This window comes from Plecotus auritus, assembly GCF_963455305.1.
Source record: "Plecotus auritus genome assembly, chromosome: 10".
Lineage (NCBI taxonomy): Eukaryota > Metazoa > Chordata > Mammalia > Chiroptera > Vespertilionidae > Plecotus > Plecotus auritus.
The window spans coordinates 10464869-10603160 of NC_137785.1; the positions used below are offsets into that span (position 1 = coordinate 10464869).

General features: G+C 57.0%; 5 protein-coding genes across 11 annotated transcripts; 2 read left to right on the forward strand and 3 right to left on the reverse strand.

Annotated features, from left to right (window-relative positions):
• Positions 1 to 5206: 5206 nt before the first annotated feature.
• Positions 5207 to 6199, reverse strand: GPR32 (G protein-coupled receptor 32; the record flags this gene model as incomplete). The annotated part of the gene is made up of 1 exon (XM_080644106.1): positions 5207 to 6199. The coding sequence occupies one exon, from the start codon at positions 6197 to 6199 to the stop codon at positions 5207 to 5209; it is 993 nt and encodes a 330-aa protein (XP_080500232.1).
• Positions 6200 to 28911: 22712 nt separating this feature from the next.
• On the reverse strand, positions 28912 to 34327 carry CLEC11A (C-type lectin domain containing 11A). 2 transcript variants are annotated; one of them, XM_080645073.1, is made up of 4 exons: positions 33762 to 34327; positions 30513 to 30702; positions 30002 to 30193; positions 28912 to 29577 (listed from the first exon to the last, which is right to left on the reverse strand). In XM_080645073.1, the coding sequence occupies exons 1-4, from the start codon at positions 33954 to 33956 to the stop codon at positions 29132 to 29134; spliced, it is 1023 nt and encodes a 340-aa protein (XP_080501199.1). In that variant the 5' UTR covers positions 33957 to 34327; the 3' UTR covers positions 28912 to 29131. The 2 variants fall into 2 exon arrangements, with proteins under 2 accessions (XP_080501199.1, XP_080501200.1); XM_080645074.1 differs by lacking the exon at positions 33762 to 34327 and adding an exon at positions 30948 to 31263.
• A 263-nt stretch (positions 34328 to 34590) lies between these two features.
• Positions 34591 to 86373, forward strand: SHANK1 (SH3 and multiple ankyrin repeat domains 1). Of its 5 annotated transcripts, XM_080645072.1 has the most exons (26): positions 34591 to 35070; positions 37526 to 37823; positions 38012 to 38215; positions 38859 to 38930; positions 40877 to 40985; positions 41078 to 41229; positions 43395 to 43562; positions 43918 to 44034; positions 49386 to 49463; positions 49681 to 49747; positions 50021 to 50351; positions 51076 to 51266; positions 55090 to 55203; positions 55386 to 55461; positions 55917 to 55943; positions 64044 to 64126; positions 64319 to 64443; positions 64969 to 65104; positions 65343 to 65423; positions 65953 to 65976; positions 66181 to 66249; positions 66638 to 66756; positions 75331 to 75427; positions 77662 to 80725; positions 82588 to 82668; positions 83074 to 83209. In XM_080645072.1, the coding sequence occupies exons 2-25, from the start codon at positions 37569 to 37571 to the stop codon at positions 82631 to 82633; spliced, it is 5805 nt and encodes a 1934-aa protein (XP_080501198.1). In that variant the 5' UTR covers positions 34591 to 35070; positions 37526 to 37568; the 3' UTR covers positions 82634 to 82668; positions 83074 to 83209. The 5 variants fall into 5 exon arrangements, with proteins under 5 accessions (XP_080501198.1, XP_080501194.1, XP_080501197.1 ...); XM_080645068.1 differs by lacking the exon at positions 82588 to 82668 and having other exon boundaries at positions 34596 to 35070; positions 83074 to 86373; XM_080645069.1 differs by lacking the exons at positions 65953 to 65976; positions 82588 to 82668 and having other exon boundaries at positions 34598 to 35070; positions 83074 to 86373.
• A 126-nt stretch (positions 86374 to 86499) lies between these two features.
• LOC308235359 (uncharacterized protein C19orf81) lies at positions 86500 to 94943 on the reverse strand (the record flags this gene model as incomplete). Its single annotated transcript, XM_080644107.1, has 5 exons — positions 86500 to 86695; positions 87566 to 87705; positions 89437 to 89557; positions 89663 to 89735; positions 94877 to 94943. 5 exons carry the CDS (start codon positions 94941 to 94943, stop codon positions 86500 to 86502), a joined length of 597 nt encoding a protein of 198 aa, XP_080500233.1.
• Positions 94944 to 102137: 7194 nt separating this feature from the next.
• Positions 102138 to 119091, forward strand: SYT3 (synaptotagmin 3). Of its 2 annotated transcripts, none has more exons than XM_080643825.1 (11): positions 102138 to 102620; positions 103373 to 103501; positions 105119 to 105284; positions 107109 to 107634; positions 108675 to 109062; positions 109807 to 110025; positions 112226 to 112346; positions 113542 to 113713; positions 113846 to 113978; positions 117424 to 117492; positions 118596 to 119091. In XM_080643825.1, exons 3-10 carry the CDS (start codon positions 105134 to 105136, stop codon positions 117487 to 117489), a joined length of 1776 nt encoding a protein of 591 aa, XP_080499951.1. In that variant the 5' UTR covers positions 102138 to 102620; positions 103373 to 103501; positions 105119 to 105133; the 3' UTR covers positions 117490 to 117492; positions 118596 to 119091. The 2 variants fall into 2 exon arrangements, with proteins under 2 accessions (XP_080499951.1, XP_080499950.1); XM_080643824.1 differs by lacking the exon at positions 102138 to 102620 and adding an exon at positions 102637 to 102746.
• The last annotated feature ends 19201 nt before the right edge of the window (positions 119092 to 138292 follow it).

Below are 138292 nucleotides of genomic sequence, written 5' to 3' on the forward strand. Positions count from 1 at the left end.
TGAGCGCGGGCAGGAGGCGGCGGGCGGCTCTGTCAGCGGGTCCCCGTGCCCGCGTCCTGGATTCCCCGCTCCCACGTCCCTGCATGTCTGTCTCTCCTCCTCTCTTAGGCTCAGCGATGAGAAAGAGAAGACACAGGACAGCTTCGTCCAAGAGCCCTGCCTCTGCCCCACCATGACTCTGGCCTCTGAGACCTAATAAATGTGACTGAGTCAGCACAGCCAGCTCCGTCCCAGCACTTTGGGCGGCTCTGTCCGAGGCCAGGCCTCTGGGTCTGAGGGAGGAGGGAACCAGGGAGGAGGGACTGGGGCCTGGACTCCTGGGTCTGAGGGAGGAGGGAACCAGGGAGGAGGGACTGGGGCCTGGACTCCTGGGTCTGAGGGAGGAGGGGCTGGGGGCCTGGACTCCTGGGTCTGAGGGAGGAGGGGCTGGGGCCTGGGCTCCTGGGTCTGAGGGAGGAGGGGCTGGGGCCTGGGCTCCTGGGTCTGAGGGAGGAGGGACTGGGGCCTGGACTCCTGGGTCTGAGGGAGGAGGGAACCAGGGAGGAGGGACTGGGGCCTGGACTCCTGGGTCTGAGGGAGGAGGGGCTGGGGGCCTGGACTCCTGGGTCTGAGGGAGGAGGGGCTGGGGGCCTGGACTCCTGGGTCTGAGGGAGGAGGGGCTGGGGGCCTGGACCCCTGGGTCTGAGGGAGGAGGGGCTGGGGTCTGGACTCCTGGGTCTGAGGGAGGAGGGGCTGGGGTCTGGACTCCTGGGTCTGAGGGAGGAGGGGCTGGGGACCTGGACTCCTGGGTCTGAAGGAAGAGGGGCTGGGGTCTGGACTCCTGGGTCTGAGGGAGGAGGGGCTGGGGTCTGAACTCATGGGTCTGAGGGAGGAGGGGCTGGGGTCTGAACTCATGGGTCTGAGGGAGGAGGGGCTGGGGGCCTGGATTCCTGGGTCTGAGGGAGGAGGGGCTGGGGGCCTGGACTCCTGGGTCTGAGGGAGGAGGGACTGGGGGCCTGGACTCCTGGGTCTGAGGGAGGAGGGACTGGGGGCCTGGATTCCTGGGTCTGAGGGAGGAGGGGCTGGGGGCCTGGATTCCTGGGTCTGAGGGAGGAGGAGCTGGGGGCCTGGATTCCTGGGTCTGAGGGAGGAGGGGCTGGGGGCCTGGACTCCTGGGTCTGAGGGAGGAGCGGCTGGGGGCCTGGACTCCTGGGTCTGAGGGAGGAGGGGCTGGGGGCCTGGACTCCTGGGTCTGAGGGAGGAGGGGCTGGGGGCCTGGACTCCTGGGTCTGAGGGAGGAGGAGCTGGGGTCTGAACTCATGGGTCTGAGGGAGGAGGGGCTGGGGGCCTGGATTCCTGGGTCTGAGGGAGGAGGGGTTCGGGGGCCTGGACCCCTGGTCTGAGGGAAGAGGTACTGGGGCCTGGACTCCGGGGTCTGAGGGAGGAGGGGCTGGGGGCCCACATTCTCAGATTTGAGGGTAGGGGCCCAGAATTTGAGCTGGGTTTTGAGGGATGCTTAGGAGTCTGTCAGGAGTGTTTAGAGAGGGAGAAGTTATTCCACCTCTGGGTGCAAGAGCACAGAGGAGAGAAAGAGCAGGGCTGATTCGCCACTGGATGCCAACACAGACCGCTCTGTACAGCAGATTTCATTTCTTCTCTCCGAGTCCGGGTTTTCTTATCAGATTAAGACTAAAACGCCTTTGTCCTCTGGGCCCGGAAGGCCACGGCAAGGACAGCCTGAGATGGAACACGAGCATGGGCATCGTAAGCCTCAAAGCGCCTGTAGTCATCACCTCCTTTGTTATATTATAGCAATACGTCTCTCTTCTCTTAGCAAACTTGTATTCAACCTTCAAAACCCACCGGCAATGCCCCTTCCTACCCAAGTGTCCGGATGCCCAGGACAGAGTCAGTCCCGGGCTCCTCCAGCCCCTGCCTCCATCCCCAGCACGTGGCTTGCCTGGGTGACACCTCAGTCTCTGGTTGAGCTTTCGCCACTTTCTCATCCGAAAAGAAACAATTGCGTTTCAGCTGGAGATCTGAGAAGGCGGCCTCTTCCTAGGATGACCAAACAGGCTGGGCTTCCGGGGAAAGGACCAGCAAATTCCGATTCGCGGTAGAATCATGGTTCCTGTACTATGTTGGCTGGGGATCGCCAACACTTTGGGCCAGCGGTTCCGCACACTTGCGCTTGGTTCTTGCGCCCCCTTGAACGCTCAGGCGTCCGGGTTGACAGTCTTACTTACGGGAGCCTTGGCTGCAATACTCGGAGTCACCACATAGGGGTAGTGTTGGGCCATCTTCCCAGTCAGAAGTGAGTCCCTTTCCAGGAGGGAAACGGGGATCCGCAAAACCAATACTTGGGAGACTGGGGAAGTGTGTGTGTCTGTGTGTGTGTGTGGGGGGGGGGGGGGGCGGGCGGGAGGGTCCACGCTGCTTCCACCCCCACACTTCCCTGACTGGCCTACCTTGGACCCTCGCCCCAACCCCCTTTTTCTTTCTTTTTTTTTTTTAAATTTTTAATTTTTTTTGAAAAATATATTGTATTGATTTTTTACAGAGAGGAAGGGAGAGGGATAGAGAGTTAGAGACATCAATGAGAGAGAAACATCAATCAGCTGCCTCCTGCACACCCCCCACTGGGGATGTGCCCGCAACCAAGGTACATGCCCTTGACCGGAATCGAACCTGGGACCCTTGAGTCTGCAGGCCGATGCTCTATCCACTGAGCCAAACCGGTTAGGGCTCTTTCTTTCTTTTTTAAAATATATTTTTATTGATTTGGGAGAGGGAGAAAGAGAAACACCAATGATGAGAGAGCATCACTGATCAGCTGCCTCCTGCACACCCCTCACTGGGGATGGAGCCCGCATCCCGGGCATGTGCCCTGACCAGGAATCGAACTGAGACCTCCCGGTTCATAGGTCAGTGCTCAACCACAGAGCCACACCCGGCCCAGCTCCAGCCTCCAATTTCTATTCTCCACCCCTCACAGGGGTCTCTCTACACCCAGAGTGGGCCCTCTCCCTCCCTGCTCACAGCCCTCCTATGGCTCCCCTATGCCCTGAGAGAACAGTCACAGCCCCTCGGCCTGCATCGAAGGCTGTGTGCACTGGCTTCCTCCAGTCTTTCTCTTTATTTTTTTTAAAAATATATTTTATTGATATTTTACAGAGAGGAAGGGAGAGGGATAGAGAGCTAGAAACATCGATGAGAGAGAAACATCGATCAGCTGCCTCCTGCACACCTCCCACTGGGGATGTGCCCCCAACCAAGGTACATGCCCTTGACCGGAATCGAACCTGGGACCCTTCAGTCCACAGGCCGATGCTCTATCCACTGAGCCAAACCGGTTTCAGCTAGTCTTTCTCTTTAAAAGAATTCGTCCAGCCCGGCCAGTGTGGCTCCGTGGTTGAGCGGCGACCTATGAACCAGGTCATGATTCAATTCAGGTCAGGGCACCTGCCCAGGTTGCAGGCTCGATCCCCAGTGGGGGGCGTGCAGGAGGCAGCCGATTAATAATTCTCTCTCATCATTGATGTTCCTCTCTCCCTCCCCCTTCCTCCCTGAAATCAATTAAAAGTATATATATATATATATTTTAAATTCATCCACCTCCTAAGCCCCCTCCATGGCGTATCCTTAACCACAGATAACTGGGAGATGGTGTTGTTTTTGTCAATGCCATGCCCCAGGGCCTTTGCCCATGCTGTGCCCTCTGCCGGGAGCGCCCTCTCCCACCTCTGCTCTGTGCCAGCCCTTCCAGAAGGCTTCCTGGGAAATCCCTCCCTATCAGATATACCTCCCCCCCACCCCACCCCCACTACTCTCCCCTCCATCTTCAGTGGCTCTAACTGAGGGGGGGGCACCCGGAATCAAATCACACTCCTGCTGGCCCCGCAGCGTGGATCTCGGCTGTCGTGTTTATAAAACGATTCATTGGCCAAGAGCTTGGTCTTGGCGTCCCCTGGGCCTTCCAGGCACTTAGCGCTGGGCCCCCCGGGAGCCGGCGGCTGCATTTCCACAGCCACAGGCCCCACGGGCCGTGGAGACGGATGGGGCTCAGCTGGCCGCGGGCTCCCTGGGGGGTCTTTGGAATCTCCCAGCGCCCAGCCCCGCCCTGGCCACCAAAGCCACAGCGCCCGGGTGGGGCCTGGATGTGGACAACTGTAAAAGCTCCCCGGAGACCCCAAGGAGCCACAGGTCAAGGGCGTTGCTGCCACGCCTTTCCGAGGACAGAAAGCGGTAGGTTTCCCGGGCGCTCGGAGCGTTTCTGAGCTCGCTCCGGGGACACATCTGAAAAGTCAGAACGTGGAGCAAAAATTAACCTTTAATTTGGGAACATGTGGGAGAGTGAACTGGAAAGACAGCGGGGCTCCCGGAGCAGGCTGGTCAGGAGGCACAGAGAAGCCGGCATGAACCAAGCTGGAGGCCCTGGAGCCCGGGAAGCTGGAGGCCCAGCGCTGCCCTGCGTTCCCGGAGGCGGCCGGGGTGCGGGGGACCCTCCGGCTTTAGGCCTGAGAGCCCCACGTCCAGGCGTCGCGAGAGTCCCGGGTGGGCTGTGAGCCTGGTCCCAATTCCTACCCCGTGTCTGCATTCCCGTCTTAGATCCGGCCCACGGCTCTCCGGCTCTCTCTGGGCTGTGTCACTGTCCGTCTGTCTGTCCGTCCGTCTGTCTGTCTCTCCCCACTCCTCCTCCTCCTCCTCCTCCTCCTCCTCCTCGGCTTCGGCCCAATGCCAGCTCCATCCATCTGTCCCGGGTCCCTCCCTGTTTCCGTCTCTCACTGGGCCTGTGTCATCTCCCAGGTGGTCCCTCCGGCAGCCGGACCGTCTCACCCGCCTCCCTGGGCGGCCTCGGCCTCGTGGCTGCAGGATCCCTTCACATCTGCATCACCCACTGCTCCCCCAGTACCTCTCCTTCCACTTCGCCTGCTCTCTTCTGGGTCCCTGTCCCCCTCCATCTGGGTCCCTGTCCCCCTCTCTCTGGTCTCTGTCTCATTCCATCCGGGTCCCCTCCCACCCCTGCATCACCTCACCATCTCTCACTACATCCACATCTAGTCTCACATTCTCCCCCCCTCCCCTCACTGCCCCCTCCCCTTACTGCCCCCTCCCCTCATTGCCCCCTCCCCTTACTGCCCCCTCCCCTCACTGCCCCCTCCCCTCACTGTCCCTCCCCTCACTGTCCCTCCCCTCACTGCCCCCTCCCCTCACTACCCCCCTCCCCTCACTGCCCCCCCTCAGGTCCTGGCAGGAAGGTTGGACCTGCATTCCCATCGCCCGACCCCCCCTGTCTCTGCCCCAGACCCTCCCATGGGCAAGACCAGAGGGTCCCCCACAGTCGCTGCCTGAAGGCCTGGTCCCCACACACATAGAGCAGGGGGTTGAGGCAGCCGCTGGCCCCCGCCAGGGCGAGCCCCAGGGGTCTGAGCAGCACCCAGACCTCGGCCAGGTCCAGCCGGGCCTCCCGCACCCCCAGCAGCCTCAGCAGCAGCAGCAGGTGGAAGGGGAACCAGCAGAGGAAGAGCAGGGCCCCGGAGGCCCAGGGCAGCCCCACCAGCGGGGGCCTCCCCGTGAGCCTGGCCAGGCGCAGCTTGGCCTGCAGGAGGCTGTGGAGGGCGCCCAGGACCCCCAGGGGCACCCCAAAGCCAAACGCCAACTGGTTCAGTGCCAGGCTGGACAAGTGGGGCAGCTCCCTGGCCCACGTCCTGTTATGCGGCTGGGCCAGGCGCCCCCAGCCCCGGCCCCGCAGGTCCCACGCCCCCAGGGTCTGCAGGAGCAGCCAGAACCCGCCGGCCCAGAAGGCCGCCCCGCGGGCCTCGCGGTGGTGCAGCGCCCAGGCCGGCCAGAGCGCAGAGGCGCAGCGGTCGGCGGCCGCGCGGGCCAGCAGGCGGCCACTGGCACAGAAGGTCAGGAAGGCCAGGCCGGGGTCCAGGCGGCAGAAGGCGGCACCCAGGGGCCAGCAGGAAGGCGTCCAGGTGAGGGCCAGCGGCAGGAGGACCGTGAAGGCGATGTCAGTGGCGGCCTGGTGGCCGAACCAGGCGGCCGACAGCGGGGGAGGGAGGTGGGGCCCCGCCGCTCGGATCACCAGGCCGCGGCTGGCCACCTCCAGCAGGTAGGCGGCCAGGACGGCCAGGGAGTAGGAGAGAAAGAGGGCAGCCCCCGGGGGGCACGGGACTCCGAGGGGTGCCGGCTGCCGAGTCTCCGAAGGGTCCTCCATGGGCTGCTGGGTGCTGTGGGGACCCACAGGCCTCTGCGTTAGCCTGTTCCACACCCGTTCCCCTCCCCCTGACCCGAGGCGCTGTCCTCTCCCCATCTCCCCGTCACCTCTCGGTCTCACTCCGATTCTCTCTGCCCTGTCCCTGCGCTCTATCCCCCACGCCCTGGCCCAGCTCAGGCGTCCACCCCACCTGCGGGCTCAGCTCAGCCTCCACCCGGCCTCCACCCGGCCTCCCTGCCTCCAGGCTCCACCTCCAGAGCTGCCCCTGCCCCTGCCCACAGGCCTCCCATGGCTCCCAGAACCCGGGACAAAGTCCCAGCCCTTCCACAGGGAGGGGGGGAGGGAGGGTGAAACCCCGGGGGGGGGGGCTGGCTCCGCCCCCCTGCAGCCCCTCCTGCTCTTGAACTTGCCCTTCTCCATTCCCGCAGCCCCTCCTGCTCTTGAACTTGCCCTTCTCCATTCCCTCAGGGGACCTGTGTCCTGGGAGGGTTGCTGGAGCTTCCCTGTGCCAAGTCCCACGAGGTGGCCACTCCTAACAGCTCTCCTTTCAGGTGGGGAAACTGAGGCTCAGGAGGGAGAGCCACTTGCTCAAAAATCAAAGCAGGCAGAGCAGAGGCCCAGCCGGGATTTGAACTCACGTCTGTGTGGCCTCAGAGGCCTGGATGTTAACTGGGGGGGCCCGGCCCCCAGGTCCTACAGTTTGTGGGCCTCCGTTTACCCACACGGCGCCTTTGTTGGTTGTCCTGGGCTCACCAGCAGGTGGGGGGCAGGCGTCTTCCAGCGCCTCTGAGCAGGAGCTGGCAGCCGGGTCTCCCCTGGAGGACCCGGGTGGGGAGGAGCGAGGAGCGGGCAGCTCACAGTGGGCAGAAGGGGAAGTGGGAGGCGGGGCCGTCACGCAGGGTCTGAGCGTGAGCCGTGGTTTCCCCCCCTGGGGACTGCAGGATTGAGCTCTCTCCCCATTGCACCAGGATCAGGTCTGAGCCCTCAGCCTGGGGTTTGCAACCCGACCTGCGGTGGCCCCGCCCACAACACCAGCCCCATAGCTTACCACTTCCCTTCCTTCCGCTCTGGAGTTCCCAAAGCAAGCTCCGTGGTTTCACGCTCGCGTGCACACACCCAGCCTCTCTGTCCTCGCTGTTTCCTCATGGACCACTTGGCTTTACCCCACTGTTTCAGCCGGCAAACTCCTACTCATCCTCCAAAACCCTATTGGCTGCCACCTTCCTCAGAAAGCCTTCTCTGCCCTAACCGGTTTGGCTCAGTGGATAGACCGTCGGCCTGTGGACTTAAGGGTCCCAGGTTCGATTCCGGTCAAGGGCATGTACCTTGGTTGCAGGCACATCCCCGGTAGGGGGTGTGCAGGAGGCAGCTGATTGATGTTTCTCTCTCATCGATGTTTCTAACTCTCTATCCCTCTCCCTTCCTCTCTGTAAAAAATCAATAAAAAAAATATTATAAAAAAAAGAAGAAAAATAAAGCCTTCTCTGGCTACTGCTCAGCCATCCAGACAGGATCAGGTACCACCTCTCTCTCTCTCTTAAATTATTTTTTATTGATTTTTTTTTAGACAGATAGATAGAGAGAGAGAGAGAGAGAGAGAGAGAGAGACATTGATTTGTTGTTCCACTTATTTATGCACTCAAGGGTTGTTTCTGGTATGTGAACTGACCAGGGATTGAACCCACAACCTTGGCATAGTGGATGATGCTCTAACCAACTGAGCTACTTGGCCAGGGCCCACCTGTCCTGTACGTAGCGTCTCTGAGAGTGAGTTCAAGCTACACCTCTTCCCAGTTTATCCCTGTCATCACTCGCTCTCGGCTTAACCTTCCTGCCTTCCCCGCCATGGCCCTGACAATCGTGCGTTATTTACATTTCCTGTCTTGTTTAATTGTCTGTCCGCATCCTCCTTGCCCCCCAACACTGTACCACAGATTTTCATCCCAGAGCAGTGCCTGGCGCATAGAAGGTGCTCGGTAAATACTGTTGAATAAAGGGACGAATGGGTGTGAGTAAGGATCCCCAAACCCATTGTGGTAGGCAGAGTAACAGTCCCAAAGAGGTCCCTGGCCTGCCCTGGCCGGTGTGGCTCAGCGGGTTGGGCATCGTCCTGTGCCAGTTCGATTCCTGGTCAGGGCACGTGCCCGGGGTTTGGGGCCAGATCCTCGGTCGGGGGCGTGCGGAAGGAAGCCCTTGATGTGTCACTCTCACATCAGTGTTTCTCTCTCACCCTCTCCCTTCCTCTCTCTCTAAAAAAATCAATTTAAAAGCTATTTATTTATGTATTTTATTTTTTTATTTTTTATTTTTTATTTTTTTATATTTTATTGATTTTTTACAGAGAGGAAGGGAGAGGGATAGAGAGTTAGAAACATCGATGAGAGAAGAACATCGACAGCTGCCTCCTGCACACCCCCCACTGGGGATGTGCCCGCAACCCAGGTACATGCCCTTGACCGGAATCGAACCCGGGACCCTTGAGTCCGCAGGCCGACGCTCTATCCACTGAGCCAAACTGGCTAGGGCTATTTATGTATTTTAAAAGGAACAAGTTTTATTTTTATTTTTAAATATATTTTATTGATTTTTTACAGAGACGAAGGGAGAGGGATAGGGAGGTAGACACATCAATGAGAGAGAAACATCGACCAGCTGCCTCCTGCACACCCCCTACTGTTACAGAAGACCAAAGAAATACCGAGCACGCTTCCTAGGGAAAGGGAGGGACCCCGTTTATTAACACTAGTGGACTCCGGGAATAATTTCCAAATCAGAGTGAAGAAACATGCAGAGCGCCTGTCTGTATATATCCCCCTGGGGTCTGTGTCTGGCAGATATGCCCCTGCCCGCTTCGTGGTCCTGCAGGAAGGCCCCCAGGTGTCAGGCCACATCGGATGGTCCATGGTCCGTCCTGGCACCAGCATAACAACCCTCCCCCCCAGGGCAGTGCACGGTTCACAGCTCCATGGCCTCTGCATTTAGATAACAAGTTCTGCAAGACCAGTTTCCTCCTCATTCCTCACCACCACCACCACCCCCCCCCCCCCCCCCCCCCCCGCCCACAAGCTTCTTTTAGCCTTTGGAGCAACGAATCCGCAGGCGGTGTTTCTGGTATCCAGGTGTTCAGTCCTGCAACCTTGAGAGCAGTGGGGGTCCCGGTCAGGATGACGGTATGTGATCCCCTCCAGGTAGGAGTCAGTCCTTGGGTGGTCTTTACCCAAACAGAGTGACCAGGTTTGGAAGGGATGGACCGGATCAGAAGTTGGTACGGGCAGAACGTCTCGGACGTGCTTCTGGATTGCTTTCTGGGTAAACTGTAAAGCCTGTAAGAACCTGAGTAAAAATTAGGCCCTAATCGGTTTGGCTCAGTGGATAGAGCATCGGCCTGCGGACTGAAGGGTCTCAGGTTCGATTCCGTTCAAGGGCATGTACCTGGGTTGCAGGCACATCCCCAGTGGGGCGTGTGCAGGAGGCAGCTGATTGATGTTTCTCTCTCATCAATGTTTCTAACTCTCTCTCCCCCTCCCTTCCTCTCTGTAAAAAATCAATAAAATATATTAAAAAAAAAAATTAGTCGTGGATTTCAGCCTTTCCCCACCAGAGTCTGCAGAGGCCCCACTGGTTTCCAGGGCAGCCTTCCGGGCCGCTTCGTCTGCGGCCCCGTTCCCTCTGGCCTCTGTGGCATCCCCATACCCTGCAACAGCACTCCGCACCTGAGCTGCTGCAATCGCAGACCCGCCATCAGCACAACTTGTCACGGATCCTTCTCTTGCCCAGCAGAGAGCCTGGATACGGGCAATCAACTCGGCCTTCTGTGCCGAAGTCCTGCGGGCGAGTGCCTGAGGTCAGACGGTTCGGTCCAAAGCAACCCCCACCGCCCCCGCATACCTGATTTCCTCCCTGGACAGAACTGCTCCCGTCCATGAATAATAGTACCTCACCCGGCGATGCCAGCGGGTGTCAGTGAGGCCCAGGTGGGCTGTCTTTACAAAGTCGTCCACCTCTGAACCGTTACGCAGAGGTTCCTCAGGGTCATCATCCAGAAGGAGGCCGGTAGCAGAAGAGTCTGAAATGGATGACTGGAGCATTTGACATCCAGCGCTCCTGTGTGCTCCCGAGCACAGCCTCAACCGCATAGCTGTGGCCGCTACCGTCCGGAGGCAAGCAGGCTAACCCAGCCGTGGGCAAACTACGGCCCGCGGGCCAGATCCTGCCCGTTCGGCTGTTCTATCCGGCAGCGGAGCCGAAAGAGCGGAGGGTTCTCTTGCTCTCCCCTCCGCTCCTTCACCAGCAGCAGTGTTAACATGGCAACGCCGGGAAACACGGCCGCAGCTCCTTCTTCTGAGTGGGCGGATTTATATCCCCCATTCAGTAGAAGGAACAACCTCTCCATCTTCCAGAGGCTCCTTGTAATGCCCGCGGACGCGTCCCCCCACATCACCCTGGGAATGCGTAGACACGTTATCATGGTGATGTAGGGAGACACGCCCCTGGAGAGCACAGTATCAGAGCATTAGCTAAAAAGGAGACCAACAACACTGTTCCCACTGAAGTGGATGTTTTAAAGACCAAAAACCTTTCAACCCAGTCTACATTGCCATCTACATCTACGTCCCGGGCATAATTTGGAAGTTGCACTAAAGAAAATGTTTAATTTACTGTTTACACATTTTGTTCTTTTCTATTTGTTTTAGTTTTAAATTATTTTATTATATTTAAGTTTAATTTGAAAGGCTTTTGTACCTTTCCTTTGTTAGGCAATTTTATTTTGCCTTTGCATCTTCAATATAAGGTATGTTATTGTGCTATGATTCCTCCATTTTTTGAAGTTTCCAATCATAATAATTAGTGTTTACATTCTTCTTGTTAAAATGTTTGAAATGAATAAAACTATTGAAATTAAAAAAAAAAAGACCGTACCCTTTTATGTAATGATGTTTACTTTGAATTTATATTAGTTCACACAAACACTCCATCCATGCTTTTGTTCCGGCCCTCCGGTCCAGTTTAAGAACCCATTGTGGCCCTCGAGTCAAAAAGTTTGCCCACCCCTGGGCTAACCAGATGCAACAGGATCGAGGCTCTTGGACAAGTAGGCTACTGGTCTTTTCCAAGGCCCAAGACGTTGGGCGAGGACCCCTTTGGCCATGCCCCTGGTCTCACATCCACATCTGGTAGTGCCAGTTGGCCCATCATCCTTGCTCTGCTCATGTCTGTCTAACTAATATTTTACCTCAAGGATCCTGGCTCTGAATTCTTCCAGGGACAATGGGCGTTGAAATTCTCTTCTGTAATTACTTCCATGCTGAGAGGGGTCAGAAGTTTCTCTCAGAGCCAAGAGATCCTTGCTGTCTGTCAGAGGGACGATGAGGCCTGGGCACAGAGGGAGGTGGGCCTGTGACCCGGCAGAGACAAACTTGTAGCAATTAGAATAGTAAGAGTCACAACATCCTTGTCTCTCTGGAGCCGTGTCCATGAAGACGCAGGCATCTTCTAAGTCTATTATACAGTTTTCTGCAGGCCACTGTCAGGGCTGTGCGTGGCGGCTGGTTCCTCTTTCTTTTTATTTTATTTTTTAAAAAAATATATATTTTATTGATTTTTTACGGAGAGAAAGGGAGAGGGAGAGAGAGTTAGAAACATCGATCAGCTGCCTCCTTCACACTCCCCACCGGGTATGTGTCCACAACCAAGGTACATGCCCTTGACCGGAATCGAACCTGGGACCCTTGAGTCCGCAGGCCGACGCTCTATCCACTGAGCCAAACCGGTTAGGGCTGGTTCCTCTTTCCGGCCACACACACAGTCCGTCCAATTCCCCAAAATGTATTCCGGCACGGGAGAAAGTTGCTTCGCTGTCCACAGGTAGCTTAACCCCTATACACCTGGGCTTGGACCTCTGCCTCGCAAACTGCAGTCTACAAGTTCAGTAGGCAGCCTCTGGTCCTCCCAACCCAACGGGGTCTCGGCCAGTCCCTCAGTCAGACTTCTCCTCTCTTGGAGCATCTCAGAGTCCTGAAGGCTCCCTCCCGGGTCCAGGCAGAGTGCCTCTCCTTTGCCCTTTTGTCAACCCTGTTTACTAGCTACAGGCTCCTGCCATAAGCTGCCAGTCCAGACCAGCCAGAGCTGCAGTTAGAAACAGGCCTGCATATTACAAAGCGCTCCCGTGGCAGTGGGGTGGGTACCAGGCCCCTGCCTTCCTGCCCGTCCCCTGTGGCAGAGCAGCGATCAGGCCTCTCCCGAGGGAGTGCACTGGAAGGGGATACAGCCCCTCCTCTGCTGGCAGCAACAGGTACCGAACCCTCTCGGTACATGTGACCAGCTTCATTCCCGGCCACTTCTACAGATTGTCTTCTTTTCACCAGCAAGCCAAATGACCCTGGCCTGTATTACTTCCTATTGTGAGTCAGAGGAAGACAGTTCCTACAGAGGGGAGAAATAGAAACAGCGGGAGTTGCAGAGAAAACTACAGGCCGTCACTGTAGTAGCCCTCCCTCCCGGAGGCTGGGGTCCGACCTGTGGAGGAAAATGACTCTTGCCCTGACCGGTTTGGCTCAGTGGATAGAGCGCCGGCCTGCGGACTGAAAGGTCCCAGGTTCGATTCCGGTCAAGGGCATGTACCTTGGTTGCGGGCACATCCCCAGTAGGAGGTGTGCAGGAGGCAGCTGATTGATGTTTCTCTCTATCCCTCTCTCTTCCTCTCTGTAAAAAAATCAATAAAATATATTTTTTAAAAAATGACTCTTAGTCGGCCTGGAAAAGAAGGCAGAGGATGACAAGGGTGCAGGGAAATTTTACTAAAAGCCTGGAGGGTCTCCTGAAAGAAAAGATCCTTAATTCAGCACAGGCAGGGGGCAGGGCCCGTAAAATCTCTCCGCCCTGCGGAGCTGTGAGCCCCACCCCTGAAAATCCCAGTCAGACAAGAAAAGCCACAAATACCTTTAAATCTACCCCAGAATTCCGAAATTTCAACCTCACACAGCAAAATCACAGCGCAAACCAAAGTCCCTAGTATACAAACACAGACAGACATTTTTACTACGTGGGCTGATTCCTCCCGTGATAGAGAGCAAACGTCTCCGAGAAAACTAACTCAACAGCGCTGCTTGAGACTTTTGCCGACCATCACGGGTTCAGCCTTCAGCAAATCAAACGTTTTAACCAGATGAGCGGACAGAAGATCAAAGTAGCTTTCGCTTTCACACAGACCAGTTAATCAGCAGATAATTATGCCAAGACAGACAAACATCCGTACTCACGCCCTCTCAGACTAGCCTGGATTGGAGCTGAGCAGATAACGCCCAACTCCCCAGACGGGCATGGGGGCACTCCCAGCACCCACGCCTCAGAACAGAATTCTGGACCGATGTCTCGGTGAGAACCTACCGGAGGAGTTAAGGCTGCGTCCAGCCCCTCTTCTCGGTAGCAAATTGCACTGCCTCAGCGTGTCCAACAGGGAGGGGGGCAAGGTGAGGGAGGAGGAGAGGGGGTCCCGGTTTAGAGACGCTCACTCCCTGCCTCTCCCTCCGGCCCCTTCTGGCCTGGCCTGCGCCCCCTCCCCCACCGTTCTTTTCTACGAGTACACTTGGCATTGAGCCTGCCCCTCCCCTGCTCACACACCTGCCATGGCTCCCCACTGCCCCTGGACAAAGTCCCAGCCCCTCCTCCGCCTGGCCTTTCACTGAGGCCCATCAAAGCCCTCAGCTGGACCTCCCATCGCGTCCCCTGGAGCTCGGCCCGCCCACCTGCTCCGTCACAGCTGGGACCCCCTCGGTGTCTCCCCGTCCCTGTCCATTGCTGGGGCCTCTTGCAGATTAGAGTCTGGGTCTGGGTCCCCTGGGGTCCCCAGTGTCATTCACCACAGGAACCTCACAGGAGGATGTCACTAACACCTTAAACCCAGTCCTCGGTCAGGTCAGCCTGAGACTGGGGGGCGGGGAGGGGGGTGGACAGCACCCACTCGCCACAGGACGTGTCCCAGGAGAGGGGGGGCAGAGCAAATGAAACAGATGAGGCTTTAGGCTGCCGCTTCGCCCCTCTTCATTTTATTCCACCGAACAAGCCTGGGGACCCAGATAGCCGAGCTCCGGAGATGGAGTCCGACCCTGACATCGACCCTGCCGGGACCGTGGGACCGTGACCTGGGCAGGTGGGTCCTACCCCGCGGGCAGCTGAGGGTGGGAGCGGTGGGTGCTCAGACCCCAGGAACAGAGTCTGCAGCCAGCAGGCAGGGGTGGGAGCCGAGAGGGGTGTCAGGTGTCAGGTGTCGGGGGATGCGCTGTCTCCTGACAGCTGCTGTTTCCCCACTTTGGTGACAGTCTGTCTGTCTCCCGCCGCTGGGAACACATCCACCCTCCGCGGCTGGGGCTCCGCCTCCCTCTCTCCTTGTTGACAGAAACAGGTCGTGATTAAGAGCGTGAGGCCGCCCTCCTGCCTGGGAGGGAAGGTCTCCGTGGGATCCGCAGGTCGGGGCTGTCTCCCCCCGCCCCCCGGCCCGGGGCTAGGGCTGCGAGCTCCAGGGCATGGCTGCATGCGTGGCAGGCCCCGTGGGTCCCAGGGACCGTGCAGTCTGTGTGCTCCGTGGTCAATGCTGGGCACAGGGTACAGCGTGGAGGTGGGGCTGTAGGATCTGAATAATGAGGACTGTCTGCCCCTCCCCCCTAGCAACCCAGCCCCTCCCCCTGGCAACCCAGCCCCGCCCCCTGGCAACCCAGCCCCTCCCCCTGGCAACCCAGCCCCGCCCCCTGGAAAGTCACCCCTACTTTTGAAATGTCGGGCACCTTTTCCCCTCAAATGTAGGCTCCCCTCCCCGCCGTCTTTCTGATGCCAGTGCCTCGAACCATGCGGTTCACCTGACAGGCCTTCACTAACCAGGACTGAATGGGTTAGCGGGGTGAGACCATTTAAGTCCCCACTACCACTTACTCGCTGTGTGACCTCTGGGAGGTGGCTTTACCTCTCTGAGCCTCAGTGGCCTCATCTGGGCAATGGGCGTCATTGTGCGAAGCCACTTTCGGGAGCCCACGCGTTGATAAGACTCCGCACGGGACCGGGTGCACGGGACCGGTGCACCGGACGTGATCCATGCCCGTGAGGGTCCTTGTCTGATGATGGAAGGAGTGAGTTGCCTGCTTGGGTTCTTAGGGAAATCTTATCAGAGAGGGTTTTCAGTCCCTCTTTGGCCCAGTAAGAATCCGAGGTACGCAGGGCCGGCATGGCTCAGTGGTTGAGCATCGGCCTATGAACCAGGAGGTCACGGTTCCATTCCTGGTCAGGGCACATGCCCTGGTTGTGGGCTCGATCCCCAGTGGGGGGCATGCAGGAGGCAGCCCATCCATGATTCTCTCTCATCATTGATGTTTCTATCTCTCTCTCCCTCTCCCTTCCTCTCTGAAGTCAATAAAATTATATTTAAAATAATCTATACTAATAAAAAGGAAATATGCTAATTAGACTGGGAGACCTTCCAGAAGTCCTTCTGGACAAAGCCATGATGGCAGGGCGGAGGCAGAGACGGTTAGGGGCAATCAGGCCAGGAGGGGAGGGCAGTTGGGGGTGATCAGTCTGGGGGGGGGACAGTAGGGAGTGAGCAGCCAACATGGGGGGGGGCAGTTGGGGGCAAGCAGGCTGGCAGGAGGAGCAGTTGGGGGTGAACAGGCCGGCAGGCAGAGTGGTTAGGGGCACTCAGGCAGGCAGGCAGGTGAGGGGTTAGGAGCCAGCGGTCCTGGATTGTGAGAGGGATGTCCCTTGAGGGGTCCCAGATTGGAGAGGGTGCAGGCGGGGCTGAGGGACACCCCGCCACCCCCTGTGTACGAATTTCGTGCACCGGGCCTCTAGTAATAATAATAATAAAACAGAAGTCTTCCTGGAAAGGAAGGATGGAAGGAATACGGGGAAATAACCAGGTGTCTCGGGCAGAGCGATTGAGACCAGGCGGTGCCAGGAAGACGTCCAGAAGGAAGAGGCGGGGTTGGGCGGGCCGTGCAGCCGCCCAGGGAAGAGGCTGCAAACTTTAAGGTTCCCATCATCCCCTGGGCACTTGGGCTCAGAAACGGGGTGACTGAGGAGCCCCGCCTCACCTCGGACCCCCGGGCAGGGCTGAAGGCAGAGGCTGGAAGAACTGCTCTTGGAAATCCCGGCCAATAAAGGCCGAGAGGGAAGGGCTGAGCAGCTGTTGAGGGGAAGGGAGCCCAGAGGGTGGGCAGCGTGTCGGAGGGTCCTGCGACTCCGCCAGCCCCCGTGGCCCCCAGCGCGCCGCGGGAACCGGGAACCGGGAGGTGAAGGAGGCGCGCACCCGGACCAGCGGCAGCCTCTCTGTCCGCGGGCGCGGGCCGGCCCTCCCGCAGCAGCCGGTGCGCAGGAGGCGGGCGCGGGCGCTGGTGACCCCGGGGGCCATGGGATGGTGTGGTGCGCACCCAGCTCTGCCTCGTGACGCGGAGAGCAGGGGAGTGGGCGTGGCTGTTGCCAATAACACTTTATGGAGGGACACTGAATTTCGTCTTTCCTATCATTTTTTTTAAAAATATATTTCTTTATTGATTTCAGAGAGGGAGCGATAGAAACATCAATGATGGGAGAGAATCATTGATCGGCTGCCTCCTGCACGCCCCCCACTGGGGATGGAGCGCACAACCCGGGCCTGTGCCCTTGTTGGGAATGGAACCCAGCACCCTTCAGTCGCAGGCTGATGCCCTTATCCACTGAGCTAAACCAGCTAGGGCTTGTTTCATATATATATATATTGAGAGAGAGAGAGAGAGAGAGAGAGAGAGAGAGAGAGAGAGAGAGAGAGAGAGAGAGAGAGATTTTATTGATTTTTTACAGAGAGGAAGAGAGAGGGATAGAGAGTTAGAAACATCCATCAGCTGCCTCCTGCACACCTCCTATTGGGGATAGGCCCGCAACCAAGGTACATGCCCTTGACCGGAATCGAACCTGGGACCTTTCAGTCTGCAGGCTGACGCTCTATCCACTGAGCCAAACCGGCCAGGGCTCATATGATTTTTATGCATCATGAACATTATGCTTTGGATTTTGTTCAAGCATGTTAGATTGGAAAAACCATTGTTAACACGTCAGGCTATACAGAAACAGGCCTTGGGCTGGGGTTTTCCAACCTTGACCTAGACCCGGTGAGGCAGTCTTTCTTTATTTTTTTAAAATATATTTTATTGATTTTTTTACAGAGAGGAAGGAAGAGGGAGTGAGAGTTAGAAACATGGAAGAGAGAGAAACATCAATCAGCTGCCTCCTGCACACCCCCTACTGGGGATGTGCCCACAACTAAGGTACATGCCATTGACCGGAATCGAACCTGGGACCCTTGAGTCCACAGGCTGACGCTCTATCCACTGAGCCAAACAGGTCAGGGCCTTTCTTTATTTTTTAAAATATATTTTTATTGATTTTTAGAGAGAGGAAGGGAGAAGAAGAGAGAGAAACATCGATGAGAGAGAAATATCCATCGGCTGCTTCCTGCACGCCCCCTCCACCACCTCCACCACCTCCACCACCTCCACCACCTCCACCACCTCCACCACCTCCACCACCTCCACCACCACTGGGGATCAAGACCCCAGCATGTGCCCTGACCGGGAATCGAACCGGGATCTCCTGGCTCATCGGCTGACGCTCAACCACTGAGCCACGCCGGCCGCGCGGCTCCGGCTCTTCTTGGGAAAAGTGTCCCCTGGTGATGGACTTATTGGCATGGTTGTGATGTCCCGTGTGACGATCTGTCTTCCTAAAACCGGCAGCTACTCATTCCCTCCCCCGCCTCACGAGCCATCTCCTCACTTCTCTTTCCCCCACCCGCCTCCTGGAATCCGAGACTTTTGTTCCCTTTTCTGTCACTTTACATGATGAGGTTGCTTGTCACAGGAGGTACCGTTTTTCTCCCGAGTCTAGATCTCCCCTTTTCATTTTAGCTTGAGTTGTTGCTTTACACACAGAGCTGTTAAATGTAAGGCTGTCAAATCTGTATCCTGAATGCGAGAAGGAAGGGAAAAGAATGGCTTTAAGTATTTTTTAAAAGGAAGGCATTTCCTGGAGACAGAAGAATTCACACGTTTCGCTTGCTGTGCTAGGGTTTTGACAAATGCATGCATTGTGTCACCGCCATCTCCTCCCCCCCCAAATTAAATTCCCTTGTGCCCTTTTTCCTTTAAGTATTCTGAAACACAGGCAAGCCAAAAGAAGTGGCATGGCCCTAACCGGTTTGGCTCAGTGGATAGAGCGTCGGCTTGCGGACTGAAGGGTCCCAGGTTTGATTCCGGTCAAGGGCACGGACCTCAGTTGCAGGCTCCTCCCTGGCCCAGGCCCTGTTCAGGGCTTGAGAGGAGGCAACCAATTGATGCGTTTCTCTCACATTGAGTTTCTCTCTGTCTTTCCCTCTCTCTTCCACTCACTCTCTCTAAAATCAATGAAAAAATATCCTCGCCTGAGGATTTTTTTTTAAAAGTGCCAACCAAGAATCCTATACCCAGCAAAGCTGTCTTTCAAAAGTGAAGGTAAGCCCAGCCAGTGTGGCTCAGTGGTTGAGCATTGACCTACGAACCAGAGGTCACAGTTCAATTCCCGGTCAGGGCACATGTCTGGGTTGCGGGCTTGATACCCAGTAGGGGGCGTGCAGGAGGCAGCCTATCGATGATTCTCTCTCATCATTGATGTTTCTATTTCTCTCACTCTCCCTCTTCCTTCCTCTCTGAAATCAATAAAAATATTTTTAAAAAGAAATTACATCAAAAATCTTTAAGGAATTAAAAAGACTTAACAATTTATTATTTAAAAATAAATGAATAAAATAATTGGTCATCCTTATGGGAAAAAATTAAGTTGGGTCTCTACATCACACCTCATAAAAATAAAACCACACACACACAACTTCAAATGATGAAAGACTTCAATGTGGAAGTCAAAGCTTTTAGAAGATAATGAAGGACAATGTCCTTATCACCTTGGGGTAGGGAAGGGTTTCTTAAAAGAGTCCCCAAAAGTACCCAGCATAAATATTTGGAAATTTGACTACGTTAACATTAAGAAACTTCTGCCCTGGCCCAGTAGTCAGGTGGTTAGAGCATCATCCCTTTCACTCTCTAAAAATCAATGGAAAAAATATCAATTGCCCGGCCGGCGTGGCCGAGCATCAACCTATGACCCAAGAGGTCACAGTTCGATTCCCAGTCAGGGCACATGCCTGGGTTGCGGGCTTGGTCCCCAGTGTGGGGCGTGCAGGAGGCAACTGATCCATGATTCTCTCTCCTCATTGATGTTTCTCCCTCTCTCTCCCTCCCTCTCTCTCTCTTTCTCTGAAATCAATAAAAATATATATGAAAAAAAATAGCAGACCATGGAAACACAGATGCTCATTTGGGAAATGCACAAATGTCAGCCAGAACAAAGCGAATTCGCTGTAGTGTCTGCCCCCGAGAACACCACACCATGGCAACAACACAGGAACAGAGCGACACGAGCGAATATTTGTAATACGTTTGCCTTTATTATTTTTTAAAAATATTTTTATTGATTTCAGAGAGGAAGAGAGAGGAAGAGAGATAGAAACATCAATGATGAGAATCATTGATCGGCTGCCTCCTGCACGCCCCCTACTGGGCATTGAGCCCACAACCCGGGCATGTGCCCCTGACTGGAATCGAACCTGGGACCCTTCATCCCGCAGGCTGATGCTCTATCCACTGAGCCAAACAGGTTAGAGCTAATACGTTTGCCTTTAAAAAGCTAGTTGCAACCTGCACACAGGTGTTTACAGCAGCTTTACTCATTATCACCAAAACTTAGGAGCAACCAGGACGACCTTCAGGAGGTGAATTAATAAATTAACTAGGGTCCCTCCAGACAATGGAATAGTATTCAATGCTAAAAAGAAGTGAGCGCCCTACCTGGTTTGGCTCAGTGGGTAGAGCATCAGCCTGCGGGCTGAAGGGTCCTGGGTTCGATTCTGACCAAGGGCACATGCCCAGGTCTCAGCTCGATCCCCAGTAGGGGGCGTGCAGGAGAGACAGCCAGTCAATGACTCTCTCTCATCATTGGTGTTTCTCTCTCTCTCTCTCCCTCGGAAATCAATAAAAAAATATTTTTAAAGAAATAAGATAGCCGAAACCGGTTTGGCTCAGTGGATAGAGCGTCGGCCTGCAGACTGAAGGGTCCCGGGTTCGATTCCGGTCAAGGGCATGTACCTTGGTTGCGGGCACATCCCCAGTGGGAGGTGTGCAGGAGGCAGCTGATCGATGTTTCTCTCTCATCAATGTTTCTAGCTTTCTATCCCTCTCCCTTCCTCTCTGTAAAAAATACCAATAAAATATATTTAAAAAAAGAAAGAAAGGAAGAAAGAAAGAAAGAAAGAAAGAAAGAAAGAAAGAAGATAAAATAACTAAAAAGAAATGTGCGATCCCCCTTTTCACTCTGCCCGTTGGACTTAGATCTTTCTTGGTCATTCAAGTGGGGCAAAGGAAATATCCTTTTAAAACTCTGAGAAACTGGAGTAGCCTGTCAGAGGAAACAAACAAACAAAACAAACAAAATTGGGCTGTCAAGCCGTGAGGAGACACGAAGGAGCCTTAAATGCATATTACCAAGTGAAAGAAGCCAACCTATGAAGGCTGCACACGGTGTGGTCCCAACCACAGGACACTCTGGGAGAGGCAAAACCATGGAGACAGTGAAAAGGTCAGTAACTGCCAGGTTTGGGTGGGACAGTGCCGGGGTTCTTGTTCCGGCATTAAGAGGGGGTTCAGCAATCAGGAGAAAGGCTGTGTGTAACTTAAGTAAGAGTCCAGAGACGAAAGATAATTTTGAAAGGCATTGGGGGTCAGAGGAGCGTGGCTGAAGAAACCAAGTTCTCTCTGTCTCAGGACCCCTTGCTTTTTATTAACACAAATTGTCCTAAGGCAAGGTGCAGATAATACACTTCAAAGGCCAGGGTTTCCGTACAGAAGCATGGTCAGATTGGGGAATTGCCTTCGGCTGTTTAGGTATTTGGCCAACAGGAGGCAATAACATGTAGATTAAGATGCCCTGAGCTGTCTGGCAGTAAACAATCGTCCTTTTCAGGTTTGGGGAAATGCCTTTAGCCATTTCCAACAGGTGATAACATATGTTGAATCCCCAAGTTCCATCAACCTTTTGATGAAACTCTTGCAATTATGACATGCTGGAATTGGCTTCCGGCATGACAGGGAGGGATGAATAGGATTTTGAGGGCAGTGAAGACACTCAGTACAATACCATAGTTATGTATACATGCCATCATAGCTCTAGCTGGCTTAGCTCAGTGGATATAGCATCTGCTTGCAGACTGAAGGGTCCTGGGTTCCATTCTGATCAAGGGCATGTATCTCAGTGGCAGGTTCAATCCTGGGCCCTAGTCAGGACATGTGCGGGAGGCAACCAATTGATGTCTCTCTCTCACATCAGTGTTTCTCTCTCTCTGTCTCTCCCTCTCCCTTCCACTCTCTCTAAGAATCAATGGAAAAATATCCTCAGGTCACCCTCACCAGTTTTGCTCAGTGGATAGAGCGTCAGCCTGTGGACTGAAGGGTCCCAGGTTCGATTCCTGTCAAGGGCATGTACCTTGGTTGCTGGGTTGATCCCCAGAAGGGGGTGTGCAGGAGACTAGCCAATCAATGATTCTCTCTCATCATTGAGGTTTCTGTCTCTCTCTCTGTCCCTCTCCCTTCTTCTCTGAAATCAATAAAAAATATATTTTAAAAAATAATAAATAAATAAAACATATTTTTAATCAGACTTTAATGATGATAATAAGGCCAGCTGCCTAGGAGATACAGTAAGACATGGTTGTGTCTACTCTAACCTCCCCATCAGCCGATGTTGAAGCCCTAATCTCCTGTACCCTGGGAGGTGACGGTATTTGGAAAAGTTAAGTTAAAATGAGGTCATTAGGGTGGGCCCTATCCCAAGCTGATTGGTGTCCTTGTAAGAAGAGGGTCTTTGGAGACACTGGGAATGCCCAGGCATCGAGGAAGAGGACACTGAGAAGGTGGCCGTCTGCAAGCCAGGGAGAGAGGCCCCAGAACCAACCATTCGTCATCTCGGACCTCCAGCCTCCAGAACTGTGAGAAATAATTTCTGTTGTTGAAACCACCTGGTCTGTGGTACTTTGTTATGGCAGCCCGGGATGGGGGGGGGGGGGGGAGGCGGGGGGGAGAGGGATGGGATAAGGAAAGGATGACTTAACAGTAACACCCTATTCTTTTTTAAAAAAATACATTTTCATTGCTTTCAGAGAGGAAGGGAGAGGTGGTGAGAGAGAGAAAATCAATGATGAGAGAGAATCATTGATCGGCGGCTGCCTCCTGCACGCCCCACACTAAGGATCGACCCCGCAACCTGGGCAAGTGCCCAGACCGGGAATCGAACCGTGACCGCTTGGTTCATAGATCGATGCTCGACCACTGAGCCACACCAGTTGGCAACACCCTATTCTTAAGTAGAGTTGTGGGCTAATGGGGGTCTTTTTGTGCCTCTGTTTTTACACATATATTATTTTACATGAGTCAGATATTACAAAACTGCCAGAAAGATTGTTCTTAAGGCAAAACTGGAATTCCATTTCCTGCCACCTCTGCCCCCAGCTCCACCAGCTGTGACTCCCTGCCCACCAGGCTGCCCAGAGCGGTCAGAACCCAGCTGTGTTTGGAAGAGGTGGGAAGAGGGATTGAGAGGGGGCAGTCACTTGCTTCCCCACAGGAATTCCATGAACCCTTGCTCATCCCGCCCTCAGGCTTGACTCACACAAACCACCTGTGGTCTGAAAAGAAGCATCTTACAGTGATGAGGCTGGTATTTGGGAAGGAGGTGATGGCTTGGGGCTGCAACAGAGGAGCGATCATTCAAATGAATGAATGAATGAATGAATGAATGAATGAATGAAGGACATGGGCAAGGGAAAAACCTCTTGAAGCCAGGAAGGAGTCACGTTCACGGACGTCGGAAAAATGACTTTACAACAAAATAGGCCGTTCTGTGCTTTACACACTTCATACCACTGACCTCACCTCATTTATTCTGGGGGAGAATGTATAACCTGGACCGAATCATTATGAAGGAACATCAGGTACACTCTAGTGAGGAACTTCTTTAAAAAAAAAAAAAAAAAAAGTGGGAGGGGGGAGTTAAGGAGAGAGCTGTTCTTTCAAAATGTCAAGATCATAACAATGGAAATGTTCCCATTCAAAGAGACATGACAACTACATGCAATAGGGGGACTCCAGGCTGGAACCTGAACCGGAGGGGCAAGTGCTATGAAGGACAGCATTTGGGTCAACTGACAAATCTGGAACATCACCAGTAGATTAGAAAAAATAATGATGTAAATGGTTCCTTCACTGAGGCTGATTACTGTGGTTATGTAAGAGACTAGAGGCCCGGTGCATGAAATTCGTGCATGGATAGGGTCCCTAGGCCTGGCCGGCAATCCGGGCCAATCGGGGGGCCTTCTGGCTGCCTGCCGGTGCCTTCCTTCATTCCGTGCCGCCCCCTGGTGGTCATCACACGTCAGAGCGAGCAATCGAACTCCCGGTCTCCCAGTTAAACTCCCCAGGGGACACTTTGCATATTAGCCTTTTTATATATAGAGAGAGATCTCCACTCTTAGGAAATACACACTGAAGTATTTAGGGGTCGAGGGCCATGATGTGTGTAAGAAACCCTTAAATACTTCCAAAAATTATGTATTTATTGAGAAAGGAATACCACCTACAACTGGAAAAAAATCTGTCTGCCATCCATCTGCAGGGTCAACAGGACACATCTCCCAGGGATAGGCTGTAAGGTGTCCTAACCACGCCCTTTTGTGAGTGACTGCTGCTATCCTGCTCACTGAGAAACCTTGTTCTCTCAAATCAGAGGCTTTTAGAAACTTTGCTATTTGAAGCTGTAGCCATAAGAATGAAACATCCTACTCTTGCCTGGAATGTGTACGGCACTTTGACACAGACAAGAAGCCTCCATTTCCGGCCCCGAACTTAACTTGGTAGTTTCCAGAGAAACAGGACCCCGAGTCCACTTTGCAGTCCAGGCCTGATGTTGGCTTATTTACACATGTCCGTGTTTCACTCTAAGCTATCAAAAAGGTTTCACTTAATTTCACCAAAATTCCTCTCTTTCCCCAAATCCTGTAACTCGACCACAGTTCCTCCACTGGAATGTGGTCTCCTTCAATGCAATGCGTCTGTAAACTGACTTTGGTTTGTTCCTGGTGAATGGGTTAGGATGGATAGATCGATAAAGATAAAGATAAAGATAAAGATAAAGATAAAGATAAAGATAAAGATAAATGCAGGAGGCAGCTGATCAATGTTTCTCATCAATGTTTCTAACTCTCTATCCCTCTCCCTTCCTCTCTGTAAAAAATCAATAAAATATACTTTTAAAAAAAAGATAAAGCAATGGGGCCCTGGCAGGTGTTGCTCGATGGTTAGAGACTGGCCAGTGTACGGAAGGGTCGAGGGTTTGATTCCCGGCCAAGGGCACATAAATGGGTTACAGGTTCAATCCCTGGTGGGGGCGTGTGGGAGGCAACCAATCAACCAATATGTTTCTCTCTTACATTGAGGTTTCTCTCTCACTCTCTCTTTCTTTTTTCTTTTTTAAAATATATTTTATTAATTTTTTACAGAGAGGAAGGGAGAGAGATAGAGAGTTAAAAACATCAGTGAGAGAGAAACATCAATCAGCTGCCTCTTGCACACTCCCTACTGGGGATGTGCCCGCAACCAAGGTACATGCCCTTGACCAGAATCGAACCGGGGAACCTTCAGTCTGCAGGCCGACACTCTATCCACTGAGCCAAATCGGTTAGGGCTCATTCCCTCTTTCTTTCTCCCCCATCCTCCCTTCCACTCTCTCTAAAAATCAATGGGAAAAATATCCTCAAGTGAGGGTTAACAAAAAATAAATTAAAAAGATAAAGCAATGGGGTAAACTTGACAATAGAAGAATCTGGGTAAAGGGTATATAAAATACAAAATACTATTTGTGCTTGTGCAAGTTATCTGTAAGTTTAAAATTATTTCCAAATAAAAAATTTTGGTATGCTTTTTAAAATATATATATTTTATTGTTTTTTTACAGAGAGGAAGGGAGAGGGAGAGAGAGTTAGAAACATGGAAGAGAGAGAAACATCAATCAACTGCCTCCTGCACACCCCCCACTGGGGATGTGCCTGCAACCAAGGTACATGCCCTTGACCGGAATCGAACCTGGGACCCTTGAGTCCACAGGCCGACGCTCTATCCATTGAGCCAAACCAGTAAGGGCTGGTATACTTTTTTAAAAAATACATGTTTTCTTATTGATTTTAGAGAGAGAGGAAGGGAGAGGGGAAAAGAGAAGCCGATAGGAATTGTACCATTGACCTTTTGGTGCAAAGGATGACATTCAACCAACTGAGCCACACCAGGCTGGGTGTGGTTTGCTTTTTTTTTTTTTTTAACTAAAAGCTAGGTTGTTGCCCACCAGTGTTTAGCAAACTTTTTGCAGGCAAAGGAAATTTTTTTGTTGTATTTTATACTGTCATCTAGTATTTAGACACTCAAATTTAGATAACTATTTCTTTTTAAAAAAATATTTTTTATTGATTTCAGAGAGGAAGGGAGAAGGAGAGAGAGAGAGGAACTAAGACTCTATCTAATAAAAGAGTAATATGCAAATTGACCGTCACTCTAACCCACAAGATGGCTGCCCCCATGTGGTCAAAGATGGCTGTGACAAGATGGCCAGCAGGGGAGGGCAGTTGGAAGGGACCAGGTCTGTAAGGGAGGACAGTTGTGGGCGATCAGGCTAGCAGGGGAGGGCAGCTGGGAGGGACCAGGCCTGCAAGGGAGGGCAGTTGGGGGGGGACCAGGCCTGCAGGGGAGGGCAGTTAGGGGTGACCAGGCCTGTAGGGGAGGGCAGTTAGGGGCAATCAGGCTGGCAGGGGAGCAGTTAGGCATCAATCAGGCTGTCAGGGGAGTGGTTAGGGGGTGATCAGGCTGGCAGGCAGAATCAGTTAGGGGCAATCAGGAAGGCAAGCAGGCAAGCAGTTGGGAGCCAGCAGTCCTGGATTGTGAGAGGGTTGTCCTACTGCCTGTTTAGGCTGGATCCCTAAACGGGCAGTCGGACAGCCCTTGAGGGGTCCCAGATTGGAGAGGGTGCAGGTTGAGCTGAGGGACACATCCCCCACCCATGCACGAATTTTGTGCACCGGGCCTCTAGTCAATGATAAGAGAGAATCATTGATGACTGCCTTCTGCACGCTCCCTACTGGGGATGGAGCCCACATCCCAGGCATGTGCCCTGACAAAATCGAACCATGACCTCCTGGTTCATAGGTGATGCTCAACCACTATTTTTAACCATTTTCCATGAACCTATTTCACTTATTTTAAAAATGGTTATTACCTACCCACGGAAATTCATCGTATTTTGAAAAAAAAAAAAACTTGTTGGAAAGATCTGAGCGCTAGTTACAGTATAAAAGTAAGACTCCACGCTTTGCGTTTTTCTACTGGTTAAAGCATGGCGCGTGACCGGACTACATTTCCCTTCTACCTCGGGCCTAGCCCCAATGGGTTGGGGAGAAGGAGTCTGAACTCTGATTGGAGACTGCTGAGCTCTCTCTTCATTGCAAAGGGCGTGATCCTAAGCTTGCTGGGAAATGTAGGCGATCCCCACGTGAGAGGAGTGGGCGGGGCTTGCGGAAGGACCTGCGTGAGGCACCCAATGGCTGCCGGAAAACGTGGCGGTAGGCCTGTCGCTCAGCCGCCTGGGATTTGTAGTCCTGACAAGTCCCTATGGCTACCAGTGCTAGTTCTGCTCCAGGCTGGATCATCTCAGGCCTTGCGCCCTTCCTCCACCACTTCCCTGGATCCATTAATGTTTCTACCCTAGCTGCTGAGGCTTGCACTGGTCCGCGGCTCCCGGTTCTCAGAGCAGATGCTCCTCGCAGAGAGCCAGGGAGGGGGCACTGGCAAAAGCTGGCCCTTGGCAGGCCTGGGAGGGAAAGGGTTCCCATAGGCAGACCTGAGTCAGGAATAAACCCAGAATGCTGTATGTAGGCGAGCTGATCTGATGTAAAAACTCCTTGCAAATGCCTTCCACTCACCACCTCAGACCTGTGTGCCCCAACTCTTTGTTCCTAGGCCTGTATGACAGACATTGCCAGACAGTGGCATCTAGAGTGTTGGAGGGTGTGATGGGGAAAGCCTCGGACCTGTGGAAGCCCGGGGGATTTGCCAGGAAGGAAGAGAAGCAGTTGGAGATCCGACTCAGGGTCCCCAACATGGCCCCACCCAGCCATCCTGGAGGCTTCATTCAAGGGGCTTCCATGTGCCACGGTATGCGGGGTGCACGGAGTTGCTTTATACCCAGCCCTGCCCCACAGTGGTCCCCCAGTCTGGCTGACCAGTGCAGGGTCAGGAGAGAAGTCTCACTCACATTTGCCCAGTAAGAAGTGTCCTAGGCAGGACTAGAACTTGGGCCTTCTGGCTCCAGAGTCCAGGCAAGTATAGCCACTAACTGCCCGATCCACTTACTGCCCAGAATGTCAAGTCCATGGGGGTGAACCCCTCCTGGGCAAAGGCAGAAACCCAACATCTGCCTCATCTACCCTCTGGTTGCCTATGACATTCTGCTGCCCCACCTCCAGCCTGGAAAACAAGCTTAGGGGCAAGAATTTTGAGCAAGGTCTTCAGTCCCATGATTGACATCTTCCTGACCAGAGGCCACCCCCTCATACTCCCACCTCTCATTCTTCATCTGGAGGGGGCGTGGTGCTTCCCCCTTTTTGGAAATGACAGGGGTGACTGTCACTGGTTGACCCAACGGTGACACTTTCGGCTGGTTGGTGCCACAGCTGAGGGAAGAAGAAATGTAATGATCTCTTGGTTTCTATGATAATGTCAGAGTCAGGGCCATGATGCCAGTATTGGGGGGAGACACTGGGGTGATTTCTGGGTGTCCCCACTGCCCCAGGGAATAAAGGTATGAAAAATGGTGGGGAAGGAGAGAGATCGAGTGGCTCATGTTCCACCATTTCCCAAGTGCTCACTCACTTCCTGGGCTCACCTGAACATCCCAAGAACCATACAAGGTAGATGTGATTGTGCCCATGTTCAGATGAGGAAACTGAGGCTCGGAGCAGGGAAGAGACTGGCTCATGGCCTCACAGGCAGGGAGTAGAGGAAGGAACATTGGGAGGGAGCCTACACTTCCAGGCTGGGTAGGTCTTCAAGTTTGTGTCTCAACACAGGCCCCTGGGGGTGGGAGAAGGGGGTGGGGCGGTGCCCCATGAGCCATCTGCTAAAGCAAGCTTGAGACTCTACACAAAATTAAACGAGGTCTTTCTCGCAAGACTTGTCAGAGCCTTTAGCTCCTTTGCGATTCCCAGATTTTCTCTGATCAGGACCAAGACCTGGGGCAATGATTGACAGGCCCTGGGTCCCAAAGGCCCTGTGCGGGGCCACATATGGGGGTGAAGGTGTTAAGTGTGTGTACTTATGTATTCTTGACATCTGTGTGCAGGAATGGAGGGCCGTGTGTACATATGCATCAGTGGTCTCATCTGATGACTCTGGGGTTCAAATAACACCCGTAAAAGAGGAACGGGACAGGCACCCCAAGGCCAGGTTCTTGCCTTTCCCGGCCTGCCACGCGGCGAGGGAAAGGCCAAAAGTGCTCCCACTGCCCGCTCAAGTCAGATTCCACAAGGCTTTATTGTCGCCGGACCTTGCCTGGTGCTCGCCGCTCCCAGGAAAAACACAGGCAAGGAAGGGGTCCCGGCCCCGCAGGAGCCCCCGCCTCCGGGATCGCCCAGTCAGGCAGGGTGGGAGGGAAGGGCGTTCTCGCTGGGTGCGCGGCCCTGGCAAAGGGCGGGTTGCGGGATGGAATGGAGGGGGGAAGGGGGGACCGGCCCCGCTAGAAGGGGAACTCGCAGACGTAGTAGAGGCGCCGCTCGCAGTCGTGGTCCCACCAGGAGCCGTCGTCCGAGGCCTGCGCCACGCAGTTCTCGAGCGCGCCGCCGTTGGGCTGGTTGGGGCTGAGCGGGTGCGGCGCGGTGCTGGGCTCGCTGCCGGGCTCGGGGCCGGGCGCGCGGTGCCAGGCGAAGAAGGTCACGCGCTGGCCGTTCTCGAAGAGGTAAAGGCCCTCAGCGCGCCGGTCGTGCACGCCCAGCCACACGGGCCAGTTGTAGGGAGCCAGCGCCCCGCGCAGGTAGCGAGTGAGCGCCTCCATCTGCTGGCGGTCGGCCGGCTGCGCGAGGCTCCCACCCCGCGCCACGCACCGCGCCTGCGCCGCCGCCTGCGCCTCGAAGTCGCGCGAGAGCAGGAAGCACTTGTGGCCCAGGCGCAGCCCCTTCAGGCAGCCTGCGGGAGGGGCGGGGTCAGGCCCTCTGTGGGCGTGGAGGGGCGGGGCCAGATCCTCCAGGGGCGTGGACAAGGCGGGGTCAGAGACTCCGCGGTCGGTCAGGGAGGAGGCGGGGTCAAGAGCCAGCAAGGGGGCGGAGTCAAGGCCGCCGGGGGCGGAGCGACACTGTAGGGACCGGACAGTAGGGGGCGTGGCGCGTGCCGAGTGGGGTAGGCTCTACCGCGTGGTGTGGAGTGTTTCTCCCCCACCTCCCGCCTGCTCCCGGCATTCCCCCTCCCCGCTACTCTAACCTCCCCATCAGCCAACACCCCCAAGTTTCAAGGAACCCCCTCGCCCCAGACTTCTCCGGGCCCCCTCCTTCCACCAGTTCCCCGCCAGGCCCGGATCGCCCCGCTTGCCCCGCCCCGCACTGTGCGGACTCACCCTCCAAGCGGCCGTGCTCGCGCTCCGCGCGGCTCTGCGCCTCCTGCAGGACTTGCACGGCGTCGCGGGTGTCGCCCACCGCCTCCCGCAGCTGCCGCAGCCCCTTGGTCAGCTCGACCACGCGGGTGTCCAACACGTGCAGACGGACGTGCAGCTGGTGCAGGCCTGTGTCTAGGCCGGCCAGGCGGCCCACTGCATACGGACAGGGCGCACATTGGATGGGGACCCTGGGGACGGAATCAGGGGAGCGGAGGACCTGGGGGGACAGGGACCTATGGCCTCTGGGGGCCGAGTTTGTGGGAGGGGAGTTGGGGGATACGGGAATCCTGGAAGGTCGGTGGCCCCGGGCTTTTTGGGAGGCAAAGCCGGGACCCAGAGCTCACAGGGTTGTGGGTGCGACGGGCTGGGCCGTGAGCAATTGAAAGGGTCCCCCGGTGGCGAGCGGACAGTTCATTTTGGTGAAAATGATGGCGGACGCCTGGCTGGCAGGGCAGACCTAATGATAACTCACGGATGTAAGTGATGGCGTCCTCCGGGGTGGGAGAGGGGCTGGGGCTGGAGGAGGGGATTGGCGTTGCTTCCTCTTCTTCCTCCTCCCCCTGCTGGCCCTCCTCAGTCTCCCAGGCCCCTTTGTCTTCAGGGGTTCCCTCAAGATTGTCGTCCCCCCTCGCAGTGGGCAGCCCCAGGGCTTCCTGTAAATGCTGAGGCAGGGGAGGGATGGTCAGGGACAGCCCGTCGCCCCATTCTGACTCCCCAGATGCTCCAACCACCCCCTCTGCAGCTGTAATCTGGCTCACTGCCCTCGAGTCCCTTCTGTGAGCCCATCGCCCCCACCCTCTGGACCTCTCCCATCCCTCCCGCTGGCCCAGTTCCCTGATCTGCAACAGCCCCTCCCAAGGCCATGGTGGTCGTGGTCACCATCCCCCCCAGCCACTCCCCAACTCACCTTCAGCATCAGGGCCTCCCTCTCCCGCTCCTCCTCCTGGGCGCCTCCCCAGCCCCCCTCCCACTCCCTCTCGGCTCCCCGAGCCCCGTGGCTGAAACCCAGGAGCTGGGGGACCACCAGGGCCCCAAGGAGCCAGGCTGCCTGCATCAGGGTGGGCTCGCAGCACCCAAGGCTGTGGACAAATGTCTCTCAGGAGGGGGGGGGGTCTCTGGGGACTGGAGTGTGTGCAGATCACTAGCCCCCGGTCCCCACCTCTCCCAGCTCCTCCCTGGTCCCTCTCCTCCCCACTCCTGTCTGTTCCTGGTCTCAGTTCCTCGATGTGTGTCTCTCCCCGCCTCTCTTGGCTCCCCCGAGGCCCTGCCTCTGTGGCCGGAAACCTCCAACGTTCCAAAGCCTGGATCCCGCCCTGGGTCTCCCCTCACACCGCCCTCTTCCCACTTTCCAGAGCTCACTCCGCCCTGTTCTTTCCTTCTGCCCTGCCCAAACGCTCTGATGGGCAGGAAGAGCACGGGGCTAGCTCTCCAAGGGATCCCGCAGACACAGCCTCTACCCAGGAATCCCCTCAGGGGTTGTTGGGCCGGGACCCTGCCTCCCTCTGTCCCTGGCCACTCCTCACGGGGGGAGGGGGGCAGGGGGGAGACTGCAGGATCTCTCCAAGGTTGTCATTACGCTGCTAGAAGAGGCTTTCCCACCCTTTTCAGGCTCTAGGGCACCTTCTGCCTCAGGTCTCCCATCCCACCCTCCACGCTCTTGCCCCAAGATGCAAGTGAGTGTGTGGGACACATACAAAGAGCATGCGTGTGGGTGTGTGTGCAGCCCCAGGAGGCCGGCCTCTGGGATTCATTTACCATATATTTTCCTGGAGGCCTGCAGACCAGGCCCTTTATGACTGGGGACTCCAGACAGACCGTCCCACTGGGTGAGGGGCTAGGGCAGAGGGGAGGGAGGAGGATGGGTGAGTGGGGGGTCAAGGATGCTTTCTCCGGGAGGTGGAGCAGGCAGGTGCTGGGCTGGGTGCACACAGAGCTCTGAGCAGTCAGCGAGGTTCATCTCCAGCCTGGACCACTGCAGTCGCCTCCTCCTGCTCTCCCCCTCCTTCCTCCCGAGCCCCTCCAATCCATGCTGCTTGCCGCAGCCAGAGCAATGCTTCCAAACTGTAAATCAGACCCTGTCACTCCCCACTCCCCTGCTCCCCCAGCTTCCCATCACAGGCGGAGGAGAAGCCAAACCCTGCCCTTGGCGAGGGTCTGGCCTGCCCTGCAGGGGGCTGGGAAGGGCGGGTCCTTTGCAATTCTGCAAGCTCATCACCCCCTCGCCCCTGCCCCCTAGGATCCAGCCACACTGGAGTGTGGGTAGCCTCTTGGCCACTTCCTGAATGCTGAGCTCCTTCCCACCTCATAGCTTTAGCACCGGTCTTTTCATCCTTCTAGAAGAAGGCTCTGTGGCCCAGCCCCTGCTCATTCCCGAAATCTCAGCCCCGAGAGGCCTTTCCCAGAGAGGCCTTCCTTTTTATCTAAAGAAGCATCGCTTCTGCAAATTACTTTATTAAAACACCCCCTTTTATCTTCTCAGTATACTCAACACTGGCGTTGTTTGTTTGTCCTCTGTCTCCTGCCAGTGAAGGCAGGGGTTCGTGTTTATTGCTGGATCCCCAGAGCTAGAACAGGGCCAACCTAGCACATAGTAGGTGCTCAATCAGTTGCTGAGTGAGAAAAGAAGTAGCCACTCATGGCACGGTAACTTCGCCAAACGATGGGAAGCTTGACTGTTGTGCTCAGATGGCACCCTGTGCTCCTGAGGCAGAGGCAGAGGGGCACACAGGGAAGGGTCAGGGCAGCCAGGGTGGATGAGGTGGTGAGGGCAGAGGGAGAGAGGATGCACAGGCAAGAGAAGCAAGAGGCCATGCCATGCCCACTCTATGCCAGACTCGTGACTCATGCAGGGCTTTCCCAGATTTGGCCCGGTCGGTGGTGCCAGCAAGCATGGAGCTCACCAGCCAGGGATGCCAGGGCCCACTCTTCAAGGGAGGAAACCAAGGCTCAGAGAGGGGACAGCAGCCTGCCGGAGGTCACCAGCCTGGAGGCAGTTGGCCAAGGCTTCTGGCTCTAAGCAAGAGCAGGGCACCTGCCCTCGGCTGCTGGGAGCCCCAGGAGGGGCCTTGGACATCAATGCGCCCAGGCTTCCCTCTTCCAAGAAAGCAGAGGACAGCGTGACCTTGGGGAGGCCACTGCCACCTCAGAGGGTTCTGAGGACCCCTCACCAGCAGCTACAGGCCTCCAGACGTGATGCACAGACCGGGAGAGGCCTTGTAAACTGTAGACGGGTGCACAGCCTCTTTCGCTGATGGCACCAACGCGGGCAGCTGTTCTCTCCCAGGGCCCAGCTGCTCACCACCTGGGTCGCTGGGTGGGTGTGCACCAGAGGGGGGCTTCCCAGAGCTGGCACCTGCTCCAGCTCCAACAGAGGCACCCGGAGCCTGCAGCTGGAGATGTCTCCGAGGCATCTGTGGGTGCTGTTGGAACCGGGAGAAGGGTCGAAGGCTGAGCTAGGGAGGCGATTTCATGGAAGCCCTGCGGGACCTGCCCTGACTCTGTGGGTGCATCCGGGGCACCAGCCAGCTGAGCAGTGAGAGGGACTATGCAACCATGGTGTTCCCCACAGTGAACAATCGCGGTGTGAAGACCGTGAGCCCCTGAGCCCGCCACCTATCCCTGATCCCTGGCACCACCTCGGTGACCTTGGGTAAGTAGGTGGCTTGGCCTCTCTGAACCTCAATTTCCCTCTCTGGAAAACAGGGGTGGCGAATGTCCCCACCTGGCCCACGGGTTGGTGGGAGAAGTCCGTGAGTAAATCCAGACCGGAGCCCCGCACACAGGAAGTGCTCACGAACTGTCTGCATTCATCATGCAGGGCAGCTGTGGCCCCCGGCCGTTGCCTGCATCTGAATGGGCGTGTGCACACCTGGGTGACGGAGGGTGTGGTAGGTGGGTGGGTGTGATGGGGGCGCATGCACACATCTCCCTAAGGTGTGTGTCTGCTTTGGGGGTGCGTGTGAGTTGGAGACCTGAGCGTGCACACTGGGTGCCTGTGGTGTGTGGGGTGCATTAGTGCGTGCTGTGCTGCCCGTGTGCTCTGGCGCACAGGTGTGCTACGTGCATGTCACGCGTGCTGAGCGCGTTTGTGGAATCGTACTCTCAGGTAGGTCCTCCATGCACGCCCTGCAGAGGATGTACATGTGCGGATGTCTGCACCTGCAGGGCCAGCTAGCGACTCTGTGCACCTGTGTCTTGGGAGAAGGGGTGTGCGCGCGCGTTAGGGGGACAGCACGGGAGTCTGTAGCTCTCAGAATCCTATTGGAGGGTGTAGAGTTCAGCAACGAAGATTTATTGCACCCTACTGTGTGTAGAGAGGGTGGGAGGGGCTCTGGGAAGGGGTGGTCCTGGGGTGTGAGTGTGGAGGGGGTACCGTTAGGGGGGCGGGGCCCCCTGGTCTGGGTTTGGGGGCAAGCAGGGGTGGAGTCCGGGTTGGGGATCTGGTGGCGAAGAGGAGTAGTGGGGGAGGGGAGGGGGAGGGGGCGGAGCCGGCGTTGGGGGGGGATGGGCGAGGTTTGGGGGCGCGGGGAGGGGCGATGTCTCCTCTGCCGGCTCCCGGAGGGAGGGGAGAGGGCGGAGGGAGGGAAAGAGGGAGGGAGACCGAGAGAGAGACCGGGTGAGGGAGAGACAGCGAGAGCGAGAGAGCGAGAAGGGAGACAGAGGAGGCACGGAGCGGGCGGCGGCGGCGGCGGCGGCGGCGGCCTGAGGAAGAGGAGGAGGAAGAGCCGGCGGAGCCGCGGCGCCCGGAGCGGCCGGACCGAGCCGGGGGCGGGCTAGCCGGGAGGGGCGCGGCGGCCGCGGCTAAAAGGGGACGCTCTGCGGCTGGCCAGGCCCGGTCCGCGGGCGGGGGTGAGGTCCTCGGCCCCCCCGCCCTCCCCCCGGCCCCCGCCCGCCCCCGTCCCGGCCCGCTCGCCCTCCGGGGCGGTGGGGCATGGCCTGAGGGTCCTCCGTCTCCGGGGGGGTGGGGGGTGGGGGGAGGGGGGAGGGGCTGCGGGCGCCGCCGACCGGGACTCAGCAGCCCCGCCAGGCAGGTAAGAGGGCCGAGAAGCCGGGGGTTCGGGGGCGCCGCGGGGCTGGGGATGCAGGAGGGGGCGGGGGCGCCCGGACGTCCTTGGCCGCGCGTCGGGCTCTGGGCCCCGGCGTGCGGTGGGGGGGGGGGGGGGCCGGGAGGGGACCGTTGCCCCGGGCGACGCCAAATTGGGTTACGCCCGGGTCCCGGGTGCCCCGTCCCAGATCGCCGACTTGATGGGAGGATGCGCCCCCATCCCCCGCCAGCAGAACCCCCGGCCTGAGCCCCCTCCCGGCGCTGCACGGCCGACAGGCCGGCCGTGCGTCCGCCTCTGGCCCGGCCCGGCCACTCCCCCGCCTCGCCCACCCGCTACCCGCGCCCGGGAGCTCTCACGCCGCCGCCGCCGCGCGGGCCCCTCCCCCGGGTCACCCCGCGCCCACCCCCCTCAGCGAGGGTCTGGCTTCGGCCTCCTCCGCCCCCTTCGACCCCCTTCTAGTTTCTGCTTCTCCTTCCGGCTCCTCCAATCCACTCCACCCCCCTCGCCAGCTCCCCTTCCCCACCCGCCGCCTGCCTCTCCCTTTTCCACCGGCCGGCGCGCCCCCTCGGCTCCCGCCCCCGAGTCCCGCTGCCGGGTCCCCCGCCCCCTCTCCCGCCGGGCTCTCCCCCGCGGGATCCTCGGCCCCAGACCCGCTCCCTCTCCCGCCTCTCTCCGCCTCCTTCCACTCTCCCGGGTCCCCTGCCGGCCTCCCCGCCGTCCCCGACCCCGGCAGCTTCCAGGGCGCCCCCTCTCTCCATCCCCCCTCGCCGATTCCCAGCCCGTCTCAGTGCCAGCTGCGTGCCAGCTATTCTTAGCCGCCGAGCGTTTGATTCATGCCGCCCCGGCGGAGTGTGCCCGCTCCCTCCTTCGGGCCGCAGGGGGAGGGGCCGGCGTGGTCCGGGGGTTGGGGGCAGCGCCCGCGCGCGCGGCGGCCGGGCCAGCTCTGCCTTCATCCCAGTGGCAACCCTCCTAGTGCCGGGGTAGGCTGGAGGTCAGCCAGGGTCAGCCGAGGGGGAGTGGCCGCGGGCCCCCTGTTGGGAGGTGCGGGGTGGAGTCGCGCGGAGAGGGGGAGGCCGGGGTTCCGCGGTGTTCCGCGGGGTTCCGCCAGGGCGAGGTGGGGGCCGCGCCGCCCGGTACCTGGCGGGGCGGGGGCTGCAGGGGCCCGAGCTCGCGTGGGGGAGTGGTTGGCCGGCGGTGCTGCTGGCTCGCCCACAGCTCTTGGAAGTCTCCTCGCACACAACATTTTGCCTTCCCTCCCCAACCCCCCCAGCCCATCCCCACTCCCCCAAAGTCAGCAGTACCCTCCACTGCTTCCCATCACCATGGCAACGGTGCAGGAGCTGGGCCTGGTGTGGGGGGGAGGGACCAGACCAGACATTCTGGTTTCCGGTGCTGGGGTAGGAGTGGGGGAGAAGATGAGCCAGGCGGACCCCATTGGGGACCCACTGCTCTAAGGCTACCTCATTGGAAAAGAGTAGGGATGGGGAGATGACCCTACCCCAGTCCCCGGACCCTCACCCCACTCATCCCTCCCAGCCCCTGTCTCCCTCAGAGTGGGGCCACCAGTGCCAGGCGGTGCTGGTCCACCCACCCTGCATCGCCAGTTCTCGAACATGCCCACAAGTCATCTTCAGCCCCCCTCCCCCACTGACACAGGCCACCACACCACTGCCCCCTGGACAGCCCTCCCAGGGCCGCCTCCCCAGCCCCCCACACCCTCTTAAGATGCCCCCAACAACCTGCACAGGCCACCTCCTGTGGTTCCCTCAGGGACACCCCATGCATGATGCTCCGCCCCATGGCACCCCATCCAGGTGCCCCTGGGACATTGGCTCCCCAGCACACGTTTGCAGCCACACTTCAATGAAGTCACCGGCTCCACCCTCTACGGGCACCACGTGGCCTCCTGCTCCCACTGCCCCGGGCTCATGACACCTCCCTGTTTCCCTTACTACGTCTCAGCCCCATACCCCCCCTCACCCCCCCTAGCCAGGGAGAGGGTGGGAGGCCTCGGGTGAGGGGCCAGGCTGGGGCCAGGAGGGCAGGGTGCCGGTGGGCCGTCCACCTGTCTGTCCTCGGCTAATTTTAGCTGCATTTTCCGTGGCCTGGCAAAGTGGGCCAGTAGCTCCCGCGGTGATTCTGCGGTTTCTGGGACACCAGCACGCTGACCCAGCGGCAAAGTGGGGCGCAGGAGGGGCGGGGGCTGCGAGCAGGGCCAAGGGCAGGGAAGGAGACATGTGCTGGCAGCGTGGCAGGGATGGGGGTGTGTGCACAGGAGGCGGGAGCGTCTGGGGGTGTGTCCAGCCTCCGGCCTTGGGCCTGCCCGCCAGCCTCCGGCAGTGTGGGGCCGCTGGCCTGGACTCCTGGGCCGCCCAGTGTGCCTGTGGCCTTTGAAGGGTCGGGGCTCCGAGGCTGACGGCCACCCTTGGCCCCCCCACAGCGACCTGTGATGCTGCCGTCCCCCATCGCCCCGTGGCCCCACGATGACCCACAGCCCCGCCTCAAGCGAGGACGAGGAACGCCACAGTGCCAGCGAGTGCCCCGAGGGCGGCTCAGAGTCCGACAGCTCCCCAGACGGGCCCGGGAGAGGCCTCCAGGGGACCCGGGGCCGGGGCAGCGGGGCACCTGGTAGCCTGGCCTCGGCGGGAGGCCTCCAGGGCCGCTCCATGTCCTCCCTGGACGACGCCCACTTCAGCATGATGGTCTTCAGGATCGGCATCCCGGACCTGCACCAGACAGTGAGTGACCAGTCCCGGGACAGCAGGGGCACAGGCCCAGGCCGGCCCCCGGAGGCCACCGCCGCCTGGCCCTCATTTCCAGACCCCCACGTGCTCCCCAAGACCCCCGACCTGTTCCAGCATCACCCCCACCCGCTTCCCGAACCAGCTCAGGCTCCTCCCTGTGGCCTTGTCGCCTTCCCCGCCAGAAATGCCTGCGCTTCAACCCTGATGCCACCATCTGGACCGCCAAGCAGCAGGTGCTCTGCGCCCTGAGCGAGAGCCTGCAGGACGTGCTCAACTACGGCCTGTTCCAGCCCGCCACCTCGGGCCGTGACGCCAACTTCCTGGAGGAGGAGCGGCTGCTGCGGGAGTACCCCCAGTCCTTCGAGAAGGGGGTGCCCTACCTGGAGGTGAGCCCCACAGCCTTCCCAGGTGAGAGGAGGCGTGTCCCGCCACACAGCTGCCCCCTCCAGTTTCCCTCCCAGCCAAAGACCTGAGCAAGGAATCTTCGGGATCTCTGGGCCCCTGAGAACCACCTAAGAGTCAGAGAGGCCCAAGTTCATGTGACTGTCGGTTCTACAAGCGGCAGAGTGGCCTTGGGAAAGCCACTTCCCCGCTCCAGGCTTCTCCTCACCCGTCACACTGGGGAAGGATTCCTAGTTTTAGCAGGTGTTTCAGAACATTCCCTTATAGTCTGCCCCCCCACAGCGGGCCTGTGCCTCTACAACAGGCCTGCACCCCCACAGCGGGCCTGCACCCCCAGAGCAGGCCTGCACCCCCACAGCGGGCCTGTGCCTCCACAACAGGCCTGCACCCCCCCAGCAGGCCTGTGCCCTCACAGTAGACCTGCACCCCCACAGCAGGCCTGTGCCCTCACAGTAGACCTGCACCCCCACAGCAGGCCTGCGCCCTCACAGCGGGTCTGCGCCCCTCTGCCCACCCAGCCCAGGCCGCGGCAGTTTGCACCCTGGCCCTGAGCTCAGGGGGAGTCTGGCCTCCTCCTCAGGCCCTGACTCTGGCCTCTGTCTCCCTTCCCCCGCCCCCCCGCCTCAGTTCCGGTACAAGACCCGCGTTTACAAACAGACCAACCTGGACGAGAAGCAGCTGGCCAAGCTGCACACAAAGGTGAGAGAACCCTGCTGGCACCGGCCCCCACCCCCATCCCACTGCGCCCTGCCCGGAGCCCACGCCCCAGCCACTGCCTCCCCCACCTCTTCCTCACAGCCCTCCGCATTCATCGACCCTTTTGTTCCTCTGCCAGGATAGCCCCACAGGCCCCCCTCTCCACATCGTCACTCCTTCACCTCCCCTTGGGCCCCTCATTCCTGTGCCCGGGCCCACACCACTTCCGCCTGGCTCCCACCGGCTGCATCCTGGGACTCTCCCGTCCCATCTCCTGGGTCCCTCATATCCGCGCAGGGCCCCTCACCCTCCTCAGCCTGGACTGTGACGTCCAGTGTCCCTCTGCCTGGGACTGATTCGTAGATACCCTGAGTCCCCCGATCCCATGGCCTGCATCTCTACCAGGTCCAGGGATGCCCCGTCCCCAGCCACATCTGTCCTCCAGGCACCTTGCTTTCCAGTGCCCGGACCATGTGTCTCCTGGTCCCGAAAAGCTGGGAGGAAGCCAAGCGGCTGCTTTGGTCAACAGTGAAGTGAAGCCCGGCCAGCGTGGCTCAGTGGTTGAGCATCAACCTATGAGCCAGGAGGTCACGGTTCGATTCCCGGTCAGGGCACATGCCCGGGTTGCAGGCTGGATCCCCAGTAGGGGGTGTGCAGGAGGCAGTCCATCAATGACTCTCTCATCATTGATGTTTCTCTCTCTCTCTCCCTCTCCCTTCTTCTCTGAAAACAATAAAAAAAATTTTTTTAAAAACAGTGAAGTGAAGGATCCTTGTCATTTGAGGATTCCTCTTCATCTCCTCCCAGCATGCATTCGGCCTAGTCCTCCCTCAAATATTCCATCCCTCCACACCTGTGCTGCCCACGGTGGGGGCCACCGGCTATACACAGCTCCCCAGCACTTACAGTGTGGTGGGTCCCCAAGCTTAGCCAGGCTGTGAGTGTGAAATGCATGCCAGACTTCAAAGAAACATCAGTGAGAGAGAAACATTGATCAGCTGCCTCCTGCACGCCCCCTGCTGGGGATCGAGCCAGAAACCTGGGCACATGCCCTGACCTGAACCTGTGACCTCTTGGTGCAAGGGATGACCCTCAACCAGCTGAGACACACCAGCCAGGGCATTTTTTTTAATTAAAAAGTTTTATTTATTTATTGGTTAATTTGAAAGAGAGAGAGAGAGGGAGGGAGAGAAACATCAATTTGTTGTTCTACTTATTGATGCGTCATTGGTTGATTCTTGTATGTGCCCTGACCGGGGATCAAGCCCACAACCTTGGTGTACTAGGACGATGTTCTAACCTACTGAGTTATCCAGCCATGCTGTTCCCTGTCTTTTCTTTTATTATTTTTTTTTAATCCTCACCCAAGGATATTTTCCCCCCATTGAATTCTAGAGAGAGTGGAAAGGAGGGAGGAGAGGGAGAGAGACAGAAACATTGATGTGAGAGAGACACATGGATTGGTTGCCTCCCACACATGCTCGCACTGGGGCTGGGGAACCTGCAGCCAAAGTATGTGCCCTTTACTGGGAATCGAACCTGAGACCCTTCAGTCCAAGGGCCGATGCTCCAACCACTGAGCCAAACCAGCTAGGGCCCCCTTTCTTTTTTATTCATTTTTTTAAATATATTTTTATTGATTTCAGAGAGGAAGAGAGAGAGAGAGAGAGAGAGAGAGACATCAATGATGAGAGAGAATCATTGATTGGCTGCCTCGAGCCTGCAACCCAGGCATGTGCCCTGACCGGGAATCGAACAGTGACCTCCTGGCTCATAGGTCGGTGCTCAATCACTGAGCTACGCCAGCCAGGGCCCCCTTTCTTTTAAAAAAAAAAGTGGCTACTAGGGGCTCTCAATGCCTTGTGTGGCTCGCTGTGTATTTCACTCGAGATCCCAGCTTTCCCCCTGGCTCCCTCATGGGCCTGTCCTCTCTCTTGTCCACGACTCAGACCGGACTGAAGAAGTTTCTGGAGTACGTGCAGCTCGGGACGTCTGACAAGGTGGCGCGGCTGCTGGACAAGGGGCTGGACCCCAATTACCATGACTCGGATTCAGGAGGTAGGGACGGGGCCAGGGGCTAGGGGGGGGGGGGGGAGCGGCGCCCAGCACCAGGCCTGGGGGCTGCATGTGACTGGCTGTCTCACCCTCAGAGACCCCCCTGACGCTGGCTGCCCAAACGGAAGGCTCTGTAGACGTGATTCGAACCCTGTGCCTGGGCGGGGCCCACATCGACTTCCGAGCCCGGGATGGCATGACAGCCCTGCACAAGGCCGCGTGTGCCCGGCACTGCCTGGCTCTCACGGTGAGGTGCCAGCCCCCCAGGACCCGCCCACAGATCCGAGAAACCCCCACATTGCCGTGTTTCCCACACAAACTGTCCCCGGCAAATTGCCCCAGACCCTCCCTCTTCCTCCCCCTCCACTGTCACTCCTCCTACTGGTCTGAGATCCCCCCTCAGGCCCCAGGTGCAGCCACCTCCCAGCTCAGGACCAGCACAGCTGACAGTCACACAGCCCTTCCCCTGCGCCCAGGTCAATGACATGACTCTCCCAACACCCAGATTCTTGGTGTCCCCCATTCCCTCTGACCCAGCAGCACCTGCTACTGTCTCCCTGAGGGGCAGACCCCCCCCCCTTGTGTCCCTTGAAATGCACAGGGAGCTGCCTGCTTTGTCCCCAGATAGAGACCCTCCTCCACACACACCTGCAAACACAGCCCCCCTCCACTCTTCCCAACCTCGTGTTCACTCCCCAAGCACACGCCCCCTTCTCTCGCATGCCAGCGCGGCCTCTCCTCCCAAACAGAGGAGCCGCATCTACCCACAAAGTTCATTCACGGAGTCCGCTTGCACAGTCTTTTTTTAAAATACTATTTCCTTTTTAAAAAAAAATACATCGATTTGAGAGAGACATCGATTTGTTGTCCCACTCATTTCTGCATTCATGGGTTGATTCTTGTGTGTGCCTGACCAGGGATGGAGCCCAAAACCTTGGTGTATCAGGATAATGCTGTATCCAACTGAACTCCCCAGCCAGGGCTGCTATTCCCTTCTTCCCACCCCCTCCCAAGGGTGCTTGAGCCCTCTTCACACACAGGCCAGGATAGATGACCCCCAGAGATACGTAGCTGTGGGTAAATGCCCAGATCCATAGATATCCCAGCTTAACAGGGCCCCCTCCCTTTCTCCAACCCTTTCTCAAAGAACCCCAAACGTGCCCTAGCTGGTTTGGCTCAGTGGATAGAGTGTTGGCCTGTGGACTGAAGGGTCCCAGGTTCGATTCTGGTCAAGGGCACATGCCTGGGTTGCGGGTTTGATCCCCAGTGGAGGGGGGAGGGGTAGTGTGTGCAGGAGGCAACCGATCAATGATTCTCTCTCATCATTGATGTTGCTATCTCTCTGTCCCTCTCCCTTCCTCTCTGAAATCAATAAAAATATATTTAAAAAGAAAAAGAACCCCCAATGTAGTCAAACTCCAGCCAACACACCTCTTATACCCTGGAACCCACAGACCCTCTTATGTCCCCCAGTGCACTGCCCTCCCCCAGATCCAGACCTACCTGTCCGGTCTAGTAGCCACTAGCCACCTGGGCTGTTTAGATCTCAATTGACTAAAGTGAACGGAAATCAAAACTTAGGTTTCTGGCGCCCAGCCAGTGTGGCTCAGTGGTTGAGCATTGACCTCTAAACCGGGAGGTCATGGTTCGATTCCCAGTCAGGGCACCTACAGGTTGTGGGCTCGATCCCCAGTGTGGGGCATGCAGGAGGCAGCTGATCAATGATTCTCTCTCATCATGGATGTTTCTCTCCCCCTCCCCCCTGCTCCCTTCCTCTCTGAAATATATTTAAAAACAAAAACCTTGGGCTTCCTGGGCTCACTAGCCACGTGTGGCTGCTGACCGTGGTCGTGGCCTCAGAGCGTGCTGTTGGACAACGTTAAGCTGACCGTCCTCCCACAGGGCGGTGCCAACGCTGTCCTAATACCACTCGACGCCTCCAGGCTCCTGGGCCCAGAGGGGTTCCTTGAGTGGGACCCTCCCTGCCCCCGAGCCCCTGCCCCAGGGAGCCTGGCCCGCTTGCCCTGACCCAAACTTGCTCGTTCCAAGGCCTCCTCCTGGGCCCCATCCTTGGGATCTTGGTCTCAATAACACCTCCCACTTGGCCAGGGGCCTCCTGCGGCCAGACTCAGTTCTGTCATTTGTCACCACAGCCATCCCACCACGTAGGTGGGCACCAGGCTCCGAGTTCCCTCCACAGCTCATCCCACGTCAGCCGCGGGGGAAGTTGGTCTGCAGACCTCCTCCCAGTCCCCTCATTGTTCACAGGGGATGGGAGAGGCTCAGAGAGAGCAAGGGCCAGGCTCAAGGTCGCACAAGGGCATCGGGACAGAACTGAGCTCCCCGCCCCGCTGGCTTTTCAGAAGGAGCCAGTCCTCCCGCGACTGTTGTCTGTCTTGTCTCTCTTCCTAGGCACTCCTGGACCTCGGGGGCTCTCCCAACTACAAGGACCGCCGGGGACTCACCCCTCTGTTCCACACGGCCATGGTGGGGGGCGACCCCCGCTGCTGCGAGCTGCTGCTGTACAACCGGGCCCAGCTGGGCGTGGCCGATGAGAACGGCTGGCAGGAGATTCACCAGGTGCTCCCACCTCGGGGGTGGGGGGCGGGGGGAGCTGGGCACGGGGCAGGGTGCCTGGGCCCACAGGGGGGCACGGATCAAGGACCCTGGTCCGAGGGGCTGGGGATCCGGATGCTGGGGGGCCTCACAGAGGGTGGAGGTGAGGGCACATGGCCTCCAAAGAGGGAACAATGGGTGGGGACGGCGCCTTGGGCTTCTGAGGGGCCAGGCTGGACCCCTGGGCCTGGGAATGACAGGTGAGGCGACGACCTGGGTCGCCAAGAGGGAACAGGGGCTGGAGGGAGAAGGGCGGTGGGTGCAGGGCGCCCAGCCAAGCGGAGGGTCTGACCGGCCCCCTCGGCCCCTGTCCCCCCAGGCCTGCCAGCGGGGTCACTCCCAGCACCTGGAGCACCTGCTCTTCTACGGGGCTGAGCCCGGAGCCCAGAACGCCTCGGGGAACACGGCCCTGCACATCTGCGCCCTCTACAACAAGGTCTGCGAGGCCCCTGGCTCCAGCCCTAGCCCCCCGTGCGCTCTCTGCCCCTTCTCTGCTCCGTCTGTCCGTCCATCCGTCCATCCGTCCATCTGTCCGTCCAACGAGTACTTACTGAGCATCGTCCCTGTGTTCGGCCGGGAACGGGGTGCTGGGGACCAGGTAGTGAGCGAGCAGGACAGCCCCCCACGGCGGGGGCCATGCCCGCGGTTACAATGCAGAGTGTACAGAGGTAGCTCACGGGGATCCAGGTCCCTGTGGGAGCCCACGTGTGGGCCTGTGCTCAGGTGAGCAGGTGTCAGCTGAGTAGAAAGGGTGTGGGGGGGCAGGAAAGGGCGCTCCGGGCCGGGGCATGGCCGGGGAGGAGAGAGTCCAGACCATCACCAGATGGGACAGTTAGTCCAAGGTTCTGTCTCATGTGAGTCTCTGGTCAGCCGCCAGCAGAGCGCCTGCTGAGCACCAGAGCATGTGGGGAGGGCCCTGCAGGGGGCAGAGGAGAGGCCAAGCCCCAGCCGCTGGCTGCCTCTCCCCACCCCCACCCTCACGCCCCCGCCCCAGGGGGCGGGGGACAGTGTGTTGTAAGTGGCAGCAATGCAGGACCGGCGGGTGGGCCCCCTCAGGCGTGGAGGCGGCTTGCAAAGAGCCGGCAGAGGGTCGCCGTTCCGCGGGGCCAGTAGGATTGGCAGGAGCTGGCGCCTCCGGCCTGATGACCAGCCCCTTGCTACCTGTGTGGCAGGGGTCCTGGGCAGGAGCCCCTCGGAGCCTCAGTCTCCCCTCCCACTTCCAAAGGCTCCCTGTCCCCCCAGGGTTGCTAACCACGGGGACTTGAGAGGACAGGGCGTGGCCACCGCTGCTAGTCCACAGCCCCTTCTCCCCTCCCCCCTGTTCTGTCTCCAAAACAGCCCCGCCCCCTCTGCCTCACCCGCACTCGCAGTGCTGGGATTGGCAGGTAGCCACAGGCCGTCCGCCGCCTGTGTGGCAGCACACAGTCTGCTTGGCGCCTGCAGAGGGGGGACTCGGTGTTTGTCAAACCCAACCACACGGTGCCGGTGCCGGTGCCATCTTGCCCTCCGGAGCTTCTGTCTCTCCTGCTCCCTGACACGACCTCTGCCCCAGCCCCTGGCTCCACCCCTCTCTCCCCCACCCCCACCCCGTGCATGGCCTGGGGGCAGCCTGGGGCCCCCAAACAAGCCCAGTCCCCTCTTGGAGGCTCCGTCCTCTCCCTGAAATGGGAATGGCATCAGCTGATTGAAGGGGATGGAAGATCCTATATATTAAGTGCTCATCCCTGGAAGGCAGCTGTAATAATAATAATTATTGTCATTATCATAACCATTATCAGTCAGGATCCAGTCAGGAGGTGGAAAGCACACCATTCATTTGAGCAGGGGAAACGTAATACGAAGAATTAAAAAGGAGAACGATTCCTCTTGGCAAGTCAGATGAGCCAGCCACTTCCCCTCCTTGGCCTTCTCCTGCCTCGTCTGTGAAATGGGTGGCTGAATTTTTTTGCTTGCCCTTGGCCAGGTGCTTAACGAACTGATGCTCCACACGCGTGAGGTCTTTTTCTACTTCTCTCCCCTTGGCTGGCTCCCAGACCTTAAGGCTCCAAGGCCCAGCGCTGGGTCTGGCATTCCTCACTCTCTGCTCCCCTGGCCTCCTGGCATGCCCGTCTAGCCCTGGGGGTGATGGTCAGGTCTGTGTCGAGGCCATGAGCTCAAGGCTTGGCTAAGTCTGACCCGTTCACAAAGCCCCAGCACATGATAGGCTAGACGCTAGAGGCATCTTTGTTGAGTGAGTGAATGAATGAATGAATGATGACTCAGCCACCTTCCATTTCCCCCAAGCCTGCAGCACCCAGCCCAGGTGCTCGATTCGAGATGGATTGAATGACTCAAGGAATGAATGAATGACTCAGCGCCACACCCTCCATCCCCATCCTTCCTATGCCTGTTTCTTATATATATGTGTGTGTGTGTATATATATATATATATATATATATATGTGTGTGTGTGTGTGTGTGTGTGTGTGTGTATTTTATTATTGATTTCAGAGAGAAAGGGAGAGGGGGAGAGAGAGAGAGCAAAACATCAATGATGAGAGAGAATCATGGATCAGCTGCCTCCTGCACGCCTCACACTGGGGATCAAGCCCACAACCTGGGCATGCACCCTTGACTAGAATCGAACCCGGGACCCTTCAATCCACAGGCCGACGCTCTATCCACTGAGCCAAACCAGCCAGGGCCATGCCTGTTTCTTGAGCATCGACTGTGTGCGGATGGGAGATGAATCAGACTCAGCATGGCGCCTGCCCTGGGGAGGGGGAGAGGAGTCACAGTCTGGCAAAGAGGCAGATGTGTAAACAAATAATTGCAGAGCTAAGAGATACATGCCAGGACACCAGTAAACACGGGGTTCTCAGGGAGGAGACGGGAGAGCCGGTGGGGCTGGTGTTGATGCTCTGGCTGTGTGCTAGGCAAGCAAGGTGTCGGCTAGAGGCGTGCAGACACGCAAAATCACGCCTGGCAGCGGTTGACACCCTAGCTGGGGGACAGCGTGTGCACACACAAACAGACACACTCACACACACCCCCGTTGCTGTCCAGTGACTGACCTGGGCCATCGGCGCTGTGAACTAGAGAAGCACTAGGAGTAGAAGGGTTAGAAGGCCAGGTTGGAGTCCTGGCTGCGCTGCTCACAGGCTGTGTGACCTTGGCCATGGATTTGCCCTCTCTGAACTTGTCCTGCAGGACGGGCTCCTACACGCATCGTTGGCGGGTTTGTGGAGCGGAGAGGGTCAGACCGAGGAGGTTCTTGGTGAATGCCGGTTCAGTTAGTATCTGGGGAGCTAGAGAAGAGTTGAGCTGGGGTTTGGGGACAGGGTGGGTTTGGCCAGGCCCAGGCAAAGGCAGAGAGGACCGTCCCTCCTTCAGCACCTGTTTATCGGACAGCTCCCCCGGGCCAGGCACTATTCCAGGTGGTGAGTGCCACAGACAGAACCAAGCCCCTCCAAAACGGACAATGTAGTGCGGGGAGGGATGCTAAGGAGACAAATAAAACGGAAATGTAACTTCAGGGAGACAGTGTTAGGGAGAAGACGAGCTAAAACGGGCTTAGTAAAAGCATGCCTGGGACATAGCAGGTGTCGTCTAAACAAAAATAAAGCAGCGGCCCGTCCGGCGTGGCTCAGTGGTTGAGCGTCGACCTATGAACCAAGAGGTCAAGGTCCCATTCCCGGTCAGGGCACATGCCTGGGTTGCGGGCTCAATCCCCAGGGTGGGGCGTGCAGGAGGCAGCTGATCAATGATTCTCTCTCATCATTGATGTTTCTCTTTCTCTCCCCTCCCCCCCCCCGCTTCTTCTCTGAAATAAATAAAAATGTTTTTTTGAAAAAGAAAATAAAGCAGGGAACAGGACAGTTAATTTTGACAGGGTGGTCAGTCATGCTTTCACTGAGTGACGTGAGAAATCTTTGAGCTATGCAAAGATGGCAGGGCAGAGAATTCCGAGCAGAGGAAGCAGCAGGTGCAAAGGCCCTGGGGCAGGCGTGTGCTGTGCCTGTGGGAGGAAGGAGGAGTCCACGGTGCCAGGGGCATGGGGAGTGAAGGGAGGTGGTAGAAGATGAACTTGGTGAGGCTGGGGGTGGTAGGGCAGCCAGATCAAAGGACACCTATTGGGCCAAGGGAAGGACCTTGGATTTGATCCAGAGTAAGAGGGACGGACGTGAGTGACACAGGCAAGGAATTGACCTGGGCGTGGGCGGCATGGCGACCGCCCCACCCTCTTCCTTTTGGCTCTCGCAGAGTGTGTGATTCAGAGCAGGGGCTCTGGGGGCAGACAGACCTGGGCTTGAACCCTGATGCACCAGCCCTGTGACCTTGACCTCCGTGTGACGCCTTCGTTTCCCCGTCTGAAAAATGGGAACAATGCTTTCTATCTCACGCAATTGTGGGGCGATTCCCTGAGTTTCTGCCTCTGAGGGGCTGGGCACCTGGCATGCGGTGTAGTAAGCCCTCCGTGAGGGTTAGGTGGGCGGCTTCTGCCCCACCCCCCACCCCCCAGGCGACATTTGTCACTGTCTGCTGACACTGGGTTGTCAGGACTGGGAGGGGATGCTACTGCCATCTAGTGGTAGCGGCCAGGGATGCTGCTCCACCTTCTTTGATGCACAGGATGGTGGAGAAGCCCTAGTTTGTTTGTTTGTTTGTTTGTTTGTTTGTTTGTTTTTAGAGAGAAGCCCTGTTTTAGATTAGCATCATCCAAGTCACAGGTGTAATTTTATTTATTTTTTATTTTTAAAAAATATTTTGTTGATTTCAGAGAGGAAGGGAGAGGGAGAGAGAGATAGAAACATCAACAATGTGAGAGAATCATGGATCGGCTGCCTCCTGCCCGCCCCCCACTGGGAATCGAGCCCACAACCCGGGCATATGCCCTTGACTGGAATCGAACCCGGGACTCTTCAGTCCACAGGCCGACGCTCTATCCACTGAGCCAAACCGGCTAGGGCACAGGTGTAATTTTAAATGTCCCAGGAACCACATTTAAAAACAAACAAAAAAAAAGTGAGAAAGAAACAGGTGTCATGAATTTAGGTGCATTTTTTTAACCATTGTAGCCAAAATAGTATCGTTGTAGCATGTCATCAAGATAAACGTTATTCGAGGTACTTCCTTCACTTCTTCCATGCCGAGCCCTTGGAGTGATCCAGCCTGTGTTTTACACGCGGCGCCTCTCAGCGTGGCCGCACCGAAGGGGCTCGGGAGCCACACGTGCCAAGTGGCTGCTGCCCTGGGCAGGGCAGGCTGACACCACATTGTCCCCAAACTTCTCTTATTTGTTGACTAGTAGCCCTGCGCCCGAATCCGTGTGCCAGTAGCTCGCCAGTAGCTCGCTGCCGCCCTCCAGTAGCTCTCCACCTGCTGCCCTGCCCCCTCCTGTAGCTCTCTCTGCCCCCCCCCAATAGTTTGCTGCCCTGCCCCCTCCTGTAGCTCTCCACCTCCAGCTTTGAGCTCGCTGTCCCACCCTCCTGCTGAGGAGGTCATTATGCTTCACGGCGTAAGGACCATTTGCACATTGCATCCTTATTATATAGGTTTGGTTTTTCGTGTATTGATTTTGAGAGAGAAACATCGATTTGTTGTTCCCCTTATTGATGCATTCATTGCTTGCTGCTTGTATGTGCCCTGACTGGGGATCGAACCCACAACCTTGGCATATGGGGATGACACTCTAACCACTGAGCTGCCGGCCGGGGCTGAAGCTCTTAGGGCAGGGCTGTGCCTACTCGTGTGACGTGCGTTGTCTTTTTTCCCCCTTCACCCTGTGCCCCCGCCCCCCGCCCTCAGGAGTCCTGTGCTAGGATCCTCCTCTACCGAGGGGCCAGCAAGGATGTGAAGAATAACAACGGACAGACCGCCTTCCAGGTCTGGGGCTGTGGGATGGGGGGGGTGGGGGAGGCAAAGAACGCAGAGGGGTCAGGAAGGTGGGGCCCTTAGGCAAGCTGGGAGAGAGGAGGGAGGGCAGTTTCTGGGGTGAAGGTCTGAGGGGGACGGGCAGAGGGAGCAGCCAGCCGAGGACCTGACTGCTTCCTGCCCACCCCCCTGTGCCTGGGCCACCCCCCCTCTCTGTGCTCCCCTCCAGGTGGCAGTGATCGCTGGGAATTTTGAACTGGGGGAGCTGATTCGAAACCATCGAGAGCAGGACGTGGGTGAGTGGGTGGGGCTGAGCCCAGGGGAGAGCCTGGGGTACTTGGGGGTGTGTGGTAGGGTCAGGGAGTCAGAGGACATGATGCGGGGGGCCAGGATGAGATTGAGGACCTCGAATGTCTAAATGATGGTGGGGGGCGCAATGCGAGGCCCCCCACTCTCTCTCATCTCGCTCATTCTCCCCTCGTGCCTCTCTCACCATCTCTCACCTGCATGTCCCCCACCGCCTGCCTCTGTCCCCGCTCCCCTCTGCCCCCAACACTATGCCCTCTCAGTGCCCTTCCAGGAGTCCCCCAAGTATGCGGCCCGGCGACGGGGACCCCCGAGCTCTGGGCTGACGGTGCCGCCGGCGCTGCTGCGGGCCAACAGCGACACCAGCATGGCCCTGCCCGACTGGATGGTGTTCGCCGCCCCGGGGGCCTCGTCCACGGCGGCCCCCGCCCCCACCTCAGCGCCCCAGGGCCAGTCGCAGCCCTCGGCCCCCGGCACCAAGCTCAGCACCGGGACCCTCCGAAGTGCCAGCAGCCCCCGGGGCGCCCGGGCTCGCTCCCCATCCCGAGGGAGGCACCCTGAGGAGGCCAAGAGGCAGCCCCGTGGACGGCCCAGGTAGGGAGGGCTCAGCCCTGGTCCCAGGGACAGACCCCAACCCGGACAGATCCCCTCCTCAGAGCCACCACGCCCCAGGCCAGCTCAGCTGTCTGCCTTCTGCCCCACCCCCCCACCCCCGCCGCCATCAACCTCCTGGCCCCCCCAGGCCTCCAGGCCTTGCTCCCGACCCTTGAGGAAGGGAGGGTGTATGAGCCAGTCCCCCCAGTGCACCTGCTCCACGCCAGGGGCCTGGGAGGCACCCCAAAAGAAACGTTGCTTCTAGCCCCTGAAGACAGACAGAAAGACAGGGTGAGGTGAGAGCAGGCCCAGCAGGTTGGGGACAAGAGGAGGAGGAGGGGAGCAGAGAGAGGGAGAGGGGTCCCCCGAGGGCATGGGCGGGAGGAGTCCATGGGACTAGGAGAGGCGTCACTAGTGAGCAGCAATTAGGGGCGGGGGCGGGGCTCTACTTCCGGAGGCTGGGTCAGGGGGGCCTGCAGGACTGGGGGAGGGGGCAGCGCCCGGAGCCAGGAAGCAGGGAAGGGCCTGGGGGGCAGCGGCAGGGAGAGGGAGCCCCAGATGCCCCCCTCCCAGGACCCCAGCGCTGGGACACCCACTCACACCCCTCTCCCACCCGATGCTCCATCTCTTCCTGCCCCTCCAAGGCCCCACCCCACCCCACCCCATCTCCCAGAGGCGCCCTCCTTCCACTCCGCCCTGCCTCTCATGCCCTCTGTGTATGCAGCTCCAGCGGGACGCCCCGGGAACCAGCCGGGGGCACCGGGGGCTCAGGGGGGCCCGGGGGCTCCCTGGGCAGCCGCGGGCGACGCAGGAAGCTCTACTCCGCCGTGCCCGGACGCTCCTTCATGGCGGTGAAGTCCTACCAGGCCCAGGCCGAGGGGGAGATCTCCCTGAGCAAGGGCGAGAAGATCAAAGGTGAGCGGGCAGCGCGGGCCAGGGCGCGGGCAGGGGAGCCGACCGCTCAGGGCGGGCAGGCAGGACCGACAGCTCTAGGATGTTCCATGCACCCTGGAGGCCTCGGAGAGCCCCGAGGCGCCACTTGTGCCTGGAGGAGCACAGCGTGTAACTGAGGTGATGCCGTCAGGAGGCCGCGGGCCCTGGCACGCCCCCGGGCGCGGGAGCAGTTCCTGGCCTGGTCTCAGTCACTCAGGACCCTGCAGGAGGGTGGCAGGATGCGTCCCGCAGTTGGGGGACCAGAGCCTCAGGCAGGGGAGCCACTGGCCCGAGGCCCCCAGCTGCGCCCGCCCCGCAGTCTCTCCGCCTCCCCTCCTGCCTCTGCCAGGTCTTCTCTCTGAGAAATGGGCGGTGCCTACTGGTGGGGGCTCCGATGAGATGGCAGGTGTGTGAAGCCGGGTCCAGGCCCAGGGCTCCCTGAATGGGGACTGTGTTGTTTAGATTTCATTTTTTCTAACAAGGTAATTTAAAAAAAATGTACTTTATTGATTTTTTTACAGAGAGGAAGGGAGAGGGATAGAGAGTTAGAAACATCGATGGGAGAGAAACATCGATCAGCTGCCTCCTGCACACCCCCTACTGGGGATGTGCCCGCAACCAAGGTACATGCCCTTGACCTGAATCGAACCTAGGACCCTTCAGTCCGCAGGCCGATGCTCTATCCACTGAGCCACACCGGTTAGGGCTAGATTTCATTCTTTTTATTGATTTTTGTGTGAGAGAGAGAAGCATGGATCGGCTGCCTCCCACGTGCACCCTGACTGGAGACTGAACTGGCAATCTAGGTATAGGAACAGGTTCAACCAACTGAGCCACCCAGCCAGGGCGAAACAGGGACTGTTGACATAGGGGTTCACCCCTCCTCGCCTGGAAAAGCTTGCCAGTCGCCCCCACGGCCGACTGGACGGGCTGGTGACTGTTCTTGGGCAGCATGGGGTTTGGGGACGGGAAGCTGCAGGCGTGTCGTTCACACGGGTTTGGGGAGCGACTCTTTGCCGAGCTCCAGGCTGCTGAGGAGCTGAGGAGGATAGCGGTTGAGGGCCCGGCTGCTGGGGTTCAAATCCTGGCCCCACCCCCTCCTAGCCGGGTGGCCTCAGGCACATGATTTCTCTGGACCTCAGTTTCTCCATCTGTAAAATGGGGCCCTTGGGAAGCTGAAAGGAACCGCCTCCCGTAAAGCACGTAGAAGGAAGCTTCGCACGTGCCAAGGACAGCCGTCGGCGTCACAGGCGGCCCCCACTCCTGGCACTTAGAGGAGAGAGACCCCGGCCACCCGGGGAAGCTGGGCGGGCCCTCCCACGGGTGAGAGTGTGCGTGGGCCAGGGATCGGGGCCTCAGGCGGGTTGTGTGATTGCATCTGTTTTGTGGTCCGTCTCCCCACAGCCTGAGGCCACAGGCCATTGGTCTTTGGGTCGCAAGGGCCCAGCTTCACGATGTGTGGAACGCACCAGAGGCCTCAATGCGCACCTGCTGCGTGAACGAACGAACGAACGAATGAATGAACAAATGAATGGATGCATGCAAGAGCTAATGGTGGGGGCCAGGCAGTGCCTCCAGAGGCAGCGGTGCAGGGAGTGGGGAGGAGAGAGAGAGACAGGAAGTGTGAGTGTGTCGGGGGGAGGGGGGCGGTTTGGACTGGGGTTTGAGGTGAGAAAGAAGAAAGGGAGACTGGGGGCAGGTGTGAGGGGCCTTGCGGGCAGGCGGAGGGCCCTGGGCGGTATCCTCCGTGCGTCTTTCTGATCTCCAAGCCCCATCCTACTGCGCAGGGAGAGCAGGCCCGGCCCGTCGCTAATATCCTTCCCTTTCATTAAAAGGCACTTCACTGCCTCCAAGCGCGCCCACAGCCACGATGTCCCCGAGTCTCACCTTCTCCCAATGAGGTAGCGAGACTCCCTCTGTGCTCAGGATCCAAGCCCCCCACCCGAGACCGGCCTATAAGGCCCGCCCTGCCCACCCCCCTCCCCCTCACGCCACTTATTCACCCACAAGATCCCAGGGACCGCGTCCTTCTTGTCATTCCTCAAATGCCCTAAACCCTTCTCCACACCAAGCCCTTTGCACATGCTGTTCCTTCTGCCTGGACAGCCTTTCCTCCCTCTCCCTGCCTCTGCCACTCCTAGGGTCCTTCAGGCCCACAGGTCCTGTCTTCTGGGGCGCCTTCCTGGTCCCCTTGACCGTCCAATGTACATGCTCCCCTCTGCCTGTCTCCGGAGACCCTGTCTTTTTCCCCCCGGGCGTGCTAACCTCGAGTTCCGATGGTGAGGTCCCCGGCAGACTCCCGCCTCCAGTGGGCACCTGTGTGGAAGCTGCGTGAGGGCAAGAATCAGGTTTGTGTGTCCCACGGCTCCACCCAGCGTCTGCTCTGATGCCTGACTCACGACTGGCCCTAAATAAATCTTAGCTCAGTGAACCAGTGACTGATGCCAAGGCTACCCACAGGCCTGGCAGAGCCAGCCAAGAGCCCAGACGCCTGTCACCCCATCTCCCGTGCTTCCGCGACCTTGAGCGTCTCTCGGTGTCATTTCCCAGATGCTCTCGGGGCAGGTGGCTTGTGCAGGGAAAAGCATCGGGTGGCGGCCCGACTCAAATCCTAGCACAGCTCGCGCCTTCTCTGGGCGATTGGCTTCTCTGCTGCAGCGTTAGCTTCTTCGTCTATGAAACGCCTGTCAGGGTGGGCGTGCGGATTGAGGGAGGGAGGTGTGTGGGGGGCTGCATGCGGGCAGAGCCAGGAAAATGCTGGTGGGACGGAAGAGCGTGTTGAGCCAAGTGCTTGAACGGAGAGGTGGCAGCCTCCCTGACTAACAGCGTTCGCTCCGGAAATGGACAGAGCTGTCCATTACAAGCCGTATAACCTTGAGCAAGTGGCCTCGGATCGCCAAGCCTCAGTGTTCCCATCAGTAAAATGGGGATAACAAAAGGAGCCCCCTCTAAGGGTTCTGGCTCAGAGCGAGAGCTGGATAAACACACACTGTCCCTGCCGTCCATCGCTGAATGCCAGTGCCCCGCACAGCCGCCGGGCGTGCCGCAGGCTGTTGCTAACCATGTGCCGGGGGCTTAAGAGGGAGGACCAGCAGGAAAGGCCCTCCAGGTCCGTGCGGTAGAGAGAAGAAAAGAGGGGACGCTCATCCCTTCTCCCTTCTAGAGGGGGGAAAGCAAAGAGAGGCAGAGGGGAAGGTCTGGGAGCAAATGACACAAGATTAAGTGGCAAGGAGACTGTGGAAGGGGGTGGGGGGGGGGGACAGGGATGGGGCTGCCTGGGAGGGTTTAGGGAAATGACAGAACAGCTGAGCTGTGACCGGTTACCAGGGGAGATGAGGGCCACTTGTGGACGTGTCCCTACCTGGGAGGCATGGCATGGGACAGGCCCTCTTCCCCAGGGCCTCTGGGTGTCCCCATTGGGTCCGGAAAGCTAGGCATGCTTCCCTCACCCCTTCCTCGGACATTTATTTTATCTAAAATTTTTATTTATTGGTTTTGGAGAGAGGAAGGGAGAGAGAGAGAGAGAGAGAGGAGAGAGAGAGAGAGAGACAGAGAGAGATTTGTTGTTCCACTTACTGATGCATCGTTGGTTGATTATGGCATGTGCCCTGACCGGGGATCGAACCCACAACCTTGGTGTATCGGGACGCCGCCACTCTAACCAGCCGAGCTCCCGGCCAGGGCCTGGGGCGGCTCCCCGCACCGGGGGCGGGAATCGAGGGAAGGTTGTGCAAAGGTGTGCTGGGGGGGGGGGGGCACTCCGCGGACACGGAGAAATGCTTCCATGTTCCTGCTCCCCACCCAGTGCTGAGCATCGGGGAAGGCGGCTTCTGGGAAGGCCAGGTCAAAGGTCGCGTCGGCTGGTTCCCCTCCGACTGCCTGGAAGAGGTGGCAAACCGCTCCCAGGAGGGAAAGCAAGGTACGGGGGAGCTGGGGCTGCCTCCGATTTACCCCAGGTGCTTGCCCAGTCCTTCCCTCCCCTCCGTTCCCCTCCCGATGGGGAGGGTGCTGGGGGAGAGGGGGAGGCTCGGGCCAGGAGTGCTGGGGGTGGGTTTGTGGTTTCGAGAGTGAGGGCCAAGGTCATCCCTGGTCCCCCTGCAGAAAGCCGCAGTGACAAGGCGAAGAGACTGTTCCGGCATTATACGGTGGGCTCCTACGACAGCTTTGATGCCCCAAGGTAAATGTCCTCACACCCTCAGCGCCCCCTGCCTCCCGTCACCCTCCGCCTTTAAAGTATTTCCATGACCTTCAAGCCCCCTTTCTTATCTGCTCCCTCTAAAGTTTCATCCAGGGGTGGGCAAGGCAGAGTTCGCTTCTGACCAAACAGTCCAGTCCCCAACCTGCCTTGCTTGGAAGCCACTGAGTCTGCTCAGCCCTGGGGTAGCCAACCACCAATGGGTGGACACGGTGGGGTGGGGGTGTTGCCTGGGGGCCCTGGATCTCGTGTATGGCTGGCTGCAGGCCCCGGTCTCCTTCATGTGCCCCATCTCTGTGCGCTCATGTGCAGTGGAAACTCGTGCGTCCCATGCCTCGCCCTGGGTGTGGGCGGAGCCTGGCCAGGCGGGTGGGGGCGGGGAGGGGGCACACTGACACCTTTCCCCTCCCTGGCTGCTGGCTGACTTGCTTCTGAAGCTTGATGGATGGGATTGGCCCAGGGAGGTGAGAGGAGAGGGGAGGGGAGGGGAGGGACGGGGTCAGGCATGGGAAGGAAGGGGTGCCTGGGGGTGTATGGACGTGTGCGTGTGCACGACCTGAACTGGTTTCCGGGGCGTGAACGTCTTCCACAGGCGAGCGCCCCTGTACAGTCTCCCCGAGTGTGTTCTTGCCCATGTGTCTCTGTGGGTGTGCATGGCACGTGTCCATACGCATGTGTGACCGGGGGCCCCTGGATGTATAGCCCTGTGCATATCCGTGCCGGGCAGAGGACCTGGCCTGCAGAATGGGGTGCGTTCGGGGCCGTCACTTACGGCTGCATGACAAGGCTAGCGGTGCAGCTGGCTCTGCGCATCTGTTTCCCTGAGTCTGTACGTCTGAGAATGAGGGCAAGGGTTTCTCGAGATGGCAGCGTGTCTGCTCACTACGTGTGGACAGGCGGGTCTCTGCACACGTCTGTCCCTCTCCGTGCATGTCACTGTTCAGGCACATTAGCACATACAATCGTGTGCATGCCTTTGCATCCGTCTGACTGATCTGCAATTCAGGACCTGGGGTGTTGGGGGAGAGGTTGGGGGCAGGGGGACTCTAGGACTTGGGCTTCCCGAAGGGCCAGGCTGTGGGGGAGGGGTGGTCCTAATTGGGCATCAAAGATGACATCCGCCCCTGCCCCCCTCGCCCCATCAGGGAAGGGTCTCCTTGTTCGTAGCATCCTTCCATTAAATGTGTCCAAACCTCCGTGTCTGTGTTCTGCCAGTGGGGATGGGTGGGGTGGGGAGGAAGAGGAAGGACAAGGTGGGGAGAGAGGGTGGGGCTGGGTTGCCACCCTGCGCCCCAAGTGTCAGAGGCGCTTGACTGTTGTGCGTCTTCGCCTGGCGCGTCTCCGGCTCTGGGCACCGGGTGAGTATGGAGGTCCTCCCCACCCAGTCTCCCATCAGCCTCTGCTTCTTGTCTCCATCAGTGTCTCCCTGGGCCTCTCCTTGGCCTTGGTCCGGGGGCCACTTGCTCTACGTGCCAGATGGGGGTGGTCCCCCTGGCCCTCAACTGTCCTGTCCAGTGCTTACCCTCCCCTCCTTCTCCACTTCCTGTGCCCCTGGAATGCGCTGCGGTGTGTGTGGTGTGTCCGAGCCTCTTGCCTGCCCTGCCCTGCCCTGCCCTTTCTGTGGCGGCCTGTCCTGTCCCGTGTGTGCGCCTTGCATCCCGCAGGAGCTGGGGGTCCGGGCCCTCCCGGCCTGTGGCCTGTGCACCCTCTCTCCTCTCCCGTGTGTCCCCGGGAGGTGAAGTGTGTACGCCCCTCCGCCTGGGGTTCTTTGGGGGAGGGTTGTCTCTCTGCCTTGGGGCCCGGTCTGAATGTCCTGACCTTCCCTTTCCGGCCCTTCCAGATTGTATTGGGGTGCTCTGTCTGTCGGCCTGTGGTGGGGGGCTGCGTGTCCCCTCTTGGGGCCTCTCTCACCGCGGGGTCCCTGCCCGGGAAGTGGGCTCGGTCAGCGCGTCCCTGCACGCGGTCTCCAGGCATCTTGTGTGTGTTGTGTGTCCCTCTCCCGCTCTCCCTCGCTCTGCACCTGCGCGGGAGGGCTCTGGAGGGAGAGGGGGTTAAGAGGGGGGCCCAGACCGGAAGTGCCTCCCCCTTCCCCCCGCGCCTCGCCCCTCCCCCTTCTCCCGCCAAGGGGGCCCCGCGTTCCCCTCCTGGCCCCCTCCCCCCGGCCCGGCCCCCTCTGCCGCTGCCGCCGGGCGCAGGACGCCAAGGGGTTAAGCCTCGGCCCGCCGCCGCCTCCGGAGCTGTCCGCGGTGCTGAAGCCGGCGCGTCCGCGGTCCCTGCGCTCCCGCGGCGGCCCGACCCGCGCCCCGCGCCCCCCGGCATGTGAGCCCCCGGCCCTGCCCTCCCCACCGCGGGAGGGTGCGCGCCCCCTCCCCCTCCCGGCGCGGGTCAGCATGAGGCGGGGCCTGGGGGCCCGGACACGGGGGTTCGGCCGAGCGGGGACGGGGACTCGGCGGCGGCGGCGGGGGCGGCCGGGACCCGGACCCGGACCCGGACCCGGGCCAGGGCCGCGGCGGCTATGGCTTTGTCTGCGGTCGGCGGCGGCGGGGGTCTCGGGGGCGGCCCCAGCGGGGGCTCCCTGCCGCAGCCACCCCCCGCGCTCTCCTCCAGCTGGCCGGCCCTGGGGCCCCGGCGGCGCAGCGTCTGGTACATCTACAGGTACGAGCGCTCCTTCCTCGGCGACTGGGCCCGGCGCTGTGACGACCCTTCCCCGCCGCTGCCCCCCCCCCGCCTCCTCCCTACCCCCAGGTTGCCCCCTCCTCCACCGTCCCCCCTAACCTTCTCTGAACGTAAACCCTTCTCGGCGCCTCTTCTCCATCCTCTCATCCTTTTCCTGGGGCCGCGCACCGCCCCCCCCAACCCAGGAGTCTTTTCTCTACCCCCTCACAGGCCCTTCCTGGACCCCCTCAGTCTTCCTCCAAGACCTTCCCCCCAGCGAGGCCCTCCAAACGGGCCCCACTTTGGGGTTTGGAACCCATTCGCCCTTCCTGCCCCCCTCAGCACCCCCACTCTGTGGAGCCCTCCCCTTGGGGAGCCACAGTGGCTCTCTCCGAGGCGCCTATACCCCAGGCCCCTGCTCCTCTGATCCCCGTTTCCCCACACCCCTTCCCGGAGTTGGCAAGTCCCCCCATTCATACCCCTCTCTTCCATTCACAGTCACCCCCCCCCCCCCATCACACACGCATCTCGCCCGGCCTCCTCTCCCCTCCGCTTTTTCCGCTGCGTGTCACTGTGCGACTGCGTGTGTCAGTGTGGCTGTGTCAGTGTGCATGCGTGTGTGTGACGGCCTGCAGCTGTGTGTGAGAGAGAGAGAGAGGGAGGGAGAGAGAGTAGATGGGAGATGGTGGGCTCCCAGCCCACCCCCCAGCTGTGTCCATCTGTGTGTCCCTGTTTGACGGCGTCTGTCTCTGTGTGACTTGGAGCGATAGAGGCTGTCTGGGGACTGTGTGTGTGTGTGTGTGTGTGTGTGTGTGTGTGTCCCAGGCACTGCGGCTCTTTCCCCACACCCACCCTCCCGTGCCAGGCCTGCCCCCCCCACCCCCCAGCCCTCTGTGTCTCTGTGTCTCTGTACCGCCCCCTGCCCCCAGGGGGCTGTGCTGTGAGGGGCACGTGTGTGCAGCCATGGCTGAGCTTCTGCATGGGGAGCTGCATCTGCTGTGTGTACCACTTCCTGGCCTGGAGGGGGGCTGCCTCCCTGCATGGGGACCTCTGTGCCCGCCCCGGAGGTGCCCATGGAGATGGGCACATGGGGAGGGGCTGAGGGCCAGAGGGGGCGCCGTGTGCAGCAGCAGGCTCTGGGCTGTGGGCTCCTGAGTGTGAGAGGGACCTTCGGGTGGGGGCGGGGGCAGTGGACGCTGCTGCAGTCCCCGCGTGTGGGATCCAGTGAACAAGAGCCGGCTGCGGAGCTCCGAGGCCCCTGGGGTCGCCGCGGGATGGCCGGAGGGGGGGGCGGGGGGCGGAGAACATTGTGTGTGTTCCTGCCTGGCAGGTAGTCAGCGGCACGGATCATGAATGGGGTGCTGCGTGGGTAGCAAGACTGGAGCAGGGGGTGGGGTTAGTGGGTCCGGGCGGGAGGGTGTCAGGGTGGAACGGCGCACACTGAAGTGGGGGAATGGGACACTGGAGCATGGTGGGTGCGTGGAGTGTGCGGAGCAATGGGGTAAGGAGGGAATGCAGGACAAGTGAGGGGGTTGGGGTGGGATTTAGGCTGCGTAGACAGAGGGTGCAGGAGACGTAAATGAAATGCAGCTGCAAGAAGCAGGAGGCGGGGAGAGGAGTGTGATGGAGTGAGTTGAGATGCAGGAGGAAGAGGCTCTCATGGATAATGGCGGGGGGGTGGGGGAGGGAACCAGGGAGCATGAGAGGAACTGAGGGTGCTGTAGGGGACACAGTGGGGTTCATGCGGAGGTGCAGGAGGACGTTGGCAGGATGAGGGCAGGGGAGGGGGGAGAGGTGGTATAAGGCGGGAGAGGTCATAGGAATCTGAGGAGGACACTTGAGAAAGGGGGTGTGGGGTGTACCTGAAGGATCTCCTAAGTCTTTGGGAGATCATGGGGAGAGGTGGAGGGGTGGCCCCAGGTGTGATGAGGGCTGTGGGAAGTGAGGGCTGATGGTGGTGGGTTAGAGTGGAGGGGAGCTGTCAGATGACATGGAGGCCAGGGAGCAAGGTGTAGAGATGGGGGACGCACAGGAGTGAGGAAGGGGTACATAGTCTCAGGAAGCCATGTGGGGCAAGAGGGCCATTGGGAAGTCAAGGAGAATCGGTGCGAAAGTCACAGGAGTGGGGAGGAGAGAGGAGCATGTATGTTATGTGACGGGGATGCATGAGAGGGAGGGACAGAAGGGGTGCTGCGATGACTTGGGGTGTTTGGACATTACTGGGGTATATGGATTGCCTATTGGGAGTTCAAATCTTGGCTTTGCCGCTCTTCTAGCTGCTGTGATTTTGAACAAGTTATTTCTCTGTGCCTCAACTTTCCTCATCTATAAAATGGGAACAGTCACGGTCAGCCCCTCTCCCCCAGGGGTGTTGTGAGGACTAAATGAATAAACCAATGGGAAGTGCTTGGGACGCGGTCTGGCCTTCAGGAGCGGCTCGGTAACTGTCGCCTGTTGTTGTGTGTTGTGTGTCGGCATCGCCTGGGGTGAAGTGCAGCCACAGGAGGGGCACGTGCGGTGGATGGCGGGCAGGTGCATGTGTGCTTGAGGTGTGTGGGTGCTGCGGAGAGAGCGGAGGCTGCGATACCACCACCCGCCCCCCAGGCGTTTTCTTGGGGGTTGTTGAGGAAGGTCGTTCACTCTGTGACCTCGGGCCAATTGCTTAACCTCTCTGAGCCTCTGTTTCCCGACTTGTCAAGTGGAAACGGCACTCGCACCCACCTCGGGGGCTCGCTGTGGAGAGAGCTGAGCTCTTTGGCTTGTGCAGGCTCCAGGCACCGCCTTGCGCACAGCAGGCGCTTCTTCTTGGCGTGCGCTGGCCATGGGGGGTTTCCTGAGTTATACTGGAGGCTGGGGTGTGTGGGGAAGGCTTGTGTATGGAGGGAGGGTCAGGATAACCTGGGGGTGAACGAGAGGTTCGCGGGGCAGGGAGAGGACATGGGGAAGGTAGGGGTTTGTGGCTGTAAGTGAGAAATAAAGGCGAGCTGGAGGGCACTGCTGGCCCCTGGGGGGCCCCGGAGACCTGGAAGGGATGTGGGGGTCGCCAGGGCAGCAGGGCTCAGAGGAGAGGGTGTCAGGGTGTGCGGTGGGGACAAGGGCGTCAGAGCGCATGCATGGTCAGGAGCAGGCAGCTCTGGCCTCTCAACCAGTTCCCGTTGGCCCTGTCCACTCGCTGTTCGAGCCTCCTCGGCCTCCTTTCTCCCCTCCCATCCGTCCCTCCACCCCTCTCACTCCTTTCAACCTCCCCTCCTCTTCACGCCCTCCCCTCAGCAGCAAAGGTGGCTGATAAAGGGCCGAATATGAGATCAGGAAGGCGTGGTGGGTGTGGTGTGGGCACGTGTGCTGGACCCTGTGAACCTGAGCAAGGGTGGTGGCTGGGGTGAGTCTGCCTGTACACACACCTGGTGTGGAGCACACGATTACAATGGGGGTGGGGGTCGGGGGGACAGGGCTGGCATGCCCGCACAGGCGCAGAGCACTGTCGCTATGGTACAAACTTAGGAATTTGACGGTGGAAGTCTTTGGGGATCATGAGAGTGTACGGGGTGCTTGTGTGGTTGGGGGGAGGGGTATCAAAATACAGGAGGAGCACATGAGGTATTACTGGTGCGTGCTGGGATGTGTTCAGGGGGCGTGCTATGGGAGTATACTGAGATCACAGTGAGGGGGCGTTATGATCGGAGCGTACTGGGATGTGTGGGGCTGTTACTGAAATATACTGGCGTATTCATGGAGGGCTGTTTAGCCGACTTTGTGTGGGTAGGTAATTGGTGTGCACGGGGAGCATATGCACTATTATTAGTACGTGTTGGGGCCGGTGGAGATCATAGGGAGATGTTGGGGGTCTGCGTGTGCGCTGGGGGGGTCCCACACAGCAGTGCTGGTGATGGGGTGCAGCCGGCCATGCGTTCTGCCTGCCTTGGTGTTCTCGGAGTGGGGTTGGAGCCAGGGTGTCTGGCTGTGCCTGTTGCATACCGGGGTGTCTGGACTGGAACGGGTGTGCAATGTTGAGGTGCACGCATGACGTCGAGGTTTGGGGGCAGGATTTGAGCTGGCCCGGGGGGCAGGCGCTGAGATACACGGAATATGTTTGAGTTTCCTGGGTATGTGAGCATTACCTAAACGTGCGAGCAGGCCTTCGGGGCCTTGCTGAGACCCACCCCCACATCCACGGGGAATGGAATTTGCATTTTGCTAGAACCCACCTGCTGGGCTCAGGAGGTACATTTGAGACACACCAGGGAACAGAGACGTCCCGCTGTCCACCGGAACCTTCTGCAGCCTTCTGTGGCCACAAAATGGCCTGCACCTGTGCTGTCCACCATGGCAGCCACTGACCTCACACTGAAATGTAGCTAGTAAGACTGAGGCACTGAATGGTTCGATTTAACTTTTTTTTTTATATATATATTTTATTGATTTTTTACAGAGAGGAAGGGAGAGGGATAGAGAGCCAGAAACATCGATGAGAGAGAAACATCGATCAGCTGCCTCCTGCACACTCCCCACTGGGGATGTGCCCGCAACCAAGGCACATGCCCCTGACCCGAATCGAACCTGGGACCCTTGAGTCCGCAGGCCGACGCTCTATCCACTGAGCCAAACTGGTTAGGGCTCGATTTAACTTTTAATTAATTTGCATATAAATAGCCACATGCAGCTAGCAGCCACCATATTGGACAGTGCCGAATAAGCAATGTTACAGTATGCTTGGGGACCTAGGGAGGTGTTGCTATTATATATATATATAATATATATATATATATACATACACACATACATATATATATACATATATATACATACACACACACACACACACACACACACACACACATATATATATATATATATATATATATATATATATATATAGTCAAGGAGTTGGGAGAGGCATCATCAAAGTACACATGTCCTCTTGACTTAAAAACTTGACAGGAGCCCTGGCTGGTTTGGCTCAGTGGATAGAGCGTCAGCCTGCGGACTCAAGGGTCTCAGGTTCAATTCTGGTCAAGGGCATGTGCCTTGGTTGCGGGCGCGTGCCCAGTGGGGAGTGTGCAGGAGGCAGCTGATCGATGTTTCTCTCTCATCGATGTTTCTGGCTCTCTATCCCTCTCCCTTCCTCTCTTTAAAAAATCAATCGAATATATTTTTTAAAAAACACAAAACTTGACCAGAGACAGCGAAAGCATTCTACTGAGTGTGTTGATGTGCTGGGCACTGTACTAAATATTATAGGTACTTCGCTGCCACAGCATCATGGCAGGTAGAGCCTGCTGTTACAGACGCCGGCCAGCGTGGCTCAGTAGTTGAGCATCGACCTATAACCAGTAGGTCACGGTTCAATTCCCGGTCAAGGGCACATGCCCAGGTTGTGGGCTCCATCCCCAATGAGGGGAGTGCAGGAGGCAGCCGATCAATGATTTTCTCTCATCATTTTCTATCTCTCTCTTCCTTCCTCTCTGAAGTCAATAAAATATATATTTTTTAAAAAGATGAGGAAACTGAGACCCAAAAGGTCAAAGTCCAGGCTCAAGGTCACAGACAGGAAGTGGCTAGCAGGGGTTCGAGTCAGGCTGTCTGGGGACCTGGCGGTGTACCTCCCGGTCCCTGGCACACAGTGGGCTTGGGAACCGCTTGCTGAATGGATGGGTGGATGGATCTGGGATGGATGAATGAGGAAAGAGTGAGTGGGAGAGCAGGCACCCGGGCTCTGCGGGGGAGGCCTGTCAGCGCTGCTGTGAGCAGGAGCAGACGCTGCGCTCGGTGTGGGTGAGGAAGATCCTAGGTGGGATGAATGGTCCTGGAGCCGGGGCATGGGCCACTGGGTTGCCGGTGGAGCCCGGCTCCGAGTCTCATGATCCCTTCTCCACCCACCCCACCCCCGCCCCTCCTGCCCTCCCCACCAGCGATTACATCATTAAGGAGAAGACGGTCCTGTTGCAGAAGAAGGACAGCGAGGGGTTTGGGTTCGTGCTCCGGGGGGCCAAGGGTGAGTGCCGGCCGGGAGGGGCTGGGGGATGGCCAGGGGGAGGGACCCCAGCCCGCCCACAACCCCAACCCCAGGGTGCTGGTCCCTCAGCCACGGCGAAGCCTCCGTGACTTGGGTCTGAGCCCCATCCCCTGCTCGGCCTCTCCACCCCCTCCCCTCCCCTCCGACCCCGCCGGCTCCTCCCATCTGCAGCGCAGACCCCCATCGAGGAGTTCACCCCCACCCCGGCCTTCCCGGCCCTGCAGTATCTGGAGTCGGTGGACGAGGGTGGCGTGGCATGGCGCGCTGGACTGCGTATGGGCGACTTCCTCATCGAGGTGAGTCCTGGCCCCCAGCCCCAGGGGCCTCTCCAAACCCCGGCCCCTGGCGCACCCGCCATAGACACCCCTCTCTCCCCTGGGACCCTGGTGACAAATCGCAGGGCCCCTTGGGACCCACGCCGGGACCTGGCTGCCGGGTCCAGGTTCTCCTTTGGCACCGGGCTCCCCAGCCTCTGCTTTCTTCGTGGATTTAATCCGAAGGCCTTTCTGAAGGATCTCAAATGGGGGCAGGGCTGTCCCCCTCCTGGGCACGTCCTCTCTCTCATCCTCTCTCTCTCTCTCTCAATGTGAGCCGGACCAAGAGGGAAGAGAGGGGGTGAATGGGCTGGGTTCAGTCCCTCCCACAGCCCCAAGGCCAGGAGAGTTACAGGAACAGGGAGGTGGGGCCTCGCAAGGACAGAGGGTGGTGGGGAGGGTCCGAGGGAGGGAGGAGAGGCCCACGGTGCCACCCCCAGAGGACTCTGAGGCTGAAAGCACCCCTCCCTCACCTCCCGGGTGTGGTTGGGGGTGTCTGTGCCACAGGTGAACGGGCAGAATGTGGTGAAGGTGGGCCACCGCCAGGTGGTGAACATGATCCGCCAGGGGGGCAACACGCTGATGGTGAAGGTGGTGATGGTCACCCGGCACCCGGACATGGAGGAGGCCGTCCACAAGAAAGGTGAGCCTCCTCCGCTGAGTGGCCAGGCCTCCGCTCTCAGGAGCCCTCCAGACCCCTGGCCTTCCCTTCCTCAAGGCTGCTTGTCCACGGCCCTTCCGGGGAGAAACTGAGGCAGGGAGCTTTCATCGCTGCTGGTGGCGGTTCTCCGAGCTCCGGGAGCGCTGCGGTGGTGGCTGGGGAGGGTCACGGGGCTGCTCCCCACGCTGCTGAGGCCTGACCCCGACCGTCCCCTTTTTAGCACCCCAGCAGGCTAAGCGGCTCCCGCCCCCAGCCATCTCCCTGCGTTCCAAGTCCATGACCTCAGAGCTGGAGGAGATGGGTGAGCCTGCGGGGCTGCCAGGGCCCAGCGTGAGGGCGAGGGGCCGAGGGGGCGGGCGTCCTCGAGTCTGTTAGTGTTGTTAGTGACCAGGGCTCCTCGTCCTCTTCCTGTCCCCGTCCACGGGCCGGACTCTCTCTGGCCTGAGTGTGTGTCGCTGGGAAGGGGCGTCTGAGAGTCGACTTTCTCTGTCCTCTTGCATTTGTTTCTCTGTCGGGGTCTCCCCCTGCGGGTCTGTGTGTCCCACGCTGCTGCGAGTCCGTCTCCTGCCCCGCCCCTCTCCATCTGTCCCACCCCTGTCCTCCGCCACCTGCCACCAGCTGCCCCGCCCCCACTCACAGGAAGGAGGGCCTGCCCCCTCCCTCCAGGCAGCGTGGACCTGCGGGGTCCGATTTCCTCTGATTGGGGCGGGTCAGGCAGCTGACAGCCCCGCCCCGGGCCACGCGGGAGGCGGGCGTTCCAGACAGGGGGCCCCTCGCCTCCCCCTGAAGTCCTAACTCTTGGCTCCTCTACTGCCTCTCCCCCGGGCTAGTCTCCCCCTGGAAGAAGAAGAGTGGTGAGTGGGCACAGGACTGGCGGGAGGGCCCCCATCCCGACCCCGCCCCGCCCCGGCCCCTCACTGCCCCACTCGCGCTTGCGCACGCCCGCGGGCCACGCCCACGGCGCCCCGCACCCGCGGGCCCCGCCCACCGGCCGAGCGCTCCGCCCCGCCCCGCCCCCCGGGGTGCCCCTGGGCCACAGCCGCCTCCTTTGCCCACAGAGTATGAGCAGCAGCCGGCGCCGGTGCCCAGCATGGAGAAAAAGCGGACCGTGTACCAGATGGCGCTCAGTAAGTGGCCCACCCCGCTCCCCGGGCTGCCCAGGGCCGCCCCCACCCCCCACGCCGCGCCCCCTGCGGCGCCGCGTCCACTCTGTCCCTCACCCGCCCGCTGACCACCCTCACACGCAGCCTTGCCCCCCTCTCAAGTCTAAGCTGCCACCCCCCACGATGGCCGGCTTGTTCGCGCCCTGACTCCTTCCCATGGCTGGGTCCTGCCGGCGGGGCTGGAGACTGTGTCTCCATTGGGGTTGCCCGCGCCCCCTCCACCCACCCGGGTGGAGATAGGTGGCCTTTCCCGGTTCTCACCAGCCACTGTGTGGGCTCCAGGCTGCTCGGTCTCTGCTCGGGACCAAAGCATCTTCATTTCGCTGTGTCCCACCCTCTCTGCCTCCCCCAGACAAACTGGACGAAATTCTGGCGGCAGCTCAGCAGACCATCAGTGCGAGCGAGAGCCCTGGGCCTGGGGGCCTGGCCTCCCTGGGCAAACACCGGCCCAAAGGCTTCTTTGCCACCGAGGTAGGCGTGGGGTGTGGGGAACTGGGGTCTTGGGGGAAGGAATCTTGACGGGCGCGCACACCAACCTGGAGCCGCCATCCCTGTCCTTGCAAACACTTCCTGGGGTCCACTCCTTCCACCCCCCTCTGGGGTCTCCTTTTCTCTCTGCCCATCCTCTTCCTCCTTGTCTGCCCCCCTCCCCCAGATCCATCTCTGGTCCCCTCTCTCCACTCTCCATTCCTGCTCCTCATGCTCGCTCCCTCCTGTCCATCTCTGCCCCACCTCGAAGGTCTCAGGAAGATAAACCCATCATGATGGAGATCCCTGGCACAGGCCCAGCACGCAATAGGTGTTCAACAAGTGGTAGTTACTGAAATATTCATTATGATCTCTGTCTTGGCCCTGCCCGCTTTTCCCTACGAGGGAGGCTGACTGGAGCGGGTGTGGGTTGTATGTGGGACACTACGTTTTACAGGGGTTATGTCATGCATGCCTTAGGAGCATCCTGTGAGGGCACGGTAGCCCATTTACAGAGGGGAGGAACACGGAGGCTCAGAGAGGGAGCCCGATTTCAACCCGGGCAGTCAGGCCACTGGATCCATGGCCCAGCCACCGCCCTCCGCCCTGCTTCTTCTGGTGGGGCCTGCTGGTCCCTCCCTGGCTGTGGTCCCCACTGAGCTGCGCCCCTCCATGGGAGCACATTCCCCGCCAGCCCCTCCCCCCACCCTCCGGAGGTCACACCCTGCCCTGCCTCTCTCTTAGCACTTTTTTCTTCTGGGCCCAGGCCCTGCTCTCTGTCCCTGACCCCTGAACCCCTCTTCTCACAGGCCATGCCCACCACCTGGTGGCCCAGGGGCCATTTACTCTAAAACTAGGTTCTTTGGCTTCCGGGGGGCGGGGGGCATGGACCCCTTTAACATAGTGCTGTGAATGATACTTGTAAAGGTATATGAGCCCTGGCCGGGTTGCTCAGTGGTTAGAGGGTTAGTCCTTGAACTGAAGGGTCACAGGTTTGATTCCGGTCAAGGGCACGTACCTCAGTTGCAGGCTCAATCCCTGGCCCTGGTCCGGACGTGTGTGGGAGGCAACCAGTTGATGCGTCTCTCTCACATCAGTGTTTCTCTGTCTTTCCCCCTCCCACTCTCTAAAAATCAATGGAAAAAATATCCTCTGGAAAGGATTAACAAAAGCATACGATAACATACATAAGGTAACAAAAGAAGCCAGTGACACTGAAATGCCCTTATCAAAATATTTTGAAAAAGCAAATTTATGATCTAGTCCTATCAGTGCCTTTTTGCAACGTTAGCCAGCAAGATCTGGTGGCGGACCTTACACTCCAGCCTCAAAGACAGAGAAGCATAAAACACTGTTTTGAGACATTGTAGCCACTGCGATGGGGTTTGGTAATAATGGTGATTTCTGTTGGGGCTATAGTCACGGGTCTTGCTGGCGCTAGCATGGTTCATTGCCTGCATTTCTAATTGAGGAAATGTTGCATTTTATTTTTTTTAAATATGTTTTTATTGATTTTTCAGAGAGGAAGGGAGAGGGATGAGAGAAGAACATCATTGATTGGCTTCCTCCTGCACACCCCCTACTGGGGATCAAGCCCACAACCGGGGCCTGTGCCCTGACTGGGAATTGAACCAGCGACCTCTTGGTTCCTGGTTCAACGCTCAACCGCTGAGCATTTTAACTGGAGGATAATGGAAAAAAAAAAAAAGATGTAGTTTTTCTCCCAAGTGCATAGGCCCCCTGAAGTCTGTCCACAGTCCCCCCCCTAAGGGTTTGACGGCCTATTCTAGAGGCTCTGGTACTTTTACAAGAACCCAGTGCAGGTGGGACCTTTTGTACCCAGACTGTTAGATTTAGAAATGGAGACCCCATGTGACCCGTGCACCCCAGATGTAGAGCCGGAGGGTCCTGGTCCACTTCTCAGGGCTTGGCAGGCTGCCTGGGTACATGCAGAAGGTCCTCACTGCACACCCATCCTCGGCTGCTCAAGGGATTTGAGATCCGAGGGCTGTCAGGGTTGTCTTCCGTGCCCACTCCTCACCAAGGTCAGTGTAAGAGGCACAGCCTGGGCCGCTGTAGAGCCATGCAGACCTGCCTTCGAATCCCGACTTCCCTGACGTACTTGGACCAGGCTATGTAATTTCTCCGCACCTCAGTTTCCTGTCCTGTAAAATGGGACTAAAGCCCGTCCCGCTGGTTCTTACGAGGATTGAATTAGATCAACTCCTAGTACAGCAGGCGCTTGTCGGATGGTGGGTCCCCCGAGGCCACAAAACAACAAACTGGAGACCCCACCGTGACTCGTGCACCCCAGAGACCCCACAGTAGCATATCAGGCTCAGTGCCAAGTCTCCAAGAACAGATCAGGGAATTTATTCAGCGACTCATGAAGTGCCAGGCAGCCAGGCACTGCATCCCCTCCCTGTGCGAACCGTGGTTGCGGGATAGACAAAATCCTGGCCCTCAGGAGTTCACCATCTGAGCGCCAAAGACACCCCCAGGCAGGGCCAAACACCTGCCAGTAATAACACCAGCTGCCCGCCCGCCCCCTCACCTGAGGTCTTCCTTGGGGCCTCCCTTCCCTCCCAGTCCTGGAGGCCAGCGGTCATTTCTCTCGCCGGACCTCCCCTTTTCCTCTCTCCCTCCTGGAGCCTGTCCCTGGACCCTCCCTCTCACGTTGCGGCTCTCTCTCTCCCTTCCCACCAGCCTCCCTGACCTTCCTCACTGTGAGCCCTGACATTTCTGGTCTCCTCTCCGGGGCCTCTCTCTTGGTCTGTGGTCTTGTCCTCCGTGTGGGTCCATCTCCCATTTGTTTCAGTTTCTGTCTCCTCTTCAGTCCCCCCTCTGCACAGGACCAGAGGGGGCAGGTGGGCAGTGTGATCTCTTTATATATATTTTTTCTTTTTTTAAAAAGAATTGATTTCAGAGAGGAAGGGAGAGAGAGAGAGAGATAGAAACATCAATGATGTGAGAGCATCATTAATTGGCCACCTCCTGCACGTCCTCTACTAGAGATTGAGCCCACAAGCTGGGCATGTGCCTTTGACTGGAATCCAACCTGGGGCCCATCAGTCCTCAGGCCAACGCTATATCCACTGAGCCAAACCAGCTAGGGCCTGAGGCCTCTTTTCTCAGACCTGCACAGCAGCGAGCAGGAGCAAAATATTGTACAAGACGCCACTGTTTACCCACTGAAGCACTGGGAGATGTCAGCCTCCCTAAAAGACACACCTCTGCAGAAACCTACAGGGTCCAGGGAGACCCACTGATGCCAGCCGTGAGGGCGCAGACCCCAGGCCGATCCACTGTAGGTCAGGGCGCCTCTTGGGCGCTGTCTCCTCCCCTCCAGGGCTCTGCCGTCCATCTGTCTGTCCTCCCCTCTGCGTGGTTTTCTAAACAACTGTTTCTGCTACCTGTTCACTGACCCCTCCCCCCACACAGGGTCCCCTGTCCATCCTCTCTCCCCCAGTATTTGTATGGGTGCACGTTTCAGCCTTTCTCTGGACTCGGATTCCCTCCGATCATTTTTTAAAGATATATTTTATTGACTTTTTACAGAGAGGAAGGGAGAGGGAGAGAGAGTTTAAAACATCAATGAGAGAGAAACATCAATCAGCTGCCTCCTGCACGCCCCCTACTGGGGATGTGCCCGCAACCAGGGTACATGCCCTTGACTGAATTCGAATCTGGGACCCTTCAGTCCGCAGGCCGATGCTCTATCCACTGAGCCAAACCGGTTAGGGTCCCTCTGATCATTTTTAAAATAAAATTTTATTGATTTCAGAGAGGAAGGGAGAGTTAGAAACATCGATCAGCTGCCTCCTGCACACCCCCTACTGGGGATGTGCCTGCAATCAAGGTACATGCCCTTGACCGGAATCGAACCTGGGACCCTTGAGTCCACAAGGCTGACGCTCTATCCACTGAGCCAAACCGGTCAGGGCCCTCTAATCATTTTTATCACACCCTCTCGATTGCATTCTCTGCCTCTGTCTCCCCCCGGGGGCCGCTCCAGCCCTCTCCATTCCAGGGCCTCTCAGGACTGACTTTCTCTCCCTGCTCATGGGGTCGCTTTTCCTTCCCATCGCTGTCTCATTTCCTCTCCTGTTTCTCAATCTCTGTCTCTCCCCTCTCTGGACCTGAGTCTCTGTCTCTGTCTTCCCCATCTCTCTCTTTTCTCCCATCTCTCTGTCTATCTGTCTCTCCATCTGTCTCCCCCTCCATTCCCTCTCCCCTGACCCCTCCCAGGGGCGGTCTCCATGGCGCGAATTGCCTAGCCCATCCTCAGCCTCTCGCGCGTGTTCGGCACCAGGGCACATACTCTGTCCCTGAGGCACTAGACCCACAGACCACCCACGAGGTGGCACAGGAGGAGGCTGGGCCTCTGGACCACCGGCTGGGGAGGAGTCTGCCCGGCAGCTGGTGACGTCACGTTCACCAGGCGCATCCCGATTGGCTGTCCCCTCCACGCGCGCGGGAGCGGGCGCTGCCTGGTTGTTGGTTTGCTGATGGAGGTCAGCCTGACCCACCTGGAGTCAGTCCGCCCCTCCAGCAGTCAGTGCGCCTCCTCAGAGGCTATTATAGCTCCTCTGTCAGTCCGGCATCTCCTCTGCCACTCTGACCCCTCACGACACGTCACGTTCACCCATTATTTGATCCCTCCCTTCCCATTCGACATGTCCTCGGTCAGTTTGCAACTCCGATGCCTCTCCCTTCACTCTGCACCCTCGTCAGTTAGGCCCTATCCACTGAGGGGCACCCTAACTGTTAGGGGCACTCTTCCTCTGTCACTGTGACTCCTCTTCTCTCTCTCTGCCCCACCTCCTGTCCCGCTGGCTCCCACCCCTCCCAGGCCCACGCCTCATGCAGGATGCTTCTCGCACCTTCCTCCCCGCCTTGCAGCCATCCTCTTGCCCATCCTCCCCAGCGGGGACTCCGCGCATGTCCTCTCCAGCCTGCTTCTGTCCCTGCGTCCTTTCTGACAGTCACATCCCTTTCCTTTGCTCTTTGTACCTGTCTTCCCTCTTACTTAACCTCAGCATTTTCTTTTTATTTATTTATTTTTATTGATTTTAGAGAAGAAGGGGGAGGGAGGGAGGGAGAGAGAGAAACATCCATGATGAGAGTCATGGACCGGCTGCCTCCTGCACGCCCCCTACTGGGGATCCTGCCCGCAACCGGGGCATGTGCCCTTGACCGGGAATCAAACCCGGGCCCCCTCGGTCTGCAGGCTGACGCTCTATCCACTGAGCCACACCGGCCGGGGCTAACCTCAGCATTTTCTAGTCACTCCCGTCTGTTTTCTACAACGGCCCTGTCACCTCCTCCTTACTTACTGGCTGGCCTAGGACGTGACCTTCTCCTTGACCCATAGCCTCTTTCACTGCTATCAGAATGGGTGTAACCAACCCTAAGATGCAGGGTTGAGGATTCAGTGAGGACTTAACACATAAAACAGCCGGCAAAGTGGCTTGCCCAGAAATGGCTCCCTTCACTTCCTCCCTCTCTCTCTCTCTCTCTCTCTCTCTCGCTCTCTCTCTCTCACACACATACACACACACCACCACCACCACCACACAATCTCAGACACACACACACACACCACCACCACCACCACCACCACCACCACCACCACCACACAATCTCCTCTTTTGCGGGGTTCGGCTCCCTGATGCCACACAGATCATTATGAGCTGCAGGACAGGATAGAAAACCAAGCAGGGTGTTGGGCTGAGGCTTAGGGAGAGAGGGCTTAAGGAGAATGTCTGAGAAAAACATGCAGCAAAGTCAGGGCGCCTCGTGTGGCTGTTCAGGGGCACAGAACTGGCTCCTGGCCTTCAGGCTGCTCCCCCTACCTTGTCGTGAGTGTGTGTCACTTCCATTCACGCCTTCATTCTACAAGTATTTCTTGAGCACCTACTATGTGCTAGACCTGCTGCTGGGCCCTGGGGGTGTAGAGTGAACCAGTCAAGCAAGGTCGATCCCCTTAGAAAATTTACATTTTGGAGTGGGGGAGGGGGTTGTGGAACTTCCAAACAACAGTGCCCGATGTTGGGTCTTTCTTAGTCACTTGTCCATTTGATGTGAGCTGTAGAGTATCAGGCCCTGTTTAGGGACTGGGGACCCACCAGGGAACAAGAACAACAAAGTCACTATGCTCAAGCAATTATCCATGACTTTTTTTTTTTTTTTTTTTTTTTAAATTTCAGAGAGGAAGGGAGAGGGAGAGGGAAATAGAAACATCAATGATAAGAGAGAATCATTGATTGGCTGCCTCCTACACACCCCACACTGGGGATCGAGCCCACAACCTGGGCACATGCCCTGACTGGGAATTGAACCCTGAGCTCCTGGTTCAAAGGTCAACGCTCAACCACTGAGCCACGCTGGCCGGGCAGTTATCCATGACATTTAAAAATATATATTTTTAATTGATTTCAGAGAGGAAAGGAGAGGGAGAGAGAGATAGAAACATCAATGATCACAGAGAATCATTGATCGGCTGCCTCCTGCACGCCCCCCAGTGGGGATTGAGCCTGAAACTCGGACATGTTTCCTGACGGGAATTGAACTGTGGTTCATAGGTCAACCCTCAACCACTGAGCCACACCGGCTGGGTTTCTCCATGACTTTCATGGGCCTTTAGCAATTTTGCCTTCATGAGTCCCTACCTCCTAAAAAAAAAAAAAAAAAAAAAAAAAAAAGTTAAAAAAAAATCTGTATTTTATGACTGTGTTGATACCAAGATGAATGTTATCCAGGTTGATTCTACTTTTTTTCCCTTCTGATTTTAAAAGAAATTAAAACATTTCCCCTAAAAGTGTGATGGGCCCTGTACCCTGTTAACTGGGGTAATAGATGGTACCCTCAGGGAACTGACAGTCTAGGCTGGGAGAGAGACAATAAGCCAGCAAATGAGACCATTTCAGATGGAGAAAAGGGCCAGGAAGGAAGGAGGACAGGGACCTGCTGTCAACAGTGACTGGGAGGGGACAGTGGAGTGAAGAGGGTAAAGGTGGAAAGCACCTGTGGGGTTAGGAGGGGGTCATTGCAGAGGAAAGACCCAGGACCTGCAGGTCTAACGCAGAGGAGCAGGGAGGGGGGATGTGGTGGGGCCTGAGTGAGCAGGGAGGAGATGCAGTGAGACAAGATCGTACAGGGCATCTGAGTCTGGGTCTCCTATAGTCAGAGCCTGACATGGGGATTCTTATGCCAACTAAGTGGGGGGGGGGAGGGGGCAGAAAGGGCTGCAGGGGACAGCAGACCTGGTCCCCACTGGAGTGCGCCTCAGCCTGACACCCCCCCCCCAACACACACACACACACACACACACACACACACACACACACACAGCTCTGGAGTGTGACTTGCCTGGGGCGTTGATCCTGCCTTGGACCTCCGAGTCAGTCAGTCGCTGGCTGCAGGTGGCTCCCAGAAGTGGGGGCACATAACCACTTGGGCAGGTTACCCCCTTTGGGGGAGGGTGATTCTTCAGAGCAAAAAGCAAGTGACACACAGCAGCTGGGGATGGGCAGGGCATCCCGGGCAAGGGGATCTGGGTCCGCTGGGAATTCAGACCCCTTCCTCGCCGAGGTGGGATGTGACTGTAGGATTTTAAGCAGGACAATAGCATGACCTGAATTACTTTTTTAAATACTTTTTAAATTGATTTCAGAGAGGGAGAGAGAAACATCGATGAAAGGGGATCATTGATCGGCTGCCTCCTGCACGCCCCACGCTGGGGATCGAGTCCACAACCCGGGCCTGTGCCCCAACTGGGAATCAAACCGTCACCTCCTGGTTCATAGGTCGATGCTCAACCACTGAATCAGCTGGGCCTGAATCGCTTTTGAAAAGATCCCTCTGCCCTAGTTGGTTTGGTTCAGTGGATAGAGCGTCGGCCTGCAGACCGAAGGGTCCCGGGTTCGATTCCGGTCAAGGGCCCGTACCCTGGTTGCAGGCTCCTCCCAGGCCCAGACCCTGGTCCCGGCCCCTGCAGGAGGCAACCAATCGATGTGTTTCTCTCACATCCATGTTTCTCTCTGTCTTTCCCTCTCTCTTCCACTCTCCCTAAAAATCAATGGGAAAATATCCTCGGGTGAGGATTAACTACAACAACGAAAAGATCCCTCTGGCCCTTGTGTGGAAAGCAGACCAGAGGGGTTGAGGGGGGGAGGAGGGGGGAGGGGCGGGGGGACAAGGTTGGCAGCAGCGGGACAAGGGAAGAGGCAACTGCTGTCCTCGGGTTACTGGTGACTTGGACCTGGGCGGCGGCGGCAGGAATGGAGAGAAGGACCCAGATCGGTATGGGATGTCTGGGAAACAGAGCAAACAGCGTTGACAAAAAAAATCGCTCTTTTCCTTTCTCTCTCCCCAATGCCCGGACTTAGAAACCTTTCTGTCCACAAGAATTCCCTTCCACCTGCTGCAGGCCCCGCCCCCTCCCTGCAGGCCCCGCCCCCTTCCTGCAAAGGCCTGGGAGCAGGGATGGGGGCTGGCCAGGTACGAGCCTGAATCTTCCCGCCCTGACTCTTCTTTGCTATCTTTTCTCTCTCCTCCCCGACTGCCACCCCAAAGTCGAGCTTCGATCCCCACCACCGCTCGCAGCCGAGCTATGAACGGCCTTCCTACCTGCCTCCAGGACCTGGGCTTATGCTCCGGCAAAAATCTATTGGTATGTCACCGTCACCGGCACCGGAAGCGTGGGTGTCAGGGATGCAGGCCCGGGAAGGGGAGGCTGCAAGGGTGACCGTTCACAGCAGAAACGGGGGGCCGGGATGTGTTCTCTTCTACTTCCACACGTGAGCACAGTTCCATGGAGCTGGGCAGACCTGGGTTTGGATCCTGGCTCTTGTCCTTCCCAGCTGTGTGACCTGGGGCAGGTGGCTTTACTTCTCTGGGCCGAGGGCTCTGCATCTAGAAAACGGGGAGATGACTGCCCCTGCCCAGATGCAGAATGTCGTCCCCGCCACAGACCCTGGTTCCTTCTCTCTTATACTTCATTCATTCATTCATTCATTCATTCATTCGACATGTGTTTATTGAGCACTACCATATGCCAGGTTAGACTGGGGGGGTGGGAATATATCAGTGAAGAAAACAGACTAAAGGGTCCTGCCCTTGTGGCGCTTACATGTCAGAAAGACAGACAACATACTATAAGGATAAGAAACAAGAAAATGATACAGTATGTTAAAGGTGGTGCTATGGAAAAACAGAAAACGTAGCAGGGGTCCTCAAACTTTTTAAACAGGGGCCCAGTTCACTGTCCCTCAGACGGTTGGAGGGCCGGACTATAGTTTAAAAAAAAAAAAACTATGAACAAATTCCTATGCACACTGCGGGCCCGGGACAAGTCGGCTGCTAAGCAGGACAGGCAGGGGCACCCGGCGGGCCGGATAAATGTCCTCGGCAGGCCGCAGTTTGAGGACCCCTGATAGAGTATGATAAGAGAGATCACAAGTGCTGGTGGGGGCAGGTTTGGGCTGAAACGTGGAGATGAAGCAGGGAGCCACGGAGGTATCCAGAGGGGAGGCCTTCCAGGCAGCAGACACAGCCAGTGCAAAGGCCCTGGGGTAGGACCGCACTGCCATTTGCTAAGATGGGAGAGACCAGGGGCAGGAGGAGGTCAGGAGCTCAGTTAGGGGCCTGCTGAGGTTGAGATGCCAGTGAGACACAAAGTGGGTGCGGCATTCAGATCTAGGAGCAGGGAGCTCAGGAGAGAGCATTGGGCCCGAGACAAAGGTGGGAGTCTTCAGCAGAGAAGTAATGAATGAAGCCAGGACACCGGTCAAGGGAGAGAGAGTAGCCAGAGGCTTGGAGGAGAGGATCAAAGACAGCCCTGACAGGTGATAAGTCGGCCAGAGACTTCACTCCTCCACTCTTCGCTGAGTCGTCTGGCTAATTGGATCTAGCTTTTCCTGAGCTGCCAGTGTCCACAGTCTACCGGCTTGTGTCTCTCATCTGTGAGATCTACCTACATCTCATCATTTACCTAATGCCACCCAAAATCTACACAGCATCGCACCCCTACCAAACACCTCCCTCTCTTATTTTATGTTTGTCATATCACTTGTCAATTCCTACAATTATTATTTTTGTCCACATGCTGTTATGTATGTGCAATTTGAGGTCCTTGATGGCAGAGACACCATTATTTTTTCATCTTTGTATTTTTTTAATTAAATCTTTATTGTTGAAAGTATTACATATGTCCCCTTCTTTCCCCCATTGACCCCTTCTAGCCCCCCTCCCTCCCACCCACCCCCTACCCCAGGCCTTCACCACCCTATTGCCTGTGTCCATGGTTTATGCATATATGCATACAAGGTCTTTGGTTGATCTCTTCCCACCCACCCACCCCCGCCTTCCCTCTGAGATTCCGCAGCAGCTCCCTCTTAAACAGTAGCTTCATCATGAGCAGTTCTGTCTGTGAAATCCCAGGTTTGATGTGCTAATTGCATTTCTTTTCTGCCTTCGCATGAAAAGAAATCTATAACTAATGCACATAAACATGGTATGGCTTCCTGGCTCAAGCCACTTTCGCTCACCCCAAGCCACGGCTACCAGCCTGTACTGTGTGGTTGTGTGAATTAGAAACGGCGCCCCCTCCTGGCCTGGGGTGGAAGTTCAGCTGAGTTTCACCCCAGCCGCCTTTGCTCCCTTTGCTGTTTGCCGCTGGGCAGTGCACAAGCTATGTTACTGGATCAAGCTGGTTTGGATGTACCGTAGCTGGGGACGCTCTGGACTAATCCATGGGAAGGTCTTACATGTATGGGCGCCATTATCAACATCATCAACAACAACAACATCGTTATTATTATCACTTTGCCGATGATGTGGTTCCGCGAAATGGGGGGACAGGGAGACCCCACCCGTCCCATTCCTGCCTCCTCTGTGTCTTCCCAGGGGCTGCGGAAGACGACAGACCTTACCTAGCGCCCCCAAGCATGAAGTTCAGCCGCAGCCTGTCTGTGCCTGGTTCGGAGGACATCCCCCCGCCTCCCACCACGTCCCCACCCGAGCCCCCTTACAGCACGCCTCCAGCCCCCTCCATCTCCGGCCGCCTCACGCCCTCCCCCCGGGGCGGGCACTTCAACCCCAGCTCCGGCGGCCCCCTCCCCGCCTCTTCCCCCTCCTCCTTTGACGGGCCCTCCCCTCCCGACACCCGCCTGGGCGGCCGGGAGAAGAGCCTGTACCACAGCGGGCCCCTGCCCCCCGCCCACCACCACCCGCCCCACCACCACCACCACCACGCCCCGCCCCCCCAGCCCCACCACCACCACGCCCACCCCCCTCACCCTCCCGAGATGGAGACGGGCGGCTCCCCAGACGACCCCCCGCCCCGACTGGCTCTGGGGCCCCAGCCGAGCCTGCGCGGCTGGCGGGGCGGCGGGCCCAGCCCGACCCCGGGCGCCCCGTCCCCGTCGCACCACGGCGGCGCGGGCGGCGGCCCCTCCCAGGCCCCGGCGCTGCGCTACTTCCAGCTGCCCCCGCGCGCGGCCAGCGCGGCCATGTACGTGCCCGCCCGCTCGGGCCGCGGGCGCAAGGGCCCGCTGGTCAAGCAGACCAAAGTGGAAGGCGAGCCGCAGAAGGGCGGCCTCACGCCCGCGCCCTCGCCCACGTCGCCGGCGTCCCCGCAGCCGCCGCCCGCCGCGGCCGCGCCGTCGGAAAAGAACTCCATCCCCATCCCCACCATCATCATCAAGGCCCCGTCCACCAGCAGCAGCGGCCGCAGCAGCCAGGGCAGCAGCACCGAGGCCGAGCCCCCGCCGCCGCCGGAGGCCGCGGGCGGCTCCTCCGCGCCCAGCACCGCGCCGGCCGCGTCGCCCGCGCCGCCGTCCCCGTCGCCCGTGCCCGCCCCCGCCTCGCCCAGCGGCCCGGCCACCCTCGACTTCACCAGCCAGTTCGGGGCGGCCCTGGTGGGGGCGGCGCGCCGGGAGGGCGGCTGGCAGAGCGAGGCCCGCCGGCGCTCCACGCTCTTCCTCTCCACCGACGCGGGCGACGAGGAGGGCGGCGACGGCGCGCTGGGCTCGGGCGCGCCCCCGGGCCCGCGGCTGCGCCACTCCAAGTCCATCGACGAAGGCATGTTCTCCGCCGAGCCCTACCTCCGCCTGGAGGCCGGGGGCGGCGGCTACGGGGGCTACGGCGCCTCCAGCCGCGCCTACGGGAGCAGCGGGGGCAGCAGCGCCTTCACCAGCTTTCTGCCACCGCGGCCCCTGGTCCACCCGCTGACCGGCAAGGCCCTGGACCCCGCCTCCCCGCTCGGGCTGGCGCTGGCGGCCCGCGAGCGGGCGCTGAAGGAGTCCTCGGAGGGCGGGGGCACCCCCCAGCCGCCTCCCCGGCCCCCGTCGCCCCGCTACGAGGTCCCGCCGCCCACCCCGCACCACCACTCGCCCCACGCCCACCACGAGCCAGTGCTGCGTCTCTGGGGGGCCTCCCCTCCGGACCCCGCCCGCCGGGAGCTGGGGTACCGGGCGGGGCTGGGCGGCCCGGAAAAGCCTCTCGCGGCCAGCCCGCCCGCCGCGCGGCGCTCCCTGCTGCACCGCCTGCCGCCCACGGCGTCCGGGGTCGGGCCCCTCCTGCTGCAGCTGGGCCCGGAGCCCCCCGCCCCGCTCCCCGGGGTGAGCAAGGCCTGGCGGGCCGGAGCCCCCGAGGAGCCCGAGCGGCTGCCCTTACACGTGCGGTTCCTTGAGAACTGCCAGCCGCGGGCCGGGGGGGCGGGGGGCAGGGGTCCCCCCGCGGAGGATGGCCCGGGGGTCGCGCCGCCCAGCCCGCGCCGCTCGGTGCCCGCCTCGCCCACCTCCCCGCGGGGCAGCGAGGAGAACGGGCTCCCCCTGCTGGTCCTGCCGCCCCCCGCCCCCTCCGTGGACGTGGAGGACGGCGAGTTCCTCTTCGTGGAGCCGCTGCCCCCGCCCCTGGAGTTCTCCAACAGCTTCGAGAAGCCCGAGTCGCCCCTCACACCCGGGCCTCCGCACCCCCTGCCGGACCCCCCCACCCCGACCACCCCGCTGCCCCCCGCGCCCCCCGCCGTCGCTGCCGCCCCACCCACCCTGGACTCCACCGCCTCCAGCCTGACCTCCTACGACAGCGAGGTGGCCACGCTGACCCAGGGCGCTCCCGCCGCTGCGGGGGACGCCCCTGCGCCCGGCCCGCCGGCCCCCGCCGCCCCGGCCGCCCCCGCGCCCCAGCCTGGGCCGGACCCTCCGCCCGGCACGGACTCCGGGATCGAGGAGGTGGACAGCCGGAGCAGCAGCGACCACCCCCTGGAGACCATCAGCAGCGCGTCCACGCTGAGCAGCCTGTCGGCCGAGGGTGGCGGCAGCGCAGGGGGCGGGGGTGGCGGTGGGGCAGGGGTGGCCAGTGGGCCGGAGCTGCTGGACACCTACGTGGCCTACCTGGACGGCCAGGCCTTCGGGGGCAGCGGCACCCCCGTCCCACCGTACCCCCCGCAGCTCATGACTCCGTCTAAGCTCCGCGGCCGGGCTCTGGGGGCCAGTGGGGGCCTGCGCCCCGGCCCCGGCGGGGGACTCCGCGACCCCGTCACCCCCACCAGCCCCACCGTCTCCGTGACGGGGGCCGGAACCGACGGGCTGTTGGCCTTGAGTGGTTGTTCAGGACCCTCGACGGCAGGTGTGACTGGGGGTCCAGTAGCCGTGGAACCAGACGGCCCACCGGTGCCCTTGTCGTCTGCTTCGTCCCTGCCGCGGAAGCTGCTGCCCTGGGAGGAGGGCCCGGGCCCGCCGCCGCCGCCGCTGCCCGGGCCCCTGGCCCCGCCTCAGGCCTCAGCCTTGGCCACAGTGAAAGCCAGCATCATCAGCGAACTCAGCTCCAAGCTCCAGCAGTTTGGGGGCTCCTCGGCAGCTGGTGGCGCTCTGCCCTGGGCCCGGGGAGGCAGCGGGGGAAGCGGGGACAGCCACCACGGGGGAGCGAGCTACGTCCCCGAGAGGACCTCCTCCCTGCAGCGGCAGAGGTGAGCAGGGGCTGGGGGTTGGCGATGAAGCCAGAGGGGGACGGTGCTGTGGGTACCAGAGTCCACCGTCCCCATAGCTCTGTTCCTTTAAGATCCCAGGTGGTAGAAAGAAATCAGAAGCCGGGCTGGCTTGGTGAAGTTTGCCCTTAAAGAAGCATGCTCTCACAGGTGCTTTAAACGCCCCTTTATCTCAGTAGCTTCTGTGGTCTCCTCCCATCACCATGACAACCCACAGCCCATGAACCAAAAGAGTTACTAACAAAGGAGTTTTTTAAAAAATATATTTTATTGATTTTTTTTACAGAGAGGAAGGGAGAGGGATAGAGAGTTAGAAACATCAATGAGAGAGAAACATCGATCAGCTGCCTCCTGCACGCCCCCTACTGGGGATGTGCTGGCAACCAAGGTACATGCCCTTGACTGGAATCGAACCTGGGACCCTTCAGTCCGCAGGCCAACGCTCTATCCACTGAGCCAAACTGATTAGGGCAACAAGGGAGATTGGAGCACAACTTGCAGATGTCCGTGTCCTTCGCGGGTTGTCAGTTCTGAAGATCCCTGAAATCTGCAAGTCCCTTGAGCCCTCTGGAGGGGCGGGGGGTGCTCAAGACCAGATGCTTTAAGGCACAGTGGTTACGTGTGTGGTCCTGGAGCCAGCCCTGCACTTTCTAACTGGGTGACCGTAGGCAAAGGAGCCACCTCTCTGTGGAAGGGGACAGCACAGAACCCACCTAAAAGGCCTTTAGAGGCCATTGTTATAACATGAGCTGGAGGAGGGGAGGGGCCTCTTGCAAACACCCAGCAAGTACAAATGGGGGACTGCCGGATGGTGCCTATGTTTTCCAAAGCAGTTGGCCAGCCAGGATCGCCACAAAGTTCAAGTTCACTCAAGTCTTAGGGAAAGTAGAGTCACATTCCTGATTTAGACACCCAGAGAATGAAGTGAGGTTTTGTTTTTTTTTTAATTCCCTGCCCATCTGTGGAGTTCATTCTAATTGTTTGAAGGTCTGATGTCCTTTGAACGTGGCTTTATCAGGCCATTGAGTATTCTTAAGTATTCTGGGTAGAAAAAAAGGATGCTTAATGTAGGCGACAGCTGAACCAATTATTTACCACATACTAGGTGCTGGGTGCCCTTATGGGTGAGAGGGGGCCCCCCAGTGGACAGGACAGGCAAAGTGTTGCCCTCAGAGAGCTCATAGCCTAATGCAGGGATCCTCAAACTCCGGCCCTCCGGCCACATGCGGCCCGCCAAGGACATTAATCCGGCCCGCCGGGTGCCGCTGCCTGTCCTGCTTAGCAGCCGACTCATCCCGGGCCGCAGTGCGCATAGGAATTTGTTCATAGTTTGTTTTTGTTTTTTTTAAACTATAGTCCGGCCCTCCAACGGTCTGAGGGACAGTGAACTGGCCCCCTGTTTAAAAAGTTTGAGGACCCCTGGCCTAATGAGACAGAGGGAGAGGCCAGACAACAAAATAACTGCAGTCATGGCGGGGCGGGGGGGAGGGAATATGCAATAAGGGGATGGTTAGAGAAGGTCCCTCAATTGCAAGAGGAGCAGTGACTGGAGGAGGGGGGGAAGCAAACTCCAGAGCTACTTGGGGGAACAGTGAGCTAGGCAGAGGGAACAGCCAGTTCAAAGACCCTGAGGCTGGACTGTTCTGGAGGGAGCTAAAGGGATGAGGGGAACCTTTTTCTCCCCTTGTTTCTTCTCTCTTTCATCTCCCTCTCCTCATCTCTCTCTCTCTCTCTGTTCCCTGTCCCCTTCCATCTCTCTCTCCCCTGAACGCTCACCTTCTTTTTGTTCCTCTCCCACCGTCTCCCTGTCTTCCACTCTGCTGTGACTGGCCATAACCCAAAAGGCAGTATAGAATAGTGGTTAAGAGCTCAGACTTCGGTGCCATCTAACCGGGCTCTGCCACTTCCTGGCTGTGTGTCCTTAGGCAAGTTACTTAACCTCTCTGTGCTGATGACAATAATAGTAACCCGCATCAGGGCAGTCATGGGGATTAAATTGCGATGCGATATGTAAAGCACTTAGAACAATGCCTGGCACACATGAGCATCAGTAAGTGGTGGAGATGATTATTATTATCACTTAATGTCTCTTTTTCTTTCATCTCTCTTGACTGTCACCCTCTCCCTGTCCTCTCATTTTTCTCTCCCTCCATTTCTGTCCTGACATCCATCTTCCCCCCTTGCTCCTTCTCTTTCTTCCCATCTCTCTTCTCTATCTCTTTATCCCACCCCTATGTCTTCCTCTCTCCCTACATCTCGACCTCTTCCTCTCTCTCACCTGCCCTTACCCCCCACCCCCTGCCCTCCACCCCGCCCTTGTCACATTCCAGACTCTCCGAAGACTCCCAGTCCTCGCTCCTCTCCAAACCTGTGAGCAGCCTGTTTCAGAACTGGCCCAAAACACCCCTGCCGCCACTTCCCACAGGGACCGGGGTCCCTTCCGCTGCTCCGGCCCCAGGGGCCACCTCACCCTCGGCCTCCTCCTCCACGTCCACCCGCCACCTCCAGGGTGTGGAATTCGAGATGCGGCCGCCCCTGCTCCGCCGGGCCCCCAGCCCCTCGCTCCTGCCCACTTCGGAGCACAAGGTCAGCCCTGCGCCCCGGCCCTCGTCCCTGCCCATCCTGCCTTCTGGACCCCTCTATCCGGGCCTCTTTGACATCCGCAGCTCTCCCACTGGAGGGGCCGGAGGCTCGGCCGACCCCTTCGCCCCCGTCTTTGTGCCACCGCACCCGGGGATGTCTGGGGGCCTCGGTGGAGCCTTGTCCGGGGCCTCCCGCTCCCTCTCACCGACCCGCCTGCTTTCGCTGCCCCCGGACAAGCCTTTCGGCGCTAAGCCTCTGGGGTTCTGGACCAAGTTCGATGTGGCTGATTGGCTCGAGTGGCTGGGCTTGGCGGAGCACCGAGCCCGCTTCCTGGACCACGAGATCGATGGCTCCCACCTGCCCGCCTTGACCAAGGAGGACTACGTGGACCTGGGCGTGACCCGGGTGGGCCACCGCATGAACATCGACCGGGCTCTCAAATTTTTCCTGGAGAGGTGATGGCTGGCTTGGACGGACCAGCCCGTCCACAGAACCCTCGAGCTCGCCGGCCTCTGGACCTCTGACCCCTGACCTTTATTCTCTCCCTGGGCCAGGGACATTGCTACAACTGTGCCCTGCCCTCATCTCCCGAGGCTGGAGGTCACCGGGTGGCCTGATTCCAGCCAGACATTTGCACCTCACAGGAGGGGGCAGCTAATGGAGACTGTGTGTGCAGCTGGGAGCCGAGGGGGTGGGCATGGAAGAGATCAGAGGGGGATGGAGGAGGAGGGAAGGGTCGATTCTGGGGAGGGGGGACTGACAGAGCCATAGAGGGCCAGCCCCAAGCCTGACTGGGTGGGGGGGTCGTCCCCCAGGCCACAGGGGAAGGGGGTGCCCTCAGATTCCACCACCTGCCACCCCTCTAACAACCCTTTCCCCCTTCTCCAGGCCCCTCCGTTCTCCCCGCCTCCCCTCTCCCTTAGCACACACAGCGGCCCCCCAGCCTCTTGCACGCTCCTTTGCACGCCTGCTTGCCTCTCTCCCCTCCCCGGGCTACAATTTTGCACAAATCTGCCCCCTCGCTGTCTTGCACACACCGCCTTTGCTTCTGTCCTGCGAGGCCTCAGCTCTGCTCCCCTCGCACACATCTCACCTCTCCTCCCAGGCGCCACGCCCCCTGCGCTCTCCGGCTCTGGCTTGCACGCTCTCCCCTGGGCGCACGCCCCATCCACCTCACTCCTGGAAATCTCTGGGCCCTTGCTGCAGACACACTTGGGACACCCTCCTCCTCCCCCGCTCACAGGCTCTGTGCACACACTTATTCTCTGGAATACCCTTCTCTCTGTTCAACCCTTGCACACTCGCCATCTGGCACATCTCTCCGTTTTCTTTAAACACTTTGCCCTCTTATTCTTGAACCCTACATTCTTCCTCTGCTCACCGCTGCCTGTCACGTGACACCACGCCCCCCTCCTTGCCCCGCCCCCTCGCACTGTCACTTCAATCGCGTGGCTTGCACACCGGCTTCCCGGGAACTGTTTCTCTCTCAATGCTCATTCCTCTCCTCCCTGCCAGGCTCCCACTCTCTCGCCCCTTCCTCTTCCAAATCTTTGTCCATCCCCATCGACTCTTTTGTGAACCGTCTCGCACACGCATTCTTGCACACGCATTCTTGCACACGCATCCTCCCGCATTTCCGCTGCGTTTCGGAAGCCCCTTTCTGTTCTTTCAGGATGCCCCCGCACCCTGGCTTTGCTGCGCACTTATTCCTGAGTTTTGCCTTATTCTTGTCAGCTCCTGGGCGACGTTCTCCATCTCCCTTGGGGAACACTGGCCTTTTGCACACGGGCCCCCTCCACACTCCCGGCCTGTCGGACCGTTTCCTTTCCTGGCAGCTGTGTTTTCTGTCCTGGGAAGGAACAGCTCGCAGCCCTTCTCACTCTGCTGTTCTCTTACGTCTTCACCCGCTTTTCTCTCTCTGGCAAGAGAGGACCCTCCGCACAGTCACTTCCTGCTCACCACGCGTCCTCTCCCGGCTGAAGGCTGTGCCCTCTGGCACATGCTCCCTCCTCTCACTCTTCCCAGTCGTTCCTGGCCATCTGTCTTTCCATTTTGCACGAAGACCGTCCTCCCCCCGCCCCCCAGCCCTTCAAGTCTCTCCAAGAAACTGCCCCCTCCAGCATGGCTGTTCCTTCCTGCACGCTTCCCCCCTCCCTCTATTCCTGGGGCTTGGGAATTTTAAACCACCCCTTCCCCTGGGAAGCCCCCTCCCCTACTGTGGGTAAAGGGGGGAGGGCATCGCCCTCAGGTCCCCCATGTTCAGCTGCCAAAGAAGGGAGCTCCCCCTCCTTCCCCCAAGCCCATTCCCCCTCTTCTGCCCCCACCCCCGAGGGGGGGGCTCCGTCCATGGGGGGGAGGGTGCTTGCAGCCCTCTCCCCTTACCACGTCAGGGATCTGCGGGGAACCTTGTGGGAGGGTCCTGGGAGGGGGGAGGGGTGGCAAGGAGGGGGTGGAGGTCGCGCTGGACCCCTACCCGCCCCCTCCCCCTTGTCGGATGCCCCCCGTCCGCAGGGGGCCTGCGCGGCGCCTGTCTATCAAGGGCTTGTTCATTCTGGATGGGTGCCGCGGGGTTGGGGAGGGTGTAGGGGGTGGGGGGGGGAGGAGAGGTAGGGGTGGGAGGGGGAAGGGACTGGATGGGGCTGCAACGCGGGGCTGAGAGGAGAGACAAAGCAAAAAGTTACAATAACAAAAGAAAATACAAAAAAACACCCTAGAACACACAAAAAAATCCAGAAAAAAAAACCTGTAATAAAAGCCCGGAGAACTGTCTTCCAAGGGGGGTGGGAAGAGGAAGAAGAGGGGGGCGGGTCTGGACGTCTGCTTCTCGCCGAGCGTGGGGTCGGGACGCGGGGCCTCAGTTCATCCCTCAAGGCACTGGGACCCAGGCGTCCGTTTGCAGGGACTGGGGGAAGACTAGGAAGGCGGGATTCTATTATGGGGGTTCGACCCTCCCCCCCAGCATCTCCCCTGGCTACCCACCAAGATTTTGCAGAGAGAAATGGCTTTTGTACCAGGTCATTCTTTATAATTAAACTCACAGTATCCACCCCCTCGAGCCGGCCCCGCCTCCTTCCTGGGGAGGACACGCCCCTTTCCTGGGGGGGCGGGTCTGGGTGAATAGCCTGAACCCGCCAGGCGGTGCGCAAGCGCGGCCAGAGTCCGCCCCCCACTTGTCAGTCTTCCTCGGTCGGCTCCGCCCCCAGAGCCTCGAGCATGCGCCGTCGGACCAGGGAGCGGCGGAGGTGCAGGCGGTAATCGCTCAGCAGCAGTTCGTCGTGGCGCAGAAGCGGGTGCGCCGACCCGCGGAGGCGGAGCCCCGTGCGCAGCAGGCGCGAGCGGGTCTGGAAGTCCGAGACCGTGATGAGCCACCTGAGAGGGGCCGGGCCGGGAGGAGAAGGGCAGGGGTGGAGACGGCTGGGTGATCGCTGGTGCTCCCAGCCCCGCCTTTGATCGTCGCAATGTCCCTGCCAGGTCCCTGTTCGTTTACCCATTCCGGTTCCTCAACCAGTCCCCCCGTCCCGAAACCCCTCCCCAGCCCTGCCCTTCGACCCTCACTGGGTCATTCCAGGCCCAGTCCTCTCTCTCAGCCCGGTTTCGTCCTCTAAGCGCGGCCTGTCGAGGCTATTCGCTTTCAAACCGCCGCTCCCTGGCCAGACCTTCACCCAGCAGTTCTAGACCCCGCCCCCTTCTCCGTCCAAGCCCAGCCTTTCAGTGTGGCTCTCAGGCCTGTGTTTCCATCTCTGACACTCCTGGACCCACCCCCAGCTACACGCCAATCACTCAGGGCCCCGCCCTTGCACTGCGCTCAATCCAAGGCCCCGCCCCCACGCCTCGGTCTGGCCCGTCCTGGTCATCACCTGAGCGATTCAAAATCCCTTCACTTCGGCTCCCGCCTTCTCTCTGATCTCACCTGGCCCTGCCCCTTCACCGCGCTCATCACTCTTGGCTCCCTTCCCTGTTCCCACTCAAACTCTTCATCATCTCGCCTTACATAAACTTTGTTCTTCTCCAGATGCTCCAGGCCCCGCCCTCCCCCACTTTAACTTCCCGGACCCGCCCTCAGCCCCTTGGACCCCGCCCCCACCCCTAAGTAGGTCCCACCCTCCCAAGCCCCGCCCCTCTCCTCAAGTCCCCCAGGGTCTGCTCCTCCAGATCCCTTGAGGCCCTGCCCTGCCTCTCCACCGCTCCACCTTTACGGGTCGCTCCAGGCTCCAGGCCCCAGGCCCACGGCGGGCTCACCGGTTCCTGCGCCCCGCGGTCCCACAGATGACGTTCATGTTCTCAAAGCGGATGCTGCTCACGCCGCCGCTCTCCATGGCCCCAGGTAGTTCGGCCTCCAGCGCCTCCAGCACCTCTAGGTGGGTAAGGTCCTGCTCAGGCTGGGGGAGTCGGAGAGCGAGCCTCAGCCGGTGACACCGAGTACATTCCGGGTTCAGAAGTAGCGCCCCCCCCCCCCCGCCCTGCAACCCCACTTGCAGAACTTGCCAGAGTCCCAGGTGGCATTCCAGGGGCAAGGATCACACCTGATCAAAGGGTCCCGTCCCTCTCTCATCAGAGCAGGGAGGACAGGCATCTCCCAGGTAGAAAAGCATCTACTGTCATTCAAGGTCATTCTCCAAAATATCAATTCTCACCAACTGATTTGTCAGAAGCCACCATAGGGGCCCACTTGACCAATCTACTGAAAACCTTCCCAGCAACCTGCACTGGGTGGCAAGCTTTCAGCAGCTCTTGAAGATTTTCACAAAGATTTAAGTCACACACTTTCCCTCTTACATTCACACTAGAGGCCTGGTGCACGGATTCGTGCACCAGTGGGGTCCCTCAGCCTGCCCTGCGCCCTCTGGCAATCCGGGACCCCTGGGGGGCTGTCGGACTGCCGGTTTTGGACTGATCCCCACAGTAGTGCACAAAGCAGCAGGTGGCCGGGGAAGAGCTCTAGCCCGGTGGGGCTCTGCCTGCTCCCGCTCATCCCGGCCCACTGCTCCGCTCAGTAGCACCGCCAGAGGCAGGAGAGGCTCCTGCCACCACAGCTGCGCTTGCCAGCCATGAGCTGGGCCACATCTGGCGCCCATCCATCAGCTTTGTGGCGCTCCTGCTGTGGGAGTGCAATGACCACCAGGGGGCAGCTCCTGCGCTGAGTGTCTGCCCCCTGGTGGTCAGTGCACGTCACAGCGACCGGTCAACCAGTCATTCGGTCGCTTAGGCTTTTATATCTATAGATTAGATCAGCAGTCACCAACGGCGGTCCTCGGGCCACTGGTGGTCCGTGAGGTCCAAAAGGTTGGGGACCGCAGGATTAGATCTTCAGTTGTCAAAAACGAAGGGTCATAGGGGGTTTTAACTTCCTGTGAGTCTATTTAATGTTCAGAAGCACACATGAATCATCACGTTTTCAGCATGAGAGTACCATGTCGAAGGTAATGCCGTCGTCATAGCATATACAATTTTAGAGGAACTAAAACGAAGTCATAAAATTGGTCTCCTCCAGGAAGGCAAGCTTTGGGGGTGGGGGGTGGAGGAAGGAGGTCCCACATTCAAAGCCATAAAGAAGAGAAACAATGGGATGGAGATTTGTGCCTAAAGTGAGGACAGCAGTCCTTGTGTTGGGGTGAAGTCCCCCAGATCGCTGAGGGAGGGCCTCTGCGCGGTGCCTGGCAATGTAAATGTCCACTAATGCCCAGTCTTCTCGCTCAGCTCCTGCCCGAGTGAGACCCTGATAGTTATCACCTCTGACTGAGGTCAGGGTCTGCCAAAGGATTTGTACCCTAAATCACCAGTTCACGGAATCTATTAAAAACATGAGCTTTTCCTCAGGTGTTTGCTATATCTGTAAACTTTACAGGATTTCAGAGTAGATGGACTAGCAGACGCCCTTTGTCCTCAGTCTCCCCCCTCTCTGCCCTTCTCTGCCCCTCGTGCTCCCCCTCTCCCTGCCCCTCTGGCATCAGCAGTGATGCATCCGCCAATTGACTCTTTGACAAATTCACAATCAATTTTCAGCAACCTGTGCTGGTGCCAAGCCCACAGCTGGTAAGCCCAGAGCCTGGCTCTGTGCCTGTGCCCTTTCCATCACCCCACCCAGGGCCGCAGGGCAAGGGGCCGCTCACCGAGGTCTCCATGCACAGGCAGAGGGGCTGGGCAGTGGGTGGCATGAGGAACTTCCGGATGCACGGGAGCTCTCGGTCCAGCGTTTCATATTCTGCTACGACCTGGCGCAGGTACTGCTTCCTGGGGAGAGAGCCAATGGGCAGCAAGGAGCTCCAAGGCCAGGGGTCACTGCCATTGCACTGCAGGGAGCTGAAGTCAGAAATCATGGGGCCAGGGGCTACTCACGAGGACTTGTTGGGCCTGCACAGGCTCCAGGCCTGGGTCTCTTCTGAGGTCTCGAGGTCCACAAGGAGGGCCCCTGGAGACAGAGAACCCAGCTGCCCTGAGCGCTGCTCACATGTGATTAAGCCTCCCGATTGGAACTTGACTGGGCCCTTCTAGACAACCCCATGGTCGGCTCCCTGGTCCTTTATGGCCAGCTGCTAGCTGCCTCACATTTTCCTCTTCCTCTGCAATCCTGAAGTTCTACCTGCACGTGGTCGCCCAGCTAGAGGCAACCGTTACCAAGCTCCCTCGCACCTAGGTGTGGCCACGTGACCAGGATCTCACCCACAGTGTTAGAGGGAGTGACGGTGCATCTTTGGAGTCATTTGTTTAAAAGAAGATAGTTCAGGATGTGGATGTGGCCATAAGCCAGCTTCAGCCAAACTAAAGATGGGGGAGCCACATTACAGAGGGAACCTGGGTCCCTGAGTCATCTTATGGGGTGAGATGTCCCACTGATCTGGAACACCTGCTTCTCATTACACAAGAGAGAAATACACTCTTTTTTTTTTTTTCCTTCCCATCACCCATGAAATCCACAATAGCTTTCACTTTGAAATATGTTATTTTTATTGATTTTTTTAATATATATTTTTAAAATATATTTTATTGATATTTTACAGAGAGGAAGGGAGAGGGATAGAGAGCTAGAAACATCGATGAGAGAGAAACATCGATCAGCTGCCTCCTGCACACCTCCCACTGGGGATGTGCCCGCAACCAAGGTACATGCCCTTGACCGGAATCGAACCCGGGACCCTTCAGTCCGCAGGCCGACGCTCTATCCACTGAGCCAAACCGGTTTCGGCTATTTTTATTGATTTTTTGGAGAGAGGGGAAGAGAGAGGGATAGAGATAGAAGCATCGATGAGAGAGAAACATCAATTGGCTGCCTCCTACACTCCCCCTCCTGGGAATTGAGCCTGCAACCTGAACATGTGCCCTGACCAGGAATCAAACCGTGACTTCCTGGTTCAGAGGTCAATGCTCAATCACTGAGCCATGCCAGCTGGGCTCTAAACTGACTTCTTAATGTCATTGTGTTTGGGGTCTCTTTGTTACAGCAGCTGGACAAAGGGGAATGCGGCTCCCGACAGCCAGGAGCTGGCCCGGCATCCCAGTCGGGCCCCGCTGCTCTCTCGTCGACATAGTTTCACAGAACACCACCATCAGCCAAGGCCACCCTGTGACCCTGACGGAGCAAGATAAAATGAAGAGCACTGCAGGATCTTATCTCAACACAATAAAATGTGCCCCAACAACCCCCGCGTGGGTCAGATGCTGCTGCTTTTCCAATCATAGTGCTAGCCCCATTCATTGCTCCTGCCTCAGGACTGGCCTCCACTTCCTGCCAGCATCTGGTCCAGAGCAGAGCCCGGTTTCCCTGAACCCTCCAAAGTCCCCTAAGGCAGCTCAGCTCCTATAGGGTCCTCTCTGACACCCCCTTACTCAGATGTGGCATGTGTTATGGTCTCCGTCATTACAAGTCAATAAATTCAAATCTCTCTCTATCCCCCCCCCTCTCTCTCTCTCTCTCACACACACACACACACACACACACACACACACACACCCCACAGGCAGCATTTGCCAGTTTTCCTGGTGTCAATACTCCCACCATGACCAATTTCATGCTACCCATGGTTTTAACAACCAGTTTGCAAAACTCAATGATGGGCTCCTGTGAGCCGGCACAGGCTGCCTCCGGCACTGAGCTGTCACCACTGTGCTCCTGGTGCTCTTTGACTTCAGGGCTCTGCTCCCCGTCCTCCCGCCTCCCACATGTTCCCACAGGACAGCGGAGGTGATTTGTACGTCTCAGCATCCCACGCTTACAGTCATCAGCGGCTTCCTTTTGCCTTCAGGGTCCACCCCAGACCTACTGGGTCAGAACAGGCATTTAACAAGACCCCCTTTGAGAAGCACCTGCCCTGTGCGTGGTCACTCCTGTTGACCTCTCTGACCATTCCCCTCCATCCCTTCAACACAAGAATCTGCTTCTCCGTCCACTTAGCAATAACTCCATGGTTACAGTCCCTCTTAAAGAGCCAAGCACTTTCACAAGTGCTTTCCACTGCATCCGCACGACAACCTTCTGGGATAGTGTAGTTTAGCAAACGATGACATAGAAGCACAGAGAGGTTAAGTGGCTTGCCCAAGGTCACAGAGCCCAAAGCGACAGAATCAGGATAAAAATCTAGGTGTCCGGATCCACAGTCTGTGTCCCCAGCCCCACAGTCTCCTGCCTCTCACCCCACTCTTGTCCAGACAACAGCCTCCTAATTCCTCTCTAGTCACCCCATCAGAATAGCATTTGGAAATACTAAGCTGATCATGCTGCCCGCTTCCTCCCAAGGCTTCTCAATTGGCGCACCCCCATCACCCTCAAGGTAAATTAAGTCCACGTTCTCCCTGTGGCTCACAAGACCACAGATGATCTGACCCTGCTGGTGTCTTCAGCCTGGCCAGGCTGGCCATCCTCATTCCAGAAACACTTCTGTGATTGGAACTCTCCCTGTCTCCTCCTGCCTCGGGACCTTGGTCTTTAAGCAAAAGAGAAATGGTCATCTGCAGAAACTTCCCAGAATCCTCTTCAGCCCCAAGATTCAGGAGCACTTACGGCCATGGTGGGTTATTAATTATTTGTGAGACGCTGTGTTTCGTGTCCGCCCTCCCTGCCTGAGCACAGGCTGCGTCATTTCATTCATTAGGCTCTACAGGCAAAATGCTTGGGACCCACGGGCTTGCTAATGCCCTAGGCCAGTGGTCGGCAAACTGCGGCTCGCGAGCCACAAGCCACGGTTTGCCGCTCTGTTGACTAATGAGTTTGCCGACCACTGCCCTAGGCCAGTGGTCGGTAAACTCATTAGTCAACAGAGCCAAATATCAACAGTACAATGATTGAAATTTCTTTTGAGAGCCAAATTTTTTAAACTTAAACTTCTTCTAACGCCACTTCTTCAAAATAGACTCGCCCAGGCCGTGGTATTTTGTGGAAGAGCCACACTCAAGGGGCCAAAGAGCCGCAGTTTGCCGCTCTGTTGACTAATGAGTTTGCCGACCACTGCCCTAGGCCAAAGTTTGCAGCCAGATGAGCTGAAAATGTTATTGGTTCCAAAATACCACAAAGAAAACAGCAAAACTAAAAATGAGCACGTGTTGATAGACAAAACCAGCCAACTGGTCAACTCAATCCCACTCAGCTTTTCTGGAGCTAGACACAGATTATATTGATCAGGTAAGTGCCTCAGTCAGTCTAGGTTAGAGATGATGGAAGGTGGGTCTCCAAAAATAGAGTTCTTCAAAGACACAAGAACAGAGGACAGAGACGTGGAGTCTGTTTTGCAAGCAGGGCATTTGCTATGCCTAGGATAGCACCTGGCACCGAGTAGGTGCTTATAGCAGACACCAGAAAGGAGACCTTGTCAGCCATTCCTATCCTTCTTCCCTCTTTTGAGGGGGAAGGTCCATTCCTCACCCAGGCAACTCAGGGGAGGCTCACTGATCTCCAGTCCCCTCGGGGATATCCCATCACATTTAAACCAATGCCTTCCAACCCCACTGTTCATCATAATTACCTGGTAAACATTTAAAAACCAGATAGATGCTAAGACCCCAATCCTAGAGATTCAGGTTAAATTGGATCTGAAGTGCAATTAGGTATAGGTTTTAAAAAACTCTTCCACCTGATGGGTAGCTGGAGTTGAGCTGACTAAATGTGATAATTTCATTCCTTCTGCCAGCAATTGAGATAAGAGTGAGCAGGTGCTGATCAGTGAAATATGAGATCATTTGGGAGTTCTGAAGATGAAGATCTCTGGAAGTGATGCCTGGAACTGTGGCAGCTGTCCTGTGACCATGAAGTTAGCTGGCGTGCAAAGGGACTGTATCCCAGACCAAAAAGCAGGGAAATGGACACTGAGCTCTCAATGGCATCATTGAGCTGCTGACTCAACCAAACCCATCCCACCTGTGGGCTTCATTTTGGGTGAGATAATGACTTTCTTATGCTTTACACTACACTAAGTCTCATTTCTATTACCTGCTAGGCAAATGCACTTTTACCCAGATACATTATTCAATAAATGTTGAATGAGACAACGAATGAGTGCGCAAGTAGGGAGCCCTGGAACCTGAGCCTGAAGTTATGGGCTGGTGTCAGGCCACACGGGGCCTGGACCACCAGGCTGAGGGTCTGGGACTCTGTCCCTGGAGTGATGAGGAAAGAGGGAGAGCTGTGAGCAGGGGAGAGACAGAATCCGCGCTGGTGTCAGGAAGACCCCTCTGGAGCCATGTGGGCCATGGCTGGAGGGGAGAAACTGGAGACCAGGCCGTTAGGCTGAGAGAAGGTCCATAGGAAAGAGGACAAGAGCTGAGCTGGGGCTGTGGGATGCAGCGGCAGGGGTGGGGCAGAGAGAGTCGGGGGGAGATGGAGCTGGGGACTGATGGCTGTGGGAGGGGATGGGGGCAGCACCTGGGATCTAGCCCAGTGATCAGGTTGGCGGTGGGGTCATTAGAAGATGGGAAGCAGGGAGAAGGAGTGACTTTTGGGAAGATGCTGAGCTCAGTGTGAAAGACAAGAAGAGTGTGAGGGCCCAGCCGGTGTGGCTCAGTGGTTGAGCATTGACCTATGAACCAGGAGGTCAGGGTTGGATTCCCAGTCAGGGCTGGATTCCCAGTCAGGGCACATGCCTGGGATAGGGGCTCAATCCCCAGTAGAGGGCATGCAAGAGGCAGCCGATCAATGACTCCCATCATTAATGTTTTTCTCTCTCTCTCTCTCTCTCCCTTTCCATTCCTCTCTGAAATCAATTAAAAATTAATTAATTAAAAAAGAAGAGTGTGAAGGATCAGGGCAGGGCTTCTGAGGGAGATAATGGCCTCAGAAGAGTAGTTGGGGCCCCAGGGGCTCATGGGAAATGTAGTTCGGTGTCCAGAACATTGGCCAGGGAACTGCAGAGGCTCATGGGAAATGTAGTGTGAGGTCCAAAAGGTACTGGTCGACCTGAGAGTCCGGGTGGCTCTCTCTTGGGAAGGCCTGTGACTCCCTGGAGGCCACACCGCAGGCCAAGTCTACCACTCAATACATGAAAATTCCCAGCTACCCCCGCCTCCACACACACACACACACACACACACACACACACATACACACACAGGCACCGCTTAGTATACCTGCTTCCCTGTGCATGCTGGGGCTGCCCAGGGTGGAGGAGCTCAGGGGCTCCACCTCTTGCTGCATCCTGGGAAGGCGGGTGGGGGGTGTCTCAGGAGGGTGGGAAGAAGAGCTCTGACTGGGCCACCCACCCCAGCTCCTTCTCGTCCTTGCTGCCTCCTCTTCCTTTTTGACCCCCCGGGGAACACCCACAACAGAACGAGCAGGCTGAGACCACATGGGGATCCTGGTTCCCCTGACCTCGGGGAGCCCCTGTAGGCCCCAGGTCCTTCTTTCCCACTTTCCTGCTTCCTCCTCTAGCTCTCCCTGTCTCCTTGAGTCTCTTCTCTCACCCCTCTCTCTCCCTCTCTCTTCCTCATTCTCTCCCCACCTCTCTGCTCCCCTCCCTCTCTCCCTCTCTCCCAATTTTGTTTCCCTGATATCTCCTAATCTCTCTCTCCATCTCTCCTCTACACTTTCCCTTGATTTCTCTGCCCCCTTCCTCCCCATTTCTCTCCCGCTTCCTGGTTTCATCTCCCCAGTCTCTTCCTTTATCAATTTCCCCAACATCTCCCCGGACCCCCGTTCTCCCCTCTATTCATAGTTGCCTGCTTTTCTCTGACCCCCGCTCCCTCTCCCTGTCTCCTTGCCTCTCTCCCCATCTCTCCCCCCGTCTCCCTTTTCCATCTCTCCCCACCTCTCCCCTCTCAGGGCTGCCTCTGCCCCGCCTCTTGGCTCCTCTCCCCTCTGTCATCCCCCTTCTGTTCCCACTTGCCCTCCGTTCATCCCTGTCTCAAGCAGGAACTGGTTAGACACAGTCAAGATTCAAACGGAAACTGGGTTCTAGATGGGGGCGGGAAAGGTGAGCCGGGGGGCTTGGTTGCCATGGTACCGACAGCAGGCGGGGGGATGGGCTGGGGACTCCTGGGTCTGAGGGGAGGAAGGGGCGGGGCCTGGACTCCTGGGTCTGAGGGGAGGAAGGGCCTGGGCCTGGCCTCCTGGGTCCGGAGGGGAAGGGTCTGGGGGCTCCTGGGCCCCAAGTGAAGGAGGGAAGAGGTCTAACCGCATCGGCGCCCATTAGGCATCCCGGTCTTTGCATCTGCCCAACGCTGGTTAGAAACTGTGCCAGAGAAGGCTGGACTTTCCCACTCACTCTGTCTGCCCTCCCAGTCTGTGTCTGTACTTGTCTCTCTTCTCTCCGCTCCCAGATGTCTCTGTCTTGACTATCTATCATTCCTGTGTGATAAGCATCAGCTCCCTGCTTCCTAGGTGGTAGCACCTTCACCTTCTGCATGACTCGTTCAGGAGTGAGCTTAACAACCAATAAGGAGCCGGTCAACCCATGAACCAGGAGGTCACGGTTTGATTCCTAGTCAGGGCACATGCCTGGGTTGCAGGCTTGAACCCCTATAGGGGGTGTGCAGGAGGCAGCCAATCGATGTTTCTCTCATCATTGATGTTTCTCTCTCTTCCTCTCCCTTCCTCTCTCTGAAATCAATAAAAACATATTAAAAAAAAAAAAAGAAAAAAGAAAAAATCAATCAAGGAAACAGAGTCAGCCCTTGGACTTTTGCTGAACTCGTGATTAAAGAGGATCTTTGTTTCCCCCCCGAGGCTGCCAAGCCGGTTGGGGTCTAGGTTGGAGCTGCCGGGGGCCATCCCATTGCCACGTGGTGAGACAACTTGCCTGAAAGCAAAGACCAGAGGAAAGCAGACACCAACGAAGCCAACAGTCAGATTCCTGATGATGACCGGGGTACCTGGATCCAGCCAGGCCTGAAACCCTGTCCCACACAATCAACCCCCCCCTTATGCTCAGGTCCTTTGTGTTTCTGTCATTGGCAATGAAAACAGTCTAGACTTCACTAGACTCATTTCCAGACTCGGTTCCTCTGTGGCCCTGACTCCCTTCTGCCTCTTCATGTCTGGGTCTCCCATCAGGCTGTCCTCCATTCCTGTCCCCAAGCCCATCCCTGTAGGAAGGGGACACCTTTCACCCCATGACCACAGGCACACCTCGCCACAGAGCCCACCAGCCCCCAGGCTCTGTCCCCTCTGCCTCCTGACCCTGCTTCCTCTCCTCCTCATTCCTGGAGCCAGGACACCCCCTCGGCTCCACCTCTCCTGCCTGGACTTTCTCCCCAGCCTCCTTCTGTGCTCCCATCCTCATTCCTTTCCCCCACAGGGTTCCAGCAGGTTCTTTCTGCGCCCAGAGCTGACCCCGTCCCTCCCCTGCTCGGAGCCGCCCCGTGGCTCCCCAGCATCCCTGGACCACATTTCCGCCCCTCATCCAGGCATCTGAGATTGGCTTGACCTGGTCCCACGCTCCTCTCCCATCTCACCCCTTCGAACATCTTCCAGTCACCTTTTATTAATTCTTTTCTTTAGCGAGTGCCTCCCAGGCCATTCCTGCCTCCACGCCCCACACGCTGTGCCTTCTGGATGCCCCTCTCGACCCTCCTTTTCCCGGGGAGCCGAAGCCTCTCCTCCTTTCACAAGAACCTCAAATGCTCCCTCCTGCCGGAAGCCTCCTCCCAGGCGTGTTTGCTGTCTCCTCCCGCTGCGCGTGCTTCATCTGCTCCTTTCCCAGACTTCTGAACACAGTCCACGCCTCTGCCTTGTTCAGGGATCTGCCCTGTGTCAGCCTCCCCCGCCGGGCCAACAGCTCCTGACTCCTCCCTGGCTCTCTGGCATCACCCCCTCAGGGAAGCGCAGAATGCCGATGTGGAGTGAATACACGAGTGACTATGTCCCTCTGTTGCTGGGACCCACACTCAGCAGCCCCACCCCCATCTTCCCGTCCCTTTTGGTCCTCCGGAGGCAACACAGGGTGAAGGCGAGAACCTGGACTCTGGAGTCAAACAGGCCAGCACTGAGAGCCGCATCCAGGCTGTGCAACCTCGGGCAATGCCTTCTCCTCTCTGCGCCTAGTATCAGCTGGCTCTTCTGGCGCTCTCTCTCCTCCTTGGAGGGGTCCTCTCTCTCTCTCTCTCTCTCTCTCTCTCTCTCTCTCTCTCTCTTCTCCTTGGAGGGGTCCTCTCTCTCTCTCTCTCTCTCTCCTCCTTGGAGGGGTCCTCTCTCTCTCTCTCTCTCTCTCCTCCTTGGAGGGGTTCTCCCTCTCTCTCTCTCTCTCTCTCTCTCTCTCTCTCTCTGTCTGTCTGCATCTCTGTTTCCCTCTGTGTTGCCATTTCTCTCACTGCCTTTATTTTTCTTCCTCTCTCTCTACCTGTTTGTCCTTGGAGCCCTGCCTTATCTCGCTCTGTGTCTGAATTTGAATTTCTACTTCATGTATCTCTAGTTTATATCTTTCTGTGTCTGTCTCTATACCTTTCTGCCTGTCTGTCTGTCTGTCTCTCTGTGTATGTTTGTCTCTGTTGCTCTACGTCTGTTTCTCCACGTCTATTGCTCTGCCTTAGCCCCACCTGCCTCCCTCTGTCACGCCCCTCTCTCTTTCAGGCCGGATCTGTCCCACTCCCTGGCGTGGCCCACAGCCTGGGACACAAATCCCTGAATCAGCATTTTCCTCCTCTTCCGGAAATTATCTCAGCACTGCGGGGGGGTGGGGGGCTGGGGAGGGGAAGCTGGTTGCAGCTGGTCAGAGGGTTTGCCTCCCCGTGTCCTCCTCCACAGCTGGCCTGCCTCTCTCCCCAGTGCTGGTTCTCTCCACGGGGCACCCGGAGAAGAGGTGCATCTGTGTTTACACGGGAGTATGTGTCTCTGGGTGTGAGACTGCATTTATTTCCAGTCACATTTGTGTGTGAATCTGTAGGTATCTGTGCAAGGTCATTCATTCATTCATTCATGCATTCATGCATCCCTCCATCCATCCAACCATCCACTCATCCATCCATTCATTTATCCTTACATCATCCTTCTATCCATCTACCCACCCATCCATCCACTCTTCTATTCAACCATCATCCACTCATCCATTCATCATCCACTCACCTATCCATCTGTCCATCCATCCCTTCATCATCCACTCATCCATCCATTTATCCTTACATCATCCTTGTATCCATCTACCCACCCATCCATACACCCTTGTATCCATCCATCCATCCATCCATCCATCATAGACTCATCCATCCACTCATCCATCCATCCATTTATTATCCACTCATCTATCCATCTGTCCATCCATCCACCCATCTATCCATCCATCCATTATCCACTCATTCATCCACTGATCCCTCTGTTTACCTATCTACTTGTTCATTCATTTATTCATTAAACTAACCAATATTTTTTGAGTGCCTACTGTGTGCCAGGCACTGTGTCAGGCAGTGGGGACACAGCAGTAAACAGATCAAAGTGCTGCCCCCATGAAGCTTATATACTCAGCAGTCTCCCTCACTGAGCCAAACTCCCTCCTGCCCCAGGCCTTGCACAGGCTGTTCCTTCTCCCTGTAGCTGCCCCCCCGCCATTTTCACCTGACTCATGCTACTCCCCCTTCTGAGCTCAGTGCAAATGTCAACACACTCACAGCACCTGGGCTTTCCATTGTGTTTCCTGTCCCAAGGCTGGGTTTTTGTCTTCTTTGTTCCCCGCTGCATCCCTGGTGCCTAGAACAGTGCCTGGCACACAGTAGGTGCTCAGTAAGTGTCTATCAAATGGCTGCATGGATTGAATTGAGTGAATGCAGAAGACTCCGTCTGTCTCCTGGCTCCCTGGTCAGTGCTCTACGCTATTCTGCACTCCAGGTGGCGACAGGTCCTCAAACTTCCTGGGTGCAAGCAAGGTAGTGACTGAAAGGCGGGCTCTAGATTCCGAGCTGCGTGGCTTCGGATCTCAACTCTGACACTTCGCAGCTGTGTGACCGTGGGCAGGGCACTTCCACTCTCTGAGCCTCACTTTCCTGCCTTGTAAAATGCAGTCACAGAGCGCACACACAGCCCTGGCCCCCTGACCGGGCGGCTCCGTTGGTTGGGCATCATTCCCATCAACCAAAGGTTGCTGGTTCAATTCCCTGTCGGGACACGTGCCAGGGTTGTGGGCTGGATCCCCAGCAGGGGGTGTGCAGGAGGCATCCGATTGAAGTTTCTCTCTTCCTCTCTCTAAAAATCAGTAATTATTGCCAAAACCGGTTTGGCTCCGTGGATAGAGCGTCGGCCTGCGGTCTGAAGGGTCCCGGGTTCGATTCCGGTCAAGGGCATGTACCTTGGTTGCGGGCACATCCCCGGTGGGAGGTGTGCAGGAGGCAGCTGATCGATGTTTCTCTCTCATCGATGTTTCTAACTCTCTATCCCTCTCCCTTCCTCTCTGTAAAATACCAATAAAATAAAATAAAATAAATCAGTAATTATCTATTTTTAAAGAGAATTCATAAGCAAATGCATGTAATTACTAATTATTACAATAATACTAACCATTTTTCACCTTGCATACATTTAATTTAATCCTCAAAATAACTTAATGACATAGAATCTGGGTTTTTTAATTTTTCCTCATGCGCCCTGGCCAGTTGCTCAGTCGGTTGAGTGTCATCGTGTGCACCAAAAGGTCGCCCATTAGAGAGTCCTGGTCAGGGCACATGCCCAGGTTGCGGGTTCGATCCCCAGTTGGGGTGGGTATGGGAAGCAACTGACCAATGTTTCTCTCTCACATTGATGTTCCTCTACCTCCCTCTCCCTTCCTCTCTCTAAAAACTCAATCAAAAAAAAAGGAAAAAGAAAAACGGCTTCGCACAAACAGGGAAATGGAGGCTCTGAGAATATAATCCATTCAAGGTCACACAGAGCAGGGCTGGGATTTGAACTCTGGTGCTTTGCACCCAAAGTCACACGCACTGACCGGGGCACTACAGCCACCTCTCAACGCTTGGGCCGCCTCAGAGTCTGAGTGTCTGGAACGCGCCCCGGGAAGCTGGCAGGCCCACCTGTGCACGTCTCTGAGCGCATGCGCATGGCACACTTCCCTCCGCGCGTCTCTCCCTGTGCAGCGGGGCTGCCTGTGCGCCCTGTGTGCTGGGTGCGAGGGTCAGGCTGGGAGAGTAGGCTTCCGGGAGCCTCGACCTGCGTGCACACATTTGTGACGATGTAGCTCTGGACCTTCTCCAAGGGGTTTAACCTCAGGAGCCTCAGTTGTCTCCTCTGTGAAATGGGAATAACAGAACTGCACACTTGTCCTGGCCACCCTGGCTCAGTTGGTTGAGCGTCCTCCCGTGCACCAAGAGGTTGATGGTTCAATTCCCGGTCAGGGCACATGCCGGATGGGGGCTGTGCAGGAGGCAGCAGATCCATGTTTTTCTCTCTTCCTCTCTCCCTAAAATCAGTAAGAAGATATTTTTTTAAAAAAACTGCACATTGAATAGAAAACATTTTTCATAGCACTTAGCCCAGGGTCAGTGGGGATTACCATTAACTGCTATTAATACATCGGTGACTGTTTCTTGCTTATTTTAAGAAATAGTCATTGCCCTGGCTGGTGTGTTCAATGGTTAGAGCGTCGCCCTGCACAGGGAAAGGTCACAGGTTCGATTCCGGTCAAGGGCTCCTACCTAGGTTGCAGGTTCGATTCCCCACCCAGTCAGGGCATGTTTGGGAGGCACCCAATCGATGTCTCTCTCACATCAATGTTTGTTTTTTTTCCTCTCTCTCTCCCCCCCTCCCTTCCTTCCACTCTCTAAAAATCAATAGAAAAAAATATCCTCAGTGATGATTGAAAAAGAATTAAATATTCATTAAGCACCTACTGGGTGTCCATGCTTTACCAATACCGACTTTCCCCCTAAAACCTCTGGATCTCTTTGGAAACAGGTTTATTGTCCATATTTTTTATTTTTTATTTTTTTTAAACATATTTTATTGATATTTTACAGAGAGGAAGGGAGAGGGATAGAGAGCTAGAAACATCGATGATAGAGAAACATCGATCAGCTGCCTCCTGCACACCCCCCACTGGGGATGTGCCCGCAACCAAGGTACATGCCCTTGACGGGAATCGAACCCGGGACCCCTCAGTCCGCAGGCCGACGCTCTATCCACTGAGCCAAACCGGTTTTGGCTGTCCATATTTTTTAAATGTTAAGTATATTTTTATTGATTTCAGAGAGGAAGGAAGAGGGAAAGAGAGAGAGAGAGACATCAATGATGAGAGAGAATCATTGATCCGCTACCTTCTGCACACCCCCCACCGGGGATCGAGCTGCAACCTGGGAATGTGCCCTGACCGGGAATCGAACCAGGACCCCCTGGTTCATGGGTCGACGCTCAACCCCTGAACCACACCGGCCAGGCTATCGTCCGTATTTTTTTGATGAGGAGATTAGGGCTCAGAGCAAAGCGCGAGAGGACAAAGGCAGGAGCCGGCCCAGGCAGGATTCAAACCCAGGTGCCTGCTGGCACCTCCACGCGGGCTGAGATTCCACCGCCGGCGCTGAGGCCCCGCCTCTCCTCCCACCGCGGTCCGCTGGGCTCCTCAGACTGAGGTCCCGGGTCCTGCGGAGGAGGGGGCTGCGGCGGCGGGGACGCAAGTCCCGGGGTTGGAGGGGCGGGAGGAGTGGATTCCTAGATCTGAGAATGGAGGTGGGTGGGAGCTCCGTACCCTGGGTCCTGGGAGAGGAGGTGGCTGGGCTCCCGGACTTCTCTGTTTGAAAGAAGAGGGGCTGTGGGCTGGGACCCCTGGATCCTGGGGGATCAGAAGGTCATGACGCCAGATCTCTGGATCCTCTAAGGAAGCGCCCTGGGTCCCTGACGCTTCGGCCCAGGGAACTCTCCCTCCTACCTCCCAGCAGCCGCGCGATTTCGGCTTTCAAGCCGCAGGTTCGGAGGGGAAGAAGGGGGGTGCAGGGGAGGAGCGGCGGACCTGCGCCAGGAGCGGGGGGAGGAGCCGAGTGGGCACCGCGGCGGGCGGCGGGCGTGCGGGCTGCGGCGGCGGCCGCGGCTCCGGTGAGTCCGCTCCTCCCACCCCCGGGGCACAGCCCCCGCCCCAGCCCGATCTTTGGGGGCCGCCCTGGCTCGTGGGGGCGGGGTAGGTGCAGAGGCGCGCCGATCTCCCGCCGGGGAGTGGGAGTGCTGCGGCGCTCGCTGGCTGCCCCGGGGGAGGGGCAGGTGGCCCTGGAAGGGGGGGTGGGTCCCGAAACACCTGGGTGTACCCCAGCCTCTCCGGCCGATCCCCTGGGCGTGGGGATCGTTTATTCACTCCACGGCCTCTAAGGACTTAGGACTCCGAGGCCACTCTAGGTCCCAGACTTCATTCCTGTTCCCTGCAGCGCTCTGGGACCCCAGCATCCCCTAACCCCCCCACCTGCAAAAAATTCCCATCCTCTGCAGCCGGGAGAGGCATTAGGGACTTCAACTCCCAGTAGCTCCTGCAGCGCCAGGCCTATAAAGTTGCTGCAGTGCGAGCCCAAGGCCTGCCGGGAATTGTAGTCTCTAAGCTCAACGGGAGGTGGGGGCCCGGAGGTGGGAGCGGGTGGCTGGATCTCTCGGGGTGCCCTGGGGTCAGCAGCTGGCCAGAGTAGGACAAGATGTGAGGCTCGGAGTAAGCTTCTTCTCCCGGCCACGGCCCTCAGATCCGGCACCCCCTCTCACCACCTGGCGCGCCTGGGGACGGGTCCACAGTCCCTGGCCCCCGCTCAACCCCCATGGGCTGCCGCCCGCCGCCTCGGCTGCCACCCAGGAGCCGGCAGGGATAAGCGCAGGTGAGTGTGGCCATGCCTGTCTCAGAAACCTGGCCTGTGCAGAATCCCCACACCTGTCCATCTGGGAGCCCAGATCCCCTGTCCCCAGTCTCCCCTGCACGCTCCTTCCAGTCCATCTCAGATGTCTGGCTCCCAACCATGTGTCGCTATGTGCCCTGTCCCCACATCCACCTCTTTCTCCTGGTCCCCTCTCATTTATGCTCCCCCCTCCAACCTGCCTTCTGGACCCATGTCTGTCTGCCCAGCTCTCCTCTGGATCCTTTTGTCCGTCTGTGATCTCTGGCCATTATCTGTCTGTCTCTCCTTCATTTCTGCACACCATCCATTCTCCTTTAGCTGTTTCTCTCTGAGCTACTGCTGTCCACAGTCTGCCTGGCCCTCATCACTGCCCTCTGCCTGCCCATCTCTCACACTCGCGTGCATTGCACGGCTGCTCTTTGTAGCTGTCCATCCCAAGGCTCCGTCCCTGACTTTTCTGTCTGTCTATTCATCTGCACCCCTCTTCTGAGCCCCAGTTTGCCTTACCCATGATCTCTGTATTCCTTCCCCTCACTTCTCCCTCCCTCGGCGTGGTCTTTATCTCTGCATCCTGCAGCTCCATCCCTCCCCAGCCACCACCACACATAACCATCTCTTCTCTCCCTACCTCCATGCCTCCCTCTCTCTGAGTCCTGTCTCTGTCCACTCCGATCTGGCCTCCTCTCCGTCCCCAGGACAGGCCGAGCCCTTTCCCACCCTGGGCGGTTGCTCATGCTGTTCCTGCTACTTTGAATGCTTTTCCTGACTCCAGCCCCACTGGCCAGCTCCATCTCATCCTGTAGGTCTCAGAGAGCCCCCTCCCCAATGACCACCCGCCTCCTGGTTCCTCTATGGCACATCCTGCCATGTTTTTCTGAGAGTGTTGTGTTGTTTATGTGTCTATGAGTTTGTTTACTCATTGTCACCTCTCAGTGGGTTGTGACACCAGGAAATTAGGGAATGCGTGAGGTTCGCTCATTCCGGCTGGATCTGCAGCAGTTGGCATAGTGCTGGCATGTAGTTGGTGTCAATGAATATTTGTTGAAAGTACGAACAATGAGTGACTATCCCTAAATTCTATCGGCTCACCTCTGCACCCCCGATCTTTGTCTCCTTGTTTGCTTACCCCCTTATTTGTGCATCCTTAATCTCTGCCCCTTGTGGCCTTCCCAGTCTCTTCCTCCTGGTCCATTTGGCCCTATTCTCTGTCTTCTTGTCCACTCACATCCATCTCTGTCCCTTGTTTGTCAAACCCTTGTTACTATCTTCGTGCCTGTCCACCCCTAATTCCAGTCCTCCTGTCCATGGGCCCCTAATTTCCTTTTCCTTCTCCATTCATCCCCAATCTCTGACGCCTTGTCCATCAGCCCCTGATCTCCGGCCCCTTGCCCATCAGCCCCCGATCTCTGACCCTTTGCCCATCAGCCCCTGATCTCTGACCCCTTACCCATCAGTCCCTGATCTCTGACCCCTTGCCCATCAGCCCCCGATCTCTGACCCCTTGCCCACCTGCTTTTTCTCTTTTTCTTTCCACATTTACCCATTCTCTCCCCCATCTCGTTCCTCACCTGCACCCTCGCCGGCCCATCCCAAGCGCAGGACCCACCGGTCACCATGTCAGGAGACTACGAAGATGACCTCTGCCGACGGGCACTCATCCTGGTCTCAGACCTCTGTGCCCGGGTCCGAGATGCCGACACCAGCGACAGGTGCCAGGAGTTCAACGACCTGCGAATCCGGGGCTATCCTCGGGGCCCCGATGCAGGTCAGCACCCCAGCTGTCTCACCAGCCCCTGCCTCTGCCTCTGCAGACCCGCTCAGCTTTCTCTTCCCTGTGGGGTTGATTCCGCTTAGAGTCCTGCCTCCATCCTGTCCGCTGCTGGTCCCCCAAAACTCTGATCTAAGGGGAAGGAGCCATGTGGTCCATTTGGCCCCTGACCTTGTGGAGTTTTGCCGTAGGCGCCCCCCCCCCCCCCCTTCCCACAGTCCTGCCATATATCCCCTACAGTTACCTTTGTGCTTGCCTGGGTTCAAATCCCACCTCTCCCAGTGCTAACCGGATGGCTTTAGGCGAATGACTTGTCTGTGCCTGTTTCCTCATCTGGACAATGGAGACAGTGAAAGTGACTACCTCGTGGGGCAGATGAGAGACGCAAGTGATACATATGAAGAGTCTGGCCAAGCTGGGCACACAGTGGTCATTTAATAAATGTTGGGATGTTCTTATTAAGCACCAACTGGGTAGCAGGCAGCCCGCGAGGTCCTTGGCCTGTCTCATCAAGACTCTCAGTGACCCTTGGTGGTACATACACTGAGTGGCCAGATTATTATGATCTCTGAACACATAATAATCTGGCCACCCAGTGTGTGTGTGTGTGTGTGTGTGTGTGTGTGCGTGTGTGTGTGTATATATATATATATATATATATATTTTTTTTTTTTTTAGAGGCCTGATGCATGAATTCATGCATGGGTGGGGTCTTGTCAGCCTGGCCGGGGGAAGGGGACATGGGCGGTTGGCCGGCCTGCCTGCTGGTCGAACTCCTGGTCGAGGGAACAATTTACATATTAGCCTTTTATTATATAGGATATACACGGAGTGGCCAGATTATTATGCGTTCAGAGATCATAATAATCTGGCCATCCAGTGTATGATCCCCGTTTTCAGTGAGGAAAACTGAGGCTCAGAAGGGTGAACTGACTTGCCCCAGGTCACCCAGCTCCAAGGCAGCGGGGTCCTCAGAGAGAGGACGTGCTGTGAGTGCCCCGGGCTGGCTGAGGGGCCTGGGGAAGCACGTCCCGGAGGCTGAGCGGCGGCCACGCTTGGTGAGCGCGGGGCAGAATGGCCATGGCACGGCACTGAGGCGCCAGGCCCGAGGGCTGCGGCCACGTGCTCAGCGTCCCACAGCCTTAGGCCCTTAGGCGGAACAGCCAGAACGTGACCCGGGAAGTCAAGACCACCTCAGGTTCAGTGACTTCCTAGAGGGACCCACAGAACTCAGAAAAGGGGTTCCACACAGGACCGAGTCTCCCCTCTCCGGCAAACGGGGACTGTAAGGCTCAGAGTGGTTAAGACAGCTTCTCAAAGCCACACCGCAAGCTGGGGGTGACCCCTGACCTGCCTGACTGACCATGCACGCTTTTTCTCTTCGATCGTCTCTGAGCACTTGGGGGGACTTTGGTCCTGTTTCTGGGGGTGTACCCTCTTACAGAGAGGCACCCTGTGCTAGCGGTAAAGAAAACAAAGTCTGGAGACAGCCTGCTGCGTTCAAATCCCAGACCTGTCGTTTACTTCCTGTGCAGCCTTCTACAAGTCACTCAGCCTCTCTGTTCCTCAGTTTCCTCATCTTGAAAATGGGTATATAAAACACCCACCCCGCCGAAAATAAATAAATACAATACCCACCTTGTAGGGCCATGGAGTTTAGAATAAATAATATGTGTAAATTGCTTAGGACAATGCATGGCTAATACTGAACAATTACTTTTTAATTATTTTTTGAAGCTTAGCTCTTCGGGGACAACAGTGGGAAGATAAATTGTGACCTTCCCCGCCCTGACCCCTGACCTCTGTGCTCGCTCTCTCTAGACATCTCTGTGAGCCTGCTGTCAGTCATCGTGACGTTCTGTGGCATCGTCCTCCTGGGCGTCTCCCTCTTTGTGTCCTGGAAGTTGTGCTGGGTGCCCTGGCGGGACAAGGGCTCGGCAGTGGGCGGTGGCCCCCTGCGCAAAGAGCTAGGCCCTGGGGTCGGGCTGGCAGGCCTGGTAGGCGGCAGTGGGCACCACCTGGGGGCTGGCCTGGGTGGCCACCCTCTGCTGGGGGGCCCACACCATCATGCCCACACCGCCCACCACCCGCCCTTCGCTGAGCTGCTGGAGCCAGGCAGCCTGGGGGGCTCTGACACCCCTGATCCCTCCTACTTGGACATGGACTCCTATCCAGAGGCGGCTGCCGCAGCTGCAGTGGCTGCTGGGGTCAAACCGAGTCAGACATCGCCTGAGCTGCCCTCAGAGGGTGGGGCAGGCTCTGGGCTGCTCCTGCTGCCCCCTAGTGGTGGCGGTTTGCCCAGTGCCCAGTCACATCAGCAGGTCACAAGCCTAGCACCCACCACCAGGTGAGACCCGTTGATGGGCTGAGGGTTCACTCTGAACGTCTGCTCCTACTCTGTGTCTGTTTCCCATCTATGGCTCTCCTGAGCCCTGGGGGAGGAAGGGGTTTGGGGTGTGGGCTCCTGGATCCTGGAGATAAAGGAGGTTGGGGGCCCAGACTCCTGGGTCTGGGAGAGGAGGGGGAGGAGCCTAGAGTCCTTGGACCTAAGGGAGAAGGGGGCTGGAGGTCTGCACTCCCGGGGCCAGAGGAAGAAGGAGGCTGGGGGCAGGACACTAGGCAGGTGGAAAGAATGAGGGTTAGGACCCTCCCCTCCCCCGCAAGACCCTGAGGCCAAAGGCAGTCCACAGGCCTGAGTGTTGGAAACACAGAGGTGAGCAGGCAGACAAGCCCTGCCCTCATGTCATCCACAGCCCAGGGGAAGTGGGCCCCCCAGTGGGCTGTCTCGGTCCGGTCTGGCCAGCCAGGCCAGTGCTGCAGTGAGGCAGCTCGGGAACTGCGGCCGTGGGCTGTGATATATCACGTTGATTGAATTATGGATGTTGAACCATCCTTGCATCCCTGGGGTGAATCCCACTTGGTCATGGTGGATGATCCTTCTAATGCATGTTGAATCTGGTTTGCCAATTTTTGCATCTATGAACATCAAGGATATTGACCTGTAATTTTCTTCTTTTGATAAAAAGATTAGGGAGAAGGGCAGATCGGGGTTGAGGGGGTTTGGGCCCTGTGCAGCCCCAGGGGCCCATGGGAAAGTTATTCTGAGTCACCAGCTTGAGGTTCAGAGGGGGATCCTGGAGGCTGTTGCCCAAGCAGGTCTGGGCTGGAGCCAGCTTAGAGAAGGGGAAACCCCCTCCCCAATACGGATGGGGAAATTGAGGCTCAGAGCGTGCCAGTGGCTAGCTCCAGGTCACGGTGAGCAGAGGTGGGGATTTGCTGCCCCCTAGCTGTGGGGTTTGGGGAGGAGGCAAGGAGGGGTCTCCCAGATCTTCAGATGCAAGGATCAGAGCCACCCACCACCCCTTGGTCTTCCCCACCCCCCTGCAGGTACCCAGCCCTGCCTCGGCCCCTCACCCAGCAGACCCTGACCACCCAGCCAGACCCGGGCAGTGAGGAGCGGCCACCCGCCCTACCCTTACCCTTGCCAGGTGGTGAAGAAAAGGCCAAGCTCATTGGACAGATCAAGCCGGAGCTGTACCAGGGGACTGGCCCCGGCAGCTGGCGCGGCGGCGGGGCCCTGGGCTCTGGGGAGGCCGGTGCGGGAGCACCCTGCGGCCGCATCAGCTTTGCCCTGCGGTACCTCTACGGCTCCGACCAGCTGGTGGTGCGGATCCTGCAGGCCTTGGACCTCCCGGCCAAGGACTCCAATGGCTTCTCAGACCCCTATGTCAAGATCTACCTGCTGCCTGACCGCAAGAAAAAATTTCAGACCAAGGTCCGGGCGGCGGGCTGGGCACTGGGTCCGACTGAGGAGGGGCTGGGAGTCTGGACTCCTGGGTCTGAGAGAGGAGGGGCTGGGGGGCTGAGGGCCTGGATTCCTGGGTCTGAGGGAGGAGGGGCTGGGGGGCTGGGGGCCTGGATTCCTGGGTCTGAGGGAGGAGGGGCTGGGGAGCTGGGGGGCTGAGGGCCTGGACTCCTGGGTCTGAGGGAGGAGGGGCTGGGGAGCTGAGGGGCTGAGGGCCTGGACTGCTGGGTCTAAGGGAGGAGGGGCTGGGGGGCTGAGGGCCTGGATTCCTGGGTCTGAGGGAGGAGGGGCTGGGGGGCTGAGGGCCTGGATTCCTGGGTCTGAGGGAGGAGGGGCTGGGGAGCTGGGGGACTGAGGGCCTGGATTCCTGGGTCTGAGAGAGGAGGGGCTGGGGAGCTGGGGGCTGAGGGCCTGGATTCCTGGATCTGAGGGAGGAGGGGCTGGGGAGCTGGGGGGCTGAGGGCCTAGACTCCTGGGTCTGAGGGAGGAGGGGCTGGGGAGCTGGGGGGCTGGACTCCTGGATCTGAGGGAGGAGGGGCTCAGGGGCTGGGGGCCTGGACTCCTGGGTCTGAGGGAGGAGGGGCTGGGGAGCTGGGGGGCTGAGGGCCTGGACTGCTGGGTCTGAGGGAGGAGAGGCTGGGGGCTGGGGCCTAGAATCCTAGGTCTGGGGCAGAAGGGCTGGTAGGCATGGTGTCTGTTCCCCACCCCCTCCAGGTGCACAGGAAGACCCTGAACCCTGTGTTCAATGAGACGTTTCAGTTTGCGGTGCCCCTGGCTGAGCTGGCCCAGCGCAAGCTGCACTTCAGCGTCTATGACTTCGACCGCTTCTCCCGGCACGACCTCATCGGCCAGGTGGTGCTGGACAACCTCCTGGAGCTGGCCGAGCAGCCCCCGGACCGCCCGCTGTGGCGGGACATCGTGGAGGGCGGCTCGGTCAGTGGCCTCGCAGCCCCTCCGCTCGCTCCCTCCTTGCCCTTGACTTCATCACCTTCTAACTTCTTGGCCCCGGAGTTTTCTCTTACATTTTATTTTATTGCAAAAGCTCACAGGCACACAAGAGTAGAGAATGGTCCCCCTGCCCGCCACACTTATCCAATAGGAACACCTTGCCTGGGCCCAGGTTTCTCAAATTCCGACCCCCCTTGACCTCTGATGGTAACAGTCGAGAAAATGATCATAGATGCCCAGGTGCCCCCCAGGCAGCTTCATCCAAACTTCAACCCATGACCTCATGACTTCTGCCCTCTGACCTCAGATTCCTGACCCGCCAACTTCCTGAAGCCCGAGTTCTGGCTTTTCTTTTTCTTTCCTTTAAAACCAAAATGTTTTCATGGATTTCAGCAAGAGAGGAAGGGAGAGGGAGAGAGAAACATCAATGGTGAGAGAGAATCACTGATCGGCTGCTTCTTGCGTGCCGCCTGCTGGGGATCGAGCCACAACCCAGGCACGTGGCCCGACCGGCAGTTGAACCCTGACCTCCTGGTTGCTGGGTGGATGCCCAACCACGGAGCCAGGCCACCGGGCCGGCTCCTGTTCTTCCAGCTTCCTTCCCCTTCCCATCTCCTGACTTCCCATTCCCAGACTTCCTGAGGCCCCAACCCTTCGGATCTCTGAACACTTCACACCTCCAACTCTTGACCTCCAAACTCTCTCATTTAATTTAATCCGGTTTCTTCCGAGTCTCCACCCACGTTCTAATAGCCTATCCCCTCGGCCTTAGACGGCCTGGGATCCTAATGCCCTGACACCCCCCAGGTCCCCAGCATTCAGATTGTAGGACCCCCCGCCCCCCATTGGCCCCCTTCCTCATGTCTCATGATCCTCAGCTTCTGGAACTCATTCTCCTGTATGCCCGCCCCTCCCCAGCCCCCTCCTAGTCCTTCTTGGGTGTCCTGATCCCTTCCTCCTCAGAGCCTTGGCCCTCTCCCTTCCAATCTAGGGGTTCCCCACATTGCACTCTGCCAACCCGGGGAAGCTGTGTGTATCGGGGGTGGGTGGGGGTGAGCCTTGTCCTCACACCAGGAGAGGGAAGAGGGCTGCTGCCCACATGATGGCCATGCTTGGGACCCTCTTCCTCTGCCTCAGTTTCCCCGTATGTACAATGACGTAGTTGAATGGGGTGCCTGTGGCTCTGCCTGCAGTCCCTTCATGGGGCTCTCCGTGGTCGGCTCGCTCAGTCCAAGCCCAGCCTCTGAGAACCAAGTGTCTGATTCCAGGGTCCCTCCCCAAGGCCCCCATCTGTCCCGCTCTCCCCCGCACTGTCCTAACCCCACCCGGGGGCCCTCTCCCCGCATCCATCTTTGTCTCCTGTGTCTGTCATTCTCGTTTTCTTTCTCGCTCTGTCACTCAGGGTCTGCACTCATTCGTGTGTTCGTTCATTCATTCCTCCAACAACTGGGCTCTTTCCGCAGGACCAGAGTCCACTGTCAGGGGCCAGCGTGAGGGACAGGAGGGGGGTCTGCTCAGGGCTGCGTGGGCTCTGGGAGCTCGGGGCAGGAGGTGCCAGCTGAGCTTGGAGAGTGAGAAGAGGGAACAGCCTGGGGCGGGGCCTGGAGGGGGGCCAGTGGGGAGTCCAGGGGCCGAGGCCCAGGTCAGTGTGGTTGGGAGGCCAGGCGCCCCGAAGAGCTGCAGGCAGGCGGGGCGTGGGCCGGGCCAGCTCTGGCCGCTGCCCTGTGTCTGCGGGTCCGCGTGGGAGGGTCTGTCCCCTGGAGCCCCCCTCTGGGCCGGACGTGTCTCCTGCCTCCCTAAGACTGGCTTCTCCGCCTGCGTCTTCTCCGTCTCGCTCTGTCTGGGTCCCTGGCCCTCTCGCTGGGTCCCCATATGCCTGGGTCTCTGTTTCTCTTACCTGAGAGCTCGGTGGGTCAGCTGCAGCTCTCAGCGCTTCGGTCTCTTTCTCACTGTGACCTCCGCTCTGTGTCCCTCCCGGCTCTGCCCCCACTCCTGCCTCTTCCCATCCGCCCCGCAACAAACCCGCGTTGTTGCCCGTGGTGGGCAGCTGCGCGGGGTCACCAGGTTTGGCCCAGAGTCAGATGAAGTGAATGGACACCAGGGAGGAGAGCGCTGGAGGCTGGGGTGGGCCAAGAGCTGGGGAGACTGAGGTGGGGGGTCGCTAAACCCCTTTTCCCTACTGTAGGAAAAGGCGGATCTTGGGGAGCTCAACTTCTCACTCTGCTACCTCCCCACGGCCGGCCGCCTCACCGTGACCATCATCAAAGCCTCTAACCTCAAAGCCATGGACCTCACCGGCTTCTCGGGTGGGTTCTGAGGGGGCCTAGGTCTGAGGGAGGAGGGGCCGGGGCCTGGACTCTTGGGTCTGAAGGAGGAGGGGCTGGGGGCCTGGACTTCTGGGTCTGAGGGAGGAGGGGCTGGGGGCCTGGACTCCTGGGTCTGAGGGAGGAGGGGCTGGGGGCCTGGACTCCTGGGTCTGAGGGAGGAGGGGCTGGGGGCCCTGGACTCCTGGGTCTGAGGGAGGAGGGGCTGGGGGCCCTGGACTCCTGGGTCTGAGGGAGGAGGGGTTAGGGGCCTGGACCCCTGGGTCTGAGGGAGGAGGGGCTGGGGGCCTGGACCCCTGGGTCTGAGGGAGGAGGGGCTGTGGGCCAGGACTCCTGTGTCTGAGGGAGGAGGGGCTGGGGGCCAGGACTCCTGTGTCTGAGGGAGGAGGGGCTGGGGGCCTGGACCCCTGGGTCTGAGGGAGGAGGGGCTGGGGGCCTGGACTCCTGGGTCTGAGGGAGGAGGGGCTGGGGCCTGGACTCCTGGGTCTGAGGGAGGAGGGGCGGGGGCCTGGACTTCTGGGTCTGAGGGAGGAGGGGCTGGGGGCCTGGACTCCTGGGTCTGAGGGAGGAGGGGCTGGGGGCCTGGACTCCTGGGTCTGAGGGAGGAGGGGCTGGGGGCCTGGACTCCTGGGTCTGAGGGAGGAGGGGATGGGGGCCTGGACTCCTGGGTCTGAGGGAGGAGGGGCTGGGGCCTGGACTCCTGGGTCTGAGGGAGGAGGGGATGGGAGCCTGGACTCCCGGGTCTGAGGGAGGAGGGGCTGGGGCCTGGACTCCCGGGTCTGAGGGAGGAGGGGCTGGGAGCCTGGACTCCTGGGTCTGAGGGAGGAGGGGCTGGGGCATGGACTCCTGGGTCTGAGGGAGGAGGGGCTGGGAGCCTGGACTCCTGGGTCTGAGGGAGGAGGGGCTGGGGCATGGACTCCTGGGTCTGAGGGAGGAGGGGCTGGGGCATGGACTGCTGGGTCTGAGGGAGGAGGGGCTGGGAGCCTGGACTCCTGGGTCTGAGGGAGGAGGGGCTGGGGCCTGGACTCCTGGGTCTGAGGGAGGAGGGGCTGGGGCCTGGACTCCTGGGTCTGAGGAAGGAGGGACTGGAGGAGGAAAGGCTGGGGACCCAGACCCTTGGGAGGGAGGGTTCTCAGAGAGGAAGCGGGGGTTCAGCACTCTCCACGCCCACCCCCAGACCCCTACGTGAAGGCCTCTCTGATCAGCGAGGGGCGGCGCCTCAAGAAGCGGAAAACCTCCATCAAGAAGAATACGCTGAACCCCACCTACAACGAGGCGCTGGTGTTCGACGTGGCCCCCGAGAGCGTGGAGAACGTGGGGCTCAGCATCGCAGTGGTGGACTACGACTGGTGAGGGGCTCGGGGCGACTGGTGAGGGGCGCGGGGCGGTCTGGGGCCAGGGCAGGAGGGGCGGGGCGGGGCGGGGCCGGACGCGCCCTCCCTCCCTGGATGCTCACGGCCCCCCCCTCCCCCCACCGCCAGCATCGGCCACAACGAGGTCATCGGCGTGTGCCGCGTGGGCCCCGACGCTGCCGACCCCCACGGCCGCGAGCACTGGGCAGAGATGCTGGCCAACCCCCGCAAGCCCGTGGAGCACTGGCATCAGCTGGTGGAGGTGAGTGCGCGCCGCCCAACGCCCCCCCCCCCCCCCTTGGCCCCTTCATTTCCGCACGTCTTTCTGGAGGCAGACGGCCCAGGTTCCAATCCCGCTCTCTCAGCCTTCGCTGTGTGACCCACAAGCAGCCACTGACCCTCTCTGTGCCTCAGTTTCCTCACTAGCATCTGCGGTTAGCACAGAAGTGAGGGTCTGCAGGTCAGTGCGGGACCAAGTGCCTGCCTGCTAGCGAGGTTCTCGTTTCTCAGATGCTAAGTCCGCAATAAAGGGGAAACCGCGACAGCATGGCGCAGGGCGGGTTCTTTAAAAACATATTTTTATTGATTTCAGAGAGGGAGAGAGAGAGAGAAACATCCATGGTGAGAGAGAACCCGGGCCCTCCAGTCCGCAGGCTGACGCTCCATCCACTGAGCCAAAGCAGCCGGGGAAGGCTTGGGTTTTTGTGAAAAGCCAGGTGTGCAATCTGTGGATGGTGGGTGACCGGACGGGGATCAACTCTTTCTTTAATGAAGGAGAAAAGGAAGTCGAAGCAGAACAGGACAGAGAAGGCCACAGGGCAGTTCCCATTGTAAGGATCGCGGTGTTAACTTGCTTCCGGTCCTGGTGGTTGTGATCCAAAAAGTTCGGACGTCTGAAAAGTAGAAGGAATGGGGATGGGGGAAGGGGCTGCCCCTTAGGGGTCCGGCCGGGCTCCCAGGAGGGGGTGGCGTTTGATCAGAGGGGCCTGGAGGTTGAGAGGGAAGGGGGCGGGCCAGATCACTGAGGCCTTGAGGTCACTGGAGAACCTTGACAATTTTTTAAAATTAAATATAAGATCAGCCCTAGCCGGTTTTACTCAGTGGTTAGAGCGTCGGCCTTCGGACTGAAGGGTCCCAGGTTCGATTCCCATCCAGGGCGCATGCCCGGGTTGCAGGCTGGATCCCCAGTAGAGGGCGTGCGGGAGGCAGCCGATCAATGATTCTCTCTCATCATGGATGTTTCTATCTCTCCCTCTCCCTTCCTCTCTGAAATCAATAACAAATATATTTTATTTTAAAAAATCATTAGGTGGCCCTCGCTGGTTTTGCTCAGTGGTTAGAGCCGGTGGGGGCTCGTGTGAGAGGTAACCAACCCATGTGCCTCTCTCACAGCAATGTTTCTCTCTGTGTCTCTCCCTCTCCCTTTTACACTCTCTAAAAAAAAAAAAAAAGAAAGAAAGAAAGAAAAAACCCCGCTGGTGAGGATTAACAACAAACAAACAGATCGTCAGGTGGGGCCCGGGGAAGTTTTCAAACACGGCCACTCTCTCATTAGAAGCCAAGAAAAGAAAAGGAGTTGATTTTGAAAAATTATTTTTTAAAATATATTTTTATTGATTTCAGAGAGGAAGGGAGAGGGAGAGAAAAACATCCATGATGAGAGAGAATCATTGATTGGCTGCCTCCCGCACGCCCCCTACTGGGGATCCAGCCCGAAACCCGGGCATGTGCCCTTGGCCGGAATCGAACCAGGGACCCCTCAGTCCACAGGCCAATGCTCTATCCACTGAGCCCAACTGGCTAGGGCTGAAAAATTATTTTTGAATTTGGTGCTATTAAAGCCAAGGAAGTAAAATTATAGTAAATTCAGTTGAGGGCATAAATAAAACATTTGTGAATTTCAATACAGTTACTCTTCATTCTTTTCTTTTTTTTTTTATTTATGGCTTTCTTTTTTTTAAAATATATTTTATTGATTTTTCACAGAGAGGAAGGGAGAGGGATAGAGAGTTAGAAACATCGATGAGAGAGAGACATCGATCAGCTGCCTCCTGCACACCCCCCACTGGGGATGTGCCCGCAACCAAGGTACATGCCCTTGACCGGAATCGAACCCGGGACCCCTCAGTCCCCAGGCCGATGCTCTAGCCACTGAGCCAAACCGGTTAGGGCTCTTCATTCTTTTCAATATTTTTCCATTACTTTAATATTGCAGAAAAATAACCATTAAAATTTGTAAAAATTGGGTGCGTATTTTTTTTGTTTAATGTTCTGATATGCCATGGGACTTGCCTTTATTAAATTTTATATTTTGTTCATCATGGATTTTTTTTGCATTAATTTAGATTTTTTTTTTTTATCCTCACCCGAGGATATTTTTCCATTGATTTTTAGAGAGAGTGGAAGAGAGAGGGAAAGAAAAGAGAGAAACATTGATGTGAGAGAAACATCGATTGGTTGCCTCCTGCATGAGCCCCGACCAGGGCCCAGGGCCGGGGAGGATCCTGCAACCGAGATACATGCCTTTGACCGGAATCGAACCCGGGACCCTTCAGTCCGTAGGTCGACACTCTACCCACTGAGCCACACCAGCTAGGACACATTAATTTAGATTTTTTAAAATATCGCACTCCCCTGGCATGTATCTTGATTGCTGAGTCTGAGGGAGGAGGGGCAGGGGACAGCATTCCTGGTCCCTGGGGTGATGGAGCTAAGGCAGGTCACGCCCGCTCTCTGCCCTCACCCACATCGTCTCCCTGCCCGCCCTGCAGGTCTGGACCTTAAACGTGGTGCCCCGGTGAACCCTCACTGCCGCTCTCCAGTCCAGCCCCACCCCCTGCCCCCGTTGGCCCGTTTTTCGGGGGTAGGAGGGATGTAAGCGGCTGAGCGTGCAGCTCAGATTGGAGTTTTCAAAAGATTGGGGCTCTACTTAGGCCGACAGATGGCAGCTCCGCCCTCCTCCTGGCGTTCTCTGGCCGCCTAATGCACTCACTCATTCATTCCACGGGCTTCTCCGGAAGCTCCCGGGGCCGTGCTCATGCTGGGCCTCGCCGGGGTCCCAGGGAGAAGCCTTGACCCTGACTTCCGGCCGATAGTTCTGTGTGGCCCCAGAAGGTCTTTCTCCCCCCAGAGCTGACCCTGCCCCTCTCTCCTCACAGCCCTCCCTGGGCTCCCCAGCGCCCCCAGGACAGAGTCTCCGCCCCCCTGAGGTCCTGCACAGGCTGCCCCACTCACCCCTGTGGCCTCATCGCTCCTCACATTTCCAGGGACTTTACCTTTTCTTTTTTAAAATATATTTTTATTGATTTCAGAGAGACGAAGGGAGAGAGAGAAACATCAATGATGAGAGAGAATCATTGATCGGCTGCCTCCTGCAGGCCTCACACTGGGGATCGAGCCCGCAACCTGGGCATGTGCCCTGACTGGGAATGGAACCTTGACCTCCTGGTTCATAGGTCGACACCCAACCACTGAGCCATCCAACCACCGGCCAGGCCAGTGACTTTATCTTTGTGCCTCAGTTTCCCCGTCTGTAAAATAGGCTGTCTTTCCACTTGCCCCGTCTCTTCAGGGCTGAGTGAAGAGCACTGTGACTGAGGAAAGCGGGGTGGTCTTACCCTGTTGATTATTAGGGACTGCGTTGCCTCTGCACCGCCCGCCCCCCCCCACCCCCCCCCCGCCTGAACCTCCTGAACTTTCCATTTCAGGAAAAGACTTTGACCAGCTTCACAAAAGGCGGCAAAGGATTGTCAGAGAAAGAGAATTCAGAGTGAGGGGTAAGGAACCCAGAGGAGAGGGGGGACTTAGGGTCCACACTTCTGAGTCTGAGGGAGGAGGGGTGGGGGCCAGGACCCCTGGGTCTGAGGGAGGAGGAGCTGGGGCCTGGGCCTCTGGGTCTGAGGGAGGAGGGGCTGGGGGCCTGGATTCCTGGGTCTGAGGGAGGAGGGGTGGGGGCCTGGGCTCCTGAATCTGAGGGAGGAGGTGTGGGGGCCTGGACTCCTGGGTCTGAGGGAGGAGGGGTGGGGGCCTGGACTCCTGGGTCTGAGGGTGGAGGAGCTGGGGCCTGGGCCTCTGGGTCTGAGGGAGGAGGGGCTGGGGGCCTGGATTCCTGGGTCTGAGGGAGGAGGGGTGGGGGCCTGGGCTCCTGAATCTGAGGGAGGAGGTGTGGGGGCCTGGACTCCTGGGTCTGAGGGAGGAGGAGCTGGGGCCTGGGCCTCTGGGTCTGAGGGAGGAGGGGTGGGGACTTGGGCTCCTGGGTCTGAGGGAGGAGGAGCTGGGGCCTGGGCCTCTGGGTCTGAGGGAAGAGGAGCTGGGGACCTGGACTCCTGGGTCTGAGGGAGGAGGGGTGGGGGCCTGGACTCCTGGGTCTGAGGGAGGAAGGGCTGGGGGCCTGGGCTCCTGAATCTGAGGGAGGAGGTGTGGGGGCCTGGACTCCTGGGTCTGAGGGAGGAGGGGAGGGGGCCTGGACTCCTGGGTCTGAGGGAGGAGGAGCTGGGGCCTGGGCCTCTGGGTCTGAGGGAGGAGGGGCTGGGGGCCTGGATTCCTGGGTCTGAGGGAGGAGGGGTGGGGGCCTGGGCTCCTGAATCTGAAGGAGGAGGTGTGGGGGCCTGGACTCCTGGGTCTGAGGGAGGAGGAGCTGGGGCCTGGGCCTCTGGGTCTGAGGGAGGAGGGGCTGGGGGCCTGGATTCCTGGGTCTGAGGGAGGAGGGGCTGGGGGCCTGGGCTCCTGAATCTGAGGGAGGAGGTGTGGGGGCCTGGACTCCTGGGTCTGAGGGAGGAGGGGTGGGGGCCCGCATTCTTGGTCCCTGGGGTGTGATGGAGCCACGGCAGGTCAGGGCCCGCTCTCTGCCATCACTGACATCTCTCTGCCTGTCCTGCAGGTCTGGCCTAAGCCCGGGATCGGACCAGGCCCCTCAGGACCCCATTCCTTCCTGCCCGGACCATGAACTCATCTCCTCAAAGCCATAACGTCCGAGCTGCGTGGTGCGGGCAGCCCTGGGCCCGCCCATCCTCCTCCCCCGGAGGCGGGAGGGCGGGAGGCCAGTGGGCCCAGCTCCCTGTTTCAGGGCAGGGGCATTCAGTCTCCACTGTGTCTGTCTGTCCTTCCCTGGGGCTCCCCTTCCAGGCAAGGGGCCGTGCATGTCTGGGGGACCCCAGCCCCCCAAACCCTCCGTCTGTCTCTCTGTCTCTTGCTGTTTGTTGAAGAGTTGGTGTCCTGACCCTCGTTCTCACCGTGAATGTCAACGACCAATCCCCCGTGTTCCCCAGACACACACACACCTGAGTGTACCCCTCTGTGTGCCACACCCCGCGTCTGGCCGATCCCCCCACTGCTGCTGCTATCAACACCAGAATAAACACCGTGGGTCTCACTCCACCTGGGCTCCTGTCCTCTCTGGGACCTGGAAGCTGGGCTGGACCATCCTGGCTCCGGGTTCAGACAAATGACCCATCCACTTTGGCACCGGGATCGGTCTCTCTGAGCCTTAGGTTGTAAATGTCACATTGGCCAGGATCACTAAGATTATAAGGGCACAAAATGCAATCCAGACTGCCATAGCCGCCTGCAGAACTGGAAGACCTCTGTCTATGGCAAGCCTGAGCGTACAGAAGGATTTCAGGCACGGTTCGATCCAGGTGCTGAAGGGTTCTGCTTATCTATTGGCTCTGTTCCCAAGCAAGTCTTTGCAGTGGCAATACGATGGCCCTTTGGAGCCCCAGGCGTATCCTGCTGCATCGGTCATGATGCCTTCAGCTGCGTTTCCAATGGAAAGAGCTGAAATGATAACTTTTGCACAAATAACAAATCTTTCAAAGACACAGAGTCCCAGGGTTGGCATCTTTGAGATTCGGTTTGCCTTCCCGTCCTGAGTACAAGCCGTCTTCACACTCTGTTCTCACAGGGTGGCAGCAAAAACAGGAACTGTGGACAGGGCCTCCCCTGCGTATTGGTCTTTTTTTTTTTCCTCCCCAGAAGCGTTCTCCTTGCTTCTCGTTCGCCAGAACTGGGTTTGATGGCCACCGGGAGTTGGAAAGCCATCTGGGGAAGTGAGCCTCTGTCCTTTCCAGTCTCTATCGGGGTGTGGGCCTTGTCAGCAATAAAGTACAGAGAGGGGAAGAGGGGAACGGTGGACAGGTAGGAAATTAACAACTGCTGTAATCACCCTCAGACCAGGTCATTTTAGAGGAAACAAAATCAGGGTCTCTGATTGGTTGCGCTTGGGTCTTGGATGACCACCTCGGGGCAATCCTGTGTCCAGTTAGCAAGCTTGCTCTTGGGCCCGCCCCCTGCCATGACTGACTTCCCCTCCCCTGACCATCCCACCAGGGATTGGCCCAGGCCACCCCCCCCCCCCCCCCCCCCCGCAGGATCTCATCCTTTCTTGCCCAGCTGGGAATTCATTTCCTGCAGTCCTATCTTCTTTAGTAGAGAACATAAGGATGCCTTGATTGACAGCAACAGCAGGATCAGATGGCAGTACACAGGGGACAGTCCTTCAAAGTAGTAAATGCCCCAGTCCATGTCGCTCTGGGCTGCTTGGCATTAATCCACACGCGCTTGCCCAATAAACACCATTTCAAAGAATTCTACCATGAAGAATGGTCCAACCACTGCATTCGTTCGCTAGGCCTGCTGTGAAAAATGCCCACGCCAGCTGGCTGAAGACAACAGAAATGGATTGGCGCTCTGGAGGCCGGAGTCTGCAGTCCGAGGCCCTGGGACTCCGGCCGCCCCTCCCCCCGGCTGCCTTGGCTTGAGGATGCATCACCCCAACCTTTGCGTCTGTCTTGCCTCCCGGGCTTCTCTCTCTCACATCTCCCTTTGCCTGTCTCTTTCTATGCACACACAACACTAACGTTTTCATTGCACTCTAACTAGGAGGACATGTACTGTACTCTCTATCCTCAAGGAGCAAGCTGCACTTTTCAAACCCGAATAAATGTCAAGGCTATAAAGGTGCCATATCATTTGTCAAGTGTAGCTTAAGGGTAAACAGGGCAGCCTATTAGCATCCGCAAGAATTGCAAGTTCAATTTAACCCAGTAAATATCTTGAAAATAGACATTCTGTCACGCCAAAGAAACTTATTCTTTGAATTAATGTTACACTTGCCCTGGCCAGGAGGCTCAGTTGGTTGGAGCATTGTCCCCTACACCTAAAGGTTTGAGGTTCAATTCCCGGTCAGGGCACAATACCCAGGTTTTGGGTTTGGCCCCCGTTTGGGTCGCCTACCAGAGGCAACCCATCTATGTTTCTCTCTCTCTCTCTCTCTCTCTCTCTCTCTCTCTCTCTCTCTCTCTCTCTCTTCCTCTCTCTAAATGTATCCTCAGGTGAAGATTACAAAAAACTTACGTTGCCTGGTCAACTGTGCTCAGTGTTAGAGCATCGGCCTTTGCACGGAAGGGTCCTGGGTTCAATTCCAGGTTAAGGGCACATACCTGCCTGGGTTGCAGGTTTGATTCCCCATCTCCTGTTGAGGCACCTGCAGGAGGCAACCAATAGATGTGTCTCTCTCACATCAATGTCTCTCTATCTGTCTCTCCCCCTCCCTCTCTCCCTCCCTCCACTCTTTCTAAAAATCAATGGAAAAAAATATCCTCGGGTGAGGATCAACAACAAAAAATTTAATGTCGCCCTAACTGGTTTGGCTCAGTGGATAGAGCATCGGCCTGCAGACTGAAGGGTCCCGGGTTCGATTCCGGTCAAGGGCATGTACCTTGGTTGCAGGCACAGCCACAGTAGAGGGTGTGCAGGAGGCAGCTGATCGATGTTTCTCTTATTGATGTTTCTAATCTCTAGCCCTCTCCCTTCCTCTCTGTAAAAAATCAATATTATATATATATATATATATTTTAATATATTTTATTGATTTTTTTTAGAGAGGAAGGGAGAGGAGAAACATCAATCACCTGCCTCTGCACACCTCCTACTGGGGATGTGCCCGCAACCAAGGTACATGCCCTTGACCGGAATCGAACCTGGGACCTTTCAGTCCTCAGGCCAACACTCTATCCACTGAGCTAAACCGGTTAGGGCAATAAAATATATTTTTAAAAAATTTAATGTCATACTCTACTCGTTTCTTGGGCAGTTTGCTAGTTTACTTTTTAAAATATATATATATTTTTATTGATTTCAGAGAGGAACTGAGAAAGAGAGCTAGAAACATCAATGATGAGAAAGAATCATTGATTGGTTGCCTCCTGCACGCCCCCTACTGGGGACTGAGCCCGAAACCCAGGCATGTGTCCTTGACCGGGATCAAACCAGGGACCCTTCAGTGCGCAGGCCCATGCTCTATCTGCTCTATCCGCTGAGCAAAACCGGTAGGGTGCTGGTTTACTCTCTGTAATCTTCGACGGTGCCACCACCTTCAGCAAGAGTTTATCTGGTATGCAAAGGAGCTTTGAAGTCAGGTCTAGATTCAAATTCCTCCTCTCCACATATCAGCTCTGTGAGTTTGGGCAAAGTTTATAGCCTTGCTATGCCCCAATTTCTTTAGCTGTAACATAGAGAAAATGCCTACTTCATAAGAATGTGGTGAAGATGACATAAAACAATGCAATGAGACACTTAGCACAGTATTCGGCATACAGTAACATGACTCAGAAATTAGCTGTTAAGCCCAGCCGGTGTGGCTCAGTGATTGAGCATCGACCCAAGAACCAGGAGGTCATGGTTCCATTCCAGGTCAGGGCACATGCCCGGGTTGTGGGCTTGATCCCCAGTAGGGGGCGTGCAGAAGGCAGCTGATCAATGATTCTCTCTCATCATTGATGTTTCTCTCTCCCTCTCCCCATCTCTCTTCCTCCCTCTGAAATCAATAAAAACATACATTTTTAAATTAGCGGTTAATATTGATAATAATGGTGATTATAATTGCTAATGATTATCCCATTATTAGAGTATGTTTGTTCATTAGGAATCTCTGTAACTGCTTTACTATTGACTGACCTAATATATAAGTATCAGCTGTTCCAGACGGGAGCAAGATGTTTGCGTGCAGGGAAATGTAACAGGACAATATTTTTACCACCCGTTTGCCCTGAATAGGCATATGCTGGTTGCAGTCATTCCTACGTGTCTTATTTTTTTCTACCTTTCTCTTATAAGGCCACCAGTCATTGGACTCAGGGACCACTCTAAATCCAGGCTGATCTAATCTGGACACCCTTAACTGCATCCACCTTGAAAAACCGGTTATCACTAACATAAACTGAAAATGAAATGTAAATTGACTGTGGGAGTCAACTATCCCACTCCTAAGATTTATCCATGAGAAAGAAAAACATGGGTCCACGCAAATATTCACAACAACCGTGTTCATAAGAGCCCCTGAAATGCCCATCAACAGGAATGGGTAAACATTGTGATATGTCCATGGGATGGAATCATACTCAGCAACAAAAAGAACTACTTACTGATCAACGTGGCACCAGGGGTGAATCTCAAAAACAGTGAATCTTATGATAGAAGCTTGACACGAAAGAGTACAGATGATATGACTCCATTTATGTGAAATTGTAGACTAGAGGGACAGAAGCAGGTCAGGGCTGCCTGGCGCGGAGGGAGCGGGGCGGGGGGAGGATTACACACAGGCATGAAGGAAACTTTTGGGACCGTGAACCTGTTCTATCTCTTGATCGTGGAGGTGGCCACACACTGTGTACAACTGCCAAAAGTCATGGAAGAGTACCCTTCAGATTGGTACAGTTAAAACTTTCTGAATTGTGGGAAAATACACACAACATAAAGTTTACCATCTTAACCCTTTTTTAAGTGTACAGTTCAGTAGCAGTAAATACATGCACATTGTTTGCAACCAATCTCTGGAACTCCTTCATCTTGCAAAACGGAAACTTGACACCATTCAACAACAACTCCCCATTCTCCCCTCCTCCCAGGCCCTGGCAACCACCATTCTCCTTTCTGGCTCTATGAATTGACAAGCTCTAGGTCTCTAAGTGGAATCATATAATTGTAACAAATGCACCACACTAATGCAAGATGTTAATAATAGGAAGGATTCGGGCACAGGGTTCCATTATACCCATTGGGTCGTTCGATTTTTCTGTAAACCCAAAAAGTCTATGAGTTTTTTTAAAATCGTGGGTAACAGATGTCAGTCAGGCAAACAGCAGGTGTCGGTTACACGGGTCCATAGCTGCAGACGGTGTCCTCTCTAATAATAGTTTGTACGTCTGGGACTGATTATGGAGACTAGAAGAGACAATGCAGGTGAATGCATGCCCTTTGCAAATGTGAGTACCTGAGACCAAGGTCATACATTATTCCTGGGCACACTGCTTCTCCCGTCCCTCCTGTGATACAGTTCTCTAAGGCCTTCCTTAGCATTTTGCTATTGCAGAGAGATGCAGCCAATCGAGAGTGGCTCGCCAGTGACGTCACCAGTCACCAAGGCTTCCTAGGGCCCCGCACACAGTAGCGCCCTCTCGCGGGATAACGGGAGGCTGTACTTGAAAGAGCCGGCGTGGTCAGCTGATGCCAGCAGAATTCCGTTGCCCAGTTCAACACTCCTCACGCCCCCTGGCCGCTCAAGTCACTTTCCACTGCCAGTGCCGATGGGAGACACCCCGCCAGCGGAGAGAAATGCCGAGAGGGGAAGATCAACATTCTCTGGCATCCAATCAGATATAGGCATTGACTCGCCAAGCATCCAACCAAATAGCGCAGGTATCCGATTAGATAAGGTAGAGTTGCCATGACGACACGAGTCTGTAAGGTTTGCAGGGTCTGTGAGCTCAGGAGCTGAGCGCCACCTGGTGCTTGGCAACGCTTGGCTTGCCTACTCCAGCCACCGCGCGTGTGAGGCAGCCAAGGAGGCGGGATCAAGCCTCCGTGACGTCACCAGTTGCCGAGTAGCCGCGGAGCGCGTGAGCTCGCGCGCGAGTTCTCCTGAGCTCCCGCGGGCCCGCCGGCCGGTCGCGCGCAGTTTCCCGAGCGGCGGTTGATGCGCATGCGCCCAGGTTTCGTTTTCCGCCTGAGAGAGCGATGAGGGGCGGGAAAGGGCGTGAAGCGAGGTGTGAGGCGAGAGGCACCCGGGGACAGCCGGACGGATGGACGGAGGTGGCCCCTCGTTCCCAGAAGAGGCCTGGGAGAGGAGGTGGCCCCGTACAATTCTTGTCGAGGGACCGGACCCTGAAGAGAAACACCCAGAGCCCGGCTTGGAGAAACAGCACCAAAGGGCCAGAGACCCCCTCCATCCCCCCCAACACATACACACAGAGGCAAATCCCCAGGGAAGACGGTTCCGAGACCCCCGCGGCGAAGGAAAAGCAGACCGGACGGAGGGAGAGAACCACCGGACCATAGAGAACCACCGGAACCAATGTTGGAAAAGCCAAGAGGCAGACCAAGTACCTGTTCAAGGACCAACTGAGGATAGGCCCTCCATAATTTTTTGGGGGGGGGTTAATATTGCAAGAAGCCATTATGGAAAAAACAGAGCATGGATTCCCTTACATCCATTTTATCATTTCAGGTTTTTTGTTTGTTTGTTTTTTTAAAAATATATTTTATTGGTTTTTTACAGAGAGGAAGAGAGAGGGATAGAGAGTTAGAAACATCGATGAGAGACATCGATCAGCTGCCTCCTGCACACTCCCTACTGGGGATGTGCCCGCAACCCAGGTACATGCCCTTGACCGGAATCGAACCTGGGACCCTTCAGTCCGCAGGCGGAGGCTCTATCCACTGAGCCAAACCGGTTAGGGCCATTTTATCATTTCGTATTTTTAAATGAATATTGGCCTGGATTTTTCTTTCCTATGCTCCTTGTCAGGTTTCAGTCTCCCAGTTCGGCTCGCCGCATACACTGAGCTGAAGACATCTCTCTTCTAGTCTCTGGAAGAGTTTGCATCCTATTGGAATTATTTTTTCCCTCATGTTTAGCAGAACTTGCCAGAGACGATGTCTGGGCCCAGAATTTTCTTTGTGGTTAATTTTAACTGACCGATTCAATTTGCTTGAATGGTTTTACGACTAAGCAAATGCTATATTTCTTCTCGAGTTACTTTTGGTAGGTTATAGTTTTCTAGGGGTTTGTCCATTTCATCTATATTTTCAGATTGATTCATCTACATCGTAGAAGAGGTTGCTATAGCGATGGAGGGGACAGCAGCCGAGGACGGCGGAGTTACAGAAGACAACGGAGGGGACCGTGTCTGAGTGGGATCAACCCCGATGAAGAGGATCATCAGAAGCAAAGGGGAAAGGAGCAGAGACCGAGGGGGACTTGAGACAAAGACCCCAGGAGTCTTGGACAGAGTCCAAGGGTCTAAGAAAGGAGGGAGAGAGACCAAGAGGACAGCGACACAACAGTGTCACGACGAGGAAGAGGACAGTGACAGAGGGACAAAGACCAAGGGGACAGTGATAAGGGGAAAGACAAGGGGGGCAGTGGCGGATATAGAGAAGGTGACCGTCTTAGAGACAGAAGGCAGAGACTCGGGTGACAAAGAGAGGACAGTGACAGGTGACAGAACACAGATGTAGGAGAAATAGAAGAAAGCGCCTAAAAAAGATTGTGCTGGGAGCCTATCATCTAACCAGGGGTCCTCAAACTTTTTAAACAGGGGGCCAGTTCACTGTCCCTCAGACTGCTGGAGGGCCGGACTATAGTTTAAAAAAAAAAAACTATGAACAAACTCCTATGCGCACTGCCGGCCCGGGACGAGTCGGCTGCTAAGCAGGACAGGCAGCGGCACCCGGCGGGCCGGATAAATGTCCTCGGCGGGCTGCATGTGGCCCGCGGGCCGTAGTTTGAGGACCCCTGACAGACCGAGAGTCCCACAGTTAGATTGAAAGTGCTGACGGCAAGGGGGCAGAGTAGGTAAATGCTGTACCTACCTCCTCCCATGAACACACCAAAATTACAACTAAATTGAAAGAAAACAGAGGTGATAAAGGGGGAAGTGATACAAATAAAGGAGAAAGTTCCAGAGGCAAAGATGGAGCAACAGTGACAGAGGCTAAGAGAACCCCTGCAGGCAGAGGGGGCAGAGGTAAAGGTAACAATGTTAGAGACATAAGACAATATAAGATGAAGGATGGGCCGATTTACAGAGGGGACAGAGGGACAATGGAAAGTGGCAGGCAGAGCTGCAGAGGGGATGGAGACCGAGCTAGAAGGGTCAAGGGCGGAGAGGGGACTATGACAGAAAGAGAGGAAACAGAAGCAGAGGTGGGGACCGAATTGGAGGGTTCAGACTTGAGGGAGGCGAAGGATACAGAGGAGAGAGATTCTGTGGGGATGGCAGCAAACACAAGCTTAGAGGGGACAGCAATAGTGCCGACGGTACCAGAGTGGGAGTAACGCCGCTCAGATTCAATGACACAGTGACAGATGAAGAAGGAAAGGCAGAGGAGCTGGTGACAGAGGGACAATGGCACGGTGATTGAGCAGAAACAGAAAAGGCACAGAGACAAGAAAGGGGAGGGAGGGCAGAGATAGATTGGTAATCAGGATAGAAGCTGGCTTGGCAGACATCCTGGAGATAAAGCTAGGGAGAAGGGATGTGGACAGAGTCAGAACCACTGCAATTGTACGTTATAGAGGAAGAAAAAGACAGACGGAGAAAGTGACCTAGACACAACAGAGAAAGACAGGGACACACAAAACAGAGACCAAGTCATCGCGATGACTAGAGAGACAAGAGCAAAGAGAAAGGAAACGATAGAGTCACAATCACCTGAGACTCAATGGAAGATAAGGATGACAGACAACAGCAAAGATGGGTGAGGAAGTAAAGTCCCAGAGAGAGTGAAAGGGGCACACCAACCCATGGGTACCAACTGTGACCACAGCCCAGCCCAACACCTGATCCTGGGAAGCACTGAGAACCGGGAGGCTCGCACTCACTTCTTGATGCCACTTTGCTAAGTTGTGACCTTGATGTGGGATTGTGCTTTCAAAGGTCACACAGACTTCAGCTCGGTGACCATGTTTCTGCACCCCCCAGTCATCGTCTTGCTTTGGCCCACTGTAGCCACAGCGCACAGAAGTTGCAAAATTGCTCTTTTTTTCACTCATTCATGCTACAAGCGTTGAGTAGTCACTACGTGCCACAGCCACTATTCTCGGTGCCGGGGAAACAGCAGTGAACAAGGCGAAGCTTTCGGCCCAGCTGGCGGACAAATATGTAATGTCAACTAGAGTCAAGTACTAAAAAGAAAAAGTAAGCAAAGCTACGGGGACAGAGGAGTTGAAGTTGCTAATGGCAGGCTAGGTTATTTAGACCAGCCCTCCCTCTTTAAGGATTTTGAAGTCTTAAAAGCATTAAAGGTCTCACAAGATTTCTCAGGCCGTAACTGAAGGGAAGTTGAGAGGCCAGAGCAGTAATCGGAGTACTTCAGCCCTGAAGAACTTTTACAGCCCTGGCACATGTGAACTTTCACTTTGATGGCTTCTCAGGTAAAGGGAAGAAAAAGAGCTCAGGGCCCACCCTAGGTGGGAGTCCACCTTGAACTGGGAAAGCAGTGGCCAGACCTGCATGGTAAGGGAAACGAGAAGAAAAGTGACCCCCATTTGGGAATTTCCAACCGTTAACATGGGTGGTCCAAAGACCTCAGGTTGTGAATTTAATTTAGTCTCAGGCTGGTAGTGTTCTTACGCTTTTTTTTTTTTTAAATATATTTTATTGATTTTTTACAGAGAGGAAGGGAGAGGGATAGAGAGTTAGAAACATCGATCAGGTGCCTCCTGCACACCCCCCACTGGGGATGTGCCCGCAACCAAGGTACATGCCCTTGACCGGAATCGAACCTGGGACCCTTTAGTCCGCAGGCCGATGCTCTATCCACTGAGCCAAACCGGTTTCGGCTGTTCTTACGCTTTTGACAACACACGAAGTGTTCTCTGTGAAAAGACACTTAACTGAAGGCCTCAAATTGTTCCTTTAAACATATTTTCAAGAAAAGCGAGTAGCACACAGATATAACCAAATAGACAAAGTGTCAGGAACAAGAACCAGCCGAAATAAGAGACACTAGAAACAGATGCACGAAATACCTGTGATTTTGGAATTATTAGACAAAAACATGCTTTGTTTATACAAAATATAAGGTGGTCATTTTTCTGCAGGAACCTAGGAACTATAAAAAGTAAATATGCCCTGGATGGTAGCCCAGTTGGTTAGAGCATCATCCTGATACCCCAAGGTTGTGGGTTCCATGTCCCGTCTGGGCACATACAAGGAACAACCAATGAATGTATAAGTGGAACAACAAATTGATGTTTCTCTCTCCCTCCCCCTCTCCCTCTCCTTCCCCCCCCTCCATTCTCCCTATCTAAAATCAATACCAAAAAAGAAAAAAGACATTGGTATAGGTGTTACAGAATCTAACAAGGTAAAAATTGGATGTATACGAATAAATTTGAAAATATAGATGAAATGGACAAATCCCTAGAAAACTATACCCTACCAAAAGTAACTCGAGAAGAAATATAGCATTTGCTTCGTCATAAAACCATTCAAGCAAATTGAATCAGTGAGTTAAAATTAACCACAAAGAAAATTATGGGTCCAGACATCATCTCTGGCAAGTTCTGCTAAACATGAGGGAAAAAATAATTCCAATAGGATGCAAACTCTTCCAGAGACTAGAAGAGCGATGTCTTCAGCTCAGTGTACGCGGCGAGCCGAACTGTGAGACTGAAACCTGACAAGGAGCATAGGAAAGAAAAATCCAGGCCAATATTCATTTAAAAATATGAAATAATAAAATGAATGTAAGGGAAGCCATGCTCTGTTTTTTTTTCCATAATGGCTTCTTGCAATATTAAATTCTCTCTTCCCCGCCCCCCGCCCCAATTATGGAGGGCCTATCCTCAGTTGGTCCTTGAACACGTACTTGGTCTGCCTCTTGGCTTATCCAACATTGGTTCCAAGCCAAAGGAAGAGCAAGGGAAAGGACCCACGTTTGGTACATTGGAGGGACAGAAAGCTGGTGTAGCTGGAAGAAGCATAATAGCCCTAGCTGGTTTGGCTCAGTGGATAGAGCATCAGACTCCGGACTGAAGGGTCCCGGGTTTGATTCCGGTCAAGGGCACATGCCCAGGTTGCAGGCTCCATCCCCAGTGGGGGGCGTGCAGGAGACAACCGATCAATGATTCTCTCTCATCATGGATGTTTCTATCTCTTTCTCCCTCTCCCTTCATCTCTGAAATCAATAAAAATATTTTTTAAAAAATAAAAAAAACAGTTTACAGACGAAGCTCAAGTCCCCCTTGATCACCTCTTTCCAATCTGAGACTCCGTCCTGGCAGTAACCATGGCCAGCAGCTGATGGCGGGTCCCTCCAGGCCTCTGTCTGAGAGCGTCTGTGTATCGAGGAAGGCCGCCGATGCATAGTATTGTGGAGTAAATGAGTAGTATTGTTTTGAGCAAGCATGCGAGTGTGTTTTCACATAAATTGGATCACACCGTACATGCTGTTCTGCAGCTTGCTCTTCTAGCTCCACAATGTGCCTGGGAAATGTATCCAGATCTATTTAAATCAGTCCGTGCCGCTTCTTTAAAAAGCTGCCATCGTATTCCAGAGCGCTCGTGTTTCTGTACCCATTCTCCTGTTGCTGGACATGGAGGTTATTTTTGGTGTCTCTGCTCTTACCAACAACGGCGCTGTGAACGTCTTTACACAGCTTTCCTTGGGTACACGCATGTCTCCTGGGGGGACGTGGGCATGTCCATTTTCATTTCAATAAGCACTTCCTGTCATTGTCAGCGATTGCTGTATCATGAATTCCAGGAACCCAGCAACTTCAAATAACAGTCGTGTGCGCCCTGGCCGGTGGCTCCGTTGGTTGGAGCATCATCCTGTACACTAAAGGTTGCGGGTTCGATTCTTGGTCAGGGCACATATCTGGGTTGCAGGGTCCATCCCAGGTGGGGCGCATATGGGAGGCAACTGATCAGGGTGCCTCTCTCTCTCTCTCTCTCTCTCTCTCCACACACACATACTTCCTTTCTAAAAAAAAAAATCAATTCAAAAAACCATGTGTTATTGTTTATGTGCCAGACTGGCTGGTCTAGGGCTGCTCTGCCATGGCTACAGGTCTGGCTTGCTCAGGGGAGCTCCAGGTGCTGATCCTGGGGCCCAGGCTGAGGGCAGGTTAGCTGCGACACAGAGCAGAGACCCCGAGGACTAAAGACAAGGTCCCAGGCCTCTTCAGTCCTAGATTCAGAATTGACGCTGTTTCCGCCCACCTGCCATTGGTCAAAGCAGTCACGTGACCATGCAGAGTCTAGCGACCCCCCCCCCCCCCACACACATGTGATGAGGCCACGGCCAGGGTGTGGAGGGTGTGAGGCATCCAGTTCTCACTCCTGCGGGCAACCGGATGAGGACGCTTCCCCACATCCTCTTCAGCTCTCACGTCACCAGTCAGCTGCGGTTTTGCCAGCCCTGTGCAGGACATATACATTGACTGTCCCCCCAAAGTGCTTTCTTTTTTTCTTTTTAACATTTTATTGATTTTTTACAGGGAGGAAGGGAGAGGGAGAGTTAGAAACATCGATGAGAGAGAAACATCGATCAGCTGCGTCCTGCACACCCCCTAATGGGGATGTGCCCACAACCAAGGTACATGCCCTTGACCGGAATCGAACCTGGGACCCTTGAGTCCGCAAGCTGACGCTCTATCCACTGAGCCAAACCGGCCAGGGCCCAAAATACTTTCTTGACCACTATCAGCCAAGACGCAGCACGAGGGGAAAAACCCCAAGGGGAAATCGGGAGAGACTGCCCCTGACCCCTCCCTGTCTCAGAGCTGCTCTCTCCGCGAAGACCAGCAGACCGCCTGCCGAGGGCACACAGGGCCCAGAGCGCGCAACCCAAGGGCAAGTCCCAGCGGCATTTGGACAAATCCCTTAATCGCTGCAGCTGCCGCTATTCCAATGGCAGAACGGGGTCAATAACGCCGCCTTACCTGCGGCACAGCGCTGCTGAGGCCGCCCTTTCGCGCCCAGTTAGGTGAGCTGCCAGGCCTGGGGGGGATGAGAGCGCTGGGCGGGGTGAGACAGAGTTAGCGGGCCAGTCCCTCGCAATATCAGCCAGTCTGCCACACTAGCAAGCGACAGAACCCCAGTGGAAACTGGTTTAAGAAAAAGAAAAAAAAAAAAGAGGGTGGAGTGCACATTTTGTGGTTAATGTAACGGTCACGTTCACGAATAGAGTCCGCATCAGGAACGGCTGCATCAGGAACGGCTGCATCAGGCACTCGTCTTCTGTTTCTCCCGCCTGTTTTCCTTGCTCTCCCTTCATTCTCAGCGGCCTCTGCTCTACTATGGCAGGGTCCCCAGCTGTCTTCAGGGAACTTTACAAAACAAGTTAAAAAAGAGGCCCCTGGGATGGACAAATTCAAAAGCCACTACTACCTGGCCGGCGTGGCTCAGGGGCTGAGCATCGACCTATGAACCAACCAGGAGGTCACGTTCAATTTCCCGTCAGGGCACATGCCCGGGGTTAGGGGCTCAATCCCCAGCAGGGGGCGTGCAGGAGGCAGCCAATTAATGATTCTCTCTCATTGTTGATGTTTCTATCTCTCTCTCTCCCTCTCGTTTCCTCTCTGAAATCAATAAAAATATATTTTAAAAAGCACACAAAAGAAACCAAAAGCCACTACCTCCGAGTGGATAAATTTCAAAAAGGCGTCCCTCCATCCCGCCCTGGCCCCGTCCTGCACCCAGGCTGGAAGGTTCGGCCAGAGGAGCTGGGGCTGATCGGTGAAGCACACACGCCGAGTGGGAGCAGCAGCCCTGAGAGCAGCGGATGGCCCCTGGCAGCTCCAGGCTGCAGCCTCCCAGCTCGCCACGCCCAGTCCGAAGGCAACCCCAGAACCGGTCCCAAGGTTGGTTCTCACTGATCAGGAGACGAGACTGAGGCCCAGGGATGAGTTAGCTTCACGGAAATCACGTGCAATGGAAGTAGGACAGGGAGCGTCCCCAGACAACATGGTGCCATTATTAGAAAAAGGAGGGAGTACACGTAGGCCAGCCAGGCCACGGATAGCCCTTCTACCCCTCAAGGAGCTTTCAGTCTAAGGAGGGGGCCACAAACAGATGAACGAGAGCCTTGGAAGTTGGATTTGGAAGGGCACAGATGTTATCTAGCTCAGCTCCCCTAGCTTTTGTTTTTAAGATTTCGTCCTCCGTCTAGTTCATCAGTTAGGACTAATTAGTTATTTATTTTTAAAATGGATTTATTCCTGGCCGGCATGACTCAGCGGTTGAGTGCCGACTTATGAACCAGGAGGTCACGGTTTGATTCCCAGTCAGGGCACATGCCCAGGTTGCAGGCTCGATCCCCAGGAGGGGTCGTGCAGGAGGCAGCCGATCCATGTTTCTCTCTCATTGATGTTTCTACCTCTCTCCCTCTCCCTTCCTCTCTGAAATCAACCAGGGATTGAACCCGAAACCTAGGTATGTGCTCTGACCTGGAATCAAACCTGCCACCTTTTGGCGTATGGGACAACACTCCAACCAACGAAGCCACCGAGGTACCTCTCTGATTATTTCTTTTTTAAATTATGTTTTTGATCGGCTGCCTCCTGCACACCCCACACTGGGGATCGAGCCCGCAACACCGGGCATGTGCCCTGACCGGGAATTGAACCGTGACCTCCTGGTTCATAGGTCGATGCCCAGCCACTGAGCCACGCCGGCCGGGCCTGGTTATTTCTTTTTCTTTTCTTTTTTTTTTTTTAATATTTTTATTGATTTCAGAGAGGAAAGGAGAGGGAGAGAGAAACATCTATGATGAGAATCATGGATCGGCTGCCTCCTGCACGCCCCGCACGGGGGACCGAGCCCGCAACCCAGGCATGTGCCCTTGACTGGAATCGAACCCGGACCCTTCAGTCTGCAGGCCGGTGCTCTATCCACTGAGCAACGCCGGCCAGGCCTGGTTATTTCTTTAACGTAAGTTCCTGGAAGTCGGATTACTAGGTCATTAACAAAACCTGCAGTGAAAGCTAGCGCAGCTTTTTCACATTAACCTTTCTGTTTGCTTCCTTTTGACAAGCCCATGGGCACAGCCTTAAAGCAGCTCATTGGTTCTTTTTTCTGCCCATCAAGTGAGCAACACGTGCTTTAAGGTTCTACTGGCCACCGGTGGGAGTGCCGAGACACAGACACGCATGCCCGGACCGCGTCGGAATGTAAAGTGCTGCCACCCTGCGGACAGCAGGTAGATGTCAAATGCCGGAAAGGTGTTCCTGCGTGGGGCAACACAGGGTCCAGCAGAGATTCATCCATACAGAGGCCGCCGGGACGCACTGACTGTAGTTTTCCTTTAATGAAACGACCAGGTGCCCGACTCCAAGGGAATTGGGTACGTTAACGACCTCAGTGGAATATCACGCAGCCACTGAACATGACGGTCTGAGGAACACACGTGAGCGTGGAGATGCTGGTGAGGTGCTGCTGGATGAAGGAAAGCGGGTGCACACACTGTGTGTGAAGTACGAGTGCCGCTGTGCTTTTACAGATTAAGCAGCAACGCCCCAAACTGAGGAGGAGTGATTGTATGTGGAAGGAGAGAGTATGGAACTTCTTTCTACTTTTTTTTAAGACTACTTAAAATTTTTTTAAATTTATTTATTGACTAGAGGCCTGGTGCACAAAATTCTTGCACTGCGGGGGGGGGTGTCCCTCAGCCCGGCCTGCACCCTCTCGCAGTCCAGGAGCCCTCGGGGGATGTCCGACTGACAGCTTAGGCCCTCCACAGCTGCTGTACTCGCCAGCTGTGAGCCTGGCTCAGGGCTTCTGGCTGAGCGGTGCTCCCCCTGTGGGAGCGCACTGACCACCAGGGGGCAGCTCCTACGGTGAGCAACTGCCTCCTGGTGGTCAGTGCACAGCATAGCGACCAGTCATTCTGCCGTTTGGTCGATTTGCATATTAGCCTTTTATTATATAGGGGAGGATTTTTATTTTTTGAGAGAGAGAGAACATCAATTTGTGTTCCACTTAGTTATGCATTCATTTTTGCTTCTTGTATGGGCCCTCACCAGTGATCGAACACACAACCTTGGCATACAGGGATGATGCTCTAACCCAGTGGTCGGCAAACTCATTAGTCAACAGAGCCAAATATCAACAGTACAATGATTGAAATTTCTTTTGAGAGCCAAATTTTGTTTTGTTTTAATTTAATAAATCTTTATTGTTCAGATTATTATAATTGTTCCTCTTTTTTCCCCCATAGCTCCCCTCCACCCAGTTCCCACCCACCCTCTGCCCTTACCCCCCCACACTGTCCTCATCCATAGGTGTACGATTTTTGTCCAGTCTCTTCCTGCACCCCCACACCCCTTTCCCCCCGAGAATTGTCAGTCCACTCTCTTTCTATGCCCCTGATCCTATTATATTTACCAGTTTATTCTGTTCATCAGATTTTTTATTCATTTGATTTTTAGATTCACTTGTTGATAGATATGTATTTGTTGTTCATAATTTTTATCTTTACCTTTTTCTTCTTCTTCCTCTTCTTAAAGAATACCTTTCAGCATTTCATATAATACTGGTTTGGTGGTGATGAACTCCTTTAGCTTTTTCTTATCTGTGAAGCTCTTTATCTGCCCTTCAATTCTGAATGATAGCTTTGCTGGGTAGAGTAATCTTGGTTGTAGGTTCTTGCTATTCATCACTTTGAATATTTATTGCCACTCCCATCTGGCTTGCATAGTTTCTGTTGAGAAATCAGCTGACAGTCGTATGTGTGCTCCCTTATGGGTAACTGTTTTTCTTTTGCTGCTTTTAATATTCTCTCTTTGTCTTTTGCTCTTGGCATTTTAATTATGATGTGTCTTGGTGTGGTCCTCTTTGGATTCCTTTTGTTTGGGGTTCTCTGCGCTTCCTGGACTTGTAAGTCTATTTCTTTCACCAGGTGGTGGAAGTTTTCTGTCATTATTTCTTCAAATAGGTTTTCAGTATCTTGCTCTCTCTTTTCTTCTGGCACCCCCATAATTCTGATGTTGGTACGCTTGAGGTTGTCCCAGAGGCTCCTTACACTATCTTCATATTTTTGGATTCTTTTTTCTTTTTGCTTTTCCGGTTGAGTGTTCTTTGCTTCTTTGTATTTCAAATCTTTGACTTGATTCTTGCGATCCTCTAGTCTGCTGTTAGATCTCTGTATAATATTTTTTTATTTCAGTCAGTGTATGCTTAATTTCTAGTTGGTCCTTTTTCATATCCTCGAGGGTCTTGCTAAATTTATCGGCCTTTTCTAGAAAATTCTTGAAAAACCTTATAACCGTGGTTTTGAACTCTATATCCAGTCGTTTGCTTTCCTCCATTTCTTTAATTTGTGATCTGTTTCTTTGTCTCTGCATTATGGCTGCTTCCCTGAGTTGATAGACTGGCTTTGTGTGCTAGGTGTCCTATAGGGCCCAGTGGCTCAGCCTCCTCAGTTACCTGAGGTGGACACTCTTGGTGCACCCCTTTGTGGGCTGTGTACACAGTCTTGTTGTAGCTAAGCCTTGATTGTTGTTGGTATCACTGGGAGGAATTGAGCTCCAGGCCAATTGGCTGTGAGGATCAGCTGTGTCTATGCTGGGAGAACTTCTGTGCTGGAGACACCCTTATGAGACAAGACTTGCCAAAGCCTCTGTGCTCAGCTTGGATGGGGCAGAGTCTCAGGGCAGAGCAGACAGCATTGGTTTCCTGTCAGCCCTGCCCTAATAGGCCCCTGGGTCTCAGTGTCCCGTGGTAATCGCTGCAAGCACCTCTGAAAGAAAGCCGCCCTCGAGTTCCACCCGCTGCCAGACAGTTTCTCCCCATATGAGTATGGGTCCCCAGAGTCTCGCCTGGAACTGGAGTTCAGCACAGTTGGGAGCTTTTGTCTCCCTCCGCTTGAGAAAGCCAGCCGCGCACTCGGTTGCCAGTCCTCTCCGTGCACATGTCTGCAGCTCCTCTGAGTCTCAGTGTGCTTTTCTCTTTCCTTCTAGTTGTAGAATTTCCACTCAGCCAGCCTTCCTGTGGTTCTAGATGATGTCCATTTTGTCTTTTAGTTGTAGTTTTGAAACTGTTGTGCGAGGCAGCAGTTTAGGTGTTTACCTATGCTGCCATCTTGGTTTCTCGAGAGCCAAATTTTTTAAACTTAAACTTCTTCTAACGCCACTTCTTCAAAATAGACTCGCCCAGGCCGTGCTATTTTGTGGAAGAGCCACACTCAAGGGGCCAAAGAGCCGCATGTGGCTCGCGAGCCGCAGTTTGCCGACCACGGCTCTAACCAACTGAGCTACCTGGACAGGGCTCTACTTTTTTTTATTATTCTTTTTTAAAATTTGATTTTAGAGAGAGAGGGGAAGGAGGAGAGAGACAGACAGACAGACAGACAGACATCTATTTGCTATTCCACTTAGTTATGCATTCACTGGTTGATTCTTGCAGGTGCCCACAACTGTGGCCTATCGGGACGATGCTCTCACTAACTGAGCAACCCGGCCAGGGCTTTTTTTTCTACTTTTCTCTCTTCTCCACCTGCTCTTGCCTGATCATTGTGGCAGTTTATTCTGTCCACGTCCTAATCCCTGGAAACCCGAAAGTATGTTGATTTACGTGGCAAAAGGGACTTTGCAGATGTGACTACAGCAAGGCTCGTGCAAAGGGAAGATCATCCCGGATTACAGGTGAGCCCCACGTCATTAGAAGGGTCCTTATAAGAGGGAGACGGGAGGGCCAGGGTCAGAGGAAGCGAGTGACAGTGCAAACAGACACTGCAGTGATGTGAGGCCTCAGCCAAGACGTGCAGGCGGCCTTCTAGGGTCCACACGGAGCACAGCTCCCTGCCCCACCCCCAGCCCCATCTACGCTCTCTCCCTAAACTTACAATAATGTCCCCCTTTTTAAAATATATTTTTATTGGTTTCAGAGAGGAAGGGAGAGGGACATAGAAACATCAATGACGAGAGAGAACCATTGATCTGCCGCCTCCTGCACGCCCCCCACTGGGGATCGAGCCCGCAACCTGGGCATGTGCCCTTGACCGGAATCGAACCCAGGACCCTTCAGTCCACAGCCTGACACTCTGTCCACTGAGCCAAACCAGCCAGGGCAATTTCCCCCTTTTATTGAATGCTTTTGGGGGACATTGGTTAATAAATGATACAGGTTTCAGGTGTACCAGTCTATACTACACCATCCGTATATTGTATGTGTGTTCACCACCCCAAGTCAGGTCTCCTTCCATCACCATTTATCCCCCCTTTACCCCCTCCTACCTCCCCTCCCCCCTCCCCCCTCCCCTCTGGTCACCACCATGCTGCTGTCTGTGTTGATGAGGTGTTTTTTTGTGCTTTTTCTTAATCCCTTCACCTGTTCACCGAGCCCTGAAGGTCCCATCCCCTCTGACAGCTGTCAGTCTGTTCTCTGTCCCTGAGTCTGATGTTGCCCAGTGAGACTGATCTTGGACTTCTGGCCTCCAGGATGCTAAGATTCCCATCTGGGTTGTTGTAAGGCTAATGCACAGGAAACGCCACGCGGCCAGTCAATGTTTGCTATGCCGAGGGGTGATTTTGTTTCAAGAAGAAACAGTCGACGTGCGTAGAAGACTGGA

What these genes read in the sequence shown, in the direction of transcription:
- CLEC11A (XM_080645073.1), bottom strand. Translation starts at nt 33,956, where the DNA reads ATGCGCCCCCATCACACCCACCCACCTACCACACCCTCCGTCACCCAG. An exon ending in GGACGCCATCACTTACATCC is followed by an intron (nt 30,194 to 30,512) that starts GTGAGTTATCAT and finishes GTCCGTATGCAG; the next exon opens with TGGGCCGCCTGGCCGGCCTA. An exon ending in CGAGCACGGCCGCTTGGAGG is followed by an intron (nt 29,578 to 30,001) that starts GTGAGTCCGCAC and finishes CCCCTCCCGCAG; the next exon opens with GCTGCCTGAAGGGGCTGCGC.
- SHANK1 (XM_080645068.1), top strand. Translation starts at nt 37,569, where the DNA reads ATGACCCACAGCCCCGCCTCAAGCGAGGACGAGGAACGCCACAGTGCC. An exon ending in TCTGCGCCCTCTACAACAAG is followed by an intron (nt 44,035 to 49,385) that starts GTCTGCGAGGCC and finishes CCCCGCCCTCAG; the next exon opens with GAGTCCTGTGCTAGGATCCT. An exon ending in CCCCTGGAAGAAGAAGAGTG is followed by an intron (nt 65,977 to 66,180) that starts GTGAGTGGGCAC and finishes CTTTGCCCACAG; the next exon opens with AGTATGAGCAGCAGCCGGCG.
- SYT3 (XM_080643825.1), top strand. Translation starts at nt 105,134, where the DNA reads ATGTCAGGAGACTACGAAGATGACCTCTGCCGACGGGCACTCATCCTG. An exon ending in AGCCTAGCACCCACCACCAG is followed by an intron (nt 107,635 to 108,674) that starts GTGAGACCCGTT and finishes ACCCCCCTGCAG; the next exon opens with GTACCCAGCCCTGCCTCGGC. An exon ending in GGACCTCACCGGCTTCTCGG is followed by an intron (nt 112,347 to 113,541) that starts GTGGGTTCTGAG and finishes GCCCACCCCCAG; the next exon opens with ACCCCTACGTGAAGGCCTCT.